At 42.2% G+C, this 140,673-nt stretch overlaps 2 protein-coding genes across 4 annotated transcripts; one reads left to right on the top strand and one right to left on the bottom strand.

The window, feature by feature from the left end:
* The first annotated feature begins 23,254 nt into the window (after nt 1-23,254).
* On the top strand, nt 23,255-33,437 carry C1QL3 (complement C1q like 3). The gene is made up of 2 exons (XM_070432333.1): nt 23,255-24,647; nt 30,354-33,437. The coding sequence occupies exons 1-2, from the start codon at nt 24,060-24,062 to the stop codon at nt 30,531-30,533; spliced, it is 768 nt and encodes a 255-aa protein (XP_070288434.1). The 5' UTR covers nt 23,255-24,059; the 3' UTR covers nt 30,534-33,437.
* Nucleotides 32,784-108,167, bottom strand: PTER (phosphotriesterase related). 3 transcript variants are annotated; one of them, XM_070432301.1, is made up of 5 exons: nt 108,034-108,167; nt 70,867-71,337; nt 67,532-67,797; nt 49,007-49,147; nt 32,784-34,321 (listed from the first exon to the last, which is right to left on the bottom strand). In XM_070432301.1, the coding sequence occupies exons 2-5, from the start codon at nt 71,296-71,298 to the stop codon at nt 34,111-34,113; spliced, it is 1,050 nt and encodes a 349-aa protein (XP_070288402.1). In that variant the 5' UTR covers nt 71,299-71,337; nt 108,034-108,167; the 3' UTR covers nt 32,784-34,110. The 3 variants fall into 3 exon arrangements, with proteins under 3 accessions (XP_070288402.1, XP_070288420.1, XP_070288410.1); XM_070432319.1 differs by lacking the exon at nt 108,034-108,167 and adding an exon at nt 106,809-106,831; XM_070432309.1 differs by lacking the exon at nt 108,034-108,167 and adding an exon at nt 100,892-100,957.
* Between the last annotated feature and the right edge of the window lie 32,506 nt (nt 108,168-140,673).

The raw sequence follows: 140,673 nt of genomic DNA, 5'->3' as shown, positions 1-140,673 counted from the left end.
ATAGTCCTGTTGGTCAAACCCAGCCCATCACCTGTTTTAATCATTAAAGTTCTATTGCAGTGGTTCTCAACCTTCCTAATGCCTCAACCCTTTCATACAGTTCCTCATGTTGTGGTGACCCCCAACCATAAAATTATTTTCGTTGCTACTTCATAACTGTAATTTTGCTACTGTTATGAATCGTAATGTAAATATCTGATATGCAGGATGTATTTTCATTGTTACAAATTGAACATAATTAAAGCATAGTGATTAATCACAAAAACAATATGTAATTATATATGTGTTTTCCGATGGTCTTAGGCGACCCCTGTGAAAGGGTCGTTCGACCCCCAAAGGGGTCGTGACCCACAGGTTGAGAACCGCTGTTCTATTGTAATACAGACACCTCATCTGTTTACATATTGTCTATGGCTATTTCTTGCTTCTAAGATGGAGTTGAGTAGTTGACACAGGGGTCCTATGACCCACAAAGCCTAAATGTTCACTATCTGGCCCTTGATGGAAAAACTTTTCTTACTCCTCCCCCAAATTTATATAGTAGGGTCTTTGACATCTTTGGCTGACACTGTTTGCTTAGTCACCATTTTGCCCACATACATTGTCATAGTCTTAGCTCTTCAAGATACAAACCCTGAAGAACAGGGGCTCTGGAGGCAGACCGCCTCATTTCCAGTTGTAGCTCTGCCACTTGTGAGCTGTGTGTCCTTGAGAAAATTGCTTCATCTGTCTGGGTCTCAGGTTTCTCATTGGGAAAACAAGGGTGGTAATAATAACCTCACAGGGTTGCTCTGAGGATTAAATGAGATATTACAAAAGTGCTTCAAATAATGGAACAAATATGTCAGCTATAAAGAATCTTGGTATCTCAGGTGCCGTTAACATGCTCCTCGCTGCTAGAGTGCCTGGAATCTAGTGCATTCTCCATGAAGGTTTCTGGCATGTGTTGAAAGGGTGAATGAAGAGAAAAAGACATAAATATTCCTGAGAAATTAAAAGAGTGGGAAACAACCAATGTTGTGGACTAATTCCATGCCCAAAGCAGATGTTTGACTCAACACACTTAAAGGAGGGACAATAAATACAGGACATGGAAGTCTTCATAGAAGAAAGAAAAAAGGACAAATTGGAAAGCTTTTGAGAAATAGTAGAAATTATCCTCCAGTTACATGGTTAATTAAACAAAAACACACAGAAGAAAAAAGCAATGTTATAGGAAGGCACCCTTCCATATTCCTTTGAGTTGAAAGGAAGGAATCCCTGACACCAACGTAACCTTCCTAACCTTCGCCTGCAGTGTATGCTAAGAGAGGAGCTCTCATTACCATGGTTATTTAACGAACCGAATATGTACCTACAAGAAATACCTTCACCTGCCCCACCGGCTCAGTGGTTGAGATCAAGGTGTCAGGAGGGTTGTTTTCTTCTGGGACCCCTGAGGGGAGAGTTTGTTCCCGGCCTCTCTCCTTGGCTTGTAGATGGCCATCTTCTCTCTGTCTTCACTGGGTCTTCCCTCTGTGTGTCTGTGTCCTCATCTCCTCCTATGAGGTCACCAGTCACATTGAATTAGGACCCACCCTCATGACCTCATTTGAGCTTATATCTCCAAAGACCCAACCATCAAATAGGAGAAATTTCAACTCATAACATCACCATTGACCTATGAACCAGGAAGTCACAGTTCAATTCCAGTCAGGGCACATACCCTGGTTGTGGGCCCAATCCCCAGTAGAGGGCATATGAGGCAGCGGATCCATGATTCTCTCTCATTAATGTTTCTACTCCTTCTCTCTTCCTCTCTGAAATCAATATATATATATATATATAGAGAGAGAGAGAGAGAGAGAGAGAGAGAAAGAGAGAGAGAGAGAGACACACACACACACACACACACACAGGCAGTCCTCCGGTTATGTCAGACATGACGTACATCGTTTGGTGGTTACATTGCTATCTCCCATTACAGTATTTATGAAAAAAAAGTTCCGTTATTTCGACGTATATACATATGTGCTTTATGTTTTTTATTATTTCTTTACCACACGTAAAGCTCAGGAATTGTTATCTTTCTTTTAAATTTTTTTTACTGTTTCACTTCATTACTGCTGTGTATGTGCTCCGTGTGAGTGATGTAGGTGCTTATGTATAGGTGGGTTCCGACTTACGGCAAAAATCGTGTTAGGTTGCACCATAGGATCAGATCTCCGACGTAACCTGAGGACCTACTGTGTGTGTGTGTGTGTGTGTGTGTGTGTATTAAATACCTCCCCCCTGGCCCCAGATGTGGCAAGGTCCTCCTCTAGCTTGTGAATACCTAGGGCTTCCCGGCCACCTCTTTCTGAGCAGTGCTTCCCAGGCTCTATGATCCCGTAGCCTCCTAGCAGAAGCCAGAGCCACGGCACTGCAGCTCTGTCACTGCTAAGGGGACCCGTGCTAATTTGCCATGATTAGAAGATCTTTGAAGGTCTTTGCCAGTTTCTATCAAAGCATGAAAAGCGATTATTACAATTAATGCAATCTACCATGTGTTGCTCTTCCAGAAAAGCTATTTCAGGGTAGGTCTGCCATCTGTCCCTTTCAGAGTTATAAACCTTATCAATTAACTCTGTCCAGAATCCCAGGTTGTGCAGGTAAAACCTCAGAGAGCATCCTCAGGGGATCCACTCCAGCATGTGCCTGTCGGACTGTCCGAGGTCTCAGGTTCATTGACCCTCTTCACCGCCATTGTGAACAAGGCTTTCTTGGCTGGGCAGGAGATGGGAGAATCCAGCCTCTGAATGAATATTCAGGCATTTGTTTCTGCAGAGGGAGCCCACAGCCGGCAGAGGGAGCTTAATTTTTGCAGTCAACAACCCTTTTCCTCAGCACAACTCTGATGCGGAAAGATGCAGTCTACCAACAACGCTCTTGAGAACCAGGAAGTGTGGAAAAAGCACCGTAGCTGGCACACGTTGTCGCCCAAGCCAAGGGGAATAGAAAAATGATTGCAGAGGGATCCAGGCTGAACAGGAAAGAAAGGAGGCTGCAGAAACATGACTTTTAGTTTATATCAGGTGTTTTTAAAAACAATAAAACTCGACATCAAAGATCAAAATTTAGCTATCAAAGATCAAGATAAAATGTAAAACAACTGCTTGTTGTTGTTATCCATTTTGAAAAAATAAAACACTTGATTTCTGTCTTTCTCTTTTTCTCGGGGACTTTGAAATGATATAACCGGTTTTGGAAAGCAGGGTGTCAACCAAAAGTCTGGAAAACTCCCGCTTTGCCTCTCACCATCTCCCTCAGTCCTCGGAAAGGAGGCCGCTGCGGAGCCGCCAAGTGTCCAGTGGAAAGGAAACAGGACGCCGCATCCCCGCAAAAGCAGGAGTTCTACAGACAGTGGGAAACAAGTCAACTTTTCTCCCTGTTCACACATTTGATGGAAGCGGCCATTTCTCAGATTTGGCACCTCTTTTCCTTCCCATCATCAAGCAAATTTTATATACGATACACATAATCCATAAAGTACCAGCTCAATGTGTTTCTAATGACTAAATGTTCCTACAGTTTTTCTAACCCCAGTGCTTTGGCTTGTACAATGACTGTCCTTTTAAGCGGGGATCCATGTAGCCCTTGGGTTTTGGGCGGTCGCTGGAAAATGAATTGGGTTCTTTCAGAGGACCTTTGGGACCTTGGGACCGTCAGAGCCCGTTTTTCAGGAGACAGACTCTTTCCTCCTTGCCTACCTTCCGATGAGGCCCCGGGACCGGTGCAGGGGCAGGAAAGGGCGTTTGTCTGAGCTGTAATGACAGCGTGTCCTTCTTCAGTCCAGAGGCTGTGGAGGGCAGTTACACTGGCTGTTGTTGGGAACTTTCCATTTTCTTCAAGTCCCTCAAGCCAACACCGTGATCTTGCTTATGTGGCAAGGGAAATACAGACCTCACTCTTCCTCGTCAGTTTCTTAAACATTATTTGCCTGAGACTGTTTTCACTATGTATTTACTGTAACAGTTAATATTTGCTATCAGGCTTTTGTTTACCAGTGATGATATATATTTAAAAATTACTATCAAGATGTTGCATTCAACTTAAGATATATTTGAAGTTTTTACACAAGACTGGGTTTTGCATATACTAGCTTATGTGCAAATGAAGTATAATTTGCAAAGTAAGTTAAATCAAGTGAATAGGTAGGGAAATAACCAATAGAGATCTTCATTGTTATCTAAAGCTTATTTCTAACCCTTATGTACCATTCCAGACTGTCAGCCTTCAAGTAGAACTTAAATGCAACTGAGATTCAAATGAATGGGATGCAAAAGCAAGGTGTCCCAGACATGCCTGCCATATCCCAGGCACTCCAACTATTCCTTCTGAGAGAGTGGGCTCAGACTGGACCAGCGTTTGCACGCGGCCCACAGTAGCCCTGGAGTCACTGTGCACAGCCTGCGAAGCCTTGTGACATGGCCCTAGGCAGCCAGGCCTTTAGTCCGTGCAATGACCTGACATGGCCTCATACAAAGGACTCCTCCCAGAGTTCCTATATCAATAAACTAAGCAAAGAAGACAAGGTTGCTCCAGAATCTGAGATTACATAAAGGAGTGACCACTAGGACCGAGAGGAGAGCTGTGCCCACACACACAGAAAGTCAGGAAAATAAGAAGAAATACTTCACAGGGAATACAGACACGAGAAAATCAAGCCCGTCCTTGAAGACACCTTACTCCCTGATGTTGCTTCAGCCCCGGTATATGTTTATGATACATACCTTTTGCTTTAGTTGTGAAGTGAGTCACTGTTTCTTCTTTAAGAATAACCCTGGAGCCTTTAGATATGACTATGATGGGCTACTATAAAAACCTCATTTAACCCAGGGAAATTATTGTTATACGTAACTATCCATTCTTGTCATTCTTAAATAGCTCACAAATGTCCTCTTACACCTATGAAAGACAAAGATGGCCACTTTTCTTTCTCTCTTGGTGCTTTATACATTCGGTCTCTAGGACTAGAGTATTTCTGCCACATTAGCACTCTGAGGCGATGGAAGAGTTCTCCAGGAAAGGCCGGACCTGGTGCACACCACCTAGAGAACCAGTGCCCTGGAGACTTCCCTGGGCAGAGTGATGAGAAAAAGCTGACATCTATTTTCTTATGGCTGTTCCTTTTGTGTGTGTGTGTGTGTGTGTGTGTGTGTGTGTGTGTGTATGTATATATATCACTGCAGAAACTATAAATGGAAAGGCTATTAAAGGTTAGATGAAAAGGAAACACCAGGAAGCATGTGGCATTTTTCAATCCTGTGGAAGATGCTGGCATGAAAGTAGGACAGATTTGGGATGGTGTTGATGCCCATTCCCTGTGACTTGTTTATAGAAGATAAGGGAAAGCTATGAGGTCATGTTTACCTTTAACCGAGGTCAAATGGCACTGAATTTTGTAAAGGGAACACGGAGTAAGAACCTGGGATGGATTTATGTACATGGAATGACGTAAAGCCACATGCCTATTTCATTTATTTAGCAAATATTGAATTCCAGGCACAACTTCAGGGGCTGAGGTTATAGCAGCGCCAAGAACAAAGTCCCCTCCCTCCAACGCTTCCATTCTAACTCAGGGTGTCCCACAGTGTGACCTACAGTGCTATCCTGTGCAGGGTCAGTAATAGCCAAAAAGAAAACCCTCTAATTTTAAATCTTGAGTGAAATTAAACAGGTTTTTTAATAGCAGGTCTTCATAGCCATATTAGTTTGCTCTGTCTGCCATAACAAAGTACCGTAGACTGGGAGGCTTAAGCAATAGACATTTATTGTCTGGAGGCTTGAAGTCCAAGATCAAGGTGTTGGCAGGGTTGGTTCTCCTGAGGCCTCTCTCCTTGGCTTGTAGATGACTAGCCTTCCTGTGTCCTGCCATGGTCTCCCCTCTATGTGTGTCTGTGTCCTAATGACGTCTGAGAAGGACACTAGTTGTATTGGATGGGAGCCCATGCCCAAAGACTTCATTTTACCTTCATTACCTCTGTACGATTCCTATATCCAAACGCAGTCACATTCTGAGGTACTTGGGGTTAGGACTTTGACATATCAATTTTGGGGGGAGAAACAATTCAATAACAGTAGCTTGTGAACCTGAGTTTTCCAAAATTGTACATCAGACCAAGCCCGTTCCATTCCCCTGCCTATGCTAAGGCCCCTTTAATGAAAAAGTGAACCCTAATATAAACTATGGACTTCAGTAATCATAGATCAGTATTGATCCATCTTTTGTAACAAATACCCCACACTAAAGCAAAGACATTGATAATAGGGAAAACTGGGGGGGGGGGGGGGGGGGGCAAAGAAGCTATATAAGAACTCAGTACTTTCCACTCTGTTTTCTGGACACCTAAACCTGATCTAAAAAATAAAGTCTATTGATTTTCTTTCAAAAAAGGACAAATCCTATGTAAACAGGGGGGGAAAAGACCCCTTGAGTCACTAGAGATGTTTCATTACCAGGGACCTTGAGAAGTGGTCCCCTTCCCGCCTCCCTGACCTCTTCTCCCCTCGCTTCACTCTGTTCCAGCCACACGCCTGGCTTGCCAGCATGTAAGCCTTGTTCATATCGTCGGGTCCTTCGCTAGACGTTTCCTCAGCCTGGATTCTTTTTTCCTCCCCAGAGTTTCCAGGTCTCAGCTTACATTTTACTTCCTCAGAGCGGGCCTGTCCTCCCTGCTCCCTTAACCTTCGGAAGCACCCAGGGCCCTGTCCCATCACGCGCTTTATTTCCTTCCTAGAGCTCCTCATGGCTGGGTATGTTCTGTTTCCGTGCCTATGATCGACTTCCTTCCCTGCCCCCTGGTTCTTTGCTCACTGAGCCCTCACTGACCACTTATCACCATTTCCTCTGAGACCTGGTCTAGGCTGCCATCTGCCCTGATCTATTGCAACAACCTCCTAATTGGTTATCAATAAGATACAAATGAAGATGGGTGGGGATCCTTGAAGACGATTCTCACAATTGGTTCTTTCAGTCCATCACGGATTTAATTTTATACACAAGGATCCCCTTCCCCCCCCCCCCCCCCCAGCCCCCCGCCATTTTCTCTTGAACAGTATAGCTGCAAACACAAGGGAGGGAAAATGAGCACCTTTTCCCATAAAGATCTTTGTTTAGCATTTCAGATTTAACATCTTGAATGGTGGTCAGGGCAACCACCTGAGTTGATCTCAGCTGGTATCGTTGAGAAAGGTGAGTCTGAGAATGGTGAGAATTATGAGGTAATTTAGGAAAAGATAGATTTAAAAACATTGAGTGCTCCTGGTAGATCTGGGAGCGCAGGTGTACTTCCTTCCATTTGGAAAGAATTGCAAAGAGATGCTGTCCAACCCTGACATTGGCCGATGCTTGCCAATGCTTCTCGGTTACCTCAAAGGACGCGGCTTTAATGTGTGGTTTGAGAGGTAGGGGAGGCGGGCAGGGATTTTTATGCCACATTTTCAGAAAGGAGTGACCCATATTTAAAAAGCAAAACAAAACAAAACAATAAAACCATCACAGAGTGAGTGAGTTAATGGTTTTGTCTTATTTTTTGTCCTTTTTTGATTTATCTTTGTGTGTGTATTTTGTTTTGTTTTTATAAACAACAGAAACAAACTCAAACCAACTGAAGCAAAGATGTGGGGATTGATGACAGAAGCAGAGGGCTGTCTGGTGGAAATGATGGGCAGAAATAGAAGTGGCTCCAGGAAAGCTCTCAGGGCTCCTGTCACTGCTGCTCTCTGCCTGACTACATACTCCTCTTTCTCTGTGAATTGCCTTCCCTTCTCAGTACCATACAGTGGGCATCCATTGCCCTTCTTCCATTGTCTGAGAATATAAAAATTAAGTCATGCAGCCAGAATGGCCATCATGAACCTCTTGGTCTCAATCCAAGTTCCTGGGGAAAGTCATCTTACTGGCACAGTGTCCATCTCTGGTCCAGTGTCTGTGGCCAAGGGGAAGGGGACAGAGAGAGACTCAAAGTAAAAACTCACCTATTTCACCTCTGTGCTCTGTACACTGTGGAGATTAGATGAGGGGTAGGGAAGTGAGAAAACTCTCTGAGAAGGGGACTCTTTGGGAGCCGAGCTAATATTCCCCCAGGGCTCCCGTGAATGCATATACTGGTCTTTCAATAATTAAGGATTTAATTAGCTACTACTACAAGAGGGCAGAAAGGCTGGTACTGAGGACAGTCTCTGCCCTCTAGAAGCTGGGAATCAAAATACACATGTGTGGAAATTGTCAGGAAATATGCAAACAAGGTAGTTTTGGATAAATTACTCATTGGGTAACTGCTATTTGTTTGCAAGATAACAAAATGTTAGTTATGCACTGATAACTGGCATTCCTCCTGGCCCAAGTTCTAAACCAATTGAGAAACACTATAAAGCAAACAGAAACCAAAGTACGACATTTGTTACCAATAAAGGCTTGGTTGGGGATGTAGTTTTTATCTGCAGGCAAATGGACATCCTTTGCTAAACCCCCAAATTAGGCAGCGGCGGCTGGGGCCAGGCATGTGGAATGGCATTCCAAACTCCATTCATTGAACAGCAACTATATGCCAAGCACTACTCAAATATGGAGATAGAGGGGAGCAAAATTAAGTTTCTGGCCTTATTTACTTGACTTTTTAGTCAGGGGAAGAGACCAAAAAAACCTAGTAGTAATGAATGTGCTGGTGTTAGTTTGCTTGGGCTGCCATTACAGCACCATGGGCTGGGTGGCTTCAATAACAGAAACACATTTTCTCACTGTTCTGGAGGCTGCAAGTCTGAAATCAAGATGTGAGGAGGGTTGTTTTCTTCTGAGAGCCCCAAGGGGAGAGTTTGTTCCCGGCCTCTCTCCTTGGCTTGTAGATGGCCATCTTCTCTCTGTGCTCACTGGGTCTTCCCTCTATGTGCCTGTGTTCTTATCTCTTCCTATGAGGTCACCAGTCACGGTGGATTAGGACCCAAACTCATGACCTCATTTGCACTTATATCTCCAAAGACCCACTCTTCATATAGAAGAAAAGTTAACCCATAACAGCATCACAAAGCACCATAAAACAACAAAAATCAGGGTTATAGGATTTCAATGGCAAATGGAACAGTATTTTAGATAGAATGTTCAGGGAAGACATTTATGAGGAAGTAAAATTTGAATAACAGTTTTCTTTTAATGAATAGTTTGTCCCTTAAGGGCTGGAGCCTTTGAAGATATCCCAAATGGGGTAACATAAGCAAGGACCTGGTCCTGGGAAAGGTGAGAGATATATGAGCGGAAGGTGAGGAAATAATCTAGGTGGTCAGAGGACCTTTGTTCGGTAGTAATAGAAATTAAAGTCATAAGCAGGGTGTAGGGAGGTGATAAAGTACACTTAGTGTGAAGTTGGGATTTGGGGATTTATCTTGAGACAACTGGGCTGAGAATCCTTTGAAGATTCCAGGAAATGGGGGGAAGGGTGGAACATGGTCTCTTGAGAAGAAAAACGAATGACAATGAATATAGAATGAATGAGGACTGGGACAGGTTGAAGGCCAGGAGATCATGCACGAAGCTATTATGAGGATCCTGGTATGTGGTCATAAGGACCTGTGGTAGATAGCAATTTCAGGAAGAAAAATTCAAAATTAGAGATAATTTTAAAGGAAGAACCCACTCACATGAAATAAGGCAGACTCATTAAACTCCCTGAAAATGGTAACCCAGAGTAGAGCTATGCCGATATCTGTAGTTCATCTGTTGCTTCATTGAAAATGCAGAAAATGCAGCCAAACTTGAGTTGCAAATGCTGAGCAGGTCTCCAGTCTCAGGAGATGGCAGGTTCCTGGCTAAGCTAACAATTGGTATTTTCTTTGTTCTTCTGCCTCTCAGGCATGTCCACATCAAGATCACTAGATATGGGCTGAATGATGTCCCCCTCCCCAAATCCATATGTCAAAGCCCTAATCCCAAGTACCTCCAAATGTGACTGTATTTGGAGACAAGACCTTTAAAGAAGTCATTTGAAGAGGTAAGATAAAATGAAGCCATATGGGTGCGCCCTGATCCTTATAAGAAGAGGGGGATTAGGACACAGACACACACAGAGGGAAGACCCTGTGAAGACACAGGGAGAAGACAGCCATGCTTAAGCCGAGGAGAGAGACTTCAGACCAACCAACATTGCCAACACCTTGATCTCGGACTTCCAGCCTCGGAACTGTGAGGAGATAAATGCTGTCATTTAAGCCACCAGGCTGTGGGAGTTCGCTATGGCGCCTAGGAAACTACCACACCATTCTATTCTGAGGGCCACGTCTGAGCATGCCAGAGAGTTCCAGGAACCTTCCTTGATCATCTCGTCCTCAGGTTTTGCTCACCGTTCATGTCTGACCTCATCGCATCTATTTGAGTCCATTTCCTTTGCTCTGCCCTTAACAGAGAAAAGGCGTTCTGGACGTCCTCATCATACCACCCTATGCAATACATAGCCACCGGTCACTTGTAGTTATTGAAATCTAACTTAATAGAATTAAATAATATTAAAAATTCAATTTCTCTTTTGCACTCGCCACATTTCAAGTCTCAGTACCACATGTGACTAGTGGCTGCCTTATTGGGCAGCACAAGGACAGGACATTTCCACCATCATAGAGAGGGCTGGTGGAGGAGAGAGCGTAACCATTCCTTGAAGCTCCAACCAGGCTGTACTGATTAAGGTTTTCTCAGCGGTAAGCAACATAAACCCACTCTAGGTAGAATAAGTTTAAAAAACACGGGGGAGGGAGTGTGTAGCAAGGTTGGGCTGGGCCTTCTTGGAGATATAAAATATCTCAACATGATCAGAAGGACAGTTGAAAGAACCATGAGCAATTCTAAGGATGTTGGCTTTTCTGGGACTTTCCTCTGTGGAGCCGTGAATTTCCACATCTTTCTATTCTACATGTCCACGTAAAGCATGGAAAAGAATCTGAATGGCCCGTTTTGAAACAAGGGTCTCAAATGTGCCTGGTACAGAGATGGCATTAGGGTCCAAGAGGATAAAATGGCCACAGGATGTCTCCCCGGTGTCTTCCCAATGATCCAGAGAAAAAAGAGTCATTGTGGGTGGGGTTGCCACCTCAGTCAGAGTTCACTGCTCTGGATAACAGTGTATCTGTTATCCAAAACCTTCCATTGCACATTAAGCATTGCATATACTTTGATCTTTACGTTTACTAGTGCGAAAGCAGCAAATTTGATTGTTTCCCTTAAGTATTTTGACAAACATTGAGGACTTGTTTGGTGCCCAGGTTCTGGTATAGATGCTATGGGAGATGTTAAAAAAGGATAAGGTATGTTCTGTTAAAAATACATCTAGCCCCTTAATAGAAACTTGTCTATGCAAAACGGAATCATTCCAGAATGGACAGGAGGCTGGTTTCATTGGATTCTTTGCCCCTTAACCTCACAACGTTAATAAATATTTTGATTCTTTTGCTGCATGATTGCTATGAAAAAAAACTACACAAAACAAAGGAATTAAATAGCCCTTTAACCTAAGGTCCAATCTCATTTGCTTTAAGTAGTTCTTATTGTCAAGGTCAGCTATAATGACATCTTGAAAAAGCCCACAATTTATGTCAAATCCTATAAATTTCCACTTTCATGAATAGTTCCCCCCAAAAGAGTTTTCCAAATTCAATCTTGTACATCTTATTTAAGTCGGTGTACAGAGAGCCCAGCCATCCCACAGCACTGAGCTCTCTGATCGCAGCTAACTTCCACGCAGGCTTCAGAGCCCCTTAATATATGCTCTCTGCCATAAAGAGGCCACTTCACTGCAGAGAACTCAGTGCAGAAGGAACTCTCTCCTACTATAAATTTTAAAAAATGGTACACAAATGGATCATTAAAATAATTTCATTTGTGGTTAAAAATTAAATCACTAATGATTCCACAATTAATAATCAGGAAACAATACAAGGGGGAGTACACTGAGTGCATGGCAGCAAACATGAATCTTCAGGCCAGCAAACAGTGGAGATTTTAATTTGGAATTGCCCCGCTCCCAGCTCTCCATTCACACACACACATCCCTCAAGCTCTGATGACTGTGAAGGACCACGGTTTATCATGCCACCAGAGCAAGGGGCCTAGGGTACCAATAGAGCAGAGGTTCTCAACCTGTGGGTTGTGACCCCTTTGGGGGTCGAACAACTCTTTCACAGGGGTTGCCTAAGACCATTGGAAAACACATATATAATTACATACTGTTTTTGTGATTAATCACTATGCTTTAATTATGTTCAATTTGTAACAACGAAAATACATCCTGCATATCAGATATTTACATGACGATTCATAACAGTAGCAAAATTACAGTTATGAAGTAGCAATGAAAATAATTTTATGGTTGGGGGTCACCACAACATGAGGAACTGTATTAAAGGGTCATGGTATTAGGAAGGTTGAGAACCACTGCAATAGAGTCTGAGTTGGTCAAAGGAAAGGCCGGCACCTGTATGGTGAATTTTCTGGCATCTTCACATTCCTCCCTATTGCTTATTTTCAACAGCACCTGGTAAATACTGTAATTGTTGTTTCAAAGGAATTCCAATTCTTTCAGTACACTCACATTGCTTCAAAGTCTTTCCGTGACCATGATGAAATTTAAACTACAAGCTTCACTGTGCTGCCCTACTCGAAACTTGAGTTACTCTAAGAAAGCTGGTATGGAGCAGCCCTCAGAGGAAGAACATCAGCAAGTCGTTTTTCTCTCATTCAGACTCTCCTTTCCTAGTTTAAACCCCCTATTTCTATTCTTGCATTTTTATCTCCCTGGCTCCACTCCCTTTTGTGTCCTGAAGGAATATTCATTTTTCCACTTTTGTATTATGTCCTGTTGGTCACTTTGTAAAAGCAGTTTGCCTTTTATTTTTTGCTGGTGGGAGAGTGTTAGCTTTTGAATGGTTTCTGATCCCCAGTGTTAATGTACCCATCTCAGGGATGTATTACCATCCACTGAACCCACTTCAAGTTCATTTGCATTGCACAATACTTCTTGCTGTACTGGTGTGTGGATCTAAAATGAGTTGAAAATCATTAAAATTTATTCTCTACTGAATACTTAAGATCTTCAGAAAATTTATTGATTGTCTAGGAGTACTGGATTCTTTCACCATGCATATACTTGTCTATATTTTAGAGATTGTGAGTAAATATCCAATGACCTACTATAGGCTAAATGAAGGAGTTACTGGAGTTGAAATAAGTACTCTGACTTACAAGTAACCAATTAAATGTGAAGGGAGAAAAGCGATTTTTATGTTTACAGTAAGTAAATCAGTGCTTGAAATTTACAGGGGCACAGATAGTTGTTAATTTTTTTATATGAGTAGTTTCTGATGTTTGTGAATATTGTTATCAAATAGTATATAGCCAGTGGTTCTCAACCTTCCTAATGCCACGACCCTTTAATACAGTTCCTCATGTTGTGGTGACCCCAACCATAAAATTATTTTTGTTGCTACTTCATAACTGTAATTTTGCTGCTGTTATGAATCGTAATGTAAATATCTGATATGCAGGATGTATTTAGGCGACCCCTGTGAAAGGGTTGTTCAACCAACTGAGCCAAATCAGCCAGGGTGACATATCTCTCCCTTTCTTTCCTTCTTTCTTTCCCTTTTTTTCCCTTCCTTCCTTCCTTCCTTCCTTCCTTCCTTCCTTCCTTCCTTCCTTCCTTCCCTCCCTCCCTCCCTCCCTCCCTCCCTCCCTCCCTCCCTCCCTCCCTCCTTCCCTCCCTCCCTCCCTTCTTTCTTTCCTTTCTTTCTTTCTTTCTTTCTTTCTTTCTTTCTTTCTTTCTTTCTTTCTTTCTCAATTGCTCCCACCACTTGGGAAATTCCAAGGGTTTAGGAGCTCTGTGCCAGAAACCTAGCTGCTGATATGAGATAAAGGCATCCTTGGCTGTTGGGGGAACAAAAAAGCACTTTATTTTCTATATGGCAGCTCCCATCCTTGGTGGAACATTTCTGCTGCAGTTCTTTTACCCTTGTCTCTAGCTTTTCTTTCAGTCACATATGTAGTTCTCTTATTTTTATTTTAAAGGGAACTATTTTGTATGTCTTTTTTTTCCTTGTAAAAAACTTCAACCACTTCTTTGGGAATAGGGGAAGTTTAAAAGAATTAATATAATCATTCTGTATTTTAGGAAAAAATATATTGTCTCCATTTCTTGAGAGTAAATAGGGTATAGACAGAATACTTTTCCTCAAACCTTAAAGAAATGGAGGAACAACGCCCTCAGAGATCCACTGTGGCATATACAGTGGTTCTGAACCTTCCTAATGCCACGACCCTTTAATATGCCGGGTACTGGTATGTGGGTGTATCTGCATGTGGGCGGACCCGCCTGGAGATAGATAGAGGAGCGGTGTCTTGGTTCCTAAGACCATCAAAAACATGTCTTTTCCGATGGTCTTAGGTGACCCCTGTGAAAGGGTCGTTCAACCCCCAAAGGGGTTGCGACCCACAGGTTGAGAACCCCTGGTGTAGAAAATTCACATGGCCATCTTCTTGGGCACAAGTCTCTGAAGAACTCACATTCCCCTTCAGTAATCACAGGCGAATTTCTGCTCCCCACCACACACATGGTGTAAGGCGTTTGGAAAAGGCAGTGGTTAGACAAATCTAATAGTATTTTCAGACTATTGGAACTGGTCCTAAATATCGAGTCTCCAGGCATCCCTTCCTGCTTAGTAAACACATACTAGGCATGACATCTAAGTCTCTAATACATTTCAAACTCCGTCTCTTATACAGACTCTTTCTCTGTTCTCATCTTTACTTCTTTTATGAGGAATCTATGCTAATCTGGTCTTAACCTAACATGTGAGGCAGCGTAAAGAGTGTTCAGTCCTTGGAAATGTCTATCTTCCAACAGAGACTTGTTCACTACATCTAGATGTCTTATATCTTTAAGAGTGGTTTTTTTTTTTTTTTAATGATGCTGTTTATTCCCAATTCAACAATTCAATCAAGAAACTTGTATTTAGCTCCTAGTAAACATGTCTTCAGTGCCTCTGGGTGAGAGTGAGGGGGGCGGGGGGGGGGGGCGGGGAGACCACAGATGAAAAGACCAGGTATTCCTCTCAATAATAGGAGGAAGGACAAGGGCCTCTGACAAAGCACAGGAAGGTGAGGGCTGTAAGGGAAGTGGAACACACCGTGTTTGGGAAGAAGATGCAGCAGGAGCGGGGAGGGGACGCAGTCGCAGGGAGCTCTGGGGAGGAGGGATGAAGAGAGTGGCTTCGGAGTAGGTCCTTGAAAGAGGGATACGTATGGAGATTAGGGGAGAAGAGAGGAAGGGGGTAGGTTGAAAGGGTAGAGGGAAGGCAAGAGGAAAATGGGACATGACTGCAGTTTCAGGCATGATTCATTGATAACAGGACAATGGAGTAAATAGGTGATCATTTGTGAAAATGAAGGCTGGGAAGTTAAAGAGGCCTTTAGCAAGTTGTGCAGCACCTGACATCCCACGCTTAAGTGATTGTACTTTCGTTCATGTGGACAATGAGAAAGGTATTGTTTCTGGACAGAGTGGTGACACGCTTAGATCAGAGGCTGAAGAAAGATGATGTAAATGTCATGAATGAGATCTTTCAGAGATGGGAGATGGGAGGGACTAGAGGAAGAGGAAATGGACAGCAAATCCATTTCCCTTCTTGCGTGTTTTAAATTAAATTAAATTGAATTAAAAATTGAGCACATTAATGAAAAGATAATAGAAGCGACTTATCCAGAGAATTCATTCTAATGAAGTCAGTCAAACAGTAGATAAAACACCAGATTAGAGCTTTCTCTGCTTGTTCTGAATTTCTGAAAAAAAGTTAATTATGTAGTTTAGACCTAATGCATGATTTTTCTGAGAACCATCACACTTCTCCTAAAATTCCTTTTAATTAGTTCCTATTTTTTTTTCTCTTTTCTGTTCAAGGCCATAAAAAAAGACCATATGGATGCCACACTCAGTCCTGGGTGAAACGGGCAGAGGGGACCAATCAGTGGTTCGTGTAATTCTAGAACAAATGTCCATATGCCCTGGAATGCCAACGTCATGTTCTGCGGCTTTCAACAAAGGAAAACCATCATGGATTGTCCTTATCTGGCTCTCATTATCTGGCTATTAAGACTTTCTGCTTACCCACAAAAACAAATAAATCCTTAAGAGGAAATGTAAACGAAATCTCAGAAATAGATAGATAGATAGATAGATAGATAATAAATATAAATACATGATGGCAGCTATTGGATAATAGAAAGGTAACCTTCTAACTTAGCCATTTCTTCATGAAAACTTACCAAAAATTCACAGACATTGCTAATAAAATAAACAATTTGGCTGCTTTCCCAGCCCCTGTGAAGTTGCTGGCTTTCTAGAATGGTCCAAACAAGGTAGCAGCAGGTGATAAAAGGCTACCCTCCTGCCCCCGAAAGATTGCCCTCTGTGGAGTGGCTCACACTCAGAGGCTTTCTGTCTGCTGCGAGTCAGAAGGGCCTGAATGAAAACATAGAACCTTGGTGGCATCGATGAGTGAAAGGAGGACCACTTGTATTTGGAGCTATATTGGGAAAAGGAAATGAAAAATAAAAATAAAAAACAAATCCTGATCTAAGTGGGACCAAGTTTACTTCTTCCACTTTCCCAAGCCAAAAATAGAATAATTAATTAACTTATAAATTGTTACAACTATGTTCAATGGGAAACATTAACATATACAATTACTTATATTGAACATTACAACTACCTACACCTGGTTAATTGTTTCCCCCACCACCGCCACCCTATTACAAACCTAAACTATCTCCACAATTTATTTTTAGGATTATGGCTTGAAATTCTATCTAATTTTACATAGCTTAAGACTATCCCTGAGAGATTGCATGTATTATGGAGAAGCTGATATGCCTGTTCACATACAAAACCCCAGGCGACACAGTATTTATTCACAGGACATATTCCTCATATTTGAGGTGAGTTGCTCTGGGGTTACACTCACATAGGAGTGGGACTGAGTGCACTTTCACTTGGTGTTTGTTCATGCCTACTTCAGCTAATTCTTCCTAGAGCCAGATTCTGAAATATCGGCTGCTCTTGCCAGGGTCTGGCTCTGTTGGTGGCTTTCTGTAACATCTCCTCTCAGATGCATGATGATTTAGATATTTAAGACAAAACAAATCAGACAAAACATTACGACTACCACAGTCCTTATCACTGCCTACCCAGTAGATCTGTCTGTTGCACAGCTTCTCAGCTGTGTTCCCATCATATTTCTGCTTGAAAGCTCCCTATAGTCTAATGGCAGCTGCTTTTGGTTTCTAGGATTCCCCGAACTACCTTGTATTACTGAGTTATCATGACCACACCATAGTCCACCCAGTTGTTTGCAGGGAATACATTCCCAGACCCCCAGCGGATGTCTGAAACCAAAGATAGTAGCAAACCCTATATATACTATGTTTTTTTCCTATACATACACATCTATGATAATGTTTATATATTTAGCACAGTAAGAGATTAACCACAATAACTCATAACAAAACAATAATTATAACAATATCTACACTAATAATAGACAAATATGTAAATTGACTGTACCACCATGATGCCCCATAGCCAATCAGGAGGGAATATGCAAATTAGTGGGACAAAGATGGCAGCAGCCACAGAGCCAGCCAAAGCGGGCGGGAGGCTTGGGTCACCCCCAGTGATGGAGGAAGCCAAGCTTCCCGCCAGCCAGGGCCGGCTGCCAAAGGAGGGGCCTGTGGGCACTGGCCACAAGCAGGCCAGAGCAAGTGGGAGGTTTGGGTCACCTGGGCTGGCCGCCAAGGGATGGGCCTGCAAACGGCCTTCAGTCCTTCACCCAGGCTGGCCATGCCCCTCCAGCGGGAACCCTCACCCAGGGCTGGCCTGAAAACTGCCCCAGACCCTCACCCAGGCCAGCACCGTCCCCAGTGGGGACTCCCACCCAAATGGGGGCATGGCTGGCCTTCAAACCACCACAGGCCCCTTGCCCAGGCTGCCCTGCCCCCCAAGGGGACCCCCACCCTGATCCAGGACACCCTTCAGGGCAAACCAGCCAGCCCCCACCCATGCACCAGGCCTCTATCTATACTAATAAAAGGGTAATATGCTAATTAGACTGGGAGACCTTCCAGACATTCTTCTGGACAAAGCCATGGTGGTGGGGCCAAGGTAGAGGCGGTTAGAGGCCAAGAGGGGAGGGCAGTTGGGGGTGATCAGGCTGGTGGGGGGGCCGTTGGGGGTGATTAGGTCATTGGGGGTTGGCAGTTGGGGGTTAGCATGCCAGCAGGGGGGGCATTTTGGGTGAGCAGGCTGTCAGGGGGGGTCAGTTGGGGGTGATCAGGCTGATGGGGGGCAGTTGGGGGCGAACAGGCCAGCAGGGGGGGCAGTTGAGGGTGAGCAGACTGGCAGGGGGGCAGTTGGGAGTGATAAGGCTTGCGGGGGGGAAAGTTGGGGGCGAGCAGGCCAGCAGGCAGAGTGGTTAGGGGCAATCAGGCAGGCAGGCAGGTGAGTGGTTAGGAGCCAGCAGTCCCGGATTGCCACAGGGATTGGGCCTAAACTGGGACTCAGACATCCCCCAAGGGGTCCCAGATTGGAGAGGGTGTAGGCCGGGCTGAGAGACCCCCCCACCCTCCAGTGCATGAATTTTGTGCACCGGGCCTCTAGTACTGTAATAAAAGTTATGGGAATGTGGTCTCTCTCTCTCTCTCTCTCTCTCTCTCTCTCCCTCTCTCTCAAAATATCTTATTGTACTGTTCTCATCATTCTTTTCCTTGTGATGATGTGAGACAATGCAATGCCTACAGGATGAGATGAAATGAGGTGAATGATATAGGCATTGTGACGTAGTAGTGTTAGGCTACTTTCAGTGTTACTTGAACACCAGCACTGGGATACCACGACAGTCAATCTGATAACTGAGACAGATGCTGCTGAGTGATTAATGGGGGGAGTGTGTACAGCGTGGATATTCTGGACAAAGGGATGATTCATGTCCTGGTGGGTCAGAGCAGGTTGGTGTGAGATGCCATGGTGCTACCTAGAATGGTGTGCGATTTAAAACTTAAAGTGTTAATTCTGGAATTTCCTATTTAATACTTTCAAACTGCAGTTGACTGCTCACGTAACTTTGGTTTTCTTTCCAGTTTTATCTAAGTCCATAATACTTATTATCCATTTGATGACCTTTGTGTTAAGTCTGACCCTTTAGCTTTAGTTTCCGTTAATAAGCCTTGTTTCTACCATCCAAATTATGAACATACACTCTACTCAGTACTCCTACAATATGCTAAGATGAATGTTGACATTTCTTGGGCTCTTATTATACATTGAATATCATTGTAATGATATGCCCTGACTCAGTCGCCACAACAACCCTATGATTTAGGTTTTCGTCTTCTTCCCATTTTTTGGAAAAGGAAATCAGGTCTCAGGGAAATTAAGTAACTTTCATAGCTACTAAAGGAGAAAGGTGGGATTCAAATTAAGACCCATCAGGTTCCAAAGCTTCGTGTGATGATTCCATAATGCCAAACAGACTGACCCTTTCTGGATGGAAAGCTACAATTCTTCAGTCAAAGGGAGTGTTTGTTCTGAAATACAATTTGGAGACCCAGGAATTAAAGAGAAATTGCTATTCCAGTCCCATTTTTTATATTTCTTGTCTGTTTCTCTAGATAGCCCTTGAGCTTGTTAATTTTTTTCCTGTTATAAGGAATGCTATTTCTGTTTAAGTGCTCCTGGATTTGGAAATAATTCTCATGACTAAATATTTGTTTGCCTGGGAAGAGCCGGTGTAGAGCTACGCTGCCAGTGGGTGCTCAGTGAAGATTAATGGATGGCCGTGCATGTCTGTGTGGGAGTCAGCTGCTTAGAAGCTGCTCAGTTCTCCGAAAGAGACAGGAATGGTGTCGGAAAGGTGAAATCACAGGATCATCACCCAACCCAGATCCTGGGTTTTTGTACTGGACTTTATCACTTAAGGGTCCCAAAGGCCCAGGGAATGTGGGGCCTGGTATTTCCTTGATAAATGATCGGGAAGTGCAATGAAGAAAAATTAGATTCTAAGGCCTACTTCCAAAATTAATGCTATCCAATATGAGAGAGAGCTTGGTTCTCTGGTGAGGACTGAAGAAAATCAAATATTTTTTTAATTGACACATTTTCTATTATTATATACATGCAAATATGATGAGTAATATGCCATATCGGATGGTTTATTCAAACTGTCAGAATCAGGGCTAAAGCGTGAGTAACTTTCCAGAGAACCTTCTGAGAAATTCAAGCCGTGGAAAGTGGCGGTACCCAGCCATACTACTCAGTCATCCCTGAAAATCTTGGGGTGGGGGGAAAAAGTTACTTCCAAAGTACATGGTGGGACATTTCTAGAGAAAAGGAAGGAGACCGATAATTTAAACTTCACTAAAAAAACACACAAACGTTCATGCATTGCCTGCGTTTGTGCATTCAACTGAAAGACGGGGGTCGGCCTTGTGACCTGGGAGATGAAGTCTTCATGGGGTGATGACTACTGAGCACCTTTCCAAACCTCGGCAGAACTTTGAGATGGTAGAGCCCTCAGTTGCAAAATCAAGCTTTGCTTTGGCATCAGAGAAAATGGAAAGAGGAAAGCCTCACTTACTGGGACTAGTGCCATAGGTCTTGGGCTGGGTTGGGATGTGCCTATACCACGTTGTACGGGAAGTGCACAGGCTGCCTTGGAAATACTGTGGGTTTGGTTCCAAGACCACAGTAAAGTGGATATCGTAATAAAGTGAGTCATACGAATTTCTTGATTTCCCAGTGCATACAAAAGTTATGTTTACACCATGCTGTAGTCTATTAAGTGTGCATTAATCTAAAAAAAAACCAATATGCATACCTTAATTAAATATACTGTATTGCTAAAACATGCTAACCATTATCTGAGCCTTCACTGAGTCATAATCTTTTCCCTGGTGGTTGCTGCAAACCTTCAATGTATACAAAATGCAGTATCTGTGAAGCTCAGTAGAACGAGGTGTGCTATCCTGGCATTGGATGGCCTGACTCTGCTCTAGGCTGTGTCTCAGTCTCACCATTTGCAGAGTGAGCAGGTGGAGACTGGCTTGCTAGGGTCCCTTCCAACTCTACTATTTTATGTTATCCTCAGGGTGGGGGAGAAAGTTACTTCCAAGGTACATGGTTTCTCTATGAGATGAGCATTCTTCAAAGAGGAAACTCCACGTGTCTTGAGACTTTTGTTGAGAATTTATTTATACAATCCTACCTTTAGAAAACTCTCGATTTTTTCCCCCACTGGACCCTCTTTAGCAATAAAGAGGTCTCATGAAGTTTGATAATTTTGTGGTATCAGAGAGCAGTTTATGTCAGTAACTCACGGCTCTCCATTGCTGACACCATACCTTTTACCACCTTGTCTTCCAAAAGGAAGGTGACTTTTGAGAAGCAACCCAGAAGATGTGTTAGGAAAATAGATATTGTGTCCAGGACAGAACTTAACTGTGTCTGCTGCTTGAACATCTGAAAATAAGGTAGCTCACGTGAATTGAAATATTCTGAAATACACGTATAATTATACCCAAGATATAGACACACATTCATAAATAATAAAAGTGAAATGTTTGAGAAGTGGGAAGGAGTATTTCCCAGCAGCAGGAGTGCCTCATCAGCCAGGCTGAGGTGCTGTGGAGACCTGGGCCAGGCTGAGCCCCACTGCCCGACACTCACAGTTGATTCTCCCAGGAAAGACCTGCAGGAACTGCTGACATTTCTTTTAAAAGAATCAATGAATCTCTGTTTCCTTCTGCCTGCTCATTTGACCTTATTTAGTTTGAAAGCTGGAAAGAGAGAATGAAACCAACAGTGTGGGGTCAGGGTAGGCAGAAGAACCAGAGAAGGAGGTGTCCACGCTGTGGAGCCCACAGACAACATCGTCACCCAGGGTGTTAGTGTTTTGTTTGGTCGCTGTAGTCTTATTTGTTCCTGCTTCTCATTTCACATTCTCGCCCTGATGTAGTAAGTCTCTGTCTTCCCAGCCATCATCCCCATATTGACAAGCAAATGTCATCCATGTTTGATTGACAGCCGTTGCTCCTGAATGCAAAAGTATGATTTACGAATCAATTCTACTTGTTTATTTCAAGCTATTCTTGTGAGTCTTATGTATGTGTTGGTGGGCTAACTTGCCTAATATCTACTCCTGGGCTTTCCATTAGTATTATAAATCCAGGCTGTTCGTTCTCCTGCTCTCTCAGGGCATAGGCTCTTCCGTCTCATATTTTTTTTCTATTTTCCCCACCCGCCACATACGGGCAGGAAATGTGCTATGGAGCTTAGAGGACTTGTTCCATATCTTTGGAAAAAATCTTGCCCAGTACTTTGGTAAACGCTACTTGCTTTAGCCTGAGGCTTTTGAAGTCATTTTGACCAGTGATCATTTCTCATGCATGTAACACCTTCGGGCCCAATGGCCGTATCTCCTGAAAGGCTGCTGGAATTGTAAGCAGAGCATATGTGTATACACGCACCATTTGCAACACTTGTAAAAAGAACCAATTCCCCCCCCCCCCCCTTTGTGTGGTGGGCACGTTCATTTAAAATAATTGAGAAATGTCCTTTGGCTTTTCAACACACCTTACTGTTCTCCGAGTAACAGCTTATATTCTGTTTTAGAAGGCTGGTGAGGAAAACCATAAGGTTAAAAAAAAAAACCACACATCTACCATCTGGACAATTCTAAAGGGCCCTCCTTATGTTAAAAGTGGCATTTTAAAAACACCTGAAACACTGGCTGTGGGTGAGCCTGTAGAGAAATATTGTCAACCAAGTCACCCTCCTTTCAACCTTCTCCTCCATCTTCCAATTGGGGCTGCTGGCAGTGGTGACACAGGGGGCTGAGGTGTGACCCTTGAGTTCTGAAGGCCATTGCTCCTCTGTCTCCCTCCCCCACGGACGTCCAGTGAGAGCGCTGCCATCCTCTGGGTTCAGCAAGGGAGTATTCAGGATCTCACTGTTCAACCTTGTGCGGGGGGGCGGGGGGGGGGGGTGAGAAAAAGAGAGGCCGAAAAAAAAATTTCCCACATTGTCAGAGTAATGCCAAACTCTGCCTGAGTGGGATGAGCAGAGCAGATGCTGCAATGAGATGCCAAAGCGGCTCCCCTTCCTCTGCGCCTTGGGTGCCTATAAATTGCTCCGGCGCGCGTTTTCAGCCTCCTCTTCTGCTGGCAGGTGGTACCCAGGCAGAAGTCTACGTTCGGTCTCTCTCTCCCTCGGCTCCCGGCCGCGAGGCACTCGCCGCTGCTGCTCCTTAGCTCCTCTTCGGCTCCTGCGCTCCAGCCCCAGCCTCGCTGAGCGACCGCGCCGCCCCTCCGAGCACCGGGAGCGGCTGGCCCGGCTCGCGCTCCCCGCGCGGGTCTTGGAGGGTGCGCAGCTATTAGAGTAGTGGTGGTTGCAAAGGAGGAAGAAAAAAAAAGCAGGGGAAGAGCGAGCGAAAGAAGAGAAGAGGCAGAAAAAGGCAACTTCAGAGGGAAAGTTGGTGCGAACTGGCGCAGTCTGCAAAAACGGAAAAGTCGATCGCAGGCAGTGGCATAAAAGTGTGAGCGGGCGGCCCGGCGGGCGCAAGAGGCGGCGGCTGGCTCTGCCCTCCTAGTGGCGGGTGGCCGCCCCGAGCGTCGGCAGCCACAGGTGCGAAGGGGCTGGAAGGAAAGAGACAGGAGGGCGCACTGCGCACCCCTCCCCCAGCCTCCACCCCCCAGCTCGGGACTTCAGCTCAAGTCACTAGGCGTCCGAGCTCCCTCCCCAGCCGCAGCCTCGCGGGGGGGAGAGGGAGCAGCCTCGGAGCGGCCGGCGCCCGCTCGCCCAGGGGAGTCGGGGTTCGCAGGGGGTTGTTTTCGGCTCTGAAGAGGTCCCCGCCCAACCTTCAAAATTTTGTCCAAAAGCAGACAAGAGGATCGCCCCGCGCTGAGCCGGCTGGTGGGCAGCAGGAGGCGCCTGATCGCCGCCGGGGCGCTGGGGGTGGTGATGGTGCTGCTGCTGGTCATCCTCATCCCGGTGCTGGTGAGCTCGGCCGGCACGTCGGCGCACTACGAGATGCTGGGCACCTGCCGCATGGTCTGCGACCCCTACGGGGGCACCAAGGCGCCCAGCACGGCGGCCACGCCCGACCGCGGCCTCATGCAGTCGCTGCCCACCTTCATCCAGGGCCCCAAAGGCGAGGCCGGCAGACCCGGGAAGGCGGGCCCGCGTGGGCCCCCCGGTGAGCCTGGGCCACCGGGCCCCGTGGGCCCGCCGGGCGAGAAGGGCGAGCCGGGCCGCCAAGGCCTGCCGGGCCCGCCCGGGGCGCCCGGCCTGAACGCGGCCGGGGCCATCAGCGCGGCCACCTACAGCACGGTGCCCAAGATCGCCTTCTACGCCGGCCTCAAGCGGCAGCACGAAGGCTACGAGGTGCTCAAGTTCGACGACGTGGTCACCAACCTCGGGAACCACTACGACCCCACCACGGGCAAGTTCACCTGCTCTATCCCGGGCATCTACTTCTTCACCTACCACGTCCTGATGCGCGGCGGGGACGGCACCAGCATGTGGGCTGATCTCTGCAAAAACAACCAGGTGAGTGCGGGCCGGCGGCGGCGGGGAGGGCGGGCAGGAGCGCTGGAAGGTGCGGGCGAGAGGGAGGAGACCCCGGAAATGGGTGGGAACCCGCGGAGAAAGGGGCTCCCGGGAGCAAAGTGAGGGAGCGCGCTGTGCCACTCTGGGGGTTCGGCGTCGGAAGCCAACGGGGGCTCCCAGCGGCCCCAAGAGGGCGGTTTAGTCTGGGACCCGCACTCTGTGCTTACACCCAGCGCGACCCTCGAGGGGGCGGTTAGCGGGGAGCGGGGAGTCCGGAGCAGCAGTAAGCGACGCCCAGGCGGTGGGGTCTTTGCTCACACGCTTTGGCGGGAATGGGGTGGGGGGGCTAGGGGAGTCCGGAATGGGCGTGTCAGGGCGATAAACCCGAACCCGGGGAGAAAGACAAGGGCCCGAGGGAGAAAGAAGGGTCTCGCAGGAGCGAGTTGAAGCGAGACCCTGAGACCTGCAGCGTCCCAGACCGGGAAACACATGTAGTGAAATTCAAGACAAATCCACTTCAGTGTTCAGCCGAGGAGAAGAAGGGGGCGAGGTAATGAGTGCTGATAACAGAAGAAAAAGTTGAGACTCTGGTTTTACACCGTAAAATAGGGTCCCAAACACACAACCCAAACTCTGCTTCCTGAAGTGGGTCCTAGGACGCACAGGCAGGTGGAAAAGGGCAGGAGCGGAGCCCAGCCAGAGACTGTGGGCCTTGGCCAGCGAGCCCCAGGGCACCTGCGTGAAGGTCTTCCCAACCCCAGCCCTCCAGCTCACAGGGACAGTGGCCTTGACCTCCACTGTGAAATAGCCCCCAGTTAGCCCTGGGCCAGGAGGACTTGCTCGCCTGGGCTGGTTGGCGCTGCCATAAGGGCCAGCCGGTTGCAGTTGTATCATGGGGCAACTTTTCCGTTTGCTTGAGAAATTCAGTCACTGCAAAACCGAAATGTGTCTTATCTCTTAGTCAGAAGAGGAAAATAATACTTGTAACTGCCTGGAATTGGATCAGACCCTGGGCACATGTTGAATCAGTGGCCACCGGGTGAGGCCTTGCAGCCTGCAGTCTGGACGGAGTTCTTGGTCTCTAACTATGTTTATTGGGTGGCACAGTGAATGACCCCTGACCCTGCCATGGCCAACTTTGATTTAACAAGGTCTGTGGGGCTTGGCCACTTGCCCCTTGAATTCAGACCTTTTAAACTATAAGCCAGTCTTCTATCAAGCAGTATTGAAGCTGTAGTACTCCCCAAAACCCAAGTCATTGTCAGAATTGTTTCAAAAACAAAAGACAAATATCCAAACTGTATAAGAGATAGAAAGGACAAAAAATCCCATCCCTCCCCCTTCCCACCACCCCTCACTTCTAAAGGAATTTAGAAGAAAATAGCTTGAAGGACCCTCAGGACTCAGGACTCTGTAGAACAAAAAAAGAAGTAATGACCACCAGGAGGCACTGACAGGGTTGTTTATTATAGTTATTATGCATGAAAATAATATTAAGATAAATAAAAATTATTTGCAGAGCCATGGGATAGTTGTAGGTAAACGGCTAAAAAGGGCATGACTCACTGTACCCAGAGAGAGCTATTGTGTCACCCTTACAAAAGGGTTCACAAGAGCCCTCAGCAGGCAGGGATGATGCACCCATTTATTTACAAGTCGGCTGTCTTTGGACTCAAAGGTTAAGTCTGGGAAATACTAGCATGCTAAAGAGATTATTTTTAGGCATTCATTAAAATGGAATAAGATTCAAGTTTAATCAGCCAATGTATAAAAGTGTTCACATCTTTAAATATCTGGAAATTGCAATTGCATGAAAAACTAGGGAATAATATATTTACATGTAGATATCTAGACTGCTGAGCCCAGAAATGTCACACTGATTCCAAGAAAATCATTCCACATACGTATGCTATGTGCATTTCGTTTTTAAATTATTTCATTGTTCAGAATGTAGAATGCCCCTTTGTATCACCCTAGCGAGTACATTCTTTGAGGGTCAGGAAAAAAGAACAAGGCAAGACCGCTGACCTTAAAGGTATAATGCTTTCAATTGACATTATTAAGTTGCTACTCTGCAAAGGTGTGCAACAAGTAATTCAGAAAATAAATATCATGACAAACAATATATTTTTTTAATTCAGCATGGGCTATTTGGAAAATGGTTATTACAATTTTAGTGTTAAGGAATTTTATCTCTAGAATAGAACTCTTTTGCAAAGTCTAGTCTGCATGCAGTTGTAGATGAAAAATCTTATAATGTCTTTATCAATATTGAATAAATAGTTTGTCCTTGTTTTCAATTATACTCTTGTCTAATCACTTCTTAGAATGGCCGTTTCCCATTCTAAGCTGAGCTGACCTAATTTGTTTTCATAAAACAGAAACTCAGAGATCCATGTCAGTGTAACATTCTGTGGATTAAGTGGATTAGAGAAACACAAAAATTGAACTAAAAATGCAGTTCACTCTAGGCTAGAGGAATGCCTCTGGGCCGTCACCATCTGAGAAACATGTTATTTATGCTTTGTGTTAATGCACGATCACAGATGGAAACATCAAAGGCCAGTAAATTAACCTGATGCGCCACTTAACCTTTTGTTTATGATTCCACAGAAGTACAATGAAAATGAAATTATGAGAGCATCAGTAGCAATTAATTAAATCAGCAAATGTTACCATAAATATTGTCTCTAATGATAATCCCTCACTAATATGATAATGCTAAAGCTATACAACCTATTACATTCTTAGAAACATGCCACTAAAAGCACCATGGTTCTCATATTTGCAATGAAACCATCAGCCTAAATTTAATCTTACCATTTGTTGAGAGCCCATGACAGTGCAAATTAAATGTAAAAATTGGACTCAAATAGCTTTACATAGAGACAGGAAATATTTTAATGTTTCCATGCTTTTAGCAGAAAACCTGAATAAAAATATTGCTATTTGAATACAATCACTATAGTACTACTATAATAAGCCACTATAATGAAAACTTAGGCTCAAAATTAGAATTATAAAATAATTAAAGAACAATTTCTACTCTAAGAATGTATTTGTTATGGGACGAGTGAATAAGAGGTATATTGGGAATAGTGAATAGTGTGTGGGTTGATATTCATTTATTAGTGAGATTAAGAAATGTCAAATTGATTACCTTTTTAGGGGCCACAAAACATGCACTAAAGATCAAGCAGAATCTAATTATTTAGCTTATAATATGAAAAGATATTAGAGTACATTTAGATAGAAACGAGTCTATTAAGCTAAGGGAGAGGATGCATCATATTCCTGGAGAAAATGCTAAAATCAGTGCAGATTTAGGAACCTGAAAATAGGCGCCAAGGTGGATGCATTACCTTCCTCAATAGTTTGATGGCTGAAATGAAGAACTGTTGGACGTCACTGGGCTAGAGACTAGAGCTTTAGATTTCAAGTGCCATTATACCTTGAGAGTACGAGCAGGTGAGCAGGAATACGAAAGCCTCGAAAGTGCACGGGAGAGTGGCAGTTATTTACCTGGGAAGGCCTTACAGTGCACTATAGGTGAAAATCTTAGCGAATCATTTTCATTAAAAAGCAAGCACACTGGCTTTTTTTTTTTTTTCCCCCACAAAGGAAGCGAAAACTAGAAGCGTAACTTCCAGTCTGTGGGGTCACACTAATATATTGACAGGTTTTTGTGGTTACCCCTCATGAATAAAAATGGTGATAATGACATGGGTTTGTGGTTGTACCCTGCAGAATAATAACGTATAATACAAGTGGCATTATACGTATTTTTAAGATTATTGTCTCTGAATAAGTGATTTTTAATGAGTCCCGGTTCCCAAATGCCTTCATATAGAAAACAGTGTTAAAGCACAATACCCATGGAGCATGTAGTAAATGCCAAAGCAGTAAATAAATTGCATTTGGTTATTAATAATAGCTGAGAAGTATATTAGGGATTGATAATTAATATATTCCTAATCTTGTTAATTACTATTTTCTATTTTAATTTTTCTCATCCATTAAAAATCCACACATAAAGAAGATCAGGTCATAATCATGTTATCCTCCTTGTAGATTTTTCCCCCTGGGAATTAATGACTAGATGAAATGAATAAATCAAAGCACTCAACTCCTAGAAACTTATTATTAATTCCTAGGAAATATTATGACATTAAGTTGTATTATTATTTAATGGTCAAAACAGGTCACCTCACTAAATTGGTGTATACATTCCAGTCAGTACTTGTGAGCATAATAGAGTGGTATATTGCTATTATATTAGTGTCAGCGCAGTGTTAAGGAATTCTAAGTCCTGTAAGCCCTTTTCTCCTTTTGCTATATGATAGTCAGGAAGAAAATTTAAAATACTACTCAAATTACTTTATAAGTTCAGCAGTGTCAAAGAGCCTTCTTCTTTTTTTTAACATTTCAGCATTAATGTGAGAACATACCCCATGAAAATTTAATTTGAAAATCTATCATTTACATTTTGAAAGAAATGCATGGAAATTCTTGACTTATGTCTCACTTTCTTCATTTTGTCAAGTGATAAATTCTGGCATATTGTACCCCAAGTCATGCATTATTACATAGTGCAGTTTTACAAACCGCTAAATCACTTGCTGTGTTTTTCAGGAAAATATCATTATACTGGAATAGAAACAAGCCACAGAGTAGATGTTTTATTGAAATAAATCAAATACAATTCTGCCTATTGAAAAAAAGTTTCCAAGGCAGAATCAAAATCTAGCTAAATGGACATGAAGCCTAATGTGAGTTGAGGATGTGACAGAACGTCCATGTTACTTGACATGATAGGCAATTTGTTTGCAGATGTCTATCAACTCACTGAGATCACAGGCTCAACATGAGTGGATTTGTTTATAAGCAAGCACAGCATCCATTTGGATTCACCGAAATGAGACCATTCAAAAATTCTAGCAATTTGAGAGACTTCAAATCATGGACTTTTACTTCCTTCTATAATTTTAGATATGTTGAAATTGAATGATTTGTTTAATTTCACACATCACAATTAAGCGATAAAAAGGCACAAAAAGAAAAGAAAAAAAGCCTGAAAAGTCGGGTGAGATAGCCAAAGATGTTTACAAGAGTTAAGCTTCTGGTAAAAGGGCCTTTACTTGCATTAAAATTTGAAAGCCCCCAAATCAAATGGTTTCTCCCTGTTTCCTTCCTATTCAGAGGAGTTAGAGTAGTGGTATTTATCTGGCGCTTTACCTACTGTGGATCTCATGTTCTAGTAATTGTGAAGACTAGAGCTGAAGTTTGGATCAAACTCATGTGTTCATCAACAGCAGGTTAAAACATTGCTATTTGGGTAAATTAAAATGCTAGAAACTACTGTTATTTCCACTTCAAGAAGTGACTGGGCCTAGAGATAGAAGAATTAGAAAAAGTAGTGATTTAGGAAGAGAATAAATTGGTATGCACTTTTGACAGCCTGTAGTAAGGAAAGACTGCCGGAATCACCCTCACAAAAGCACCCTTTCCTCCTTTCCATTCCTCCTTTCCAATAACACAGTTGAAACGATTGCAAAGATACCCGCATAAAGCTCCAAGGCCAAGGTGGGCATTTCTGTGTCAGTTCTCTGCTATGGCAGCAGTCAGCTTCTGTTGCTCTGTGAATGGCCTAAAAGAAAACTCGAAGATTCTCTTTGACAAACTCTAATTCTTGTCTGTTTCACGTAGGTGCGTGCCAGTGCAATCGCCCAGGATGCTGATCAGAATTACGACTATGCCAGTAACAGCGTGGTTCTCCACTTGGAGCCAGGAGACGAAGTCTACATCAAATTAGATGGTGGGAAAGCCCATGGAGGAAACAACAACAAATACAGCACATTTTCTGGATTTATCATTTACGCTGACTGATAATGCAGGAATTAAGTTTATTAATCTGAGTTTGGATGCTGGATTCGTATGGCTAACATCAGTGAATCAAGGATCCCAGGGGAATGCCAGTTGTGGGGCACCTCAGTTGTGTATATGTGGGGAATTCAAATGCTACCTGACTCACATCTGCATTCTCAGAAACATTATGTAAAAAAATATTAAAAGCAAGATAAGCAGATGTGTGATCCACTTCCGCCAAAGCAAATACTCCTTGTTATTAGTGTCCATGTGAATGAAGTCCTATATAGATCACAAATTTTTATAGAAAAATCTAAGACACTGAATTATTTCTTCAATATATATGATACTTTGGTGTACCGTGATCCTGCTGCTCTTATCCATGTCAGCTTTGGTTCTTGTGAGTGTACCTGCTTATTACGATACTTGGATTCCATTCATAGTGTAGGAAGGAATGATTTTACCCTGCAGGAGGAGGTCTAATCAAAATAATGCTGCTTGTCCCCAAAGAAATTGTTTGCCTTGTACTCTTGTGAACTTTAGAGCTAGACCTGGGAATGATTCAACTTCAAGCCTTAACCTGGAATTTCCTGGATTTGACGCAATTCCCAAGCCTATGGTTATTTTCCCGTTTTCTTTTTCTTACGCATTTTCTTTTTTCTCTTTAATGGTGATAGTCTTTTGAAGTAGAAATTGAAATTGTATCATAGGATTACCCTCTAAGTGTGAAAATGTGTAATATGTATGGTATTTAGAAAATCCCCTACGTACCCATTCTGTCACTAGAATGTGTTTAGATTTACTTGGAAAGTCAGAGACATTTATTCTTTGGTGTTAAATCAGACTGAGGCTTTTGTCTACTTTGGAACAAAAGATTATTCATAACCCAATGCACAAAGGTTTAATTTGAGCTACTGCATGCATCACCAATGGGACGCTAAGTAAGGCTTTCAAATAGTAACTGACTAAAGTTGTGGCCTGAGGTTATTTCAAAATGAACAATTTCACATATAAACAGTATGACAACAAAGTGTATATATTTTATAGGAATACCTGTTACATATATGTGTGTGTTTATACACATATATATTAGCTATATATATGGCTTTAGACCATAGGCACAGTGGCTGCTATAGCCTCAAAATTTTAATTGAAACAATTATATGTGTATATGCGCACACACAAACACATACATTATTTGAATTATTTTGGGTTGAAATATATTTTGGATGACAAAAATATATGGAATAGCAAAATAATTGAAATGGCTTCTCTTTTAAGAGTTATCCGGAAAATTAAATTGTATTAGGTTAAAATGCCCTATGCGCCACATGTCTGCAAATTAAGCCTATGACTTCTCTGTTACCCTCTGCCAATCAATACTTTTTACTGCATTCTGTGGCAGACCGTTAACATTAGGACTGCTGAAACGAAGTGGCTCTCCTTTGTAATGTTTGTGAATTATACGCATTTAAAATTACCAATTTTTCTTTTTTTCTCAGGTGGATTGAAGCTGACAGTAGATTTTGTGAGTGGTGTAAATCCTTTCTCTCTGTTTAAAATACACTACCAAAAGCCATCTCTTTAAAACTAAGAAAAAAATTAAAAATGCATGCTGATAGATCTGAACTATCAGACAACTTCCACTATTACAATGAAAAATCTGTTCCCCTCTCAGCTGCCTTTTGAAGACTTTTTGACAAGTAGATTTCAAAAACAGATATTTAAATATCTGCTTGTTTTACTGGTGAAGGATATTTGCATGGTTTTTTCACTTAAAGGAATTAGTTTGTTCTCCTGGCTCTTTCCTCTTGGGTACTTTATGGTCTAACACACAGAAAGCTTGATCATCTTTGATCTGCAGAAATATCTTTTATTTAGCAAACCTCACCTTTCCAAAAGAGCTATGCATGGTGTTTCCATCTGAAGGTACTGTTTGCTTGGTTTAAATGCCTTAGCCTGAGTAACTGTCATGATTATATGATTAAAAACACTTAACCCATTCAATAAGAATAATGATTAGTTCCATTTGACCATCCTGATATATAAGATAACTCAGAAAGGAGTTCCAATGAATTTTATTTCTATTTAACAACATGTAATTATCAAAGAATTGGCAACAGGGTTTGTAGAATTTTTGTTTTATTTTTAGGTAACAGCAAACAGAGAATTCAACCAAAAGATCAACTTATAAAAAGCAGTGCACATCCACTAAGAGTTTTAACTGAGTTTTTTAAAGGCTTTATTTACACAAACCATCAGGGCTGGATACCTTTTATTTTTATTTTATTTATGTATATATGTATTTATTTATTTATTTAGCTTGAGAGTACATATTAAAGCTGAAATAAAGGAAACAAAGGAAGGGCTTAGGGTAGAAAAAGCAACAGAAGAACCTGGGCAGGGCTGCTTTCGCTCACTTAAAAGTCAGAGAAAAGAGAGACTTGGAGACAGGTTCAGGGGATGAGCTGGGAACGAGCTGCCGCTGTCCACTGCTCACCTGGTTGCAAGTCTCATGGGGACCTTTCAAGTTTTAAAAAATAGTACGTGCCTGAGAGAAGGTCATGGGCATGCTCCAAGGAGGGTGCCAAGGCTGATACCTTTTAGAGAGTTGGCTGTAGCATCAGATTGTCATTTCTAATAGACCTGACCTTTTCTTCAGAAAAATAAGCATTATTTTCTCTAGTTAGGCCCAAGGAAAAACAAAGAAAAGGTATAGAAAATAAAGGGACTATATATATATATATATATATATATATACATATATGGCAAACATTTCTCTTTTTTTTGCATTACACATGATTAATTGATTAAATTGTGGCCTTTGTTATTATAAATGTAATGATTCATTAAAGTATATTATGTAATATATTCTGACTTTTATGATTGAATTTTTGTAATTCAGTATTATGTTATGTGTTCATGCCCCCTTATACAAATTTTTCAAAGCACAACAAAAATTTATAGCAAAAATGGATGCCAGAAAGGCATAGGCAGCACAATTGATTTATGATAAGTATATACAGATAGGTAGACAGCATATAATTATCCTTCCACAATATTTTTACCATTGTAAATTGGTAATTGTCTTACAGTATCTATTGAAAAAAAATCTCAAAACTTCACTTCTCTTGCTGAAGAAGCTATTTTAAAGTGCCATCTTACTCATTAGGCATTAATTAAAGAACAGCAGGATAATTAGTGGGATCATCAATATTACAAGAAACATTGGATTGCTCCAGAAGGGGGTAATTTAACTCAAAACACTTTAAATTCTCAAGAAGGGCAGCTGATAGATTAAGAAAACAAAACAAGACTTCACTAAAGGGATTTAGACTGTAACTCATTGTTTGGAAGCAGGTGCTTCTGTGATTATTTGTTAAGCCAAAGTACTAGGGCTCAATGAGGCTCAAGGACTCCCTAAAGGTGCAGATGTAATAGCCAGTTTCTGAGAAGGCAAAACGCTTCTAATTCTCACAAAAAGGAAATGACCCATCATTAGTTCTATATAGCTCCGATTAATTCATACCCGAGTCGGTTTGAGATCACTGAATGTTCTCTGTAAGCTTTATATTCAAGGTGTGAATTTATGACCACCTTATTGGAAAGTTAGCCATTGCTGAGGGTTCTCTATTAGTATCTTATCAAGGGCATTCTTGTTGATACCTCTAAGCAACATTTTAGGAACAATGTTGGTGAGTATATGAGAATAGCCGTGGCCTCCATATTTCATCAGCCGATGCTTTGTGTGTATGTCATGTGCCATCAGAATTCGGTCTTCGTAGCCTTCATCCACCAGAAGGCGCACCCTGTGAAAAATGTTAACGCATTACATCATTTGTCTCACATTTACAAATGTTCAGGGTGCTTTAAACTTTTACTTAGAAACCTACTGTGCTTATAGAGATCCCACCTTCCACTGTGGCATCTGTCCTGGGAGACCTGCGTGGTGATGATAAAGATACTGCTGCATTTTGGTAGGAACATGATCCTTATTCCATGAACACAGAAATTTCCAGCCTTTGATATTTAGGACAATGTCTGGCAATACTGCATTAAAGATAGCTTCTAACAGGAGGTGCGAGTTTGAGTGAATGGCCACTTTAGCATTTCACTAAATAACTTTGTTCTGCATCTGTGGCTGGTTCTCCACTCTAAAAATGCCTCTCTCGGTGGGCCTGTTTTTCAGATCTCAGTCTCTCTCCTTTTTTTTCTAGCAAACAACATCAATGACCATTTGTGATTAAATAAGGGAACAAAAGGAATCTTCTTACAAGTAAAACATTCTGAGTAAAATCAGCTGGCTTGGAAGTGAAGGGCATATGATGGCTAGACAGTTCTTTTTAAAAAAATATATTTTTATTGATTTAAGAGAGGAAGGGAGAGGGAGAGAGAGAAACATCAATGATGAGAGAGACTCATTGATTGGCTGCCTCCTGAGCACCTCCTACTGGAGATGGAGCCTGAAACGCAGGCATGTGCTCTGACCTGGAATCAAACCATGAGCTCCTGGTTCATATGCCCACACTCAAGCACTGAGCCATGATGGCTGTGCTATTCAGTCCTTTTTTAAAGGTCAGCAATGGTACACCTATATTTGGAGCATTTGTCCCTTTGAAATCTATGAGAATTTTGACTTAGTCTTGGAGCACTGGGTTAAATTGATCAATAAAAATTTACTCTTCCTTCTTTCCATTTCAACAAAATTGCTATAAATAATGAGCCATTCCTTTAAATTTACAGTTAGTTGGCTAAAGAAGGGCTTCCTGGCTATTGTCTAAACAGCTCATGCTGTAACCCGTAGCATGAGTCACCTCCTGACAGCACCATCTGTACGTGTCTGGACTCTGGGCAGTGCCTGTCGTGACTTGCATGGGTCCCTGATGACAGATGTAACTTGGAGACAGTGTCTCTTCTCTGGCATTTGCTATATAGTACCGTCAGTCTCTAGATTCCCAAGTGGATCAAGGTATTCTTTTTATTTCAAAAGCACTTCTTGGCATTCCAGTGCACGGGTCATATTTAACAACTACTACAGGAAGCGAAACGTGGGGCACTCCACAAAAACTCAAGCACACAACCCTGCCCTCTGAAAACATACATTTAAAAATAAATTACAGTGGAAAACTAGGTCTTGTGTTTGCAGGTCAAAGGGATATAAGTGCCAGAGAAGAGGAGCCAACTTGGATATTTTGTCTAGAACTCTGTATTCACGTCACGTGTACCCCATGTCATCACGTGTACCCCATGTGTGTCCTGTAAGTACATGGAATGCTAATTGTGCCACCACAGTTCTTTGCCTCTTTAAGATTTGTGTAATGTCCAAAAGTTCTGAAGCTACTTCTGGAACAAACTCCCTTTGAGGGAAGTATCTAAGAGAGTTATCGATCATTTATGAAAAAGAGAAAAATTTGACAGAAACAATATGTAATGCTGAAACTTAGTGTGACAATCCTTGATCCACAACTGAAAAGGAGTATCACACTACAGGAAATTTTAGAGTTTGCTTTCCCCAACTTTTCATCTGTCTTTGAGGAAAAAAAAGTATCTCATTACTATAGAGGCATATATATATGAATAAGCAAAATTCTGTAAGAGGCCTTATGTAATATTCTTGTGTCAACAACACAAACTTAATGAATTGTGTAGTAGTAAGGAAAGAACACAGTGGATAAGATACTTATTTGAAAATGGGAACCCTTAGAACTCATTAAGTCAAGGATCTGGAGACTAGTTATCTCATGAGGGAGATAATGTTATGGCTCTAGAAACATAATTATATCCCATCAAGAAAACTGCCTGGTCACTCCTAAAATGAGATCATCTCTCGCACAGTACCACTGTATGGAAGAACAGTAGTTCTAGCGATGCCGCTAGGAGGAATGAACCACTACAGATGAGAAGACAAAAAAAATCACAGTAATTATAGAAATACAAATGAGTTAGTGTTTTGAAAACAAATATTAGAGAGAGACTACAAAGTGTGAAAAGGCAGAGATATAATAAGATTTGAGAAATGGAGCAGAAGATTGAAAACAGGTGTTAGACACAGAATTTCTGGTGCTGAAAACCAGAGGTAGCAAAAGCATACTTCTCTGTTCTTGCATTTCAGAGCTTTACAACAACTAGGGCTCAGAAAATACTGCCAATGAATGATGAAAAACAAGTGCCAAAAAGGTGGGGGACATGGTACTTGGGCACACAATCCAACAGTTCATTCAGTCGTTACTGCAGGCTCTACTTGAGTCAGTGACCAAATGCTTGGTTGTAATTTGAGGGTGATTAAGTATACATTCACACACATATACATAGAGATACATAAACACAATACACACATAATATATATATATATATATATATATATATATATATATATATATATTAATAAAAGACAAACATGCAAATTGACTGTACCTTTGCTATGCCTTAAGCCACGCCCACCAGCCAATCAGAGTGACTATATGCAAATTAACCCAACCAGGATGGCAGCCGGCAGCCACAGAGCTGGAGCAAGCCGGAGGCTTGGTTGCCCCAATGATGGAGGAAGCCAAGCTTCCCACCTGCTGCGGCTGGCTCTGAGCTCCACTCAAAGCAATAAAGTTTCAATTATAGAAGATAAATAAACACCAGATACCTGCTTTCAGCCAGCCGTGGCCACGGAGCTGGAGCGAGCAGGAGGCTTGGGTTGCCCCTGGTAATGGAGGAAGCCAAGCTTCCCGCCTGCCCGCCCTGGCAAGCTCTGAGCTCCTCTCAAGGCTACAAAGTTTCAATTATAGAAGGTAAATAAATCCCGGAATAAAAAAGAAAAAAGAAAAAAAGGAGAGGTTGGGAGCTTCTGTCACCGGGGGAGCTTGGCCAGCCTGAAAACGGCCCTCAGCCCCTCACCCAGACTGGCCAGGCACCCCAGTGGGAACCCCCCACCCTAAAGGGAGTGTGGCCAGCCTGAAAACAGCCATCAGCCCCTCATCCAGGCTGGCCAGGCACCCCAGTGGGGACCCCCACCCTAAAGGGAGTGTGGCCAGCCTGCAAACACCCATCAGCCCCTCACCCAGGCTGGCCAGGCACCCCAGTGGGATCCCCACCCTGATCCGGGACACCCTTCAGGGCAAACCAGCCGGCCCCCACCCATGCACCAGGCCTCTATCCTATATAATAAAAGGGTAATATGCAAATTGACCCTAACAGCAGAAAGACTGGGAATGACTGGTCACTCTGACACACACTGACCACCAGGGGGCAGATGCTCTATGCAGGAGCTGCCCCCTGGTGATCAGTGCCTACCACAGGGGGAGCTCTGCTCAGCCACAAGCCAGGCTGCCAGCTGCCGGTACAGTGGTGGTGGTGGGAACCTCTCCTGCCTCCTCAGCCGTGCTAAGGATGTCCGACTGCAGCTTAGCCTGCTCCCCGCTGGCAAGTGGACATCCCCCAAGGGCTCTCGGGCTGCCAGAGGGATGTCTGACTGCCAGCTTAGGCCCAATTCCCGGGGAGCAGGCCTAAGCCAGCAGGTGGTCATCCCCCAAGGGGTCCCAGACTGTGAGAGAGCACAGGCCGGGCTGAGGGGACCCCCCCCCCCCCCCCCCCGCGAGTGCACAAATTTTTGTGCACTGGGCCTCTACTATATATATATATATATATATATATATATATATATATATATAGCCCACGTTCAAAGGCTGTTAAATCACGTTGTTTTCCCATATCTTCAGAAAAAAATCACTTCTACTGTCATGGTAAACAACCTGCTTCCCTATTTATAATGGTCTGGCCTTCTAGCAACTTCAGCATGAAATTATAGCTAATTTGCCTACAAACGTCAGGTGGTAATAATAATCTGGCCACTAAGTGTATATAATTTTTGATGTATTTTATACATCTAGAATGTTTACATTTGGCACAATGAAAGTTGACAAAATTAAGTCCTTGTTTTCTATTTGATAGCTGAAAGGATATTAAATATGCTAAGAAGGCATAGTGAGTGGGAGAGCTGTTGGTCATCCTTCCCCACATCTCCTTCATAGATCCCCCTCTGCAGATCTCCTGTCGTATTCCAGAAGGTCTAGGAGCCTCAAGGAAGACATAAGGGTGCAAAAGATATACCTCACTGCCAAAAAGGAAGCAGGTCCTTGGAGCTAACTTCCTATTTCCAAGATGATTTGTAAAATGTGTGTTGAGGATATTCATCAGGAAATCATGGTTTTGAAAACATGAAAGATGATAAAGATCTACCATGCCACCCCATTTTAAATGTCAGAGAATATTCACCTGAGTATGGCATGATCTAGTAGGGCATAGGGAAACCTGTTTGCCAGTATTGAATAATGTTCCTGAACTAGTAAATTAAAAACATTAAAACAATATAAACAAAAATGAAACAAAAAATCTGTTTATCAAAGAACTAGTTTGAGTAGTAAAAAAAAGAAGAAAAGACATAGCTTCACTGGTCAGGACCCCAAGCAGTTCACTTATGTAGAGCTGAGCCTCTACATAACTAGTATAACCCTGATCAACTAGCTCTCTCTAGTGATGCTAAACTTGAAGCATATTTTACTCTGAATGAGGTCATCAAGGAAGAGTGCTGATACATGGGGACAGCAGAAAGGTGTACAGATAGAAAGGTCTACTGCCCAGGGGGAAGAAGCTAAGCCTGTCCCAACTGTGGCCACTGGCTCAAGATCTTCCCCTCAACCCCAGTGTGCAAGTTTACTATTGTTCTTTGAACCTCACAGTTTCTGGACATCACATCTCTACTCCAGTTTTGCTTACTTCCATTCTAACCAGTTTTCTACACTTGGAACCATAGTCTGGTCCTTGTCATCATGGAGAACTACTTCCTCTCTGAAATCTAAATCTTCAGTTTCTCGTTCTGACCACCAGTTACATCTTTCTAGTTTTCACTCACCCTCTCCTACTAAATGTATTCACCCACTTCATTAAAGCTTCTGGTTATTTGCCCTTGCTGTATATCTACCCAATTCTCTCTTTCCTTCAAGTTGGACCTCATGACCCACATCTCAACCCCTCCCTTGTTCCCATTTTTTAGATAGAATCCCAATCCTCAATCTTTCTAACTGTTCACGTTTTTTGGTTCATTTTGCTTCTACTCAGAAAGCTTCTCTGGTTCCACTACCAAACTACAAAACATTTTTTTTTGGAAAATAATCACCAAATCATGTGTGCATTGGTGCCAATATACGGTCATGCAGTCATGATCTCTAGCCTCACCTGGGTCTCAAACACCTCTTGTCCCTAGCCATATCCCTCTCATTCACTTGACATCCATCCCCAGCTACATCCTCTTCTACAGGGTTCTGCCCAGAATCCACTCCTTCTTTCTCAGAAGATGACTGTCATGGGCACACTAGAGACCATATGGGGCCATATGGGTTCTCAGTTTCCTGTTCCTCTCACCAAGATTTATTTGTATTCACCCCATTACTTGCATCCCCTCATTTCAGTGGATAAAGTAAACCTCATTTTAACCAACTTTTTATTTGCCTCTCAGATCCCATCTATTTGTCTCCTTAGGAGCCTTTCTTTGTATCTCTTCTCTCTCCTGATTTTTAAATGAACATTAATTGACCAGTTCCATATTCTGCTCCAGACATGCACCTAAAAATGTTGTATACTTTATTTCATATAAATTCTATAACAACCCTGTAGAACAGGCACTACTTACTTCCCTGGATTCATCCTCTCTGTCTCTCTGCTCTCACTCTCAGCTACATCAACACTGTTCAAGTCCTAACTAAACCTTTCCTTGATCTGTCTTGTCTTCAAGTTTTACCCCTACACATCTGCTTCCCTTTAGTACCAAGCTTCTTGAAAGAGTAACCCCTACATCCTCTCTCTTCCTCACCTCCTGCTTATTCCTCAAGCCTTTTCTAATAAGACTGCACTTACTATTTGTGAAATGAGAACCTCCTGACTGAAATCCAGTGGATACTTTTCAGTCTTTATCTCACTTGATATCTGCCTCTTTTTTTTTTTTTTTTTTTTTTTTTATTCTTTTTTTTTTTTTCCTTCCCCCCCCCCCCTTGACAAACCCCTACCCTCCCTTACCCCCCAGTGTCTTATGTCCATTAGTTATGCTTATATGCATGCATACAAGTCCTTCGGTTGATCTCTTACTCCCCTCCCTCCTGCCCCCCAACTCTCTCTGGCCTTCCCACTGCAGTTTGACAATCAGTTTGAGGCAGCTCTGCCTCTGTATCTATTATTGTTCAAAAGTTTGTAATGGTCTTTATTATCCATGAATGAGTGAGATCATGTGGTATTTTTCCTTCATTGACTGGCTTGTTTCACTTAGCATAATGCTCTCCAGTTCCATCCATGATGTTGCAAATGGTAGGAGTTCCTTCTTTTTAACAGCAGCATAGTATTCCATCGTGTAGATGTACCACAGTTTTCTAATCCATTCATCTACTGATGGGCACTTAGGCTGTTTCCAGATCTTAGCTATGGTGAATTGTGCTGCTATGAACATCTGGGTGCATATATCCTTTCTGATTGGTGTTTCTGGTTTCTTGGGATATATTCCTAGGAGTGGGATCACAGGGTCAAATGGGAGTTCCATTTCCAATTTTTTGAGGAACCTCCATACTGCCTTCCATAGTGGCTGCACCAGTCTGCATTCCCACCAGCAGTGCACAAGTGTTCCTTTTTCTCCACATCCTCTCCAGCACTTGTAGTTTGTTGATTTGTTGATGATGGCCATTCTGACAGGTGTGAGATGGTACCTCATTGTTGTTTTGATTTGCATCTCTCGGATGATTAGTGACTTTGAGCATGTTTTCATATGTCTCTTGGCTTTCTGAATGTCCTCTTTTGAAAGGTGTCTATTTAGATCCTTTGCCCATTTTTTGATTGGATTGTTTATCTTCTTTTTGTTAAGTTGTATGAGTTCCCTATAAATTTTGGAGATTAAGCCCTTATCAGATATGAGGTTGGCAAATATGTTTTCCCACGAGGTGGGTTTTCTTGTTGTTTTGTTGATGGTTTCTTTTGCTGTGCAGAAGCTTTTTATTTTGATGTAGTCCCATTTGTTCAGTTTCTCTTTAGTTTCAACTGCCCTAGGAGCTGTATCAGTGAAGAAATTGTTTTGGCATATGTCTGAGATTTTGTTGCCTTTGTATTCTTCTAGAATTTTTATGGTTTCCTGTCGTACATTTAAGTCCTTTATCCATTTTGAGTTTATTCTTGTGTATGGTGTAAGTTGGTGGTCTAGTTTCATTTTCTTGCATATGTCTGTCCAATTTTCCCAACACCATTTATTGAAGAGACTATCTTGGCTCCATTGTATGTTCATGCCTCCTTTGTCAAAAATTAATTGAGCATATTGGTTCGGGCTAATTTCTGGACTCTCTATTCTATTCCACTGATCTATATGCCTGTTCTTGTGCCAGTACCAGGCAGTTTTGAGAACAGTGGCTTTGTAATACAGCTTGATATCTGGCATTGAGATCCCACCTACTTTGTTCTTTCGCAGGATCGTTGCAGCTATTCGGGGTCTTTTTTTATTCCAGATGAATTTTTGGAGAGTTCGTTCTAGATCTGTGAAGAAGGCCATTGGTATTTTAATGGGAAGTGCGTTGAATGTATAGATTGCTTTGGGTAGTATGGACATTTTAATGATGTTGATTCTACCTATCCAAGAACATGGTATGTTCTTCCATCTGTTTATGTCTTCCTCTATCTCTTTTTTCAACGTCCTGTAGTTTTCTGAGTAGAGGTCTTTAACCTCTTTAGTTAAGTTTATTCCTAGGTATCTTAATTTTTTTGGTGCGATGGTAAATGGGATTGTTTTTCTGATCTCCCTTTCTGAAAGTTCACTATTGGTGTATAGAAATGCCTCAGATTTCTTGGGGTTAATTTTGTATCCTGCTACATTGCCAAATTCATGTATTAAGTCTAGTAGCTTTTTGATGGAGTCTCTAGGGTTTTGTATGTATAATATCATGTCATCTGCAAATAAGGACAGTTTTACTTCCTCTTTTCCAATTTGGATGCCTTTTATTTCTTCTTCTTGCCTAATTGCAATGGCTAATACTTCCAGGACTATGTTGAACAGGAGTGGTGAGAGTGGGCATCCCTGTCTTGTTCCTGTTCTTAGGGGAAATGGTGTTAGTTTTTGTCCATTGAGTATGATGTTGGCTGTGGGCCTGTCATATATGGCTTTTATTATGTTGAGGTATGATCCTTCTATTCCCACCTTTCTGAGAGTTTTTATCAAAAATGGGTGTTGGATTTTGTCGAATGCTTTTTCTGCATCAATTGATATGACCATGTGGTTTTTTTCTTTCAATTTGTTTATGTGATGTATCACATTTATTGATTTACGGATGTTGTACCATCCTTGCATCTCTGGGATAAATCCTACTTGGTCATGGTGTATGATCCTTCTGATGTACTGCTGGATCCGATTTGCTAAGATTTTGTTGAGGATTTTGGCATCTATGTTCATGAGGGATATTGGCCTGTAATTCTCTTTCATTGTGATGTCTTTACCTGGTTTTGGTATTAGGGTGATGCTGGCTTCATAGAATGAGCTTGGAAGCGTTCCTTCCTCTTGAATTTTTTGTAGTAGTCTGAGGAGGGTGGGTTTTAGTTCTTCCTTGAATGTTTGGTAGAACTCCCCTGTGAAGCCGTCTGGCCCTGGGCTTTTGTTTGCTGGAAGCTTTCTGATGACTGCTTCAATTTCTTCCATAGTTATTGGCCTATTGAGGTTTTTAGATTCTTCCTGATTGAGTTTTGGAATGTTGTATTTTTCTAGGAATTTGTCCATTTCCTCCAGGTTGTCCAGTTTGTTGGAGTAGAGTTGCTCGTAGTATTGTTTAACAATCATTTGTATTTCTGTGGGGTCTGTTGTTATTTCGCCTCTATCATTTCTGATTTGGTTTATTTGGGACCTCTCTCTTTGCTTCTTGGTGAGCCTGGCTAGGGGTTTGTCAATCTTGTTTATCCTTTCAAAGAACCAGCTCTTGGTTTCATTGATTTTCTGTATTGTTTTTTTGGTCTCTATTTCATTGATTTCTGCTCTAATCTTTATTATCTCCTTCCTTCTGCTCACTCTGGGGTTTTCTTGTTGCTCTCTTTCTAATTCTTTGAGTTGTAGAGTTAGATGATTGACTACCATTTTTTCTTGTTTTTTGAGATAGGCCTGTAGAGCTATAAACTTTCCTCTCAGGACTGCTTTCATTGTGTCCCAGAGGTTTTGGATTGTTGTGTTTTCATTGTCATTAGTGTCCAGGATGTTTTTAATTTCTTCTTTGATGTCATCGGTAACCCAATCAATATTTAATAACATGCTATTCAGCTTCCAAGTGTTTGAGTATTTTGGGTTGTTTTTATTGTAGTTTATTTCTAACATTATGCCATCGTGGTCTGCGAAGAAGCTTTTTATGATTTCAATCTTCTTGAATTTGTGGAGACTTTGCTTGTGACCCAATATGTGGTCTATTTTTGAATATGTCCCATGAGCACCTGAGAGGAATGTATATTCCGCAGCTGTGGGGTGAAGTGTTCTGAAGATGTCAATTAAGTCCATCTGATCTAGTGAGTCATTTAGGATTGCTGTTTCTTTGCTGAGTTTTTGTCTAGCGGATTTATCCAGTGATGTCAGTGGTGTATTAAAGTCCCCTACTATGATTGTATTGTTGTCGATCTCTCCCCTGATATCTTCCAGAAGTTTTCTTATGTATGTGGGTGCTCCTGCATTGGGTGCATATATGTTTACCAGGGTTATATCTTCTTGTTGTATTGATCCCTTTAGTATTATGAAGTGGCCTTCCTTATCTCTGGTTATGGCCTTCACTTTGAGATGTATTTTGTCAGATATAAGTATTGCTACCCCAGCTTTCTTTTCCTTTCCATTTGCGTGAAAGATATTTTTCCATCCCTTCACTTTCAGTCTGTGTGAGTCCCTTCTAATGAGGTGGGTCTCTTGTAGACAGCAGATGTATGGGTCATGTTTTTTTATCCATTCAGCCACTCGATGTCTTTTGGTTGGAGCATTTAGTCCATTTACATTTAAAGTTATTATTGAAAGGTATTTGTTTGAAGCCATTTCTTTTTTTGTGTGTGTGTATGTGGCTGTTTTCTTTCTGAGCTTGATATTTCTTCTGTTTAGACCAGTCCCTTTAGCATTTCTTGCATGGCTGGCTTGGTGGTGATAAACTCCCTTAGCCCTTTTTTGTCTGTGAAGCTTCTTATTTCCCCTTCAATTTTGAATGATAGCCTTGCTGGATAGAGTATTCTTGGATTCAGTCCTTTGCTTCGCATCACTTTGTAGATTTCCGTCCATTCTTTTCTGGCCTGATGTGTTTCTGTTGAGAAATCATTTGATAATCTAATGGGAGATCCCTTGTATGTTACTTTCCGTCTCTCTCTTGCAGCCTGTAAGATTCTCTCTTTATCCTGAACAATTGCCATGGTAATTATGATGTGTCTTGGTGTGGGTCTTTTCGGGTTCACCTTGTTTGGAACTCTCTGGGCTTGTGTGACTTTTTTCTTCCCCACCTCAGGGAAGTTTTCTGATATTATTTCTTCGAATAGGTTTTCTAATCCATGTTCATCTTTCTGTTGTTCTGGCACCCCTATTATTCGTATGTTGTTTCGTTTCATGTTGTCCCAAAGCTCCCTTAGGCTCTCCTCCTGTCTTTTAATTTTTTTCTCCATTTGCCGTACAGTTTGAGTGTGTTTTGCTTCCTTGTCTTCTAATTCACTAATTCGGTCCTCCGCTTCTCCCAGTCTACTGTTGATACTTTCAATGGAGTTTTTTATTGAAGCTATGTCACTCTTCATTTCTTCTTGGGACTTACTTAAGTTGTTGATTTTTTCATCTGTTTCTTCTAGCTTCTTACATAAGTAGTTGAGTTTTTCATCTGTTTCTTCTTGCTTCTTGAACATGTGGTGCATGTACTCTAGGAATCTTATTCTGAATTCTTTTTCCGTCATGTTGCATATCTCTGTCTCACTTAGCTGCTTTTCTGGGGAGTCCTCCTTTTCTTTCCTTTGGGGGTTTCTTTGCCTACCCATGTTTGATCTCGCTGACATATGTAGATGTTGAGATGTTCAGTGGCTGCTCCCTGGGTTGCAGGGGCTCCTTGGGTTGTGGTTGCTGCTCAGATGATTGCGGTAGCAGCTGCTTTCCAGTTGGCAGCAGCTCCTCTGGTGGGTGTTGTTCACAGCTGTGTTGGCTCTTCTGGCTGGTGGGGGGAGGCTTCACGTACAGTTGCTGTTCCACAGACAGAGGGTGTGGTGATCAGGAGGCTGTGGTGATCAGGAGGCTGCGGTGCTCAGGGGGCTGCTGTTGCTTGGACCTGCTGCGTTGATTTAAAGGCACAAAATACAACAGAGCAAGGCACAACGTACCAGGCACTGAACACAAGTATATTCACAATATTAATAACCCCAAATAAAGGTGACCACCCGAATTAAGAGAATTAGGGGATAAGGGAGAAAGAAGAGAAGAAGATAAAAGAGAGAACAGAAAAGAAAAATAAGAAAAAAACAAACAAAAAAGGAGTGCAAAAATAGAATTGGGAAAAAAGAGGGGGGAAAAAAAGAGAGCGAAAAAAGAGAATGAAGTAGAAGCGGGGAAGAGACTCCCCGTATGAGGAGCAAACTCCAATAGAACTGCCACTAATCTCAACAAATTCCAGCAACAGATCCCTGGAGATGAATGCAAACTACAAACCACCAATAATATCCAGAGGGGTAAGGGAAAACAGAAGCACAAAAATAACTGGGGTGGGGTGGAGGGGGGAAGGGAAAAACCAGCAGAAAAAATAAAGAAAAAGAAAAAGAAAAAGAAAAAGAAAAAGAAAAAGAAAAACAACCTCACAACCAGTTCTAAAAAAGAAGAAAAAACACAAAACAAAACAAACAAACAAATTAAAAAAAAAAAAAAAAAAAGCCCAATATATTCAACAATCAAGAAAACAATAGAAAGATAAGAGAGAAAAAAAATGTTTGGAAATTGAAGAAGGATAAAGAATAGGTGTATAAGGATTTAGAGCAGTAGATTGGAAATAGGATATATAAGTAGGGTGGAATTAGACAGGGGGTAAAAAGAGGGAATTGGGAAAGTCTGGAGCAGGAATAGGGTAAGAGAAACAGGACACCAAAAGGGGAAAAGTAAGGAAGAGGGTTTTAGCAAAGAGGTGGAATTGAGATAGGGAAAATTAATGCTAAATGAACGATGAAAATAGAATGGAGAACACTAATCCCAAAAGAAAATAAAGAGAAAATAAAATGGCACTTTAAAAAATGGTAAAATGGTAGCAGTAATAATACTGGTTAAAAATAAAAATGTGGTAATTGAAAGGGTAAAATCAGGTGATGGAAAAAGAAGAAAAAGAGAAAAAAAAATTTGGTTTCTTAGTAAAAAGGTGAAAAAATTAAAAAGAAAAAGAAAAAGAAAAAATTTGCAGTAGTGATGGTCTTTCGGTTCTTCTACTCTTCAGCCTGGTTCGCCTCAGTCCTGCCAGGTATTTAGGAGGGTGTTGAATTTGCCTGCATTACACTGTTCCTCAGTGTTGTAAATCACTGTCCTGATTTTAAAGCAGGCTGTATTTGTGATCCAGTCTGCCTTAATTTGTATTCCCCTAAGAGTCAGTTTGTGGCTCAGCCTCTGGGTGGCAGTGTTTTTGGGTTGGCCTCTGAGGCTATACAGCTTCTCTATCCTTTTTTAATCCTTACCCTGCTCTGTGTTGTTGGTGGGACTGAAAATCCCTCTATAGGCCAGACCCTGGTAACTCCCAGGGGCTAATCAGCTTGTTTTAGTCCTTTATCTCATACAGGGTGGAATCTGGGAGTGGCTGTGCTCCTTGCCTGGGGGGCTGGCAGGAGGAATTCCACCCTCTGGAGGAATGGCTGCCCCAGTCCTGGGCCCAGGGGGGTCTCAGCACTCAATTCGCTGCCACCTCCTCCGGCTCCCCCTCTTTCCTCAGCCTCTCGCCAGATTCCCCTCGTCTGCACCTTCACCCTCTCTTCAGCACAGGTGAGTGCCTGTATCCGAACTGTCCTATGAGCAGGATTCAGTGAAAACAAAGAAACAGACAAACGCCGGCTGGCCGCGGAAACGCTCCCCTCTTACCGGTCTGGGAAACGCTCCTCTCTTATGGGCACTGCATGGTCTGATCAGTTCCTCAGGATGCCCCCTTTAGTCTCAGTTCTCCGCAGTCACAAAATCCAAATCTCAAATCTCCTGGCGCCAGCAAACCCGCGGAACTCCTTACCCTGGTCAGGGTCTGTGTCTGTCCCAAGAGACGCGGCTGTCTGCCATGCGGTCTCCCTCCGACCCTCTGGGCTCAGGTCTGGCAAACTTTCCTGCCCAGATCCCTGGTTTTTAACCTTTCCAGGGGAGGTCTGCCCTTCCAGGCTGCAAGCCGTCTCACCAGCTGAGTAAATTTGCCAATTCGGGGTGGGTGTTATTAGTTTCAGCTGCTTACTCTGTTTGCTCCGGGACAAGACCTGGGACGCGTCTGCCTATATCGCCGCCATCTTTCCGTCCTATCTGCCTCTTATTACACGTATTCAAGCCCTTCTGCTTTCAGCATTCTTCTCCACCAACTTCCATAGTAACGTATTTTCCTGATATTCTTATCACTTTGAAAACTTCTCAACCTGTCCTTGAGTGTCTGTTCCTGAGTCCATCCCTTAAACGTGTGTGTTCCCCAGGTCTCTGTCCTCATTCTCTTCTCTGAGTGATCTTATTTATCCCCACACTTCCAGCTATTGCATACAATCCAATGATGTCTATATTTATGCCTCAGTTCAAATTTCTAGCCTGAGCTTCACACTCTTATCCAAGGGCCCCTCTGGATAGCAACACGTAGATATTCCCAAACAAAAGTCATCCTTTTCAATCTCAAATCTATCTCTTCTTTCAGGTTCCCCTACTTGCTGCATTCAGTGTTCACATCACCATGTAACTAAGATAAACCAGGTAGCCATTCATCCTTGACTCTCAAAATTTTCCATGTGTACAGTTCTTTGCTTTCACTGCATGTTAGACCATTTTGAAAGGTTAGATTTTATATGCTGTTTAGTCTTTAGACATCATACTTATAGCATTTAAGTTGCAGCCAACTCTTTAGTGACTACTTTTAATAAAGCATTTAAAAATATATTGTATGAGGTTATGACTTGAGTGTGTTCAACCTGGGAAAGAAACATCCTACTTCAGGCGAAATAAAAACAGGAAAACATGGTTTATTCTCTTATTGTCATGGCAGGTGTTGAGTGTTATCTGTTTCTTGTCAGCTGCCCATCTGCACTGACTGTGTAAGGCTCTGTTAAGCTTTTGCCTACTTAGGATGACTCATTTTCTTCTTGCAGTAATATATAGAGACTTTTCTCCCTGAAACAGCCTTGGGATATTTTTCTCTGCAAGTCTCTGGTTCTTCCTGTTTCCTGATTTCCGAATCTTTGCTAATACCCACCCAGATATGAAAATAAAAAAGGAACACTATGAGAGATTTAACCATATTTACCTTCTAATTCTTTTATTATCATCGGGCATGTCAATATCCGGGTTCAACTGGTAATTAAGGAATTCATTACCAAAGAGATCATATTCCAAGTAACAGCCAAGTTGAGCAAACTCCAGTAGTTCCTTCTTATCAAGTATAGTCCTAGAGACAATAAGACAGACATATTGTTATTATCAAGAGCCTATTTTCCACATATACAGATTAAAAGTTTCAAGCACATTATGTACTGAAACATAGTTTAAGTAACTGAACTTTTGAATTGGCTTCTATGAAGTGACTATAAAATAGTAAGTTCAGTTTGTTAGCAGAAATAAGAGGTTTACCCATCCAAAAGGGACTTTTACCTTTTAAAGTACTGGGGGAAAAAGACACATATGCAATACCCTTTGTAATACTTTTAGCAATAAAATAAAATAAAATAAAATAAAAAAATAAAATAAAGTACTGGGGAACGGTGGACATTTTAATTATGTTGCCAATACTCAAAAACGCAATTTTGTTATTTTTTATTATTTACTTTATTTTATTATTTTTTAATCCTCACCTGAGGATGTGTTTTTATTGATTCTAGAGAGAGATGACAGGGACGGGGGGTGAAAAAAAATAAAACATTGACGTGAGAGAGAAACATTAATTGGTTGTCTCCTGTATGTTCGCCGACCTGGGATCAAATCTGCAATTTTTTTTGGTGTATGGAGCAATGCTCCAACAAACTGAGCCACCTGGCCAGGGCTACTCAAAACCAATTTTGTAATTCTCCTATAGAACTGTCTTCAGGATATGATCCATATACGTTTGGAAAACCTTAGTGACTGCTGTGAACTGTGGAAACTATTGCAAGAAATTTGGCACCAGGCGCCATGCATTACGTGAGTGATCCTAATCTGGGGAAAACCTGAAGCTAAGGTACAATAAGAGGATTAGCTTCTTGTTAAGATCATTACCTGGTTCTAAAATTAATTTCAAAGCTTATGTGAATATCATTAAAACTTCCTTAAAAGGTGCAATACTCCTATATATATATGTATATATATATATTTAAACTCTTGTGTGCTTACTTTTAAAATACAACTTATTACTTCATGGTGATTTTCGTGGGTATCTTCTAATTCAATAGAGAACTTAGTAATAATATCACTAGTTTCTGTTGCAAAACTATGAAATGAATGGAAAAAGAGAAAAGTGCAAGGTAAGTACAGTAAACCTTCAGAGGACTAGTCTGGAGCAAGAGGAAATGATCTTAAGAAATTTATATTATAACAAGTAAAAAGGGATGCATTTCGTTAGGCCCCCAGAAACATGATAGAAATTCAAACACACAGAGAAATAAGAAGGAAGAAAATATTCTATCAAAATACAATGACTATGGAACTAATGTGAGGGGGGAATATACCCCATTTGACATTGTGTAAAGGTAATTGAGGGCCTAGAAAAAGAATGACTGGGATCCAGCATTGGCCTGGAGAAGAGTTGGGATGTCAGACAATCATTGTCTGATTAGGATTGGGTATACTCCAATATACTTTTACTTTGGCAATACCAGGATGCAAGGATTAAAGCACTATTACATGTCTATAAATCTCTTCTACGAGGTCCGAAGTATTTTCAAAGCCTTTCTTCCAAACCATAGGAGGACCAATTAAGCCTCCGTGTGTCACGAGTGCAGGAGTTTCTGCTGTGCTGAGATGCTTTCTGGGAGTTCACTATTGACTTTCATTCTGAGCAATAACATTGGAGCTGGCTTCTATTTATCCTATTCACCAATTTAGCATAACTTAGAGTTCACAGTGTTGTTTTAGGCATATTCTAAAATGTGCATTAGTTCTGTGCTTTCTTCTATTAAAACGACTCCTTTTCCGTCTTCTTACTATGGAAACCATCTTTTGCTTCCAGAGTTACCAGACTAAAAGGATATGTGTTTTTCTATAGTAAGCATTTTGTTTCCCTCTCAAAGAACTATGCTTATACACAAAAGTATACACAATTAAAATAACAAAAGGGGGAAGAAATAAGTTTAGTATTTTTCCTTTTGAGTCAATTCATTCGGTTTGTTCATTAGCAATATAGGCAAGGTACTGGGGTGAGGGCAGGGAGGGCAGGTTGGAGTCGAGAAGAGAATGGAAGTGCCAATAACAGGTTGGATCAGACTCTGACTTCTACTCCTAAAACCTTTTTCCTTCTACTGGCATAATGTCTTGAGAGTAAGTTTTCTAAATTTTAAGTGTTATATTGAGAAACATATTCAATGAAAAGTCCATAGTAAGTAAAAAATCATAAAAAAATCTTTAGTCTTAGATTCAATTGTAAATAAAAAGTAAAGTTGCTGATCATCATCATCATCACCATTATCATCATCATCATCATCATCATCATCATCATCATCGTAGCTGGGAATTATAAGAAAGTACTGATCTAGCATTGTGCTAAGTGCTTTGTATTTATCTCATTCAATATTCTTCACAATTCTTTCAGGTCTCAATTTTACAGATGAGGAAACTGGGACTTAACATATTAGATATTCAAGGTGATATGCTGAAGTATAAATTAATTTCAAAGTTAGAATCTACTCTCTTAACTGTCATACTTATAATATTATTTCTCCTATGGCTAAATATTCTGTACTCAAAGGACATTTTCCAAAATTGCATTGTCTGTGTACATCATATGCTATAATTTTTATTTTTAAACTAGAAGCCCAGTGCACAAAACTTGTGCATGGGGCAGGGGGGCGGTGGTAGGAGGGGGTCCCTCAGCCCGGCCTGTACCCTCTCCAATCCAGGATCCCTCTCACAATCCGGAACCACTGGCTCCTAACTGCTCACCTGCCTGCCTGCGTGATGCCCTAAATGCTCCCCTGCTGGCCTGATAGTCTTAACTGCTCTCCCCTCCTGGCCTGATCCCCCTAATTGTCTAACTGCTCTCCCTTCCTCTACGCACCCTTCAGACCCCTGGTGCAGGTGTGCTGAAAGCTCTCTGTCACGGCCCTGCCCCTATCCTGATTGATCGTTACATGATGGCATCCCGGGCAATTTGCATATTCCTCTATTATTAGTATGGATTCAATTCCCTCCCCATAGTAACCTCATTTGCACTTGAAAAATCGGGAATTTACCATTAAAGAGGGTGATGAACCCCAAAAGTAAGAAAAGATTGCTTTATGGCAATACTTAATTGCAAGTTCAGAGAGTAACTACTTATAATAGGATTTGACCATTGCAGTTACTTCAGGCAGTTCAAATGCCATGGTCAAAAAAGGAGAAGGAACTATATTAATCATGACCACTGTTTACTTTCTTACTAGGAACCTGATATTGCTCTGGGCCTTTTACAAATATTAAGGGGCATATATTAAGGGTCCATCTTTCTCCTAAAGTTCAGACTTGCATGTCTAACTGCCTGCTTGTCATGTCCATGTGGATGTCCAATAGACAGCTCAAGTTTAACATGTCTCCAACTAAATGCCTCGTCTACCACCCTAAACTACCTGCTCTAACACCCTTTCCTATCTCAGTGGATGGTAACTCCATCCATCCAGTTGCTCAGGCCAAAAAATCTTATGATTATCCTGACTGCTTGGTTTCTTTTATACTCTACATCTAATCCATTAGGGTAGACTTTTGGCTCAACTGCTTTCAGAGTATGACCAGAATCCAGACAGGTCACCATGTCCCTACTCCTTCCTGGTCTGAATCACCATCATCTCTTGTAGGATCTCTGCAGTAGAGTCTCACTGCTCCCCTTATTTCTACCTCTGCTATTTCTACTGCAGTCAATTCAAATACAGCAACCAAAGCCTGTCTCCACACCCAAGTCATATCAGGTCTCTCCTCTGTTCAGAACCCACCAATGGCTTGCCATTTGCATCAGAGAAAAAATTGGGGTGGCCGGTGAGGCCTCACCTGATCTCTTCAGATGTGGTCTTACAACAGCCTCATTTAAGAGAGGAGTGGGGAATATAGGTATCCACATCTTCAGATGCAAATTATATATATATACACTAGAGGCCCGGTGCACAAAATTCATGCATGGGAGAGGGGGTGTCCTCAGCCCGGCCTGCACCCTCTTGCAATCTGGGTCCCCTTGCCTTGGGTAGGGTCCCTAGGCCTAACTGGCAATCAGGGCCTATTGGGGCTTTCCTTCCCCTGGCTGCTGGCAGCTGTCCCTGCCCCCACTGCTGCCACTGCTTTCCATCTATGTGGCGCTGCCCCTCCCCCCACCACTCATCGCCTTCCTCTGCGGGCAACAGGCGTGGGGTGCAATCGCTTGGCTGGCCTGGGCCTCCCTCTGCGGGGCGATTGCTGGCTGGCCCCACACACACGCCACAGCATCACTGGCCAGTGGACTGGGCCTCCCTTTGTGGGGTGATGGATCACAGGACTCCACGATTGATCACCCAGCAGAGGGAGGCCCTGCCCACCCACCGCAGTGCTGCCGGCTGGGTAATCTGGGCCTCCCTCTTTGGGGCGATTGATCACGGAGCCCCCCCGCTCCCCCATCGATCGCCCTGCAGAGGGTGGCCTGGGCCTCCCTCTGCAGGGTGATCATGGGGCAATGGTGGGGCCCCCGTGTCCAATCGCATTGCACCCGCCTTGGCTGGCCTGGTGCCAGTGGGTGTCATAGCATGGTTGTCCGGAAGGTCATCTGGACGGTTTTTCTGCTGTTTGGTCATTTGGTTGATTTGCATATTATGCTTTTATTATTATAGATAATTGCTATTTATATTATAGAAATTATCTGAAGAATATCACCATAGGTAGAGATACTTTTCTAGAGGAAGACCAACATGTTCAATAAAATTCATCTACACATGTAAGTTTTAAAAGTAACCCCTGGGAATTTTTATCCTGTAGAACAGCATATAGAAAGGAGTGTGATTTTTTCTTCATATATTTTATTGATTTTTTTACAGAGAGGAACGAAGAGGGATAGAGAGTTAGATACATCGATGAGAGAGATACATCGATCAGCTGCCTCCTGCACACTCCCTATTGGGGATGTGCCCGCAACCAAGGTACATGCCCTTGACCGGAATTGAACCTGGGACCCTTCAGTCCACAGGCCGACGCTCTATCCACTGAGCCAAACCAGTCAGGGCACATTTAAAATTTTTATAGCCATGTGTAGGGGAGAAGATTTCTTCAGAGAAGCATTTAAGCTGGTATTTTGGACATTAGGAAAATGTAGTTAAAAAGGAGGCAGAAAATTTGCTGTCATTAAAAATCCAGGATAGCCTTGCTGGTGTGGCTCATTTGGTTGGGGGTAATCCCATGCACCAAAAGATTGCCAGTTCTAGTCCCAGTCAAGGCACATGCCTGGGTTGTGGGCTTGACCCCCAGTAGAGGGCATACATAAGGCAGCTGATCCATATTCTGCTTTCACATTGATGTTTCTCTCTCTCTCTCTCTCTCTCTCAAAATCAGTATAAATATTTTTTAAAAATCTAGTATATATAAGTACATATACATAAATATATAAATTATTTTTTATTGACATGTAATGATATAACACCCTCTGGATAACTGAAAATTAGTATGTAGAAATTAAGAAATGAATTCATTGAAATTCTCCTTACTGAAGTGTAAAACCCATGGGGGGAAATAGTGTTAGTGCTCATGCATATTTTTCATAGGAAAGTCCTGGAAAAAAAAAAGAATTTAGTATTAGATGTTGATGAGTAGGATGGGAAAATTTGGTGAAGCAGGAATAATAAACACTTAGTCATTATCAGGTATTTAGCAGCCCTATCTCATTTAATCTTTGCAAACACTATATGACGAAGGTATGATTATCCCCATCTTATAGATAAGGAAACTAAGTCTCAGAAAAGTCGAGGAGTTGTGAAGAAATCCAGATTGCGTTTGTCTTCAGAAGCCATGCTGTTAGATCTTGCTGCCCTTTCTGTGATGAGAGCACCCATCCACGGCAGCTCCCTTCCTTCTCACCAGCACTTACCTATCGAGAAATCCACCCCATCACAGAGACATCGGGGAGCATCCACATCATGAATGTCTAATAAGGTGACTTAACCACATTTAATTGACACTCAGTTGGATGACTTCCCAGGACTGTCAAGGTGCTACTGAAGTTACATTTATGCAAGTGACTTTTTTTTTTTTTTTTCATTTGGAGAAAGGATTGACCCCAGATGTCAGTATGGTATCATGGAAAAATGTACTCTACTTGACGTCTTTCAGATAAGGATTAAACAGAGGTCTTGCCCCTCCCAGACATAAATGATCTCAAAGCTCTTACATAAGTGTAGGTGTCAACCTCAGCCAGTTTCTGCTCATTCCATATTAGTCTACCCAGGAATAATTATATTCTTTCTTCTTTCAATCTTCCCCGGTCTTTAAGGTATTTTTCACCTCTTTCCCTAACAGTCAGTGAGGTGATTGTAAGATGCAGAAGAGCTCCTTAATATACTAGACAAAGTCCCTTCTCCAAGGTGCATGATGTGATTGCAATGTCATTTGTACAATATCCTGGGATTTTCCAGGAGGAAGATGAGATTTTTGTATCAAATATTTGTTGTTGTCATTCATATTATATTATTTCTCCTGCTGCATGTTTTATACTTTTGCTCTTCAATAAACAAATTCTGTCCATATAAGGAACAGGCATAAATTTATGACAAACACATTGCCATTAACTAAGAAAATGGTATCTAAAGTGATTTGCCTATCTTTGTTTTCAGAATATGGTTATCATTTATTAGAGTTTTAAAGTTGCCTGGCCAGTTGTGGCTCAGTGGTTGAGTGTTGCAACCTATGAACCAGGAGGTCATGGTTCGATTCCTGGTCAGGGCACATGCCTGGGTTGCAGGCTTGATCCCCAGTGTGTGTGTGTGTGTGTGTGTGTATGTGAGAGAGTGGGGGAGGGGTGCAGAAGGCAGCTAATCAATGATTCTCTCTCATCGTTGATGTTTCTATCTCTCTCTCCCTCTCTCTTCTCTGAAATTGATAAAAATATACCTCAAAAAATACAGTTGACTAAAAGGCAGGACAGTTGATTCTCTTTTTATTACCTCTTTATAGTCTTCTAGATCTTATCCAAGTGCTGAGGGGTTTAGTTTAATGTCAAATGCACTCTGAATGGGAGCCAGGAAGTCTGTGTGAAGTGATAATATAGAAAGGGTTTGTCGACTATCTAGACAGAAAGAACTAAGGAGCAGAGGAAAGGATGTGATTCATGGGTGTGATCAAGATGATAATAATGCCTAACATTTGTCTTGGGCTTTACAGTTTCAAAGAACTTTCAAATATATTATTTTATTTCATACATTCAGGCACATCTTCATGAATTAATTCACCAAATATCTAGTTGTACTATCACCCACCTGTGCCATCCTCTGAGCTACAGATATACATAAGAAATGTGTGCTACTATCTTAAGGAACTTGAAGTCTAAGGAAAGCGATAGATATTTAAACTAATAATTACAATTAAATGTGTTGAAAACTTTTTATTGTGCAAATAAATACAAAGTATTATAAAAGAATAATTAAAGGAGTAACTCATTTGAGTTGAGTTTTGAAGAAGACTATTCAGATAAAAGTTGGTGGGGTTCAGGTGTTGGGTGAGGGATGGACAATAATAGAAGAAAACTGTTGAGAAGCAAAACAAACAAAAGCACAAACTTTTTATTCTTGAAGATAAGGATGTAATTATCAGAGCTAAAGTACATAAGAAAAGAAGCATTCATCCATTCATCCATCTAGTAAGAAATTGTTGATCATCTATTTACTATGAGATATGAGCTAGGAAAACAAAGACAAATAACACACAGTCCCATCCTTCAAGAAGTTCAGTGTCTATTAGAGAAAAGAGACATGGACACAAATAATAACTTTATAGACCGTACTGAGTGTAAGAGCAAAAGTACTACTAGGAACTGGGCTGGCACAAAGAAGGAGATAGTGAACACTGCTTGGTTTGTCAGGAAAAGCTTTGTAGAGAAGAAAAACTCTCTTGGGGTGCATTTTGAAGAAGGATTCTGGTTGATAGGGAGAATGGGGTATACCCAGCTCAGGGATTAGCTTGTGTTAGAAGCATATAAGGACAATCAGTAGAGCACATTCAAAGTCATGGTCAGTGTAGCTTTAGCCCAAATTCCGTATCTGTTCTAGAGATGGTGGGAAATGAGGTGGAGAGATGGGTGGAGGCCAGATGACCAAGACTTTGGCTATTGTGCTGCAGGTGAAGGGGAACCATTGAAGAGTTGTAAGTCAGGGCCACGGAAAGCATCAGATTTGCATTTGGACACATCAAAATGGTGGCAGTGTGGAGGCTAGATCAGGGAGCAAGGCTAAGGAAGTGATTCCTGTTTGGAGAATATTACAATAGTTTAGGTGACAAACAAGGACATGAATTAACAACAGAGGATGGATAGGAGGTAGATAGGTCTGATCACATGTGGATCCAGGGGAGGGAGGGAGGAATCTAAGCTGACATCTGAGTGAATAATGCCATTAATCAGACTAGGACAAGGAAGAGAAAGAGTAAGCGATGAGGCACTGTCGCCATTGTGACAGCGCTGGAGAAGAATCAGAGCCTGTCTTGGGGAGTTGATTAGATATTGACGTCCTTAAATGCCACCAAGAATATGAGAGGAGCATGTTCTGAAACTCATAATGAACTGGTGAAGTAATTATGCTGCATATTAACATTATCGCATAAATGAATGAACTAAAGCTAGAATCTTTTAAGTGATCAAGAACCCAGGTATTCCTACCCCTCTCTAGTGTGCTTCACTATACTGCCCTGTGACCTTGTAATTCATCAGCCATGCCAATCTGTGAATTCCTGGGCCTAGAAGGCGAGCAGGGGGGCAACTCTATTTGAGACCAGACTAGCTCAGTGCCTGACACAGGGAGAAGCACAGAATACATTCAATGCTAAAATTTATGAACTTAACTAAATAATTTTTAAACTGGCATACAAATGTAATAATAAATGGATGCTTATATATAACTGATTTCTTAAAAACAATGTTGAATCGCTTATTATTATAAAAATTATTTACCACCTCTTCCCACTGAATTCCTCGATTTAAAACCAATGGATGTTGCCCTAGCTGGTTTGGCTCGATGGATAGAGTGTTGGCCTGTGGACTGAAGGGTCCCAGGTTCGATGCCTGGGTTGTGGGCTTGATCCCCAGTGGGGGACGTGCAGGAGGCAGCCGATCAATGATTCTCTCTCATCATTGATGTTTCTATATCTCTCTCCCTCTCCCTTTCTCTGTAAAATTAATAAAATATATATATTTTTTTAAAAAAAGAGTTCACTCTGGTTGGTGGGCTGACTAATCTCCATGTAGAGCTAGGAAGCATGAGAGGTTTAAAAAAACCAAAAAACAAAAACAACCAAAAAAACAATGGATGTTTGTACAGATAGTGTTATGTGGGATTCTTTGTTATTTCATGAGTTTTTCAACAACCACTCAAAAGCACCTAGAACTATTCATGTAATAAACTAAAATTAATTTTAAAATATTTATATCATGTCTAAAATAAATCTATAATAATAAAAGCATAATATGCTAATTAGACCGGGCAGCTGAATGACCTTCCGGACGTCATTCTGGATGTCCATTCGGATGAAGCCACCGTGGCAGGGGCCGAGGCAAAGGCAGTTAGAGGCAACCAGGCAGGCAGGCGAACAGTCAGGGGGAATCAAGGAGGCAGGCGGAAGGATTAGAGGCGATCAGGCAGGCAGGCGAGCCATTAGAGGCGATCAGGAAGGCAGGTGAGCAATTAGAGGCATCAGGCAGGTAGGAAGAGTGGTTAAGGGTGATCAGTCAGGAAAGCAGAGGCAATTAGGGGTGATGGCGAGCAGTTGGCAAAAATCAGGTTAGCAAGTAATTCTAAAACCCTACTTATGTATATTCTTATACTGCTAATGGCAGTTCCATCTTGATCATAAAATATGAAAAATTTCTTAATTGATAAATTTTAAATAATTTATTTTAATGTCAAAATAGAAACTACTAAATAGAATGATATACATTTTTAATGGTGGCCTAAATATCATTTATGGTTAGACAGTAAAATGTGTTACTTCAATGAAAAATTAACAGAAACTTTGGCTTCACACAAACTTCATACCCTCATTTAGAATGTGCATTCACATTATACTCTACTTTATCCCCATTTATGTAGGAACTTTAAAGATTCATTCTTCTTTTTCATAGGATTCTTTTTGTATCAAGGCATTACTTTCATGGAACAGTCTTTTTAATATTAGAGAATAATTGGGAATGAAAAACAATGGAAAATAATTCAGATTGCCATGTATTTACTTCCCTTTACCCCTATTTAAACAAGCGTGTTTCCACCACACTATTCATTTCTCTGACTGCTTGGGCCCATACCAAACAGCGATGTTTAATGACATCATAGGAAGGAATGATGTCACACTTTCAATATGATGACTTAAGTGCAGGCTTAAGCAAAAGGGACAGATGAGAGAGAAACCCATGTCTGGATTAGACTAAAATTATAAGTTGGCTCTGAATTGTGAAATGTAATTAAAACTTAATTTTAAAATATTTTGTGGGTTATACACCCTAGGAAGAGCTTTTAACCATATGAACTTTCCAGCTGCCACATAGCACAAAAGAGGCTGCGTTTTTCATATAAGGCGGTACACAGTTCAAGGAATGATGCTATAGAGGAGAGTGAAGATAAATCTCATAGACATGGCAATCCTATTTGTTAAAATGTCAAATTTCATGGGAATGGTGTCAGAGTTGTAAAAAACTGCTTTAGAAGAAAAAAAATTACTAGGGAAGGGTTTGGTGGGTATAACGTACTGGAGAGAATGCATGACCAGTGCATGCTTCGGCCCTGACAGTGGGCTGCTCTGCCCAATGTCTCTGTTAAAGAGTGCAATTTGGGATATTGAACAAATATCAATTACAAGCATAACCTAACTGCATTTTATTCGGCACTTTTATATACATTGTAAAGTGTTGCTACATATACGTTTCTCACACATTTCTCTGGCTTTTCTTTTTAAATAGGTCCTGTCTTGAAAGGAAGTCCAAGATAAACAATAATGAGGGCAATTTGCATACTTAAAAGGTTAAAAATAATTTTTCTTAACCCCTTTTGACACATGAGCAAAAGATTGGGAGGATTAAGTGACCTCAATGTTACACAGCAAATAAGTTCTGGTGTCAGAGCTAGACATATGCATCGTGACCCCAGCACCCCTATTTCTCATTGTCCCATGCAGACATAGATCAGACATTGTATTAACGAAAGCATTGCTGCTGCCGATGTCATCTCGTGATTTCAACCTGAAATATATTCAAGGTGTGTGTTTCTATGTCAGTGCGTACTCTACAAACCAGTGTAGGTTTTTATGTGAAATTTAGTCATATCATACCCAAGTACATATACAAGTAGCCATGCCATGTAAGACATCTATTTTTTATATTTTCCTATCATCTGCCATAGTAATAGCAGATGAAACGCCAGTGAACATTGGTAAATGGGAAAAGAGAAGTGGTATTAGCAAATATTTTCTTGGAAAATTCACTTGCTTTTCAGGTCCCTCTCTGCATTATTGCCTGAGTTAAGTTCTCATTCTGTGGTTAGATCTGAGTCAATATGAGTAGATAAGTTGTCTTTACTGTACTTAATATGTACAATGTACATACTATATAATGCACACTCACTTCCTTCACTGAATACTATACATTGTGCACATAATGCGTGCATATACATAATCCTAATAATAAACTGTTAAGAAATACAGCACTGTACACACGGGATTCTAAATCTTTACACCATTTCAGGTGCATAACATTCTTATTGTGTGTGTTTTTAAGTAAGTGCTACCATACTATTTAGATAATAAAGATGTTGTGCTCAATTTAAGTTTGTCAAATATTTGTTTTAAAATAATTTAATATTATTTCACTAGTATTCATAGAAATTAAAAGTGTACAGTTCCAAGGTTATCAGATAGTCATTTTTTATGGCTTTTCAAAGATACCTTGAGGTTAAGAGTCACCATCATCATAATTAAATAAAAAATTTTGAAGGCAGAGAATGGGTCTTGCTCCCTGCGACCTCCCAGTGTCTAGTTTATGATAATTAGGAATTCAATGAATATTTGTGAGAAGAAGGAAGGAAAGAAGGAAGAAGAAAAGGAGGGAAGGAGGGGAGGAAGAAGTGAAGGAGGGAACGAAGGAAGGAAGGAAGAAAGAAAGGAAGGAATATTCTACTCCATCTAATTAAGAGCATGAAAAAATGTTTCAAAATTTTATTCTTTAAAGTGCTGTGTAGATTTGCATAGATAACTAGGGTTAAAGAGAATAAAATGTGTTGTTAGCCCATGGTCTGTGTCTTCCCTTTGCCTCTGTCAGAAACCTTTGGGTCAAATTCTTCAACCTTCCACAGGGAGCAATTTTCAAAGACAGAAGATGTGGTATTTTCCTGAACTTAATTATCATTGTGTCCCTCCTCAAACTCTAGGCCCTAGATTTCCATCAAGGCCCTTTGGTTTGTTAAATAGGGAACCAAGTAGAAAAAAGAGTGAGGCATACCACCTATCAGGTGCCTTCCCCAGAGCTCAAAATGATATATTCACCCCTATGTTCATAACAGCACAATTTACAATAGCTAAGATTTGGAAACAGCCTAAGTGCCCATCAGTAGATGAGTGGATTAAAAAACTGTGGTATATCTACACAATGCAATACTACACTTCTGTAAAAAAGAAGGAAATACCATTTGCAACAACATGGATGGACCTGGAGAGCATTATGCTAAGTGAAATAAGCCAGTCGGAGAAAGATAAATATCACATGATCTCACTCATTTGTGGAATATAATGAACAACATAAACTGATGAACAAAAACAGATACAGAGACAGAGAAGCATTGGTCAGACTGTCAAACCCCAGAGGGAAGGTAGGGAGGGTGGGGGTAAAGGTGAGAGATCAACCAAAGGACTTGTATGCATGAATATAAACCTAACCAATGGACACAGACACCGGGGGGTGAGGGTATGAGTCGGGGGGGGGGGGTGGGTGGGTGAGGGAGCAATGGGGGGATAAGGACACATCCTATATAATAAAAGGCTAATATGCAAATAGACCAAATGGCAGCAGAACAACCGAAACTGAAACAACCGAACAACTGAACAACCATTCACTATGACATGTGCTGACCACCAGGGGGTGTGTGCGGAACATGGCAGGCCTTGGCCACAGCGGGATGGTGGAGCAGGGGAGCAGGGGTGCCAGACCAAGGCGGGGTCCGGTCACTGTCATCAGGGTGAGCCTCTGATGGTTACTGAAAATCTTTGCTCCCGTGTGCTGTGGTCCCACCCGGTGCTTGCATCTGCTGCTGGTGCCGGTCTCAATCACTCTGGGAACAGCGGCAGTGGCATGAGCGGCGCTGCTGGCAGACAGGGGACCATGGCGACTGGGGCCATGGCGGTAGGGCTGGGCAGTGGTGCGGAGGGTAGGCTGAGACCTGCCCCTGTGCCTACCACATTTCCTTCCAAGGTGCACGAATTCGTATGTAATACTTTAATCAATAAAGAAAAAAAAGAAAGAAAAAATGTAATTGATAAATAGTTCGTACCCAAATACCTTCTAGTCATGTTGCTTTACCCAACTTTCCTGGGTAATGAAAGAACTATGCTGAGATAAAAATACCTACAGCTACTCTCTAGCACATTAAGGATAGAACTTCCTTGGAGATGAATCACAAAAAGACTCTCTGTGGGGTGTCTTCCTTGGTCACATATAGCCTGTTAGACCGGGGACAGAAAGCAGTGCTGTGATTCCGTGCCACCTGGAAATGTGGCTCAAGTTTTAACAGGTAGTAGAACTATAATAAATGACTAAAAGGCATAAAGTCTTTGTGGACGAAAAGCCCAAACAGGAATAGAAATGCTGGTGTTATTTTCCAATAAATGTTGACTTTGGGTGGCTGCGCCTGTCAAGGGCAGCCCCCTCTGAGTTTCCCTAGGGTTACATTCACAGCCATCCACAGGCACTTCCAGAGGCCCATATTTCTTAAAGAGAACAGATGGCCAGGGGAGGGCCCAGACACAGAAGCAGATTTATCTTGTCAGGCTGTTATCTCCAGGTAAATGACCTTAAGCAGGTCACAAATGGTCACATGACAACAATGTGGTTCAGAGGTGTCCTAAGGTGGTGGCCATTCATTAACTCTTCCCTCTCAAGGTCCCAAAGGCTCCTTTTGGCCAGGCATACAGCAGTCTGTTGTTGCTGCTGCTGGTGTGTGTGTGTGTGTGTGTGTGTGTGCGCGCACGCGCATGTATTTTAAGGTGAAATGCTTTATGCATGAATGCTAGTGAAGACCTATATATTTTCAAAAACACTTAATTGCTTCAATGCGATGTGGACATCCCGGAATATTTTATTGCATATTTTTAAATGACAAAAATCCTACCTGAAAGGGATAAATGAATGGTCTTTTAGGCAGTCAAAGCTGAGCGTCCCACTGGAAAGCCCAGTGTTCTAAAGGGGCCGCGGGGCTAGCCAGCGCCTGGACTTGTTACGTCGCAATCACAGCAGCCTGTGGGTTCAGAACCTTCTCCTTTATGCCTGAGAAACACGGTGGGAGAAACAGAATGATTTTCTGGGAGTGTTGTATTTTTGTTTCTTTTTCCCTCTGGAGGCCTTGTTTTCAGGATGCTTTTCTTTTTGTGTGCTGTCTGTGCATTTTGTTGCATGCAATACATGCCCTTTTGTGATTTGTCCCCATTATACACGCCCTTGCCCTTTCAGTGAAGATCAGATTGTGTGTGCCGCCCAGCAGACCTCAGAGAGTCTGTGAAAGGCTGACCTAGTCAGACCTCAGGCTGGCCACGGTCTTGCTGGGAACAGTCACTTCAAAGAGCTAAAGGTGCCTGCATCTGCCTCCCTGATTATTTTTTTCTGTTACTTTATTCAATTTGTTTTTCCAAATGTGCTACTTTTTCTAAAGCCATTTCCCCTGGTTGCCTCTCCACTGAAATGTTCATCCTTCTATATATATATATATTTGCCAGGCACTGGAACCTGAAAATTCCCTAATATAGACACAGAAGGGGTGGCTGTTCTAGAAATGGCCTCAGCATTTTCTAGGATGCTCAGAGTTTGTCTGATTTCAGATCAATTTCTCCATCCCATCCTGAGCCATTCTAGAGGGAGGTACTTGAAATGGCAGCCAGTCAGAATCAGATAGTGTAACTTTATCGTTTAAAAGAAAATACATATAAATGTGCACATACATATATGTATATGTATATATGTTCTTTGAAATAATGAACAAGGAGTATACAGATATAATGTTTTTATATTGATTTTATGAGCCAACGGGCAGTAAGAACTACGGGCTGTAAAAACCAGTGTGGATTGGGGCTCAGTGACACAGAGTAGCTGTAGGTATATGGTTTGATTCTATGAGCAAGGAAGTTCTACTATGCCAGGAGTTAAGATTGTTTCATAATTTCCAATGGAACCTTATTTTCTATTAGTGTCAAGCATAATTTTCTAACTTACCTATAAGTCTAACTATAAACAGCGCTAGCAAGCTTCTTCCATAATAATCACTGAGAAGGCAGTTTCAGGCAGTCTGGCAGACCAAACATTCATAGAAAACCTTCCAGGATAGTACAAGTAAAAATACTGCATACAATGAAAGGGAGGAAAAACATATTTTTAAATGCTTGGTTCAGATGGTGGGAAAATAAAGGACGTGCTTGGGGTGCAGAAACAAGGGAGCAGGAAAAATGAGCAGTAAGGGGAAACCCAAAACTATCACCATCCTGGGGGATCCTAATGGGCCCATGATACAGAGCCAGGGCCAGAGCGGGCAGGAGAGCCTCAGCCAGCACATACAGGCAGCATTCCTCTCATCCAAAAGCAACACCCATGTGGATGGACTAGTTAAAAACTGGCCCACAGAGGGAGTCTTTGGAGAGTATGTCATTTTAACCTTGTCTTCTGGTGAAAGGGAGGCAGGTTGAAAAAAAGTCTCCTCTGAGAATCCATAACCACAAGCCTGCACTCACTGCATTTAGGGGCCAGAATCCATAGCACCTGTGTGGTTCTAAACCCTTCAAATCAAAAGTTTAGTTCCAAAAGTCACAAAAAGACAAATACCGTATTATTCTACTGTATAAGGTACCTAGAGCAGTCAAATTCATAAAGAGAGACAGGTGGTTGCCATGGGTCTGGGGTAGAGGGAATGGGGAGTTGTTGTTTAATGAGTATAGAGTTTCAGTTCGAAAGATAGAAAGAATTCTGGAGATTGGTTGCATAATAATGTGAATGTACTTAACACAACTGAACTTCATGCTTCAAAATGTTTAAGATGGTGCCTGGCTGGTGTGGCTCAGTGGTTGAGCGTTGCCCCATGCATGGAGAGGTCATGGGTTCCATTTCTGGTCAGGGCACATGCCTGGGGTGAGGGCTCTATTCTCAGCCGAGGGCTTGCCAGAGGCAGTGGATCCATGTTGATGTTTCTCTCTCATCGAGGTTTCTATCTCTCCCTTTCCCTATCTCTCTCTCTAAAATCAATAAAAACATATTTTAAAATGTTTAAGATGCTAAACTTTATGTTACATATATTTTACCACAAGTTATACAATTTTTTAAAAAAATATATTTTATTGATTTTTTACAGAGAAGAAGGGAGGATAGAGAGTTAGAAACATCGATGAGAGAGAAACATCGATCAGCTGCCTCTTGCACACTCTCTACTGGGGATGTGCCCGCAACCAAGGTACATGCCCTTGACCAGAATCGAACCTGGGACCCTTGAGTCCGCAGGCCAACGCTTTATCCACTGAGCCAAACCAGTTAGGGCAAGTTATACAATTTTTTTAAAATTTAGTTTAAAGTTTGATCCCGTAATCTCCCTTCTAGGAATATCTCCCAAGAAACCAGAAACACCAATCAGAAAGGACATATGCACCCCTATGTTCATAGCAGCACAATTTACAATAGCTAAGATTTGGAAACAGCCTAAGTGCCCATCAGCAAATGAGTGGATTAAAAAACAGTGGTACATCTACACAATGGAATAGTACACTGCTGTAAAAAAGAAAGAACTCTAACCATTTGCAACAGCATGGGTGGACCTGGAGAGCACTATGCTAAGTGAAATAAGTCAATCAAAGAAAGATAATTATCACATGATCTCACTCATTTGTGGAATATAATGAACAACATAAACTGATGAACAAAAATAGACATAGAAGCATTGAGCAGACCATCAAACTTCAGAGGGAAGGTGGGAGGGGGAGGTAAGAGATCAACCAAAGGACTTGTATGCCTGCATATAAGCATAACCAATGGACACAGACACTAGGGAGGGGAGGGCATATGCTGGGGGGGTAGGGGTGGCTGGGGAGAGGTCAATGGAGGAAAAAGGAGGCATATGTAATACTCTATGTAATACTTTAAACAATAAAGAATTAAAAAATAAATAAAGTATACTAGGTTAGAAGTGCCCCCTAACTACCTATAAGAAACAAACAAAACAAAACAAAAAATAGGGGGCACTACTCAACCCAAGACTCATAATAATTTTCAAGGAATCTAAAGACCACAAAACATTTTTTAAATACAAGGAAATAACCTCATATGAACAAGAGCCAGAAGAATTAACAAACTAAAAAGTTAGAGTAAAAAAGAAAATAGAAATTAGATTTATTAATTATAAGGTAAACATTGTATGCACAATATTTTTTAACACTTGAGTTGAAAACATGTTGAAGGGGAAAACGTGTGTCAAAATTAACCACGCAGATTTGAAAAGAAATAAAGAAAAACTATAGTTCTTAGTATTATACTAGTAAAGCAAATTGATAGTCTAAGCAACAGATCGCTTTCAATGGAGAGAGAAGTAGAAATAGGAAGATAGAATTGAAGAAATTAGAGTTCAAAGATGAAAATAAATGGAAATATGGAGGAGATGTTAAGAGACATGGAGGACAGGTAATTAGATCCTACATATATCAACTTGGAGTTTATGATGCAAATATAAAGGAAATATGAATGAAGCAATATTTGAAAAGACAAGGGCTGAGGTTTTCCAGAAATAATGAAAAACACATCCTCATACCCAAGATGTACCCAATTTAGAAGTAACTGTAATGTATTAATACACTTATACAGTGTTAATTCCTTAATCAATTCAATCTAAAGGCTAATGTGTAGCCTTTGCAACATTGTTAGCCTAATTCACAAGATTAACTCCAGCTAACATCTGCTTATATAGTCAGCTGCTTTGCTGTCCCCTACACATCTAATCATCCATAATCATCGGGAGGTTTGAACTAATCCTATATAATAAAGAGCTAATATGCTAATTATACTGTCTGGACGACCTTCCAGATGAAGCTGGGGTTGTGAGGGCCGGCCAGGGCTGGGAGGGGCGTCGAGGGCTAGCAGGGGCTGCGAGGGCTGGCCGAGGCAGCCAGGGCTGTGAGGGCCGAACCCCTTGCACAAATTTCGTGCATTGGTCCTCTAGTTTGTACATAATTTGCTTACCTATCAAGATGCGACATAACTGTTTTGGAGATGTCCATACCTACTTCTTGTAATATTCGGATAATCTGAAAGGGTGCACTTGGATTCTTTCCAGGATGAATGATAACAGGACAGCCAAGCTGAGCCTGGGCATGAGCAGTTGCGTGAAGTACCTTCCTCTCGCTCTCAGTCAGAGGCCAGGAGCAACCAATTTCTCCAATAACACCACACTTGATGCTGGTGCCATCTGCTCCGTGGAGAATTTCATTAATGAGGACATCAGTAAGCTAAGGAAGGGTGGGAAAGAAAATACCTTATAGACTGTGAAACTTCTCAACAGAGTATTGCCACAGTATGTTAATGAACTTATTCATTTAGTTATTCATTCTACAAAAATGTATTCTTCATTCATTCCATTAATATTGGTTAAGGAGAGAGGCATTTTGCTGGCCATATCTCAAATTCAGCAAGTAATTCTAAATCAAAGATTCAGTAATATCTTATTGTGATTATTTAGCAAGAAATGTATAGCTTTAGGAGCTATTGGGGGAAAAAATATGACTTCATGAAAGTATATTCAGATGAGAAAAAAAATCTATAATTTAACCAGAGAAGCATCTATATATATAAAGAACAAGGGTCTGTAATGACCACAGGCTTGACCAAACACCAGAAGTCAGTGCTGGCTCAGTGACCCAGCACTGACTGCCAAGGGGGCTGTGGAGTGGATCAGGCCCAGAGAGAGGCCTGCAGAGAGAGAGGCAGGGTCTAATCCACAGCGTCCATCGCAGCTGTTGATCAGCTGTTGCCTCTCTCTTTTTCTCCCGGCCTCTCCAGTAGCCCCGCCTCTGTTTCTCTTGGGCCTCCTCAGGGGCTGCTGATCAGCCCCGCCTCATTGATAAGGCCCAGAGATAGGCCCAGAGACTCTGACTGGCATAGAAACTGACCACTCAGAACCAAATCTGGGTGAAGTGCCAGGAGCCAATGGCTGCCTAGGAGGTGGAGCTTTTGATGCTGACTGGCATAGAAACTGACCAATCAGAACAAAATCTGGGTGAAGTGCCAGGAGCCAATGGCTGCCTAGGAGGCAGAGCTTTTGACACTGACTTGCATAGAAACCGACCAATCAGAACCTAATGTGGGACTGCTTTGGCAGTATAGTTCATATGGCTGGCTATCAGTCCAGATATAGGGATTATGTGTTTTTGTCTGCTAAGAGCATCTCCTCCTGCTGAAAAAGGCTCTCCCCCTACCTTCATTTAAGCAATCCTATCCTATATAATCTATCTATACTAATAAAAGGGTAATATGCTAATTAGACTGGGTTGACCAGTCATCTTCCGGACATCCGACTTGGACAAAGCAATCTTGGTGGAGGCTGAGGCAGAGGCCATTAGGGGCAATCAGTTCGGCAGGGGAGGGCCATTGGGGGCAAGATTAGGCCAGCAGGGAGGGCTGTTGGGGGCGGGATCAGGCCAGCAGGGGAGGGCACTTGGGGGCGAGATTAGGCATGCAGGGGAGGGTAGTTGGGGGCAATCGGGCCAGCAGGGGAGCAGTTAGGCATCGATAAGGCTGGCAGGAGAGTGGTTAGGGGGTGATCAGGCTGGTGGGCAGAAGCAGTTAGGGGCAATCAGGCAGGCAAGCATTTGGGAACCAGCAGTGCCAGATTGTGAGAGGGATGTCCGACTGCCAGTTTAGCCCGATCCCTAAACCGGCAGTCAGACATCCCCCGAGGGGTCCCAGAGTGGAGAGGGTGCAGGCTGGGCTGAGGGACACCCCCCAGCCCCCTGCACGAATTTCATGCACCGGGCCTCTAGTTTAGACATAAAAAGACTACTCTTGGATCTACATCAACTGTATCAAGTAATTCTTTAATTCCCCTTATTTATGCATTCTTTTACCATAAAAAATTCACAGCACACAATACTGATATTGCATTTTTTTTGTCAGATCTACAATTACTGCTGAGAGTAGTTGGAAGACTGTTTATAGTTGACACCATGATAGACTTCAAATAATGTAAATATATATAAAGGGAAAGGCTTGATTGGAAAGTAATGCAGATAAAGATTTGAAAAACAAAGTATTTTAAAGATTAACTGAGGCTTTGTAAAAACTGCAACTGACATGCTAAGCCTGTCAAGCAGGCAATGAAAGATAGATAAACATATACATATATGTATAAACACCTACATGGATGTCTAGAAAGAGAGCACATACACATGCCCCAAAGTTTTGCTGATTATTTGTTCTTTTAGACCCTGAAAGATTTAGTTTCTTATACTCATTCTTGCTTAAGAGCTTATGGCAACAACAGGGGAATGGATTTTCTTCCACCCCTCCTGTTTTATAAAAGGAGAAGGAAACATATTCCCAAATGTGCCAAGTCTCTGCCTGCCAAGTTTCACCCTACAGTGAATTTTTATGGCTGGTTATTATAAAACCCAGCAACAAAATTGAGGTTGCATAACTGAAGCTTATCATGAAAAACTGAGGTTTACAAACAGACCGGGATGCCACTACTGAGGTACACGGATCTAAGTATTAACACGTTGGGTTTTGCAGTGACCAGTGCATTAAGATCTCCTTCCTCAATGCTTTTTTGCCAGAGACCAATTCCAGCATGTCATAATTTTAAGAGTTTCATCAAAAGGTTGATGAGACTTGGGGACTGAACAGGGTTGAGTCACACATGTAGTCACCTGTTGGGAATGGCTGAAGGCATTTCCCCAAACCTGAATAGGATACATTAAACTGATTGCTGGCTGCCGGACAGCTAAAAGGCATCTTAATCTACATGTTATTGCCTCCTACTGGCCAAATACCTGAACAGCCATAGGCTAATTCCCCCATTCTGACAATGGACTCTGTACTAAACCCTGACCCTTTGAAGTGTATATCTCTGCCTCACCTCAGGACAAATTATGTTAATAAAAAGCATGGCGTCCTGGGGACAGGGAGAACCTAAGACCTTAGACTTAAGATCTTGGATCTTAGCTCCTTTAGCTAAGCTCCTCTGACCCCCAATGCCTTTCAAAATTATATCTCATCTCTGGACTCTTTATTAGTCTCTGGATTCCTATTAAATCTACGCACAGCCTTCTCCAGATTCCTGAACCCTTCTTGATGCTGGGACAAGAACCCCAGCACTTTTTCTTTATGGAATGAAGTGTTTCTCATTTGGGTCTCAATTGGAAGATGTCCTTGCTATCTAACAAATTTCTGTAGAATGCTCAGCTACCTGTGAGCCAATGATATTTCCAAATGTAGATGACATGTGGAGATAATCCAACATCTGAATTCTGGCTATTCGGAATGTCTATGCAAATACTGTCAAAGAACTTAGGGCTTCCTACCTGCTCCACGGACATGGCTCTGGTCTCTGAAGAGTGAGTTGCATCCACATAAAACCCAGCGCCTGCTACGATGTGGACACCAGTCTCCTCTGCGAGCCACTTCAAAGTCTGCACGTCCCGGCAAATCCCTGTGGTCGTGTTCTCCACCATGGCCCCTCCACCGCTGGCTTTAAAATGCAACAATTCTTCTTTGATGGCTTCCGTCTCCTGATTCAACTGAAGATTCTCTTTATGGGAATAAGGGTTTTTCCGAATCCAAAACAAATTTTTCATTATAATAGGTTCCTTAGAGATAGCTTCGTGAGGTGGAGGAGGTGGGCAGTAACAGCAGTCAAAGGTCATTGTCAAATGCTCATGGGTCAGGGTGCGGCCCAGTTTGCTTGGCTCCAGTAGTCCCAAAACAGTTTGGACTTTGCCACTTAAAGAAGACATCTCTGAGGGTACCCGGAGATGCTCTAAAAGGAGTATTTTCTGGAAAATAAGGAAACTATAGTCAGAAAATTTAACACATACATAAATTCTTTCCATAGGGGATGGGAGGCTATGAATGTATAACCCGTGTAAGAAAGAAATCAGTGAAACTAGAAATACGATCTCACTTATCATCCTGCCACAGTCCGGGTCTGTCCCTGTAAATTGCGGGAGCTCGCCGCAGTGCTCAGTGACACGCATGGTGGTAAATGTCCCGACCACCTCCACTGGGACTCCTCTGCCTGATTAAATCCTAGCTCATCTACTGGAAATATTTCTTGATATTCAATTCATATTTTTCTTTTGCTTAATTTTATCTCATTAGTCATAGCTATGCTTCCCTGGATAATGCAACAATAATCTCCATTTAAGAAACCTTTATAATCAATAACATATCAAAACCAGCCATCATGCATCAGAACTGTTTCATTTGTCATTTTCCAGCTAAATTAAATATACTGGGGCTACTGGTGATTCCATTATTCATTTACTGTCCAAAGGAACAAACTTTTGTGGAAGGTCCACCATGTGCCAGAAATTGAAGCTAGAAAGAGGAAAAAGACAAAATATCTGACCTTGATGATTTCACAGATTATTCCCCAAAAGACAACTCAGGGGGGAGGAGGGGGACACCTAGGTTTAACAATGGAAAAACAAACAAACCTCTTCACTCTTGATGTTTTATTTTATCTATGGCACATAGAAACACACTTTGAAAATAAAGCCAAAAATCCTAGTCATAATGAAAGCACCTATGATTTATTGAAACTGAAATCTGCTCTCTCTAGAAAGAGTAAGTACCTCTTCATTTATCCTCTATTTACTTTAGTTTGTAACACAAGTTAAGTTTTCACCAAGTTTCTATCAGTAACAGCAAGAACCCCAACTGCAGCACTTCCATTTGAAAACACCTTTCTGAAACAAAGGGATTTCACTCGGAAAAAAGAAGCAGGCACTACTGTAAGTGGTGGCCAAGAGCAAACCCAGTGTTCCCTTCACACACAGCACCAACCAGACACAACAGAGGACAGTGAAAAACTGACTGGGAACTGCGGGAAAGTGCCTTTGGAAGCTCTCAAATTGTTCTTTTAGAAGACATTCTGAAATCACTTTTCCCCACATCCTTCTGAGGACCTTCTCTGCCTTTCTGAGCATCAGTTTTCTCATCTGTGAATCAGAATAACAATGCGCATTTCATAGGCTTTCATAAGAATTAAATTAGATACCATAGACCAGTGGTCAGCAAACTCATTAGTCAACAGAGCCAAATATCAACAGCGCGATTGAAGTTTCTTTTGAGAGCCAAATTTTTTAAACTTAAACTACATAGGTAGGTACATTGTTATTAACTTAATCAGGGTACTCCTAAGCTGGCCTTTGCTAAAAACGTCCTCAATCTGAGGGGTTGACCTCAGCAAACATACCCCCACTTCTTCTAACGCCACTTCTTCAAAATAGACTCGCCCAGGCCGAAAACCGACTTCTGCACATGGGCCACGAAGTTTCAATCACACTGTACGTGCGTGCCCGCACATGGTATTTTGTGGAAGAGCCACACTCAAGGGGCCAAAGAGCCGCATGTGGCTCGCAAGCCGTGGTTTGCTGACTACTGCCATAGACAGAAAGACATGCAAAAGTGCATAGCACACATTGGATAAATAGTAGCTCTGTTTTGCTAGTTCAAAGAACAATTATGTGTGTCTAGGTTATTTCTTTTCAGAGGGAGTGGTTGATTAGAGAGGCGATCATTTGGGGGAGCAATGGGTACAGGACAAATTTGTAATGGGCACAATGCATATGAAAGGGCAGAGCAGGACTGACTCCATTTTGTACTGTGCCCTCCATCTTGTGTAGCCTTGTCCTAACATGACCCCTTCTCCAAGAAAAATCACAGAATGTGTCAGTTACCCAGCCCACTCTTAAATCAGCCAATGGGAATGCACAGGGAGATAACCTAAGGCCAAAAGAATGCTAACTGCATCCCATCTTTGTGTAACTAGACCCTAGCCCTCACCCAATTTGTGTAACTGGACCCTAGCCCTCACCCAACCAATTGGAATCAGCCAACTCAGTGGTCCAAGCATCGCCCCACCACCCGACCCCAAGCCCTACAAACTTGCTATACTTCTGGGACTCGGGGCTCTTTGCATGCTGCCGCTGCATCGGTAGGGGCAGAGAGACCAGGCTCGAGCTTGAATAAAGGCTCTTTGCTTTTGCATGGGCCTCGGCTCCCTGGTGGTCTTTGGGGATCTTAAAATCTGGGCACAACACATACATAAGGCAAGGTGAAAACAAGTCAGGGTTGGAGAAAAGGGAGTACTGAGATAAAGTCCAATTACATCAAGCCACTGCAATGATCTGAAACCCAGGTGTTTGATACATATTGACCCACAATGTGTAAATGATTGATTGAGACCATTTAACAGAGAACTTTAGAGCTTGGGGCTAGCATGGACATTTGTTTTTGGTTGATAATGGTCTTCAGCAAGACACGCTCCCAATATCTAAATAATTTTCATGGTGATGAAACAGGAATTTTAGGGGAACGTAGGCAGGTTTAGGGACTTTTTAGAATAGGGGTCCATGCAAAAAAAACATAGGGCTATAGACAGGGAGAAGGTACATCTCCATAACACATGGAAGCCAGGGGGGGTTACATTTCCATAAGACAAGGGAGCAGCTACAGGTATATTTCCATAAGACAAGGGAATTGGAAGTAGCCAAAAAAGGTCTATATTTACAAAATAAAGAAGAAGGAAGAAAGCCCAGAAGGAATAAGAGGACAATGAGGGAGGAGAGCCTCAGGAGTTACTATAGTAACCAATTCGGAAAGGGAATATTGACCAATCAGAAGGGATATCAGGGCACAGGAACTTTATAAACCATGGAAACTCAGTGGGACCCATTCCCTCTCCCTACTTGGGAGTCTGTACTTTTCCTTAATAAATTCCACCTTTGCTATACCACCTTCTGTCTGTGGATTCATTCTTCGACTTCAGCAGACAAAGAATCTGGGTCCCAGTCCAAAAATTCCCTATCAGTGATCAGGATGAAAGAGGATGGTATCTGTTTAGAGAACTACTATGTAGCTGCCAGTCACTTCACAGGGCATAGTTTTCATTGATGGTGTCGAGGAACTGTCTGTTCAATACTGCCTATTCCCTGTTCCTGAGAGCAAAGTCTGCATAGCTAGTTCCTTCAGTTGATGAAACCACAGTACAATTAATAATCAACTCACTCTTCTATGAGAGTTCATTTGCTCTTTCCTTCCTTTTGGCTGATGTTCTTGCACATGTGCTCCTAGAGAGGGTCACTGGGGGGCTGAAACTTGAAAAAATTGATAATACACCATCATTTTTCCTAGAAGAGTACCAAACTGCATATTCAATTGATAGAAATTTGAAAGAGCAAGGTTGGTAAGTTTTAAGCTCACAAGCTGTGAGTCTTTGTGGAAAAAACACACAAAAAAACACCTTCAGAAAGGTCATCTCTTCTGGGAATTTCCTGCAAACGCTCTCGGGCAGGATGAGCTGTTGCTCTATGATAAGACACAATGTGTACAGAACAAGCCGTAGCCACCAGGCTCTAAGCTGGACTGTGTCTTTTAGTCGGATAAGATAGAACTCACAGTCACTGTGCAGCGAGGGAGCTGTCTTCCCACCACAGCCAGCCTGGGAGTGGCGCTCTTCTCAGTGCACAGGCCAAGCTGTTAGCGACCTGCCTCCTTAGAGATGAGAGTTCACAGACAAGGAGGGCAGTACTGGGCAACGAGAGCTGCAGAACACAACTGCACAGACAGGAGTGAATCCCACCCCCCAACCCCCTTCTAATTCTAGGGGGTGTAGACTTGTTATGGGTGGGGCGCTCTCTGTGTCCCCACCTGTTGCCGGTGGAAGGGGCTTCTTGTGATGTCACAAGTAATTTTCTAAGACTCGTATGGGAGAATGAATGATATTTATTTGCATGGAATTAAACCCCTGCATTTCCAAGGCCCCCCTCCCTCTGTCCTAGCATGGAAGAAGTCCAGCTATGTCTTCAGCAGAGCTAGGATTAAAGTTACTGCCCCGAGTCTCCATTCAAAATTGGCACATTCCAGTCCAGCATGTGGCTAGATCAGCCTGTGTTCCCAGCCGCAGTCCCTTGCGGGTGGGGTCCGCATGCGGCTTCTAGGGCCACATGGCTATGGAGGGAGCATAGCTGAGTGCAAGAAAGCAGGAGCAAAGCCAGAGGAACAACGGAGAGAGAACTCCTTTGTCTGGGGATTATGTATTCCCCAATTTTTGTGGGCTTGCATTCGCTTCACCCCTCTAGCCAATGATCTTTGTTCCCAGGTTAGACTACCAGGCAATCACCTTCCCTACATCACCGGACTTCACTGCTCACGCACCCATTTCCCCCTTTGTTCTAACCCTTTCCGCAGTGATTTGCAGGGAATGGACTGCTGGTTCCCTGGGGAGTGTAAAGTTGCAGCTTCCTGGTGAAGCTGCCCAGATGACCATGGTTATAATGTCAGCCTCCCTTTGCTCCTTCCTACTATAAATACATAGCTAATTACAACAGTAAAAGAATAAAAAAAACATAGACCATTAAAAAAAGAGAGCAAAAAAAGAATAGAATCAGAAAACAGCACTGAACTGAAAACCAGAGACAATATGTAGGCTTTGTCATTTTTAAAAATACGTGCATGAATTAACTTTTATAAACTATGGAAATTTGCCAAGTTGTTGGAGATTTGTTGGTGGGTGGATAGTCTGGAGGCAACTTAGTTTCACTGAGATTTCATCCTGGTAATTATGCTTACAATTTTTATTTCTACTTGGGTCGAATATCCATGTCGATTACATTTCACATTTCAGAGGCTAGGACTTCCTGAATATCTTTCATATGAATGAGTGGAATTCATGGACATCTGCTCTTTTCCCGCCCCTGCCTCTGCTGCATCCAGTCCCAGACCTGGTTAAAGGATCCGGCTTTACAGTTTTAAATGCGATGGTCAAATTGGCAAGTTGATGTTTGGTGAATTGGTTTTGTTGCCAGACTAAAGGGGTCCAGTTACCTGAGTGAATCAAAGCCCAGTAAGACATGAACAGGAGGCTGCAGCAGAGAAAGCCAGGGTTTGTTTTAGGAAGTGGCCCACAGGTAGAGACTCAGGTGAGCTCATGCTCACGACCTGGCTCTCCAATGGCTTCCAGGGGACGTGTTATACAGAGGAAAATCATTAGTCATGGTGGCTAGGGAGTCGGGGTCGCAATCAGCGACCTGGGTGTGTAGTAGGTCCCCTAGGATCAGTGCATCTGGCGATGTGGTCAGCCATGGCATTGTTTGTCTGGTTTCACAGCTTTTCTGGGCCTGAAGCTGAAACCAACTGAGGACTAGATGTTATCCCTACTTTGACCAAAACTCTGTTTCTGAGGTCAACAGACCTGAGATTTTGTTCCTAAGATTATTTAATGCTGATCAGAACCTCATTGTCCTGAGGGCTTAATGCTTTAGGCAGTGGTCCTGCAAGAGATAAGAAGGCATGTGAGCCAGGGTGCTGGATGGGACCAGTTTGAACAAAAGGAAAGAACGGAGCAAAGGTTATCTCTCTACTAATAAAGAGCTAATATGCTAATGGTCAATACCCCGTAATGGGTAACAACCAGATCATTAGCATATTAGCTGGGGCGGAAGTGGGGAGGCGATCGGAGGAGTGGAACCATCCCTTGCCAGGAAGGGCAGGGGTGAGAGCGCATAGCACTCCCCTCACCAGTCCTTATCCACCCATCGCTCGCACTCTGAGTGCCCAGCAGCCCACTTGCCAGGGGAAGGAGCACAGCACAGCAGGCTGGAGGCTTCCACTCTCTCCTCCGGTGCCATGACTGGGCAGAGCTGCTGTGTTGCTCCAGAGATGGGGTGGAAGCGGAAGGCGCCCAGAGAAGGTGGGACCAGCCCTAAGGGACTCAAGGGACTGAGGGCAGGGCTTGAAGCGGCCAGAGAAGGCCAGAGGGTTTGGGGGCTGGGCCAGGCGCGCTAGAGCTCTGCGTGGAGAAGTTTGGGTGTCAAGGCAGGGTGGCGCTGCACAATTTCAAATCGTGCGCTGGGCTCCTAGTTAAAGAAATAAAGGTTCTATGTGGTTACAATTTTCACTTCCCTAACAACTGTGCAAGCTTGAATCCCCATAATAATTCCCTCAATCCATTTCACTTATCCTTGCTTTCCTTCCCTGGTCAAACCCTAACTGATTTTTAAAAATGGAAGGCATTCCAGAGTTTTATGCAGGAGAAGGCATGAAATGAATAATCTGGCAGCCATGTAGAGAACGGGCGGAAGGTGGCTCAGTGGGTGTTGCTAGGATGTGGAATGAATTAGGTGGTGGCTTGGTCTGAGATGACATCAGTGCAGATGGTGAGAAAGCAGAAGCAGGAAGAGCTACAGCAGATGGAAGTTTCTAACTAGACTTGCTGGTGCTACAAAAGTTCTCCCAAGTAAATGGACTCCCATGAAAAAAGTGCAGGCTGGTGCAAATCTGTGGGCCCTTCTGGTTTTTGTTTGTTTGTTTGTTTTTTATGGGTTACATCACACAGAGTGGCTACTCTATGAACACTGCACTTAAAGCTGACATTTGATTTATAACCAAAATATTTTTAAAACCACACAATATTTTTTAAAGGTTTTTTGAGTACATGGTGTGCAGGTTCAACGTGACATATTTTCTCTCAAACAGAATTGGTCTGGTGGTTGAACAATGGTGACACAAGGATTTCTTCCTCACATACATCACCACACGGCCACTTGCCCAGGTATTTATGGCAAATGGCTCTACTGCATGGAGATCTATAACTTTTCATATTAAACATTGTCAAAAAATCAATAACCATGCCTGAATAAAGAGAAATAAATCCAACCGCTTTAGTACAGAGAACAATGATGGGACCCAGCAAGTTCCTCAAACAAAACAAAGCCACTGATAGATACAAATGAGCAGCTTGTGTCTTGTATTCAGAGGAAAGGAGTGGTTCATTGCAAAGCTTTTTTTTTATTTTTCTATTTGACTAAGGAAGTGGAAGAGGAAACCTAGGCATATTTCCAAATTCCAGATAACAAACATGAAGATGGTGGCAGAGATATACCCAGGAAGTGACACTCCTGGACAAGGGCATTCAGAGGAGCCCTGCCCTGCACTCCTGGATGTGAACAGTCAGTGGCGATTACTAAATCCAGAAATCCCATCGAGCTACTCAACAAAAGGCATCAGTCTTGTGGCTTAATTGACTCTTTAGTCAAAAGCATGTCAACTGGCCAGCCCTGTGAGTCACACACACTTGACTTTGGTAAAAGTACTATAGTCATGTGACACATAACAATGTTTCGTCAACAATGGACTACATATTCCACAAGGTTATAATGGAGGTTGTTATGCCCAGATTTCAAGATTCCCAAGAAGCCACCAGGGAGCCATCCAATCCGATGCAAAAGCAAAGAGTCTTTTATTTTAAGCCCGGGCTTAGCTCCTCTACCTTCCTTACTGACGCAGCAGCAGGTGGCAAAGAGAAAGCAGTCTGCTCGAACCAGGGGTTTCATAGAGGGTTGGAGTAGGGGCGGGAGAGGGGGCTGTGCCCCCCGCCGATTGGCCAGGTGCGAGCTGGTGACCCATTACACAGGATGTGGTCATAGCGATGGCGTGCACTTCCCTTGATTACCATTGGTTAGTCCAGAGAAATGGTGGGTGTGGCTAGCAGAGGCTCCTTCCGAGGGGGAAGGAGCCTTCGCTGAGCACATGGTTCCATACAAAATGGAGGTCCCTTAATGGATGGGAAGCCAGCCACTCGGCTCTCATGCAAGGCCTGCCGCCGTGGGCGTCACCGGGAGGCGGGCTGCCCACCACCCCGCCTGGCCCTTGGGTCGCCCGCTGCTCGGCTGACTCGGAGGCCGAGGAGGGCGGCCCGGGTCCTTCTGGGCGTCCGCGGGCCTGCGCCTATCTGGTCAGGCGCTGCCTCGGCCATGGCTGCCCGTCATCCTCCCTGCCGGATGCCTGCGGGGCCACGTGCCCCACCGGCCCTTTCAGAGGTGAACAATTCCTATTGCCTAGTGACGGCATAGCTATCCTAACATAGTAGCACAACACGTTATTCACGTGTTTGTGGTGATGCTATTATAAACAAGCCCACCACACTGCCAGTTGTATAAAAGTACAGCACATACAATTATCTTCAGTACATAATACTTGATAATGATAATAAATGACTATGCTTCTGGTTTATGTATTTGCCATCCTCTACTTTTAACCATTAGTTTAGAGTCTACTATTTCTACTTATCCAAAAAAAGTTTGCTATGACACAACACGTTGTGTTAGCTGGCAGCAGCTTCATACATCTTGTGTTTACCGTGTTTCTTGATTGCATCATTTTCTCTTGTGCTTGATTTTATTTCAAAATGTTTTGTACAGTAACATACTATACAGGCTTGTAGGCTAGGAGCAATAGGCTTGACCATAGGCCTGGGTGTGTAGTAGGCTTTACCATCTAGGTGTCTGTAAGTGCACTCGATAATGTCCCCAGGAAAAAAATCACCTAGCGACACATTTCTCAGAATATGTCTTTGTCGTTAAGTGGTTTGTGACTGTACTGGCTTCTTGAATTTGTTATCTGTTTAGTCAACAAACTGAAAGTGTTTTCTCCTTAATAAAAGAAATGGTGTGAGGGAGGAGGAGAGGAGGAGGAAGAAGAGTGGACAAAGGGAGCACTGCTCACTGCCTATCACAGTAACGCCCCGGAGCTGAGAGGAGAGCAGCGCTGCCAGCGCCCTGCCTGCAGAGCTGACCTTTATGTTCGTCTCCATTTAGAAAACAGCACATCGCAGCCGTCCTCATTCTCAGAGGGTTCCACACTCGGTGCTGTGAGAACATTTCATGTAAATTTCTTGATTTTGCTACTCACATAGGATCCTGGGAGTGAAACATCACACCAAGTGATTCAATACAACAGTTACAACTTCTTTTTCTCCATGAAGAACGCTTCACATAAGAAGTTAGTTTTCAGCTTTTTATAGAAGAAATTTTCTCTTCCATGGGTTCCTAGCAATGGGCTGTCTCCTATTTTGAGCAAACTGCACAGCTGGTCCTTAACTGTATTTAGCAATTAAATGCTTAAAATTTGTGTTTTAATTCCTGGCAAATCACAAATTACTGTTTTAAACACATAAATTATCTGTATTCCTCACACAATTTCATTTGAAAGGCTATTCTTAATGTGGTTTTGTGTAGTTGAAAGAACTAGATTCAGAGTCAGAGCTCTTGGCTCTTCCACTAAATAGCTGTGTGACTTTGACAAGTTACTTAACCACTTGGAGTCTGATTTCCCATTTTGTGAAATGAAGGGATTAGACCAGATGACCTCCATACTTCTGTGATATCCTTTAACCTGAAAGGGATAGTATTGACTTTCTATAGATCATTTGCTATCAAGGAAGGCTGTACTTTAAGTAATTTTTTTAAATGTTTATTTTACATATATGTGCCTATGTACATACCCATGTAATGAGAGAGAATGAGTGAATTTTATTCATTAACTATCAGTCGCATTCATTAATTATCAATGAAGGCTGCACTTTAAGAATGTTTTTTAAATGTATATTTTATATGCATGTGGATGCATACATACATGTACATGGAGAAATAGACACTGAGACAGAGAGATTATATGAGTGAACTTAAGTTTTAGATCCTTTGTAAGTTTATAAGAAAACTCTAAGAGGGATAGGTAACCCTGAACTTGGAGTCCTGACTCCAAAGTTTCCTAGCTGTGTGACTGTAGAAAACTTAAAAGCTTAGGATGAATTAGTTTTCTTATTTGAAAACTAGAATAATATCTACTGCATGAGACTTGGAATGAAGAATAAATAAGATTATATGTAAAAGCACAACCTAAATTATAAATGTTCAGAATTACTACACTCCAAACTTTGAATTATTTCCCCAATATTTGCTGAGTATCCTTAGGCAAATGAACCTAAACTTGTTCTTAAAAAACACGACCAATAAAGAGGGTGAAGTTTCTTAATCAAACTGAGGTTCTAATTTTGCTTATAAATGAAGGCCTTCACTGAAGGCCTGTGGTTGTTAAAAGCAGATTGACTATTGAGATTGACATCAGAACTCATTAGGCTTTTGTCCATGACCCACCAAAGTGATTAAAGCTATCGGAGGTCCTCAGTATCCATGATAATTGATACTGGAAATGCCTGTTTAAATGGATGCACTTAATACAGTGTGTTAGCTGGTCTCCATGGATGGCTTTCAGTGAACCCTACCTTCCAATATTCAAATCCTCATGCAGCTCCCTTCCACACTGAACCTGAGCTGGCCTGCGACTCGCTTCAACCAATAGAATGTGACAGAAGTGATGCTCTATGTCAGTTTGGGACACACATCTTTGGAAGTAGTTTTTGCTTTTGTGCTTTGGGAACCTTGAGCTGCAATGTAGGAAGTCTAGCTACCCTCCCATATGGAAAAGGTGAGACTCCGAAATGACATTGGGTGGGGGGGAGGGGGGGAGGAGAGAGAGAGAGAGAGAGAGAGAGAGAGAGAGAGAGAGAGAGAAAGCGCTTCCAGTCACCCCAGGGTCCCCACTGAGCTCAGCCTGTGGCCGGCTCTGTGAAGGTATCAGAAAAGTGAGTGAATTATCTTGAACATTCTAACCCAGCCAACATTTCACATGACTGCAGGCTCAGTTGCAGTCAACCCAGCAGAGTCTGGCTAACCCACAGAATTATGGGAGACAAGAATAAAATAGTTATTGTTTGAAACTAGTGTTTTGGGGATGGTCTGTTACACCGTAAGAGACAAACATTAAATAATTAGTCACATTTTAAGGACTTGATTAAGATTTCAAATTAGAAAAATAAGATAAATAAAAAGAACCCAAATTTCATCAAAGACTCCTGCCTCACTCACAAGTACTTGATTTCTAAGTGGCCTAAATCCCACCACTTTCACAGCTCTTTAATCTATCATTTCCTCTTCCTCCTCATAGCCCAGCGGTTCTCAACCTGTGGGTCGCGACCCCTTTGGGGGTCAAACGAAAGGGTCGCCTAAGACCATCGGAAAACACATATATAATTACATATTGTTTTTGTGATTAATCACTACGATTTAATTATGTTCAATTTGTAACAATGAAATTGGGGGTCACCACAACATGAGAAACTATATTAAAGGGTCACGGCATTAGGAAGGTTGAGAACCACTGTTAGCCACTGTGTTGGTTGGAACAACCACCTCTCACAGGGATCACAGTAAGAGCTTCTAGACTTGCCCTGAGCCTTTCTGGTGTGCTTTGACCACGCCTACCGAGGACTATTTAAAACCCAGAGCTGGATGTGTCTCTTCTGTGGTCCTGCCAACACTGAGAAGTAAATCTGAGCCTGGAGCTTGGTGTGCCCCCGGGGCCCACTCTGGGCTCTGGCGTGTTGAACTGCCTGCCTATCCTTCTCTGGACTCAACATGTCTGCACTGGTCTCATGTCTTTGAATGTGTTTTTGCCTCTTTTATTCTGAGTTTTACCAACCCAACCCACTCCGCTCTGCCTCTCCACCCCTTTCCTCTGCTGGCTGACTTCTCCTGGACCTGCGGGTGGGGCTTTGACACCATTTCTAATTAGAATCTTTTCCTGGTGCTTGTCCTTATTGTTCCAGCAATCTGGGTAAGATGCTGACTCTAGGTTCTCTCCCAGCACTCCAACTTCAACCTTGAAACTCACCTCTTATGCTAATGTCTCTGCACCTGATCTTAAGGTCCTTGAGGGCAGATCCTGTCTCCTCCCTCAGTCCTCAGCCCCTACAGTGCCCGACACTTAATCAGTGCTTAACTAACATGTATGTATATGCTTGCTTGTTTTAATCCAGCCTATTCTACAAAGGAGTTGAGGGAACTGGCACTACAGATACGTACAGTGAAGAAAACAAATATTAAAGCAGGAGCAAGGAAATGATAAATGGAAGTAGAATCAGGACCAGAAAAGAAGAAGAGGTTAGCAGTTGTTAGCAAAGGGCTAACAATTGTCCTGGAATATTTATTCAATGTATTTCTACCGATACATAATTCTGAAATCATGGCACACCTCTTTTATGGCATATCACATTATGTCCCAAAGTCAACACAGCTGAAAACTATTAAAAACCATGGACCAGGTTTTCCCAAATGGGCTATGGATTTTGAAGCCATGTTTGTTTTTACAACTGTCCTGTATCTTTGCACTCCCAGCACTCAGATGATAGTGAACATGCCATCTTAGGTCATTCTTCTGCACCCAATACAACGCCACATAGGAATACACATGATTTTTAATTTTTTAACTTTCCCTTAAGAGTAAGACTCCTGAGCATATAAAAATAGCAGCAACAGGGCGTGACTGTCTTCAAGAACATGTCCTATCTGAATTGGCAGAAGCCAATTATAAATCAGAAAACTAAAAATATGTAAGAAAATTACTGCAGGTGATTCTTTTATAGAGTAATTATGAATGATGGCTCTTAGGTTAACTTTTTGAATGTGGAGACCATCCACATAAGTTTCTTTTTAAGGCAGTTTCGTTTTTAAACCATCTCCTTGAATTGCAGAAAGCATTTCAATCTCATGGATAACTATACTATTATAGCTAACAAATACTTCCCACAAAAACATCTTGGGTTCCTTATTTGGAAGACCACACTGTAGAGCAAGCATGTCAAATTCAAAGGCTAACACAGGCCAAATAAACAAGGTTTAAGCTTATGTGGGCCACAAAAAAACAAAAGCTTCAATTTTCATAGAAATGTAGGTTTATTTCGATAGAGACATGCTGAATACAAAGGCTGAAATAAATGAGTAATCTTTAATTAGTATTTGTTGTTGGCCAGATGCGGCCCGTGGGCTGCAAGTTTGACATGCTTGCCCTAGACCAGTGGTTCTAAACCTTGGCTGCACATTAGAATCACCTGGGAATCTTTTTAAAACCCTGATTTCTGGGCCTCATCCTCCGGAAATTCTGTTTCTTTGTTATGGGGTGGGGCCACAACATTAGTAACAAAGAAACAGAATTTCCGAAGGATGAGGCCCAGAAATCAGGATTTTAAAAAGATTCCCAGGTGATTCTAATGTGCAGCCAGGGTTGAGAACCATGCAGTAGACGGAAAAGTCTTGACTTTTGCTACCTGCTTAACTAATTCAGGTGAAAAGAATCAGTGCTACGTACATGCTTTGAATGGTCAGGCCTACACCTGCCCTGTTCAGTGTAAAGAAGGGCGGTCACAGAAAAAAGGCTGAGCTCTCTTCCAGCCTGGTTCTAGCCCTCCTGGTCTTGTTCTAGTGACTTCTGAGTATGACTGCTGCCTACCTGGATGACAAATGCCACCCAGGCTTGATGAAAAGGAGAGCCGCATGTGCATGTAACTACCTGTTGCTCTGATAACCACTTTAATTCTGTTCCACACACGGGGAAATAGGTGCCAACTCTGAGCTATGTTAGCAATCGGCAAGGAAGCACATGGCCGAGAGGTGTCTGTGCAACCAAGGAACAGTTTCCCTTCTACCACCCTCAGTTCCACACTCATGAAACATACTTCCAGCCAAAAGCAAGCTGATGTTTTCATGAGCATCATGGCCTATTATTCTCCTTGAAAGCTGCTTTGATTATAGATTTGGGAGGATAGCCCTCAGATTTCACATGAATATTTCAATGTGGCAAATGTTTGTTGAGGATCTATTAGGTCCACAGAAAGATACTATGGGAAACAAAGATGCAAAAGAACATCTTGCCATAGCAAAGAGAACAGCCCCCATCACAGTGCTTGGCACAGGGCAAGCATTCAGTGCAGGACTGATATTTTTTATATGTTCGCGGGACGCCCGTGATATAAAGCAGAGTGCAGTAAATGTTAGAAAAGAGGCATAAAGCACGTGCTCTGGGGAACTGCATCTGGCCAGCATGCACCGATACTGGGGCGACTGGGAAGGCTCCCTAGAGGAGATGGGCTTTAGGCGCGACCACAGCAAATTAAGAGGATTCTTACAAGGAGGCATTCTGGTGGCGTGAACAATGAAGGGCATGTTTCAGATTTTGTAAGCAATCTGTAGAAGCACAGGTTGTTCTGTACGTCTATAGTGGAAAATACTGATGCATGGGCTGGCCCCAGAGGATAAGATCTCCATTAGGATGATGGTAGTTACAAGGGCAATATGAGTGCACGCTGAATGCTGGAGACAGCAGGCCAGGAGATGAGGTAGGAAACTAAAGCGCTTTTCATCGTTCTTAAGGCATTCCACACACTTTAATTAAATCTCCTAATGTCCCTGTGAAGTAAGCAAGGGATCAACAGAAGGTGAGTCACCAAAAAGTATCCGAGTAGAAGGCTGGACCATAGGATGAAATCCACTTTTATTATTATCGTTCCCATTTCACCAATGAGGAAATGATGTTATTAGTCAGACCAGGATGATGGGCTACCTTCCATTTCCACTGAAGGCAGAATACACTGCTGTGAGCTATATAAGCATTCACTGGGAGACCTTAAAAACAGTATAAAATTCATAATCTCTGAGGTTTCTCCGTTGAGAGTCTACCAACACTTAGTAATGAACACCTACAACGTGCAACAAAGAAAATACACATCGCCCTTTTCTTGCAAAAGCACACGACGGAACAAGAACCCCAATTTCTCATAATGCATAATCTTTTTGATTGACTGGAACCCCAGGGCACGGCTGACCTCTCTCCACAGCTTCCTCCCCTACATCCCCATGCTTCCCTCAATTCAAGAGCATGAGTGGGCACCAGTCTGAAAGAGGTCGTATTGGGAGTAGAGTTGGTTATGTTGAAGACACAGTGCAGATTGCAGGGCTAGACAAAATGAAAAAGGGTACAGAATTGAACCAGTCCTGACCCTTGGTGCTACCCTTAAGATAGTGGTATAGACTGTAAAGTCAGCCTCTGAAAAACAAACATACGTGCAGTTATCACATATGATCTAACTCAGTGGTTGGCAAACTGCGGCTCACGAGCCACATGCGGCTCTTTGGCCCCTTGAGTGTGGCCACGAAGTTTCAATCTCACTGTACGTGCACGCCCTCACATGGTATTTTGTGGAAGAGCCACACTCAAAGGGCCGCAGTTGGCCAACCACTGATCTAACTGATATACCACCTCCACTTCTTATAAAGGAAATGAAAGGGCCCAAACCATTTTACCCAACTTTCTCAACTTAATCACTTCCTGACACTCATGGCTCTCAGGGAAACAAAAAAAATTATAGAAAAGATAAATGCTGTGCCCTGGCTGGGTGGCTCAGCAGTTTGGAGGTCATCCTGTGCAGCAAAAGGTTGTGGGTTCAATTCCCAGTCAGGGCACATACCTCGGTTATGGGTTTGATCCCTGGTCAGCATAAGTACAGGAGGCAACTGATTGATGTTTCTCTTTCACATCCATGTTTCTCTCTCTCTCCCTCTCGCTCTCAAATCGATAAACATATCCTCAGGTAAGGATAAAAAGAAAAGATAAATTCTGTTATTATTTTTTTAATATATATTTTATTGATTTTTTACAGAGAGGAAGGGAGAGAGATAGAGAGTTAGAAACATCGATGAGAGAGAAACATCGACCAGCTGCCTCCTGCACATCTCCTACTGGGGATGTGCCCGCAACCCAGGTACATGCCCTTGACCGGAATCAAACCTGGGACCTTTCAGTCCGCAGGCCGACGCTCTATCCACTGAGCCAAACCGGTTTCGGCAATAAATTCTGTTATTAATTTCATATTACTAAAGTCTGAAAAACAAATTAAGATACAAATAATGAAATCATATGGCAACATTTGGTTGTCAGGTGGTTATACTAATCCAAAATATGCTTAAAATTGTTTAGATGATCATAAAAATGAAAACACAAAATCAAAAATTTTATTGAGACTTTGTGGATCCTCAGGTTTGAGAAAAGTTGTTTTTTTTAAAAGTATATATATTTTTATTTCAGAGAGGAAGGGAGAGGGAGAGAGAGAAATATCAATGATGAGAGAGAATCATTGATTGCTGCCCCCTGCAGGCCCCTGGGGATCAAGCCTGCAACCCAGGCATGTGCCCTGACCGGGAATCGAACCATGACCTCCTGTTTCATAGGTCCATGCTCAACCACTGAGCCACACTGGCCAGGTGAGAAAACTTGTTTTAAGATCACCTTTATTACTAGGTGTAGGGAACGGCTATAGGGTTAAGCCTTGGACTGACCTGTTGGCAAAGCCACAAATAAGTCCCAGCTTAGAGGGCACAGCCCTCTTAGCATAATTAAGCTTGACCTTATGATGCTCCCTAGATCTTATCTGGGAAGCTAACAGGCTGTGGGAAGTGCAGCAAGTGCTTCCAAAACAAGTGAAACTCACAAGAACACTGTAACTATGGTGACCGCTACCTTGTTTACCTCTGGCTATAAAATAAAGCATCAGCTTGCCTCTGGATCTCTTTCTGTGGCCTCAGCCAGGCACAGGAAGATCCACCTAGACCAGGGGTGGGCAAACTTTTTGACTCGAGGGCCACAATGGGTTCTTAAACTGGACCGGACAGCCGGAACAAAAGCATGGATGGAGTGTTTGTGTGAACTAATATAAATTCAAAGTAAACATCATTACATAAAAGGGTACGGTCTTTTTTTTTTTAGTTTTATTCATTTCAAACGGGCCGGATCCGGCCCGCAGGCCGTAGTTTGCCCACGGCTGACCTAGACCCAGCTTATTCTGTCTGTCTTTTCTACATCCTTCGCCACTCGCCCCCCCTCAGGCTCACCGAACCCTTGGCTGTGCTGGCACGCCACAACTAGGTCTAGAAAAGAAGGCAAGATAAATTTTGCCGAGTCCTAAGAAAGTGTGGCACCTGACACAGAAACTTCTTTTTAAGAAAAAAAAGCAAAGTAAGTGATGTGATAAAAATAAAGTATGAACAGCTTATTTTCACTCCTGAAAACTGGTTTACTGCAATGGGATCAAGGGCAAATTTGTAATAACGACATGTGGCATAGAGCAATCATCACCCTTTCCCTATCTGAGGTCCCCCCACCCCTGCCCCCAAATTGCTCTAGTGGAATTTTAAATTCTCTAGATTAAAAAGCCTTAAGAAATTGGGAAAATTTCCTATGGCCAAATATATTTTAACTAATACCTTGTCACATATATTTAAATATAAAGGGGATGTGATTGCTTATAGTAAATCACATGAAAAATAAGATTTAGAAAGATCTGTCTGGCACTATAATTTGATACTTTAATCATTGCTATCACCCATTTCCTAAGAATTCACAGAAAGCAAATATTTTAAATATGATTCAACATAATTATTGATCTGTATGCTTGTACAATTATGCAAAAGTTTCCTTTCGTTATAGTTCTAACTGTATTTTAACAATATTGCAGGTATACCAAGAACTATAATATTTTGTTGTTGTTAATCCTCATCCTAGGATATTTTTTCCATGGATTTTTTCAGTGTGCTGGCAGATGCTCTAACCATTGGGCACAACAGCCAGGGCAGGACTATAATTGTAATCTCTTCTTTGGATTAGTTTTACATTTGCAACTTTAATAATCTTAATAAGTTTCCTAACTAATATAAGAGCATTTTAAAATCAAAATACAAATCAGCTAAAACCCATCAGATTATTAAATGCATCTAAATAAGGTATGATTTTGGCCCTGGCTGGGTAGCTCAGTTGGTTAGACCATCATCCCCATACACCAAGGCTATGGGTTCAATCCCTAGTCAGGGCATGTACAAGAATCAACCAATGAATGCACAAGTAAGCGGAACAACAAATTTATGTTTTCTTTTCTCTCCCTCCCTTCACTCTCTCTAAAATCAATCAATAAATTTAAAAAATACATAAGGTGTGGTTTTTAATTTAGATGAATTGTTTTAAATAGGTGAAGTAAGTATATTTAGTAAAAGTTAAAGTGAACAATACTGTAAGTTTGTTAAAATACGTAATTCAATTAATGTTAAATGCTATTTGAGCTCCGAATTTTTGAGCTGAAAGGAAATATGCAGATAGATTATTTAATTCCATGACTTCCTTTTCAGATGCAAACACTGAGCCTTCCTTGATCCTTTGAAGGCCAGAGAGCCAGACTAGAACCCCGTCTCCCAACTTGTCAGGCAAGTGTTTCTTTTATTTCACCATGGAGACACTTACTATAAACATCACATAAGTTATCCTGCTGCCCATTAAGGTGGAGGGACTATTTAGAGGTGGCATCCCTCATTGGCCTAGGGAAGAAGTTGCAATTTTCTAGGACCAGAAAAGCTAGTGGCAACTCCACTGTTGAGTGGGCAACATTTAAGTGCACTGTGCTTTGCTTTGCTTAATCACAGAAATGAGGGCTTGGGTAATTTAGACTTCCCTACTTAAATTGGTTGTTACATGAAGAGGTAATAAAAATAACTCTAAAGCATACAGCATATCTAAGTGAGAACTAAATACTTAACAAAAACTGCTCTTACTATATTTATAACAAGGAGTAATAACCACTTTGAGTCATAATTAGGAGGGAGTATATATTAACTACTGTGTGTCCTGATAACATCTGAACAAGAAACTGCAGGGGTACATCTAAAAAGTTTCGTCACTTTTAAATTTTCCTAGTTTTTCACAACTTGTCTTTACATCGACCTAAGCCATATAGTAATTATCAGCTGAGAACAAATTGGAACTCTACGACTTCACAAATCCACCATTCATTCCTAAACAGAGAGAAGTGCTAATGAACTACCTATAGTGTTGCCCCCAGGATCTGAAAAATATGATATGGAACATCCTATAGCTGATGGTATGCAGAGCATCAACCCTGTCAGACACTGTTCCCTAGCAGTAAAATATAGTGTCCTGGGTGACAGGTAAAATCTTCTAGTCTGAGCTGACCTTTAAAAAACAAACAAAAACCTATCAACTGGGTTCTCCTGAATAAGAGATAGATCTTGCAACTAGGAGGGATGGGAAGAATTAATAAGTACATTTTTAAAGTACTGTATCATAAAAATTTTTGAAGAAAAAATAATATATGCTATACATAGAGAATAGTCTAAAGAAAATACCCCAAAATGCTGGCTCATACAGTTTATTTTTAGAGGATAAATTTTTTTTTTTAGTTTTTTTTTCTCCTTTGGGCTTATGTTTTGTCTGATTTTGGACATGGATTAATTTTGTTATATTTTTGAAAAGGTTACTTTTCATGGAAAATAATAATATGCTCTAGGGCTGTGGGAGGTAAGATACAATCATGCCCACTTGGAAAATGAAACAAGGAGACTTGAGTTTAAGCGGGGGTAGTGCTAGAGGTGGGAGGTGTGTCCTGCTCCTGGTTTACTGACTTAGAGGCCCAGCAGAGAGGGACAGAGCCTGGTGGGCTGTGGGACTGGGCTTTCAGACCTGGTCCTCGGGGGCAGAGCTGTAAATGGTTCCTGCCCATTCCTAAGTTTACATTTGGCATGCATTCTCTTCCCGCAGTTTTCATTTCTGGATTGCATGTCTCCGTCTTAAATTTAAACAAGTATTGCTTTCAGTGTTTAATTACAATTTAATGCTAATACTACTTGCATTCCAATTAGCTTTTAGTTTTCACATCACGACAGTGCATCCAAGTTATTATGTCATTATAATCTCATGTTATAATGGTTTCATAATGCAAGTCCCTGCAGAGTTGAATTAGTAGTTTCCTATGGTAATCGCCCATCACTATAATATCATAATCGCATAGCACAGCCCCCTCATGCTTCCACTGCAATCATTTTGACATTGTAAGAGCATTTTAATAGTATTAGCATAGATTCTCCAGAGAAATCATCCCATGTCACTGCCTTTCCATAGAAGATTAATTGTGATGGAGCCATGTTGCTATGATATGAAAGCTTTAAAAAAAAAAGTCGTACTCAGCAATAAAGCATTTCACTTCTCAAAAGGTCAGTGCATCTTGCAGGCATGTTCGCCATACGAGCCTGCATTGAATAGATGTCCTTTCACATGATGTACAGTCTTTGTTTTGGTTGGTGTTCCTTTTTGTTTGTTGGTTTAGGACTCACACTAGGAGAATAAATTAGGTCAGGCCCTCTCTGTGGTACTGCAACAAAAAGCAGACATGGCCCCTGTCTTCAAGAAGTTTACAGTTTAATCAGGTTTACAGCAAATGATATGCAGCATGTTCGTAAAGGCAATTAAGACTCAGGATAAACGGAGTCCTGTGCAGTAATGGTACACAGATGTAAGAGCAGCCAAACAAGCTTTGCCAGAAGACAGGATGTTTGATAAATGACTAAACGGTTAAAGATATTAAATAGAAAGACTGAGTGGCAGAAATAGTGTGTTATCAGGGTTCATATCAGGATTCATTCACCAACCTGGGAAGAAGGAGACCACCAAAGACCACCCCTGGGAGGTAGCGAGAAGACAGGTTATGGGCAGGAACCCCCTCTGCAGGGATCTGCACTGCTTTTAGTGCAGAGTGGAGGCCCCCCTTCTGGGGTCTGAAAAAGGGAAGCCTTGGCTCTGAAAAGCACTGCCCAGCCCCCAGTACTCTCTGGTTTGGCGCTACGGCGTAAAACGGCTGTTGTGTCCATGGCATATGGCACACACTGCAGACTGACAGGGAATTGTGTTCATTTGAGGAGCCTTTAATCCTCCAGTTCTCTCTGGAAACATCACAGGAGAACTGCAAAGGGCTGATCCTAACTCTCAAGGCACTAAAAGCAGGGGAGTTAACAACTGGCAGTCTCTGGAATTACTAAAGACTTGCTTGCCTTCTTGGTTACAGCAAATCAGCGCTCCAAGGGGTGATGGCTGCTAACGTTCCCTTCCTGGGCTGGTGTGTGCCTGGGGATCTCAGAAGTGCTCTGTGATTCAGTTCCCTTTAAATTGGAACACAATGAGGAGAAAGATATGCCCTCTAAGTGCTCACACCTACTTCACCAACAAGCTGTGGAGCAATATAAACTTATTACATAAACAAAATGAGCTGTCCTTCCTTTAGAAGTTATTTTTAATTTCACAGGTAAAGTCTGCAGCGCTTGCCACCCTCTTCTTCCTTGAATTCTTGTTTGAACAGCCCATGAAATCACACTCTCTTCCTGGCCTATTCTTCACAGTAATTCATTTCATATATTTTTCATTATGAATTCATATTGAAACTTACTTTTATTACATTTGAATATTAGTTTATATTAGTATTTGCTCTGTTATTATACACACTCACAGATTAAAAATAGAAAATGTGGGATGTTTGACTCCAAGTGTACTAATCATAAGAACAGACATTTTATTTATTATGTAAAATATATTTTGACAGTGCTTAGAAAAATATCATAGTTTTCCTCTTTTATTCAAATATATTAAAGGCAACAGACATTATTCCTGATAATATTCAATAGGTTAATCTTTGATTTGCTATTAACAATAGATAGTTAGTAGCTACAAAATACCTTGAGTGCCACCAAAAATTAACGCTAACTACCTATATTTCGAATATAGAAGAATGCATACAGATGGGACAACACAATGCTTTCATGAACATGTCACTATTTTCCCAAGAGAAGGAAAAGCTGGAACTTTAACTATATGTGTATTAGTAGAAAGTTGATTTGCCAAAAGTGTGTCTTTGGGCAAATCACTTCTTCTGTGGGCCCGTTTCCTCACTAATAAAACAAAGGGTTGAATGAGGTGACCTCTAAAGCTCCTTCCAGACGCAAGTCCGGTGATTCCACGTGGAGAGGCATTAGGTGACCTCTAAGTCACCCTTGCAGCAGCTTCTCCTCAGTTCACCTTGTTGACTAGTAACGTATATGTTAAATAGATGGGGACATATGTGTCTTAGAAAATCAGGCAGAACATGTCTCCATAAGGCTTGTGAAACCTATTGATATCTATCTCTACAGGAATTCTTTTTCTGATCTCCCCTCAGGACAAACGCTAACAAACTATATTACAATATTTACTCCAAACCTCCGACTATTAATAACAGATGAATGAAATTAAAAATAACCAGAAGTTCCAGATGTTTACTTATCTATTATCACTCCTTTAAAAAATATTTTTTATTTAATTTTAGAGAGGAAGGGAGAGAGAGAAATATCAATCTGAGAGTCAAACATCAGTCGGCTGTCACCTGCACACCCACTATTGGGATTGAGCCTGAAACCCAGGCATGTGCCCTGACCAAGAATCGGACCTGCAACCTTTAGTGCAATGGGACAATGCCCAACCTACTTAGCCACACAGGCCAGGGCTATTATCACTCTTAAACTACGTATTAATATGAGTGAAATAGTATAAAATAAGGGCTGTTAGATTAGCTCTCAAATAAATGACTGTGCAAGGAACTGAAAACTGAGAACTCTTGGCTATTTCCCAATTAACAGCTAAAACAATCCATTTTCTATCCATGTGTATGTGTATATATGTGTGCATATACACATACTAGTACATATAAAGTTTTAATAGCTCCTAATCATCAAAGTGCAGAAACTATTCTGAAAATTGTTTTGTGCCAACTTTACAACCAAGAATTATTTTGTTCTTTTGTGAAAGGTGAGATATAAAAATCTGCTTGGTTTTTGTCAGTGTTTTCAAAAGGTGTGATCCATATCCTACTGGTGGTTCAAGCTGATTTAGGTGATATATGAACATTTAAAAATGTCTTAAACAAGTATGTATTTATTTTTATGTGTTTAGGAAAAAAAGTACTAAATATTATAAGCCTGTAATTTTATGGATATTATCACTTAGGATGAGGCTGAGATAAAACAGTGGGTAGGTTTGAAGAAAAATATTAAGTAATTAGTAGTAAAATTAGTACCTAGGCATAGTAAACACTCCTAAAGATGACATGAGATTGAATCAAATTTGACCAGTTTGACAGAAACATCAACAATGAGAGAGAATCACTGATCAAATGCCCCCCACACATCCCACACAGGGGATCGAGCCCACAACCCAGGCATGTGCTCCCACTGGAAATCAAACCACAACTCCCAGATCTTAGATCCACACCCAACCACTAAGCCACTTTCCTTTAGTGTTAATGTTGTGTATAATCACATTATACACATATAATTACTGAACACATATTTTAGTCAAGGTATTACTAACACAAAAATAAAAATGAAGAAGTGAAAACAGGTTGACGGAAACACTACCATCCCCCCTGTACAATGCACTATGAAAGCCTTCTACAATCCTGATTTGGTCTATCAAAAAGCAAAGGAATTTATAAATTAATCATTTTGACCTCATTGTAGCAAGAATAAGTAGCAAAGGTCCATGAAGTATCCTGAATGCTAGAAATTATATATGTTCTTTTATGTATTTTAAATCTTACAATTAAATGAAATTCAATAAACAAGAACATAGAGAACTATAGTAAATCTTCATGGAGATCATTTTATGCTTGGATCTCTTAGCTTGAAATATTTTGATGTTTGCACACTGATGGACAAACAGTGTAAAGACAGTGCCTTCGAGGAAAGCAGAAGATCAAAAAGGGGCACTGCAGCTTGATTTTCAAGAAACTTCTCCCTCCCCAGACAAGTATGGCTGTAAATCAGTCTCAGTCATGTCGGTACTTAAAAGGGCAGACTATTGACTACTTATGCACGGAGCTGCTCCAAACATCTAGTTACACAGGGAGAAAGAGGGCCACCTTCAAGATGTATTTTTCTGAATGATAAAGGGGCAAGTTCAAAGCAACACTAGCCAAAGGGAATGGACGTCAGGCCTTAGACTTATGCAGAAATGTGAGAGTCACAACTGAAGCCCAGGACAGTTCCTCACCCTACACGTGGCGGCTGGGAGGACTTGGATAGGTATCAACAGTGACAGAGCTTTGGAGTAATGTTCCTCTGAGGTACATGCAGAGGTCTTTCCTTGCCTAGTGTCTGCCAGTAAAGATCTTGAAATACCGGGGGATATTTGTGTAGAGAGCATTGGGCTGAAGGCATTAGCCAGGAATGGTGCTTGGAACAAGTGGCCTCTTCTTGAATTCCTGTGTTAAATAGAAAGTCTCCGAGGTTAAATGCTGAACATGGAGAAAATGCAGCCTGGGAGACTCAGTAGCTGGTAGAAAGGCGCTGACTTGTGATGTCATAGACATGCCATACGCCAGGGAGCAAAAAAACATGTGTCACGTATGTAATACCTTAATCAATAAAGAAATTTAAAAAAAAGACTAAATGAACTAAAAAATAAAAATAAAAAAGTAAAAAATAAACAAAACAAAACAAAAACATGTGTCAAATAATATAGTTCAAAACTAGCAAAGATGCTCTTATAGCCTTTCCTGGATAAGGGCTTCCATAGTACTTTCCTATGGAACAACTGATAGTAAAAAGCACATTCTACTTACACATGTCTTCTCTTACATATGCATGGAGGAGGCTGAATATTTCATTCATTTCATCTTTTTTTAAAATTTATGTTATTAAACTTTTTAATATGGATATTTTCAAAAGTTCACAAACATAGAGAGAGAAGAGTATTGAACTCCTGTCTCCATCACCCAGCTTCAATAACAAATTCCAATTAAAAACTTTTTCAAGGGAAAAATAATGTTTTGCAGCTCATTCCAAACTATCAACCAATTATTCCAAGTATTATTCACCTACTCTTATATACCCACAATCCTGCAGTGGTTCTCAACCTTCTGGCCCTTTAAATACAGTTCCTCATGTTGTGACCCAACCATAAAATTATTTTCGTTGCTACTTCATAACTGTAATGTTGCTACTGTTATGAATCACAATGTAAATATCTGATATGCAGGATGGTCTTAGGCGACCCCTATGAAAGGGTCGTTCGACTGCCAAAAGGGTCGCGACCCACAGGTTGAGAACCGCTGCTCTAAGGGCTTCTGGCTATTCATTTACTATGAGAAACACTTTTTTACAAATAGTCTGAAGGCACAGAGTGCTTTCCAGAATCAACTAGAGTACGCATGGCGGATGTGGACAGGCAATGGTCAACTAAGGCCTTTGATGCTTTCATTCCCAATATTTCTTTAAATGTAAGAACTTTCCCAGCTTCTTAGGTTCCTCATCTCTCTTCAGAGAGTCTTTGGCTGTTATTTTAACATTTTCAGTTGATAATATGGAGGCAATAATGCACAACACAATTAAGCAATGTGAGCACCAGATGTCACCACCTAGGGGAATCTGAGATAGGACCACAGTGTATTCTATATCTTGTTGCCCTTTCTGACAACCAGTATGCGGACTAATTATAGCAAGTTTTTGATTCAGAGAGGAAATTTTGGGTAAAAATATTTGCTACTTGTTATAGCAAGTATTTGGACAGTTGTTCAAATGGCAAGGTATACTTGATTATGGACATTTTATAACTATACAGGGGTGGGCAAAGTAGATTTACAGTTGTAATACAAATAATAAAATAATAAATAATATAAGAATAAATTGTTTTGCATACTCACAACTATACACCTACTTTTGTCACCCCTGAATAGAATTAATTTAATAAAGTTTCTTCAGTTTTTATCTAATCATGTCAGTGTTTTCAGTCACAGATATAATGTTTTCCTCTTACTAATGTTAAGGAGAAGTTCCTACACTAATTTGACTGTTCAAAGGCTTTTAGTCATCAGTTTCTTGCTCAAATTTGATAATTAAAGAAAATAAGTCTTTAATGGTACTTTCTGGAGACCATTATTATTAAGGGTTGACTTGTGAACTTCCTAAATTCATATGTTGAAGCCCTAACCCCCACTATCTCAGAGAAAGACAAGTATCACATGATCTCACTCATATGTGGAATCTAATGAACAAAATAAACTGATGAACAAAATAGATCCAGAGACATAGTAGCATGGAACAGACTACGGAGTCTCAGAGGGAAGGCAGGGGTGGGTAGGTGAGAAGAGATCAACCGAAGAACTTGCGTGCATATGTGCATAATCCATGGACACAGACAATAGGGTGGTGATGGCCTGGGGTTGGAAGTGGGGCGGGCTAGTAGGGGTCAATGGGGGAAAAAGGGATACATATGTAATACTTTCAATAATAAAGATTTTTTTTTTAAAAAAAGAGGTTATTACATTAAAAAAGAGGCTGTTAGAGTAGGTCCTAATCCAGTATGACTATTTTATGTAGTTATAATAAGGGATTAGGAAACAGACAGAAATAAAGAGAAGACCATGTGAGGACACAGGGAGAAGGGGGCCATCTGCAAGCCAAAAAGAGGGGATTTCTAAGAAACCAACTCTATCAACACCTTGATCTTGGACCACTAGCCTCCTGAATTATGAAAAAATTAATTTCTGTTGTTTAAGTCACCCAGCCTATGACACTTTGTTATGGCAGCCTATCAAACTAATACAGTCAGTAAGGGAGGTTGTCTGATTCAAGCTACAGAGTGGCCTTTAACTACACCTGGAGGCTCTGGGTTCATAAAGTGAGTAGCAAATTTGTCAAAAGGCCCGGCCAGGCATATGCAATGTAATGCAACCCTTTTTGACAGATTTTGATGACAATGAGGTGGGGTGATAGCTCATTGCCTGGACTCAGAGTAAATAAATCCTTATTGCTGTTATTTGTCAGGGCCTAATAGGAAATCTTGCTGAAAAGTTAGGCACATTCCACAAAGGACATATGTAGAAGCTGTGTAATGTGAGATACTTCTGATTTGGGGGGTCCCACTTTACATTTCCTCCAAACTTTTAGAGACCAAGACTGATAACATTTAACTTTTCAATATATAAGGTGGTAGATAAGACATAGAAATGCGACGGTATAAACATGATGACCTTGAGAGTTTATGAAAATATATTAAATATTTCAGAAATCTATCTATCTATCTATCTATCTATATATATATATATAGTTTTGGAAATAATAAGCTATATTAAGAAAGAATTTGCTGTTGGTACATAATAATAGGGAGGATTTTATGGCTGCAGTGGACTTTCAATTATACAAAGTAGCATTAAATTAACAATATTTACCAATGTTCTCTTTGAAATGCCTTTCAAACACTAAGTAATTACCCAATTAAGCTATTGTAAGATAAGCTGTTATTACTCTGGATTTAGTGAAAAGGACTAACCATGACTATTTTGAACAGTTTCTGTGAAGAACAACTCAGTGTTTACTGATCACAACTGTAATAACACCCTACCTGTAGGGAACAGAAAAAAACAAAGGTTGTTTAGCTAAGTGAACTCAAGGGAAGACAGAGGATGATTAAGAACTAAAAACCATGACGAGTGAGTGAAAGCAGAGGATTTAATATGCACTGCAGAGACCACAATCGGCAGGAGGCTATTTATGAACACTGCCAATATTCAGTGCTGCACACTGACAATGGAGGATCTTTGGCCATGCCCTGAACAACATAATTCATCACACTAGCGCTTGGGGCAGTCACGTCCAAGCAATTTATCATCATCGTATCACTTGTGTGAATAAGAGAAGGGGAGAACTTTGATTGTTAACCTCGAGGGAGAGTGGATTTATAGCCAACATCCCTAAGAAGGCAGGATGGCACTGCCCACAGCTAAATGCTCCTGCTTCACTTCTGTTTAAGTCAAACTAACAGAGTGAATGCATTTCCTCCAGGACGTTGAGAGCAAAAGCTAGGTCTGACACTCTTAGATTCAAAATCAAATAGCCAGGAAATCACATTTAAAATACTCTTCGAATCTGCTTTTAAAAAAATTAGTCAATGATAACTATGAATGATTTATTTCAAATGTCCTTTGGTGACAAAATAATTTCTGAAATGCACCAATTGATAACTACATCTGGGAAGAATTGTGTCTTAATAATGAGCCTGTGAATATTCCTCTATATTGGAAAACTTAGAAGGATGCTGAAAATTAAAGAATATATATATATATAGTTTTCAAAATAAAAATCAAAGCCTCAATTCCTATCCTATCCCTTCTGGGCATTGAACCTTTATATATTTTCACTTTCATACTAACTGCCCTTACAGAATGTAATTATACATCTAAATGTCATTTTTGTGACCTTTAATTAAAATTATGAAGCTGACTTGAGCATCATGGAAACAAGTGAACCTGCCTGCTAGTTCACCAACAGAAAGAGGAGCATTAGTCATAAGAGCAAGCTTTGTATAGTACCTACCCTCTTAGGTTCCCAAGGTGTCTGGTAAACTGGAGACCAGTAATCTCTGCAGTCATGTGGCTCAGACCTTATCTATATACAGTGGGGCCTTGACTTATGAGTTTAATTCGTTCCGTGATGGAGCTCGTAACTCAAATTACTCATATGTCAAATCAAAAAGTGAACGAGTGAGGCACATGATGCTGGGCTGATGTTGTGGTATTCACTGTGATGTTCGCTGCGCCAACTAGTGGTGGGGTATCTGAAGCTGGCTCGTAACCTGAATTTTAGCTCGCAACTCAAAGCAAAAAATCGGCCGAGAGACGGCTCGTATCTCGAAAAACTCTTTAGTTGGGACACTCGTAAATCAAGGCCCCACTGTATATAAAAGCCCAGTGACCGTTATGGCAGAATGACCTGAACGACCTGTCACTATGACGCTCACTGACCACCAGGGGGAAGATGCTTAAAGCAGGAGCTGCCCCTTGGTGGTCAGTGCGCTCCCACAGGGGGAGTGACACTCAGCCAGAAGTCGGGCTCATGGCTGGTGAGCACAGCTGAGGCACTTGAGCCTCTCTGGCCTCTGGCAGGCTCAGTCTCCAGCGAACAGACTGCAGTCCCGATGCCCGGGTGGTGGGGGTGTAGCTGGAATGACCACGGATCAGCCGCCACCCGCCCCTGGAACTCTCGCTTTGGACCCTGCGGCTGCACCGTACCCCTTACCTATTGCCCTCTGGGTCTTCGGATACGAGCTTGGGAAAAACCCACAGAGGCGCTTCACACACATACTGCCTGGGCCAGCCCCCATCTTGAGAGGGAGTGTAGGTAAAGTCCAGCCCAATGACCGACACCCACACGTGCCCTCGGGCGAGCCCTTTGCAACTTACACCTACCACCTGGCCCCATCTCCCAGAAAGGTCGGTGTCCTGGCACCGAATACCCGCTCCTGGATCCCTGCAGAGCGCTGGTCGGCTCTGGTGGGCGAAGGGGAACCAGCAGTACTGGCCTGACCTGTTTGGTTCAGGCAGCCCCACACTTGGGCCGGGAGTTGCGTGGAAAAATCACCCCCTATACCCTGCAGGTACAATCTACTGCGACACTGGAATGTTTGCGTGACGGGGGCAATCTTGATACCTCTGCCGTTCCCCTGGAGCTCCCCCTGGGGCATCAGGGCCATGTTCCACCCCTTAGCTATTGCAGTGTTCCTTCAGTTGCTGAACTGACATACTAAGAACACGCCTTACCTGGACCCTGACCAGCCTCTCCCTCCTTCCTTCCTACCACCCCCAGCTGCCACTTCCAAGCCAGACAGTCCCCACATCTGGAGAGAGTCCTGGAAAAGGTGAGAAAATCTCAGTCTCATGAGTGGGTCTCCCATGTGTGTCCAAGGCCCAGCCCATTGCTCCCTTCCCGGGCCTGGCTGGCATGCGGGCTCCCACGTTACCTGAGAATCCCTGGTGGCTCTCGCAGGGGGGTGGGCCCATGGATAGCAGCTCCCAGGAGACGGACACCCTTCAGTGCTGGTACCGGCCCTGAGGACGCCCACAGCTGAGCCAGAAGTTGCTGGGAGGCACATACCCCATACGCCTACAGGTACAATCTCCAGGGAAGGGATGAAGTGCGGACACTCAGAGTAACTGGGACGAGCCTGATATAGCCACTGGACTCCTGGAATTCTGCCTTGGGCATCGAGATCAAATCTCATCCCTTTCCAATTGCCTTGGAGCTACAGAGGAAGACAGCAATATAAAAGTGGTCACAAGGTGGTGACTAACAATCGGGGTGAAAGAGAGATGGATCTGAAGGGTGGGGGCGTGGGCGAGAGAGCACCCTCTCCCTCCAAGATCCCAAACTTTGTATTGTTCATGTTGGAGCATCTCTTATCAGGGTCCTCGCAGTGGAAAGCATCCATCATGACCCAAGGTGTCCACTGGGGACCTCCCGGCTGGCAAGGCGTGATCCTGGCCTCAGAAGGGACATTTGGAAATATTTTTTCAGGAAGCTGTGGGGAGAAGGACAGACTCCCCATGTGACTTCCCAGCGGCTCACTGGGATGTGGAAACTCCCCAGGCACGCGGGTGCGGGCTCCCCATTTCCTTTCAATGTGCATGAATACGTGCACTGGGCCACTAATCTTAGTATATTATTCAGGATAAGCTAGGGTGTGCTGCATTAACAAGCAAATCCCTAAATCTGAGGGACTAAACACAATAGAAGCTTATTTCTAGCTCACACTATGTATCTTACACAGAGTGACAGGGGGATTCTGCTCACTGTCTTCATCCCATGAACCAAGTTGATAGAACAGCTATGATCTAGAAAATTGGTGGCCACTCTAGAAGAGGGAAAGAATGTGTGACAAATCTCTCACTGGCCTTTAGTTGTTGTTAATCCTCACTCGAGGATATTTTTCCATTGATTTTTAGAGAGAGTGGAAAAACAGAAACATCTATGTGAGAGAGATGCATCAATTGGTTACCTTCTGGCCGGGGATGAGCCTGCAACTGAGGTACGTGCCCTTGACTGGAATTGAACTTGGGACCCTTCAGTATGCAGGCTGATGCTCTATCCACTGAGCCAAACCAGCCAGGGATCTCTCACTGGCTTTTACAGCTTCTACCTGCAAGTAACACATGTCACTCCTCCTATATCTTATTGATCGAAGCAAGTCACATGGCAATGTCTAATTGGGAGGGGAAAGAGAAATGGTTAACACTCATGACTCCCATTATGAGCAGGCAGAGGTATTTATACTCAGGTTGATATTGTTCTCATAAAACAGGTAATCAGAACCACAGAGCCAGTTTGTGCCAGGTGGTCAGTTAGGAACAGGTATTTTATTTTTCTTCTTCTTTTTAAATTCTAAGTGAGCGAGGGATGTCTATGAATGGGAAGGCTTTTTATTTTTAATGAAATTCTTTAGAAAACCCTGGACCATTGAAAATACATTCTAAAGAGCAGCTAAAGAAAACAAAGGAAGGAGGCCTTATCTGGTAAAGGGAAAACATATTCAATAACCATCTCAGGTTCTCTTATTAACAGTGAAGTCCATAGGACCCCTGAGCAAGACATAGCTTAATCAGGAATTCCCAGTATTGTTAGTATATGGTTACTGGGGTATCTATCCTTTATAATAAAAGGCTAATATGCAAATAGACTGAACAGCGGAACAACCGGAACAACCAAACAACTGGTCGCTATGATGTGTGCTGACCACCAGGGGTTGTGCACGGAACATGGCGGGCGTCGGCTACGGCGGGATGGTGGAGCAGGTGAGTGAGGGCGCCAGACCATGGTGGGGCACCAGTCACCGCCATCGGGGTGAGCATCTGGTGGTTACTGAAAATTCTTTGCTCCCACGCATCATGGTCCTGCCCAGCGATTGCACTTGCTGCTGGCACTGGCACCACTCACACCTGCTGCCGGTGCCCAGCACCAGCCCCAATTACTTGGTGCCATCAGCAGGTGCAAGCAGTGGTTGCCGGCCCCAATTGCCCCTCAGGGCTTCTCCACCTCCCCCTGTTCCTGAGGACAGATCAGGGCCAGCAGCCGCCTCTCACACCTGCTGCTGGTGCAGGTCCTGCTTGCACCCGCAGCTGGCGCGGGAGCTGCCGCTTGCGCCCACTGCTGGTGCCTGGCGCCAGTCCCCATTGCGCGGCCCCATCAGTGGATGCGAGCGGTGGCTGCCGGCCCTGATCACCCCTGAGGGCTTCTCCAGGAGGGGGAGCTGCTGAGGGTCAATCGGGGCAGCAACTGCCGCTCACACCCACTGCTGGCGCTGGCCCCAATTGCTCCGCACCTTCAGCAGGTGCGAGCGGGGCCGGTGCTGTTAGCACATGGGAGCGGCAGTGGCGGGAATGGGCTGCTGGCAGACAGAGGGCCACAGAAGGAGGAGCCAGCCAAGGGTGTGGAGGATGGGCGTAGACCTGCCCCTGTGCCTACCGCAGCCTCACGGCCCACAGTTCCTTTCAAGGTGCACAAATTCGTGTACTGGGCCCCTACTATATATATAAAAGCCCAACAACCGAACGGCAGAATGACCAGAACGACCTGTCTACCAGTTGCTATGACGCGCACTGACCACTAGGGCAGGCACTCAACACAGGAGCTGCCCCCTGGTGGTCAGTGCGCTCCCACAGTGGGAGCACCGCTCAGCTGATTGGGATGAGTGGCGCTCCACAGCAGGCCGATCCCTGCAGGCCACGTCCCTGACCAGTGCATGAATCCGTGTACCAGGCCTCTAGTTTAAGATGTTTGAAGAGCAAGACTCCTCATATAGTAACACAAAGCATATGGAGGCAAAGATGAACATTTTCCAAGGTCAGGAGCTTCTCCCATGCTATACAGTTCATTATTTTGTCTTCAAGGTTAATTTCCAACAGCAACCTCTGAAAGCCTTACATAGGGATTTTCTACCTTCTACTACTACCCCAGGGAACTATGGCCAAACATCAGACCAAGGGGGCACTAAGTACATAAGCATAGACTTTTCAAAACTTTAAATGTTCTATCTGTATATGTGTCCTCTTGTTCTTTACTCCTATCTGGGTCAACATTTAACTATTCATACTTTATTTAAGTTATGTTAAATTGCATTTTTTCAGAAAATATTTTTATTTCAGCCATATTCAAGGTATTTCCTACCCTTCAGGGGAAGAGAAACTTGTCCAGTGAAACCTGTCTTTCAGTTAAGTCACTCCCAGAATTCACACTGTCCTGGTCCCTCTCCCTCCTCACTGCTTACTGGCCATCTTCCTTTGATGACTCCTCTTCACTGGACCTCTAAATGTCGGGCTCTTCGATTGGTCCAGGGCCCTTTTCCCTTCCCCATTTCTCTCCCTGGGTCCTCTTGTACATTTCTAACAGCTTCATATATCATGATGACTTCCAAATAATTATCTGCAGATCAGATCTCTGGGAGCTACAGTAGACTATACCCAACAGCTTACCTTTGGATATCTCCTATACCTTCTGGTAGGCAGCCTCTGCAGTGGCCCCAAACAACTCCTGCCCTTTCCAGAATTCACATCCTCCCACACCTCAGCAGGGATGGTCTGTGTGACCAACAGGATACAGCAGAAGTGATGGTGTGCCATGTGGAGATTAGGTTAAAACATGGTAGCTTCTACCTTGGGTTTTCTTTCTCTCTTGGATCATTCACTATGGGGGAAGCAGACCTATAGAGAGGTCCATACAGCAAGGAACTAAGGTCTCTGGCCAATGGCCAGCTGGTCTGTCAATAACCATGTGAAAAAGCCAAAAGCAGATCTTACAGCTTGGCTGACAGCTTGACTGTAACCTCATGAGAGACCCTGAGCCAGAACCACCCACAGAACCTGGGAGATAATACATGTTTGTTTTAATCTGCTAAATTGTAGGGCAATTGTTTTAATGTAGTAATAGATAACTAATCTACACACCATGACTTAATAGGTACCAAATAGAACTTACAATTTCTCCTACCCCAATTCCCACTTTGTCTTCCTAGCCTTCCTCTTCTTAATTGATATCAATATCTATCCAGTTTCTAAGCCAGCATATTGAGAGTCATCCTTGATTTCTCCTTTTCTTTCAGTACCACATCCAATTCATCAGCAAAATCTATGAATCCAAACCATTTATTAAATCCATTCATACAGCTGGAGAAACAACAGTATACACAATATGCAAACCCTGCTCTCCTGTAGCTGACATTCTCATGGGAGGGAATGAATAACAATTTATAAATAAAATATGCATTATATCATATGGAAATAAGTAGTATGGAGGAAAGCTAAGTGACTAGGAGGATGAGGAATGCCAGGATGTTTCAGGGTGTTAGAATATTATAAACTAGGAGCCCAGCACGCGATTTGAAATCATACTGAGCCGCCCACCCTCTGGTCCGGCCCTGCCTCCCTCTCTGGCCCTTGAAGCAGCTGCAGCCGCTGCTAATCAGGCCCTCCCCCAGCGCAGGCCCCTGCTGTCCTGTCCCCTACACCGTGCGTGCGTACAACCTCCTGTCAGGTCAACCCATTATGGCGTCCCGGTTAATTAGCATATATATATATATATATATATATACAGTGGGGCCTTGACTTATGAGTGTCCCAACTAACGAGTTTTTTGAGATACGAGCCATCTCTTGGCCGATTTTTTGCTTTGAGTTGCGAGCTAAAATTCGGGTTACAAGCCATCTTCAGATATCCCACCGCTAGATGGGGCAGCGAACGTCACAGTGAACGCCACAACATCAGCCCAGCATCATGTGTCTCACTCGTTCACTTTTTGATTTGACATACGAGTAATGTGAGTTACGAGCTTCGTCACGGAACGAATTAAACTCGTCAAGGCCCCACTGTGTGTGTGTGTGTGTGTGTGTGTGTGTGTGTGTGTGTATGTATATATAGTTGTCAGAAGGCCCCACCAGTGAAGTGATACTTAAAAACTCCATATTCTGTGTCCACTGCCCCTACCCTAGCCTGAGCCACCATCACCCTCCCTGTGGATTTATCATAGCCACCTTCATGTCACTCCCCTGCCTACCGTACTTCAGTGGCTACTCATTGCTATTAGATGAAAATCTAGGGTTTGTACTAGACCACAAACAGCCCTGCACCAATGGTCCTACCCTGTGTCTCCAACTTCATCTGGAACGAATCACGCTCTACCCACAAAGACCTTCTGGCAATTTCTAGACCATGCCCCAATCTTTCATGACTCCTTTGCCCTTGCAGGGCCCAGTGCAGGAATAAACATCTCTAGGTCCATCTCATTCTTCTAAAGCAGGTCTTGGTGAGGCCTCTTTTTTTATCACCTTAACCAATGTGCCTCCCCCACCCCATTTTTCTCATCATACTCTCTGTTAACCATTTGCAGCTGTTTGTTAATTAACTTGTTTGTTGGTTCCTTCCTTGTTTCCTCAGGTTCCTCTGCCTCCAACCAGAATCTGAAGTCCAAGGAGAGCCTTCACCTGGCCTGTTCTCCATTGGAGCCCCAGTGCGACCCTGGCACACACTGCATATTTATTGAATGAATCAGCTGACCCTTCCTGACCACCCTGTAATTTCTACACCAAATGTGGCCAACAATAGCATCAATTGCTAAAAGCAGAATCTTATTTTCACTCATCTATAGATTTTTTTTTTTAGATCTAGGAGATACTAGAGATCAATTATGTTCCTAGGAAAGATAAGGAACTTATACAAAGTCAGGAGCTGGAACCAGAACGAGGGTTAGGCTGTACACATGGGTCCAGAGTTCTTAAAACCAGCAACCTCTCTGATTGCTTATCTACTTGTGAAAAATAAAGTACAGGTGGCTAAGGGGGAAGAGCACCGGCTTTGGAGTTAGAAATATATAATTTTTCTCTTTAAACTTACCAGCAGCGTGGCCTCACTTCTCTGTGCCTTACCTTCCTTCAATAAGGGAATATCTGGTGGGGGCTGTGGAGAGGATTCAATTAGAGCTCAGAGAACCCTGGTGATTAGGTTTTACCAACTGTCGACAAATACAGGCTTGGGCATTTCTATTATGATTCTAAGATCAGGGGATAGCAACCAAATGCACTTTGTTATTTTATTCCAAATACCTATGTTACACATATCTTAGTTAATTTTATAACATAAAGCAACCTCTAGCCTCCACAAATGAGGACAAATTTCATAAAGTAGCACCTTGAAAATTTTGTGTTTGAATTATCTTTTTTTCTTTAAAAAAATTAAGTTGCTACCTTGCTATCAACAACCAGCAAGTTGTCTAATCTTTGCAGGATGCATAGAGATTTCTTTTTGAAGGGGCCGCTTATTTCTATGGGATAGCTGAGTACACCCGTCCTGTCCACGTAAAATAAAATGTAACAGGATAAGTAGGTTTCCTAAGTCTTAGGGCTCTTTTCTTACTGACATTCCTTCTGTAGACAATGAATCCATTATCCTTTAGGCTAGGAGTAAATGCTTGTCAGTTTCCTCCACTGGAGCGGTGGTGTGAGGACAAATGGACTCCTGGTTCTACTCAAGGCAGAAGTTTTTATCTGTGAATGGGCTCAGAGGTGTCACTGCACCGCCACTAGCATAGCCCAGCACAGCAGCTGTAAATGCCACACTCCCTTCCGTCGGGAAGGCGCACCTACTGTGTTTGCAATACTTCATGATACCAGAACCATTAAGTGGTAAAATACAAGGTGTGGCAGAGCCCAAGGCTGTGATTATTAAAGGCGGCCCAGCCAGGAGAGGCGCCCCTCACCCAGCACAGCTGCCCCGAGGGGACCAGGGGCGTTTCGGAGACGAAACAACTGAGCGCTGGCCGTGCGGGCCCTCGGGCCTCCCTCCCGCCGGACTCTCCGCCTCAGGTTCAGGCCAGGGCTGGGCGGGACCTGAACACTTCGGGGCACCTAGACACCTCCCAGCCCAGGCCGGCCTCCCAGACCTCGCTCAGCCTCGGGACCCAAGGCTTTGCAGCTTCCGCGAGCTCTGCGGGCAAGGCAGCAGCACCGGGCCCAGGCGCGGCCGGCTTTAACCTCCGCGGGGCTCCCTGCAAGATGAAGGCGCAGAGCTGAGCCGCGATCCCGCCGCGGGGGCTCCCGGCATGGCACCCCACCCTTCCTACCAGGCCCACGGCTCCCGCGCCCGCTCTGGCTCCCAGGACCTTCCCTCTTCTCGAGGAGCGCAGCCTTCTCCACGGGGACCCTCAGCAAGGCCCCAACTTCCCGGACCTTGAACTTCGCCCCGCTTCCCTCCCACTTCACCCTCCGGGTAGTCTTCTCCCCGCCCCCAGGTCCCCGGGTGGTGTCCCTGACCCAGCCACGCCCCTACGGGCCCCAGGCCACGCCCCGAGGTCCCAGCCACGCCCCACCCTGAGAGTAGGCCACGCCCAGGGAGCCCCGGCGGTGGCGGGGCCTCCTTCCCCCCTCTCTCGCCCCCCCCCCACACACACCCCACTCTCCTGGAGGCCAAGTCTGGGCTCCAGCTTGCTGGGACCCCGTCCTACCCCAGAAGGGGACCGCAGGCTGTAGCTGCAAGATGTTCTAAGTGTCTGTGCTGGGAACCGACTTCTCTGCGCAAGAGTGTGTTGTCGATAGTCCCCAAATACCCTGGAGGGAGAGGTTTCTCACCTCTGTCTAGTGCCCCTGAGCTGAATGGGCAAGGGGCTAGATCCCCCAGGGGAAAGGAAGCAGCTACATTCCCCCAGATCCCAGTTCTCTGTAGAAAAGCCAGGAACACAGAGGCTTCAGTCGCTCCAAAAACCCTTCCAGTTTTCTCCAAGGGTAACACATCAGAGGGGCTGCCCTGGCAATTGGGTGTCATGAGCAGGATTTGGGCTTATTTATCCACCGTCTCTTGTCCTTGGGCTTGAGGTTTGTCGTGTTTAAAATAGAGTAGCAGAGCGTGTGAACTGGCCCAGCATGTCATGCAACTGAAGTCGGCTTAGTGACTACCGGTAAGTCTGTCTACAAAACATCGTGCTAGGATCAGTTGCCAAAATATGCAGTAACACCTTTAAGTGTTACAGTGGATTCAATTAATTTTATCCTGAATCTGAGGAAAAGAGGATGAACCTTCAGTTGTCATTTGAAAGGAAGGTGGGCATTTAATAATAATAATAATAATAATGGATGGTATTTCCTGAGGCCAACTCTGCTAGGCTTTATAACAGGTACTTTGTATATGGTATCATGTTTAACTTTTAGAATAACCCTGTGTGTGTGGGATCTCTCTTTCCTCCAATTACAGACACAAAAACAGTCTTAGAGAGAGCTGCCTGTGCAAGGCGAGGACTAGACCCCAGTTTGGTTGATGTCCCTCTATCATACCTTTTTAGTAGAGAGCAGGCACTTTGATAGGAGCCTAGGGAAAACATTAATATAGTTAAGTCAGAAAAAAAGAGGGGAAAAAAAGGATATAAATGTTTTATTTTGTGTGGGTTCTTTTTGGTGTTTTTTTTTCTTTCTTTTTTAAGAAAGGTGAAAGTATAAGTAGTTATAAAGATGTTGGCTGGTAAGGGCTAGGCAGGGAGAAAATATTGAGTGAGAGCAATTGTCCTAAAGAATGGTGGCTGCTTACATCCAAGACAGGGAAGGGGATAAAAACAGGCCCAGAGGTGGGAGAGACAAGAAAAAAGTAGTGGTTACGAACTCCAGAGGGATGAGTATTGAGACAGTTGAATATTACGAGGAATGGCTGGGCTTATACTGAGATTGTATAGTGAGTAGATGGATCGAGGGAGCCTTCTAGAGCAATTTCAGTGTAGGCTACCGCTTAGATTACCAGCACTGCAGCCACAAAGCCGGATACATGTCTGCCTGACAATGGCTGTTAAAGAGAGGCCTAAACATCCATTATTTATAATGTCATGTATTTTACTAGCCCTTGCTGCCACACGTGAAATTATACATAAGATTTGTGTTAAAAAAATGACTTTGGTTTTTCTTTGTGGAAGTTACTAAATTCTCCACTACCCACTTTGCACCCGTTGTACAAGATTTGTGATGGATTTTCCCTTCAGGCTCTTATTTCTATGGCTTTCCTCCTTAAAAACTTAGTGTTAAAGAGGAGCTGGTCTAGATTTCATTTCTCTTTGACAGAAGTAGCTTCAAAGAAACCTCAAATTAATATGCAGGAGTTTTATTTCAGGAGCTGCATCAAGCTATTGTGAACACGTGTTTTCAAACGAGGGGAGAGAAATTCATGCAAATCCAATGTACAACAGTGAAAATATTTGATAGCATATAGCATTTGAGTACACACTGTAACTCCATTTCATATCATAAGTGGTTTAAATATTACTATTAGGTAAGCATCACATGCTATCCTATTTAAAAATAATTAAAAAATAAACATTCTATACTACTGGTCCCCAAATCTACTAGCCCTGAGGTTGGGTAGGCAAGAACAGATAAGAGGGATCTTTTATTAGGTGCTGCTGTCAAAACTGGTAATCTGGCCTCAAGCCTTGTGCCCAACTTCATTATTCAGCCTTTCTTCCTGGGAAAGCTTAGCTTGGACATATGTTTTGAACCCTGGACTATCAATGTCTGTGATGAAATAGCCAAGTTAAAAATCACATCATTAAGGAACCAAAGGTTTCCAAATGAATCTCTCAGTTTAGGGTTCAGTTCAAATGCACTCTCTTTTCCACAGTCCCCGCCTTTCATCTTCATCGTGTGTTTGAATTTTCACAGTCCCCGGACGGACGCAGAAACATAAAATTGGTAGAGAGAAGGAAATCAAAACCAAACATCCAAACCCCCTCACCGTTTGGGTCAAACTTCTGGAAAGCACTCAGGTTTTCATCACCGAGTTAGTTGTTTTAAATATAACAGAAAGAGTCTCTACAAAAAAAGCTGGAGAGGGCAAAACATAAAGTAATCCAGTTAATTTGTCAGATGAGCAGCAGAAAAATGCACTACAATATCATCTTACTGTCAGGTTTTAATTGTTAACTGGAAGTTAAAATGACAGTGCTGCAGAGTTTCCTGCTTAAATTTTTAGCCATGGCGTGGTAAACCATTCCCATCATTCCTAGGAAATGGAATAGATACCAATGTCACAAGGGGGCTAAGGCACTTGGAAAACACACATTTTTCTATCAAATTCCTATTCATTAAACCACCCAGAGGATACAACTAACTACTCAATATATTTTATTACTGCACTTAGAGGCAAAGGAAAAATAAAATTTAAAACTATCCTAGTTTTTGAAGAACAATATTGGAAACACATAATCCCCCAATTCAAGGAACCTTTTATGGGGACTATAATGTTACTGATGAGTCACTACCTTTTAGAAACCGATTACAAGTTTGTCTTTAAAGCTATTCTGACTTATAGCTGCTGTGGAAAACAGTAGAGCAGTTCCTACAAAAAATTAGACATAGACTTACCAATTGAACCAGCAACTCTACTTCTGGTTATATATCCAAAAGAAGTGAAAGCAGAGACTCGCATATGTGTACACCCTGTTCATAGCAGCATTATTCACAACAGCCAAAAGGTGGGAACCACCCAGGTGTCCATTAATGGATGAATGGGTAAACAAATGTGGTAGGTCCATAAAGTGGAAGATTATTTAGCCTTAAAAAAAGAATGAAATTCTGATAATGCTACAACTTAAGTGAATCTTGAGGACATTATGCTAAGTGAAATAAGCCAGACACAAAGGACAAATATTGCATTATTTCACTTGTAGAAGTGCCTAGAGTGGTCCAATTCATAGATACAGAAAACAGAGTAGTGGTTACACGAGGCTTGAGGGAGGGTGAATGGGGAGTTAGTGTTTAATACACACAGATTTCCAATTTGGAAATATGAAAAAAAGTAAAGATGGATGGTAGTGACATTAACCCAACAATGTGAATGTACTTAGTGCCACCGAACTGTATTCTTAAAAATGGTTAAAATAGTAAATGTTATGTATTTTTTTTTCACAATAAAAAATATTTAGACTTTAGATAGCTGTTTGCAAATAACTTGTAAAAAGTTGACTTGAATTTGGCTGCTTATTTCTCTCACTAGATTTGCTAGTATAAATAATAAGTCATAACTATAAACTACATTATTGACTTTAAAAATGTTTAAATTATGCCAGCATTAGTTTTAAATACTTTTAAATTAAATTGCCTTTTTTTTCTTGATTGAGCAATTTATTTTGGTATTTGTGACAGACTCAAAGGTATTTGATGGCTAGATGCTCACTAAACCCACTTCCTCCTCCTCCTGCTGGGCACATACCTACACCAACAATTCCCAACCTCCTTGCAGTTAGGTGCAGTCCTTCGCGTGCCAGCCATTGGAGTGTGGCAGAAGTGAGAGGTGCCTTCCAGAATTGGCCCATTAAAAAACCTCCCACCCGAGAGACAGAACCTAGACACAGAACCTAGAGAGAGAACCTAGAGAGAGAACCTAGGGAGAGAACATGGCAAAAGATCCTGGACAGAACCTGGCTACAGAACTTGGCTGGAGAACCTAGACAGAACATTGCAAGAGAACCTAGACAGAACTTGGCTGGAGACCCTGACAAGAGAACCCGGCTATGATGATAAACTGAAAAAAAAAAAAACAAAAAAACAAAAAACCTCCCACCCACCCATCATTCTCCACTCTCTCTCCATTCGTGGGCAGGATGGAAAGAATTCCTAGCCCCGGAGAATAGAGCTACAGGAGAGAGGGGACATATCTGAATGGTCATCTGAGCAGGCCCTCTACCTATCCTAACTACGAGAAAATGTGAGTGAAAAATTAACTGTTATTGTCTTAAACCACTGAGATGTGAGGGTCATTTTTTTTACAGTAGATAGTTTACCCTGATTAATATAGTATTTGTGCTGGTAAGAGAACTGGATAGTTCCCTATGCAAATTGAAAGCCATCCTCCTTTAGCCAGTCACTGATAATATTAAATGGCTTCCATGATGCTTTCAAATCCTTAAGAGAGTTATGGAAGTGTTAGAGGCATCTATTAGCACATAACAATGTGACTATTGATTTTTAACAAAAACAGTGTTGAGAGGTAAATTAAACAGAATAAAATTAAAACCAAAAAAGTTAGCAGGACAGCTATTCATTCACTGTTAAGTTCAAGCATGTGTGTCTATGAAGAATACCAAATGATAGTTTTCTCAGTGTTGAAAAACAAAACAACGTGGACTCAAAGCATTAAAAGGATGACTTGAATTCATAATTCAAGTAACTTGATTTTTAAAAAGTAATAGGGATAATTTCTTTGTTTTCATTGCAGGATTGCTGAAAATTGTGTGTGTGTGAAGGGGAGAGGTTTGCCATGGAATTAGTTTAAATTCCTATTCAGAAAATTTGCATAAATACTGATTTAAACCCTAAGAAATCTGAGGCATTTCTATACACCAATAGTGAACTTTCAGAAAGAGAGATTATAAAAACAATCCCATTTACCATCACACCAAAAAAATTAATATACCTAGGAATAAACTTAACTAAAGAGGTAAAAGACCTCTACTCAGAAAACTACAGGACGTTGAAAAAAGAGATAGAAGAAGACATAAAGAGATGGAAGAACATACCATGTTCTTGGATTGGTAGAATCAACATCATTAAAATGTCCATACTACCCAAAGCAATCTATAAATTCAACGCACTTCCCATTAAAATACCAATGGCCTACTTCAAAGATCTAGAACGAACTCTCCAAAAATTCATCTGGAATAAAAAAAGACCCCGAATAGCTGCAGTGATCCTGAGAAAGAACAAAGTAGGTGGGATCTCAATGCCAGATATCAAGCTGTATACAAAGCCACTGTTCTCAAAACTGCCTGGTACTGGCACAAGAACAGACATATAGATCAATGGAATAGAATAGAGAGTCCAGAAATTAGCCCGAACCAATATGCTCAATTAATATTTGACAAAGGAGGCAAGAACATACAATGGAGCCAAGATAGTCTCTTCAATAAATGGTGTTGGGAAAATTGGACAGATATATGCAAGAAAATGAAACTAGACCACCAACTTACACCATACACAAGAATAAACTCAAAATGGATAAAGGACTTAAATGTACGACAGGAAACCATAAAAATTCTAGAAGAATACAAAGGCAACAAAATCTCAGACATAGGCAGAAGCAATTTCTTCACTGATTCAGCTCCTAGGGCACTTGAAACTAAAGAGAAAATGAACAAATGGGACTACATCAAAATAAAAAGCTTCTGCACAGCAAAAGAAACCATCAACAAAACAACAAGAAGACCCACTGCGTGGGAAAACATATTTGCCAACATCATATCTGATAAGGGCCTAATCTCCAAAATTTATAGGGAACTCATACAACATAACAAAAAGGAGGTAAACAATCCAATCAAAGAATGGGCAAAGGACCTAAATAGACACCTTTCAAAAGAGGACATCCAGAAAGCCAAGAGACATATGAAAACATGCTCAAAGTCTCTAATCATCCGAGAGATGCAAATCAAAACAACAATGAGGTACCATCTCACACCTGTCAGACTGGCTATCATCAACAAATCAACAAACGACAAGTGCTGGAGAGGATGTGGAGAAAAAGGAACACTTGTGCACTGCTGGTGGGAATGCAGACTGGTGCAGCCACTATGGAAGGCAGTATGGAGGTTCCTCAAAAAACTAAAAATGGAACTCCCATTTGACCCAGTGATCCCACTTCTAGGAATATATCCCAAGAAAACAGAAACATCAATCAGAAAGGATATATGCACCCCGATGTTCATAGCAGCACAATTCACCATAGCTAAGATCTGGAAACAGCCTAAGTGCCCATCAGTAGATGAATGGATTAGAAAGCTGTGGTACATCTACACGATGGAATACTATGCTGCTGTAAAAAAGAAGGAACTCTTACCATTTGCAACAGCATGGATGGAACTGGAGAGCATTATGCTAAGTGAAATAAGCCAGTCAATGAAGGAAAAATACCACATGATCTCACTCATTCATGGATAATAAAGACCATTACAAACTTTTGAACAATAATAGATACAGAGACAGAGCTGCCTCAAACTGATTGTCAAACTGTAGTGGGAAGGCCAGGGAGGGTTGGGGGACAGGAAGGAGGGGGGTAGGAGATCTACCGAAGGACTTGTATGCATGCATATAAGCATAACTAATGGACATAAGACACTGGGGGGTAAGGAAGGCCAGGGGATTGTCAAGGGGGGGGGGAGGACACATATGTAATACCCTTTGTAATACTTTTAGCAATAAAAATAAATAAATAAATACTGGTTTAAATATATGTTAATATATATTTACATATTTATATATTTGAATATGTGTATATTTATATATTTAAATACATATATTAAACCAATACACATACATATGTACTTAAATTCTCAGTTTATTAATCCTCTCATGAAAAATCTACACAGTCACCACAGGTGAAGTCCCTGAAGAACCTTGACTTTTTCTGCTGTCCAGTCTCCAGCTCACTTTTGGCCGCACCAACATTGGCCTCTGCGGTTCCCCGGAGTCTCATTCTCTCTTGTGTTCCTTTCTCTGTTTCCTTGAGGTCATCTTCTCATATCGGCCCTGTCTTGCAAATCTATGTTTGGGTTCATTTTTCTTCACGTAATCCAAGGAATCATAAATTGTGCCAAAGCCAGTGGTCTTGCCACCACCAAAATGGGTTCTGAATCCAAACACAAAGATGACACCTGGTGTGGTCTTGTGCCTTTTGGCTAGATTTCCCCAAATTTCTGTCTTGGGTTGCCTTTGCCTTCCCAGGGAAAAGGAAGTCCATGGCTATTTGTTTCCACTGAAGTAGTCTGTCAGTCATGAACCTCCTGGTCTGGATAGTTACTGTGTCATTCATGATGGTGGCCAATCTAAAATATTTTGTTCTGTGTAAAGAATACGTCCTTTGCAACCATAGTTGCTAAAGAACTCTTCTGTGTGAGTCATTGGCTAAACTGTGTCACTTAGTAAATATTGCTAAGAGAAGTAACACTATACCAGGGTCTATAAACTATGTTAGGGTCTATAAACATCATGTTGTAGCTAAAATAACTGAAGAGAGGAGTTTGCTTTGATCTTGTAGCTAGATTAGGATGAGAACCAGGGTCTTCTCTTATGACAAACCTCCTGAGAGAAGCAGCTGCATGCTCAGTGAACACGGGCACTCAGGCAGTGCCCACCAGGACCTTCAGAAGCAGCTCCAGGGTCTGATAGACCCCTTAACTTCCCCCAGTCACAGTGTCCTCACAGGAAATGACACTACTATCCTCTCCCTCTGGCAGCTTGCTGGCTGTCCTTCAGATCATTCTCCTTTTCTTTTACTCTCATAATTTAGCAGGTTTTGTGGTCACCCGGTTAAAGATGACCCTACGCGGCCCCTCTTGCAGCTGGGCATGGCCATGTGACTTAGCAGATGTGATACATGTGCCGTCCTCTGGGAGATGGTGAAAACTGAGAACACCTCCTATGTTGAAGATAGTAGAGACCCGGAACCGTCGTAGTGTTTGTATGGGATTGAGTGATACGCTATGTGAAAGTGTCTTATCTGGAGTCTACAGAGCAATACTGGGAGGTTGGCTACACAGGAGGGGTAATGAGGGTTTAAGTATAGAGAAGTCTAAAACAGCAAATAGAATGGGGTAAAGAGTGTGCTTTTAGATGAGAGGATAGGTGGGCCTCAGGGTGCAGCACTCTAAAAGGTCTCCCCTGTGAGGACCATCAGAAAGAAAAGCCCAAGACCCAGGGGTCAGGAGAAGGGATTTGATACCCAGGCGGGGGCAGCGAAATCAGGCATGAGAGTCTCAGGGAGGAGTATAGGAGTAAGGATATGGGGATATTGTCCAGTGTAGTGCCACTGGCAATAATGCAAATAATAGTGACAAAAGTTAAGTATCATTTAGTGAAAGTCTGTGTGCCTCTCTCTATTCTAATAGCCCCTTACAAACATTTTAAAGATTTTTATTCTTACATAATCCCCATTTTACAGATGTGGAAACTGAGGCTCAGAGATGTAAAGTGTTTTTGCTCAAGGTCTCATAGCTAATAAAGGGGTAAGCTGAGATTCAAATCTAGAATTAGCTGACTCCAAATACTAAGAATTGCTAATTACCTAGCAATTCAAATATGTAGCACAGTACATAGCAAAGGGATCAACAAATGTTAGCTCTTATTATATAGATAAGGGAATGAGTGCCTGGCACAGATCAGCAGAAGCAAGATTAGAGCTAAACTAGTGACTCAGTGAGGCCAGGCTTCCTATATGCCGTGTGTGTGTGTGTGTGTGTGTGTGTGTGTGTGTGTAGCACTGGGGAGGCAGACGGACCGAGGGGTGTTCTGCTAGTGGGTAAGGAGAGTTGATTTGCATTGGAAAGTAAAGAAGGGAGGAATCAGGGAGCAGAGTTCCAATTCCACACCTTCTTCTTTTTCTTCAATTATTTGAGGAAGAAACTGGATGGTTTGAGAATGGGGGAGCTGGGAAAAGACAAGCTAACACGTGCCTTGATTGTCACAGAGGCAGAGACTTTTAGAGCCACAAGAAGATCTGATAAACAATCTAGTATCTAACACTCTCCTCTTGGGAGGAGGTAAAGGACATTTTTAAATCACCCACTGCTGAGAAATGAGCAAACTCAAAGGAGCTTTTAACTCAAAGAATCTGAAGTCCCAGGGAAAGGATTGAACTGTAGAGAAGCAGAGTGAGTCAGAAAGCACTGCACCGTCATGCAAGTGTGTGAGCTTGAATATGTGTTCATAGGAACCGGTACAACAGGAAAACTTCTATATTAGGCTTTGGCATTCTTCTTAAGGTTTCTTAAAATAGCCCATTTCATTATTCTCATATTTAGATGGTAATAAGATGTGAGGATGGTGGGCCCATTTTAATAGAGAACTATCCTTTTTTTTTTAACAAAAGGAGCATAAATGTGTGGAAGCTTAACAGACAGTTTTATTTGAGCATGAGACACACAGTATTTTAATTGACATGGTTGAACGTATTCAATAAATATGGAAGATATAAAGCCTAGCAATAAAGCAAACTTCTGTGAACCCACCACCCAACATTCCCACTATTATAGAGGCCCCTTGCACACTCTCCTTCAGTCTCATTACCTCTCCACTCACCCAACTCTCCCAGCCCTGCGCAGGGAAGCCACTCTCCTGAACGTTACATTAGTTTTTCCTTGCCGCCATTCTTAAAGACACCCCAGCTTTCAAGGCACCTCCACCACCACCATCTCCTGGATGTCAGCTTCCAAGAGGAGATGGTGTTAAACAACCTGTTTCATTATTTTGATTGGAGCAGCATTTTGGCATTAGTGGTCTGAAAAGCAATGTTGGTGTGTCTAATTTTGCAGCAAATTCTGGTACATCTCTATGTGCCTGCGGTCTGTGCTCTGGAAACGATGTTTCAGTGGCGACACAGGCAAAGCTTTCAGAACGGAGATGCTGGTGGTTAACATGTGTCTGTTCTGAGGCAGTTGGTCTTGTGCTTTGTTTCCAAGCAGCCATGTGCCATGGAGAATGTGCCATAAAATTCCTCTTCCTGATCCAGAGATTGGAGAGAAGTCCCATTGCCTTGGTTGGAAATGATTTCTTGCCCATCAATTGCGTGAAAACCTAGCCTTGTTCTTCATTGCTCACACCTGACCTCGTAGATGCCCCTGACCTGAGTGTTTCCTGTGGTTTGGCTCCAATTCACGGTATGAAGATGATTTTCTATGAAGGCAGAATAGACAGAATTTGCAGTTAATCAGGGTCCTATTTTTAAAAAAAGCTACTCTGACTCACATCATTGATAGAGTAATAGAAAACAACATACGTTTTTAAACTTTTGGCAAATTCAATATCCTATATAATAAAAGCCTAGGTGGCACCACGCCCTCATGTGATGCCCTCACATCATCACAAGATGGCCACCACAAGATGGCCAGCAGGGGAGGGCAGTTGGAGGCAACCAGGCCTGCAGGGGAGGGCAGTTGGGGGTGACCAGGCCTGCAGGAGAGGGCAGTTGGGTGTGACCAGGCCAGCAGAGAGGGCAGTTGGGGGCGACCAGGCTGGCAGGGGAGGGCAGTTGGGTGTGACCAGGCCAGCAGGGGAGAGAAGTTAGGGGAAACCAGGATAGCAGGGGAGGGCAGTTGGAGGTGATCAGGCCAGCAGGGGAGCAGTTAGGCGTCAGTCAGGCTGGCAGGGGAGCAGTTAGGGGGCAATCAGGCTGGCAGGCAGAAGCGGTTAGGGGCAATCAGGCAGGCAGGCAGGTGAGCGGTTAGGAGCCAACAGTCCCAGATTGTGATAGGGATTCCAGATTGGAGAGGGTGCAGGCCAGGCTGAGGGACAACCCCTCTCCCTCCCCACCCCCCGTGCATGAATTTTGTGCACCAGGCCTCTAGTCTCTATATATAAAAGGCTAATATGCTAAGTGTCAGACTGTCTGGGTAATGATGTCAAGTAGCAATGCCTGGCTTCCTCTCCCTAGCTACTAGCCTCCTTGCAGTTTCTTCAGCCCAAGAACATGACTTGCTTTATAGCCAGGTGCAAACGTTTCACACTTTAACCAAATGTTTGTGAAACATTTTCATGTGCCTCATCTCATTTGATCCTCACAGAAGTCCTGGAGTAGGTAGATAGGAGACTCTGTAGAATCCTATTTTCTTTTCATTAGCCAGAAAACAGAGATTTAGAAAGCTTAGAAACTTGATCCGACTGAAAAGAAGTAAGAAATGGTGGAACTTGAAAATGAATTCAGGTTTTCTCACTGTGCAGAATATAGTCAAACACTGCTACAGCTAAATATTTTACCCTTTGTTCTCCCTGTGTGATCTACAGTAATAATCTGCTTCGTGTTGATATTTACTGCTGTGTTGCTGACAATTACCTGAAAGAGAAGTCGGGGTGCTTCACTGGTCTGGAAAAGGTTTAGCTAAATCAGAAAGCTGTCTAATTAAGCCACTTTATTCTATATCTATAAAAGGCTAAGTTGACTCACACTTGCACGATACATATAAAGCTCTCACTGGTGTCAATCACACGTGTGTTTTGATCTGTCATTGTTGATTGTGAATTTGGTTGACACTTCTATTATAGAGAAAGGGCAAATAGTTATATTAAAATATTTCTTCTAATTGATTTCCTTTCAATGTGCACGAATTCGTGCACTGGGCCTCTAGTTTTAAAATAAACCACATAGAAATAAGATATCACTTAGACCTCTGAGAGATAGGGTCCTCACTTTCCTTCTGGCATGTGCTAAGTCACAGAAATTTTATTTAGGAAAATGTCTTCGCTTTCCTTTTTCCCTCTTTCAGGTAGCAGGACAGTCTGATTTATTGGCACAAAAATAATTTTGTCAGCATCCAAAGAACATGGAGGAGGTGTTAAAAGACAGTGGTTTTGCCAGCCTGCACTTTTAACCTAAGCCTAGACACTAAGCTGCACTCAATTGAAAAATAAAAAAATGTTGTAGGCTGTCACGCTAATTAACAGTCAGGGTACAAATATCTTAGTACATCATATATGAGGCAGATTGCGCCTTTTGACAGGCCATAGAAACTTCATATGAAAATAGCTCATCAAATATGAGTATTAAGGTGGAAAACATGATTTTAGGTGGGAAGAAGAAGAAGAAGAAAAAACTCACTACAACGAGACACATTTTTCCTTCAGTCAGAAAAAGACTCAGTTCAAAGTGACAGTCCACACATGGATTGTGTCTTCCTTGAATGACGGTGCTAACATCTCCCAAAATAAAACCTCTGACACCACTGTCTTTTGCACTGTATTCAGTTCAATGAGAGGCAATGCACAAACATTGCTTTTAAGATCAAGTGAATCCCTAACCATTAAAAATATTTGAGAACTTTGATTTTAAAATTAGAGTGGTGTTTACATGTTAGTTCAGATTCTTGACTACAATTTCACTTTGCAGTAGAAAGTAATATATCATGTGAAACTGTTATAGATGCTTTCTCTAAGGGGTGAATCTTGAATCTTCATCATAAGAATAAAAAGAAAGAACTCCTACCATTCCCCACAGCATGGTTGGACCTGGAGAGCACTACGCTAAGTGAAATAAGCCAGTCAGAGAAAGATAAATATCACATGATCTCACTCATTTGTGGAATATAATGAACAACATAAACTGATGAACAAAAATAGAACCAGAGACATAGAAGCATTGAACAGACTGTCCAACCTATGAGGGAAGGCGGGGGGTGAGGGAGTAAGAGATCAACTAAAGGACCTGTATGCATGCATATGAGCATAACCAATGGACACAGACAGTAGGGGGCGGGGGTAAGGGCATGTGCTGGGGGTATAAAGAATATTTAAATTAAAAAAAAAGAATAAACCCAAAGTACAGAAATAAAATTTGTGTGATTTTGAGTACTTGACTGACTGTTGTTTCCTTCAAAGTTGTTCTGTTATAACTTTAATTAGAAAAAGAATTTGATTCCTGGCTGAGCCACTGTTTGTGTGGAGTTGGCACACTCCTGTGCATGGGTTTTCTCGGGGACTCTGGCTTCTTCTCTCATCCTAAAGATGTGCACATGAGATTCAGTGGCGAGCCTGCATTGCCCAGTCTGAGTGTGGGATGGGTGTGCGTAGCCCTGCAATGGAAGGGCCACCCATCCTAGGTGGGTTCTGCCTTTTGCCCTGAGCTGCTGGGACAGACTCCAGCCCCCCTGACCATGAACTGGAATAATGGAGTTAGAAAATCATTCCTACTTGTTTTTATTAATCTTCCTTAAATGTATGTATAGCTTACATTTATTTCAGTGTTTAATATTAGAAGTGTTTTGGGGTCTTTACTGAGAAATTTGGTGTTGTTTTCATGACCAGAAATATGCCCAAGGAACTTAACTCTTCTGTTTATCAATTAGCCTTGGGTAAAATTGGTTTTGTTATATATATCGTTCTGTTTAAAGTCACAGTTTCCAAGAACCTGTGGACAATGTTAAGTAAGGACTTACTGTAATAGTTTTAAAATACTAAAATAAACACTTTTTTTTGTAGAAGAAGTGAGAAGTCCAAATGTGACTGATGTTAAACTGCAGAGCTCTGGAGGTCACAGTATATTGCATGTTAGGCATTAAGTTTGTATTCCTGAAGGTCTCCGCTATTTTGCATGCTGTAATTTACTTGATTATACTTGACTGCAGAAAGAATTACATTCAAAGGAATTAGAAGCAGGGAGGGTTATAATGGTTAGCTGCCTCTGGAAATATAAAAATATTGATTTTTTTTCCCTAGGAAGGGTAGTCTTAGGCAAAAGATTACCACGATCAAACTTTGTCTGTAATGCCTCCCACCGCTTTCTCTGTTCACTTCCATTTTAGTCTGTTTGGTGACTGTCACTCATACTCTCTGGACTCCCCAGTATGCCCTCTGTTCTGGCTCTGGGATCTGTGATAATTCCTACTGGCTAGTGCTGCACCGGAGATGGCCAGCATACTCCTCACCCCCCACCAGCATCCTCTAGGCATCACCCATTGTCTTTCAGTCACACCAAAGTGTAAATCCCAGTCCGTGCAAGTTTGTCTTCTCTGAAGCTGATTATTTTAATGGAAAAGAAATCCATGCTCTAGTATTTATGAATGGCAATGTGCTCATGAGCTGTCCATCTAGAGGACATTTGCATACTATTAAGGGTGTTCTGGGAAAGATGAAATTTCTAATGTACCAGTTGGTTAAGGTATATTATAAAAAAAAGTGTTCCATGTTCTATCATGTTTGGAAAATCCTGTTTATTTATATCCATTATTGGAGATTCATAATACTTTGCAGTTTTCCCAAGCCTGGTAAGTTCTACAGTGAAGACAACTATTTGTTTAAACCTGAGATTTTCCCAAACTTGTGGACATTAATAAACATGTCTCTGTGTGTTTTTTCTTAATATAAAACCTATTAATGCTCCATGGAGAACACACTTAGAAATATATTTCCTTAATCTAAAGTAGTGCTTGTGTCTGATAGTAAGAATTTCAGATACCATGGTGGCGTGTTGGGCAAACATTTTGGATTTAGAGAGTCTTTCAATCTATGAGTAGTTGATTTTCTTATCCTGTGTACTTTGATAGATGATCACTTCTGGTTTTACAGTAGCCAACATGTGGAAGCAACCTAAGTGTCCACTGATGAATGAATGGATAAAAAAATGTGATATATCTTTATCTGTATCTATATATCTATATCTATCTATATCTAATCATCTATCTATAAAATGGAATTTTATTCAGCCATAAAAATGAAGGAAATTTTGCCATTGCAACATGGATGGATCTTCAGGACATTATTCTAAGTGAAATGAGAAAGACCAATACTGTGTGATCTAATATGTGGAATCTAAAAACAAAACCCCCACAAAACCCATGTTCATATATACAGAGAACAGATTGATGGTTCCAGAGGTGCAGGGGAAGAGGTGGGCAAAATGGATAAAAGGAATCAAAAGGCAAAGATTTTTAGTTATAAAATAAATAAGCCTTGGGGATATAATGTATAGCTTATTTACTATAGTTAACAATACTGTATTGCATATTTGAAAGTTGCTGTTCTCATCACAAGAAAAAATATTTGGTAACTGTATGGTGATGGATGTTAACTAGACATATTGTGGCAATAATTTCCCAATATGTACAAATATTGAATCAGTACATTGTATAACTATTATAATGTCCTATGTCAATTATATCTCAATAAAAAGGAAAATAATAGCTTTTACACTGTTGCTATTCTTTACCCCCTCATACATTTGCTGAAATTAAGCTTTTAATTGCTGCTATTTTTCTTTGTTTGCTTCTCTTTTTTTTTAAAAAAAAAAATTCTATTCATGAGAACCAAGAATATTCTTAGTATCCTGTTTTTTAATACAGGATATTGTTTTCCTTTATATATTTTTTCAGGGAAGTTACTAGATGACTGTCAATCATCTGGGGACTTGTTAACAATGAAGATACCTGGACTCCTGATAGCCCTTCTACATCTGTGTTTCTGAGAGTGTGGCCTCTAATACCGGACTTGCAGAATATTCTTGTGCATACTGAAGTTTGAGATAATTAAAAAACAAACAAACACAAAACTTTTCTCACTAGTTTCTTATGTTGAAAATTGGAAAAGAAAATATTGCAACCAGCAAAGAACCTACTTTCTAGATGATAGAGAATGAATCAAGAACAGTAGTCCCACCTTATCACGGAGGCTACATCCCAAGACCTGCAGAGGATGCCTGAAACCACAGAAAGTACCGAACCCTATGTATACTATCCTTTTTTCTATACATAATAGCTATGGTCAGTTTAATTTATAAATTAGTCATAGTAAGAAATTAACAACAATAACTAATAGAATAGAACAATGATGACAATATACTGTATTCAAAGTTATGTGAATATGGTCTCCCTCTCTCTCTCTCTCTCTCTCTCTCTCTCTCACACACACACACACACACACACACACACACACACAACCGAGAAGGCTACTAAGTGACTAATGGGCAGGGAGTGTCTACAGTCTACAATGTGGAGTCTTGGGACAAAAGGATGATTCAAGTCATGGTTGGGGCAGAGCAGGATGGCTTGGGATTTCATCATACTACTCAAAATGTCGTGCAATATAGAACTTATAAATTGTTTGTTTCTGGAATTTTCCACTTAATGTTTTTGGGCTGTGGTTGGCCATACATAACTGAAACCAGGAAAAGAGAAACCACAGATAAGAGGGGACTACTATACTTAAGAGTATGAATATGCATTACACAATTAAGTCCTTGCATTTTTCCTAAAAAATCAGGACATCTGATCACTTTGAAGTGAGTCTAAACACAGCCTCTCTTTTAGTATCTTGTATTATCCTAATATTTAAAAAGCCAGGGGCCATCACGACCGAAACAACCAGATGGACAACCAAACAGCAGGCTGCGCGGGGCGACAAGGCCGGCAGGGGGGTTAGTGAAGGACGACCAAACACCTGAACAGCAGGCTGCATGGGGTGACCAGGCCGGCAAGGGGGCTGTTGGGGGTGACCAGGCCAGTGGATGGGGGAGTTGGGGGCAACCAGGCTGGCCGGGGGGGCAGTAAGGGGTGACCAGGCCAGTGGGGGTAGGGGAAGTTGGGGGTGACCAGGCCGACAGGGGAGGCAGTTAGGAGTGATCAGGCAGGCAGGCAGGTGAGCAGTTAGGAGCCAGCAGTCCTGGATTGTGAGTGGGATATCCGAGGAATCCCAGATTGGAGAGGGTGCAGGCTGGCTGAGGGTCTCCCCGCCCCCGCCCCCTGTGAACGAATTTCATGCACCGGGCCTCTAGTTCCTGAATAAAATAGAAGAAACAAGAGAATGGCAAAAGGTATGCCTTTTTTTTTTTTTTTAAGGAGGTACAAAAAGTAAGGGCTGGATGGCTAGATGCCCCAAGACCTGATTATTTTGTAACCTTATCCCTTCATTTACCTGGATTTTAGGTACCTCATACATAAGGTAAGATAATAGAGCAAAATAAGCTCTAAATTCCCTTTGAGCACTAATAACTAATATATAATTGTTCTTCAGGGAAGCATAAAGTTGAGTCAGAGGCTAAAATGAAAATGAAGATCGAAGTTCTCTCAAACAACAAATACTGAAGATGTATGCCATTTCACAGCACGTTTCCTTCTTACGTATGTTTTTTAATAATAAAACAATATTATACAGCAGTGGAAAAATATGGCTACAAACATCAACTGGGATGCATCTCAGAAAATAATATCGAGCAAAAAAAAATCAAGATACAGAAGAAGACAGTAATTTTGTTTATATCAACTCAAAACATTCAAAACTATACTGCAGATTGAAGATATCAGCATATGCACCAAACTACAAGGAAAAGCTTGGGAATTATATCCCAAAATTCAGGGTAGTGTGACCCCCAGGAAGTAGCGGTGTAACATCATGGAGTGGCACACAGGCACCCTCATAGGTGCCACGCTGCTCTATTTCTTATCCTGGTGGTGAGCACATGGTTGTCAATTTTATTGTAACTCATCAGACCTTATACATGTTATACTTACTTTTTGTGTATCCGTTCAGTTTTTTAATAAAAAACCAAGCCAAGAGCATACATATCTTGATATATAGTAAAATTTCTCCTGTACTGTGTGTTTCCCACTCTTTTTTTATTTCTTTGCAGATTTCCATGTTTACATAAATAGATGTTTTATGAGAAACATGAAACAGAACCTTGTACTTTGGTAGTTCTTCATCTAAAACAAAACAGCATCAACAACACAAGGTAAGAGAACATCAACAAATATGTAACAGGTACCTTTGCTAAAGTAAACCCGGACTGTGTAAACACAGACTGTGAGGCACGCGTCTCAGCAAACAGAGAAGCACGGCGCCAGGTTTCCAAAGCTTCCTCCGCGAGAGCCATTATGCGCTCCTTACCTTGGAATAACACCAATTCCTTTATTCACAACTAATAAAAATTAGGGCTTGCTCTCCCCCATCTCCTGGATCACAGTGCAATTTTTTTAAAAAAATATATTTTATTGATTTTTTACAGAGAGGAAGGGAGAGAGATAGAGAGTTAGAAACATCGATGAGAGAGAAACATCGATCAGCTGCCTCCTGCACATCCCCTACTGGGGATGTGCCCGCAACCCAGGTACATGCCCTTGACCGGAATCGAACCTGGGACCCTTCAGTCCGCAGGCCGACGCTCTATCCACTGAGCCAAACCGGCTTCGGCTCACAGTGCAATTTTAAATATCATTATCCAGGCACCGCTGTTCTTGGCCACATTCTTGAACCCAGGATTCTCCTACTAGAAGATGAGTGACTTTTGAGGCTTTAGAAAATGTTAAGTAAGTCATTGTGCCCCTTACTGAAGCTGACCACGCTTCTCCGCTCATAGGAGATAAAATGTCTAGTGAGGTAGGGAAAGCAACAGTGAGGTCTGAGATTTTAGAACTAGTGAAATTTCCCCAAGTCTAATAACCATCCATCAACAATGGCCACCGTGTTCCTCAACATATAAACACCTCCCCACCCCACTCCCTCCTTCACCAAATTCCAGCCATGGTTGAGATCCTGAAGGGTCATATAGCTGAGCATGTGTGACTGTGTGTGTGTGTGTGTGTGTGTGTGTAAAGAGAGAGAGAGAGAGATCGACTTCCTTAGCACATACCTAACTTCTCTCTCCCCCAGATTCCAGAGTCTATAAAAAGAAAATAATCTCATATCTTATGTGAATACCTAGTACAGGAATTTTACTCCCCTGAAATTGAGTATGGAATGCTGGTCATAATTAAAAATATAGCTAGAAAATAGAAATAATTTACTCAGTTGGTTTTGAGGCACGGACAATACATTTAGGGGCCAGTCCTGTCTGTGAATGTTTCAGGAATGCATTTAAAAGGCAAAAGTCAAAGTAGTCCAGAGTCATTTATCCTAGAAAATGCAAAAGAAACCTATATCCTTTCTTATATCTTGTTGCTATGGAAAGTTTCACAGTTTGGTTATGCACCCTAAACTGTTTTCAAAAATGAAACAGACAAGGAAATAAAAGTGAAATTCCTTATTGTTTTAACATTTAAAACACAGGTAGCATTTGATCATAAAATTTATAGGATCTCTTTTCTAATAAGAGGGGAAATAAGTTGTCTCTATTTGCAATTTTTACGGAGGCAAGATCTCTTTGGTTGTTTGAAAATAGAGAGATAAAACAGGATACAACAGGGATAACATACATGACACCTGAAAAATGGATACGGAGAGAGCCATACGCAGCAGCAAAGAGACATGGCTGCGAAGATGTGCACAGAATACTGACTTGAGGCACCTCACAAGTTGGCGGGTTATTACCAGATGCACATTTGTTTCAACTGAAATGAAAGCAGAGAAACAATTAAGTGTGTAGAGAAACAAGATGTCTTGTAGGAGCCCAACCTTCTGTACAAGTTAAATTAAAGGCCCCCACGATCAACATGATCAAGAACAGCTGGCATTTCTAGCAGAAATAAGATCTGAAAATTTTGGTGGAACTGCTTATACTTCTATTCAGAGTCCCAGAGAAAGACCCTATTAAGTCAAACTTAAATTGCACCAAGTGCCTTAAAGAGGTACCTGTCTGTTTTAATTTTCCTGATACTCCTCACTGAGACTTGGTCTAATAGTGATCGTATAGAGCTATTAGAACTGCATCTGGTCGGAAAATGCAATTGCCTGCTACTGCTCTATTATTTTGATGCTACACAATAACTCCTCTCATGACTGTTGTAACGTAAAGAATATATTGTCTTACCAGCTCAAGTCCCTAATTAAGCAATAGTAACGTTTTATACTAATATTGGATTAAAGGGGAAGATTGTAGCTACATTTACATCTAAACCTTACCTAATTATTGTTCGTGTACTACTCTAGATATAAATCTACTTTACAAATGGATTTTAACAATGCAATACATTTTGTATTTTTCGGAAATCCTAATTCTCTAAACTTGTTGGGTTTTTAATACTTACCTTTCCTTTAAAAATATAAACTAGATGGGGTGGGGGTGGCCAGGGAGAGGTCAATGGGGCAAAAAGGAGACATATGTAATTACTATATGTAATACTTTAAAAAATAAAGAATTAGAAAAAAGGAAGAAAAAACAACAACAGACACAGACAACAGTATGGGGATTGCCAGAGGGAAAGGGGGGAGGAGAGGTAAAAGAGGGTAAAGGGAGGAAAATGGTGATAGAAGCACACTTGACGTGGGGTGGTGAATGCACAATACAATGTACAGATGATGTATTATAGAGTTGTACACTTGAAACCTGTATAATTTTATTAACCAATGTCACACCCCAATGAATTTAATAAAAATTTTTAAATAAAAAATATACACTAGAGGCTCAGTGCACGGGATTTGTGCACTGGTGGGGGTTATGGCCTGCAGGGATCGGCCTGCTGTGGGAGCGCTACTCATCCTGGTCAGCCAAGCAGCTGTGGACCCGCCCTATGAGCAGCTGCTTCCACTGCAGGAGTGCTTCTCATCCTGGTCAGCCAAGTGGCGCTCCCATTGTAGGAGCACATTGACCACCAGGGGGCAGCTCCTGTGTTGAACGCTTGCCCCCTGGTGGTCAATGCGCATCATAGCAACTGGTCAACAGTTGTTCTGGTCATTCTGCCATTCAGTTGCTGGGCTTTTATTATATAGGATATAAACTAGAACCTGGCTAGTGTGGCTCAATGGTTGAGTGTCCACCTATGAACCAAAAGATTCCCCAGTTCAATTCCTGGTCAGGGAAGATGCCCGGGTTGCCAGCTAGATCCCCAGTGTGGAGCGTGCAGGAGGCAGCCAATCGATGTGTCACTCTCATTGATGTTTATATCCTTCTATCTCTTTCCCTCCCTCTCTCTCTAAAATCAATAAACACACACACACGCACGCACACACACATGCATATATATATATGTACTAGAATGACTTTATATGTGACTAAGACATTTTCAGGCAACCTTGTTTTCATTGTTACAAAAATAGGTGCTATAGAAATGTTACATTTCATTAAGATTTTCTTTTGTTGTTGAAGTGATGAGCCAATCAGAGAAACACTGAGCAGGTAAAAAGTAATCTTAGGGAATAGAGAACTCTTTTAAAAGGAGGTAACCACTTCCAAACTAGCTAGAAAATCAATGAGAAAAAAATAGTTGGCTAGTGAAACACAAGGAAACAAACAAACAAAAAGTATTGTTTACAATTCTATCTCTTGATTCACTTGTGTCTATTTTAGTCACACATAATGTTTTCTCTCAACACCAGCTATTTTTATTTTCATTTTTGTTCACCATATTTGACATTTCCTGGCCCCAGTCATCATTAACATTATGCTGCCTGCAAAAGCCCAGGTGCTCTGTACCCACCTATGCTCCTGCCTATCTTTCCTGACCATGCCCTCATTTCTAGCACTGCTGATTTTGATTCTTGTCCTAGCTGATCAAATATTACTTCAGCTCCACTGGCCTCCTGTTATTACCCTCACATTATTTCTTTGTATCTAAGCAATATGTTTCCAATTTTATAAGCTACTAGAGGCTCGGTGCATGAAATTCTTGCACTCGAGAGAGGGCGGGCGGTCCCTCAGCCTGGCCTGCGCCCTCTTGTGGTCCAGGAGCCCACAGGGATGTCCAACTGATGGCTTAGCGCTGCCACAGAGGCGGGAGAGGCTCCCACACCACCACTGCGCTTGCCAGCCATGAGCCCGGCTTCTGACTGAGCTGTGTTCCCCCTGTGGGAGTGCACTGACCACCATGGGGTGGCTCTTGCATTGAGTGTCTGCCCCCTGGTGGTCAGTGTATATCATAGCAACCGGTCATTCCACTGTTCGGTTGATTTGCATATTAGCCTTTTATTATATAGGATTGTGAAATAAGTACCTCTAGATGCTGGTAGGGATTTTACATACAATAATGTCATTTTAATCAGCAACATTGATATAGGGTAGATATAATTGTTCTCTTTTTTTTCATATAAAAAGTCAACACCCAGAAAAAAAAAAGACTTCCCTAAACGTCACAGAGCTTCTAAATGTCAGACGTAGGATTTGAACCCAGGGCTCAGCAACTTTGAAACAAATATTCTTTAGAGGCCTTAAAGCAATTGGGTGGAGTTGTCAAGCCTAAGAAAGCAAAATGGACTGTGCAAGGATCATCAAAGAAGAAATAAAAGTGAGTCTATAAGGATAGGAAGGATTAGCACATTTGGAAGTAAGGCCTAAGGTATTTGAGAAGTTGGTGATGGTGTCAACTGAGTCTTACTGGGTATCTGAGTGGACAGCAGGCTACAGATCAACGAAAAGCAAGACTAGGTTTAGGGCAGTGGTTCTCAACTGGGGGTGATTTTGCATCCTTCTTCTTCCTCCCTGATGAAATATTTGGTTGTCACAACTTGGGGTGTTGTGGGGGTGGGGGTTGTGCTACTCGCATCTACTGGTTAGAGGCCAGGATGCTGCTCAACATCCTACAATGCACAGGACAGCCCCATCACAAAGAATTGTCTGACCCAAAATGTCAATATTGAGAAACCCTGGGCTGGGATGATTTGAAGGTATCAGCGTGGGAGAAGATTGCTCAATATGGTCCATTTCACTCCACTGATTTTCCTTTGTGGGGCCAACTATTTTCACTTAATTATTTCCAATGAATTGGATTTAAATTATTTTAAAATGAATGAAGCAATTTTCAGCTGTTCATTTCTGACAGGTTGATAGCTGATTCCCTGTTACCCTATAGATGCAGTCTTGAGTAATCTATCTTCCCTGAATGTTCTTTGACCCTAATGACTTTGAAGTTACTACTAACTTAAAAATAGCACTCCGCTTTGTCTGCGATGAAGGGAACATCCTCACTCTTCATTGTTTTTAAACCAGAGGTTTAAAAAGAAGTGCTGGTTCTGCAACCCCCTCTTCTGTTTGTGTCGAATCCTATAGCCATCTGGATTGCTATTATGGCTGGTGACAGAAAACAACTTCTCAGAATGCGGTATCAGATCTCCAGTCTCTAAGTGGAGACACTTCCTCTTCATTCTCCGTAGGTTTCTTTTCAAAACAACATAATGAAATCAGCCCTTTTCCCTCCAAGATGGAATCTTAAGATCTGGCAGCATATTAGCAGCTCATATATTCATCAGACACGTTTTTAAAGATAAGGTTTCTTCTGTGTCGATATGAAAAGGCGTTTTAATGCTATCTCTCTGACGGACTCTCCCTGCTTTTCCCTGTGCATGTCCACATTATTCACAGCAACCCCGCGCTTCTCCCTTTTCAATAGTGTGGCTTTTGAGCTGGGCAGCCCCTGGTGGAAAGGATCAGGGAGGATTTCACAGAAATGCTGCTTCTCCAGCACAGCTTCCGTCTCCCTCCTAACAGATTGAACGCACTGTGTTTGTCCTCTCTCGGCTCCGCAGCACAGAGAATGTTTACGTCTTCTTTATCAAAATCCCCTCCTCTGGAGATCTTGAAAGACGAATCAGAAATAAAGTATCTTTCCCCTTTTCAGCCATTGATATGCCTCTCAGTGCTAAAGGGTATTGATTATCATCTTGGGTGGAGAAAAGAGCAGGGAAGGGGGGAGCAGTTGGCTGCCAGGCTCATTTTCCTGTGACAAGCTGCTGCCTTCACAAAGCAGTCACTCAGAGGCGCGTCCCAGGGGCCTCACAGTGCCCTCACTGCTGGAGGGAATGTGAGCCGCCCCTCCGGCCTTCTCCATCCCTAGGCAGGTACTTCATGCTCCACAGATAATGGAGGGGAATGATCAGGAAGATCCGCTGTTCAACATGTACTTACAAAGCGCTCACTTATCACCAGAGCAATGAGGACTGGGCCCGCGGTGCCCATGCAGATGTGATCTGACCCACAGCCATGGCTGCTGTTATTATTAAGGCCAAAGGGCCAGAAGCTGGGAACAGTATTTTAAGGATCGAAGGTCAAGTGGAAGTACACTGCACTTAAGGTCAAGCCTTTTCATTTCCAGGTAACCCCGGGAGCTGAAACTATATGAGAGAATCAGGGCCTGTGGGTGAGGGATTGTCTCCTTTGCTCTTCTGTAAAAGTTACCTCTGTCAGCACCTTCCTCCTACCCACCTTCCCCAAAAGATTTGCTCTCATGCAAACAGGCACTCTCTCTCCATTGAACATTTCCCCTGTGCTCAACTTTTCTCTCGCAATGTTTCACCTTTGTTCTTCTAGTATTTATTGGGCACTAATTGCATACGAGGCTTAGGCACTCTGACATTTCCAGGAAGTAGGTACTGTTATTAGCTCTCATTTCAGAGGTAAGAGTCTGTGATTTGGGTGTTAGCAACTTTCCCAGGGTTACACAGAGGGAGAAGTGGTGGCACTAAACTTTGAACCCCTACGGTTTAACTTCACACTCAGTTATGTCTGTACCATCGGGCAGACTGGCTCATTCTACCCAACCAGAGAATGAAGCAGTGTTTGATGGGCATCTTGCTTTCTCAGCCACCTGGTCATCGTTACTATGGGCACCAAGAAATAGTATGAGCCACGTCCCTACCCTCATGATTACTGAAGATTACCCTACTCACTATATGAATAGGTACTTCTTTATTTTTTAGTAGAAAGAGCCGAGCCCTGACATAGTCAGGAGTTGAGAAACTGGAATCAAAATTAAAATTGGGGGGAAATGTTTCATTTCTTCTAAAACAAAGTGTACCATAAATAAGTTAGGGGTCATTTTATTGCTTTACAACCTCATGCTTAGCTTTAGGTACAAGAGAGACCCAGAGGCTCCTGGCTGCCTGACTTCCTTGCTATCTTATCGCTTTCTCCTCCACTTCCTGAGATGCCTTTCCGGTGGTATCAACACTTTATTTCCTGGGAATTTGGGGGGTGGATGGGTCTTGGGTTACTGTCTACTGCTTTTTAGACGTGTTTGTTTTCCCATGATGCTTAAGTGAAGGGAGATTTTTTTTTCTTCTTTGTTTCTGTTAAACCTTCATTTGCTTAGAGAAAATTGAAGGCTCCTATTGCTAAAAGTAAGAGAGGTGAATCGATATTTAAATTTATTAAATAAAAAATTATACTTGGCTGAATGTGAGAATAGCAAAACATAAAATGTACCATTATAATATATTCCACTTCTCTTAATTTGACACTAAGCTGCTTGCTTTTCTTTATACATAGTCAACATCAGCTCACCAGAAGGCTGGTAGTTAAGAAACAAGCTGTTAAATATTAAAGCTGTGTCTATGTAATTGAATGTTTTTGGTATGGCTGTGTTCTAAATATATGCTATTAAAATACTGTCCTACAAAGACATTTAATTACTGACATCTAATCATGTTACTGTTGTTTCTTTAACCAAGCAAAAAATATGAAGTGCTGGAAAGAAAACAGTTTCATTTTAAGCAGGAACATTTTGTTAATCTCAGCAATAAAAATTCAAATCTCCAAATGAAATCATCCCATTTTTAAAGATAGCTCTTCTCGGTTTGGTAATCCTTGTGTAATGCTGAGAAAGATGGCTATGCTTAACGTGTTAAGACATTCCCACAAATAATGCATGCAGTAAAAGTTAGTTATGCCCGTTTATTCCATCAAAATGAAACTAAACTATCAAATCCACAAGGAGAATTTCATAGTCAGCTATGGAGTGTTGCTATTGATGTTTATGACTATAACATTTTTAATACTATAGACAATTTGGGAAGACATTAAGGCAATAATTAAATAATATCTTTTAGTTGTATAATATTTCCACAAATCCACAAACAATACTTCATTTTATCCTAACAGCAGTGCTATTAGGTGAGCAAAATATTGTAATAATTTTACATATGGGGAAATTAAGTCCACAGAAATTCATGTGACTTATGTTCACACAAGTTAAGTGGCAAAATTGGAATTATAATCCAGGGCTCTTAATTTTAATTTTTGAGAATTAGAAACTAGGCTAAATGTTGGTAGTTTTATAACAGTGGTTACTGATGTTGAATCTTACTTTTTTTTTAATTAAAGGGGTATTTAAGGTGATGTGGCAAAAATGACTTGACCAATAAGTATTTTCTCTCAAACCAAATATACTGAAAGTTCTAACTTCATTCATATAGCTAAAACAGTGGCTAAAAAAAACCCAAAAAATAACTACAAAGCCATCTTTGTTAAAAGGTAGCATTTTATTAAAAAATTTTATTTCCTGACTTTTATGCTTATCCTCATTTTATTTCCTCTTACAAATAGGTTAATTTCTATCAAAGGGAATTGAGTGAATTCTCCCTAGTGTCTGTGCACACCTTCAGAAGGCAGTAGGAATGCTGCATCTTGAATGCTGGAGTAACGTTTTAAGGGATCCACTTTTGAGCACTGATGAGGTGACTCAGTCCTCATTCATAAGGAAGGTGATAGGGACTTTGACGTTTGATCATTTCTGAAGAAACTGGATACAGCCCTATCTTATCTCAGATTTCATTAAGATATATATATATAAAAATCTACTGTCCAGGTTGATAATTTCATGGCTGGGTTAGAATATCAGCCTACTAACCTAATAGGTCAGAAGACGCCCAGCTAAATAGATAGGCGGTCAACTGTCATGATGGTTGAATAGGTGAATTCAGTATTCAGAATGATTTAATCCCGCCTGCCTGGAACAGAATTCTGATTTGATCTTTTTCCTTTTCTAGACCAGGAGTCAGCAAACGCTTTATGTAAAGAACCAAATATTTTATAAATAAATAAAAGTAAATATTTTAGGCTTTCGGGGCACATTGTCTCTGTTGCAGTAAGTCAACTTTGTCATTGACATCCACAAAGTAAACAAATGGACACAGCTGTGTTCCAATAACAGGTGGGCCCACTGTAATCAGAAAGGCCCTGACCAGGGAGAGAGGAAGGCAGGAGAGTCTATGATGGGGAGGGAGGTGCGAGGGAATCGCAGAGAGGATTGGCTTGAGGGAGGGACCGGCCGCCAGGAAGTGCATGCAGCCCCTAGAACAGAGGTATGAGGCCCGGGAAACCATTTGGCCTGGCCCTGCCAAGGCAACCGCAGGCGAGACTCGAAATTCAATAAATCGAGGAGCTTTTTTTCATAGCAACATAAATTTATATTAAGTGAGTTATATTAAGCGAATGATGTTATAAATATCCAAATGGCCCTTGGCAGAAAAGAGATTCCCCACCCCTGTTCTAAAAGAAGAGAGAAAAGCCAGGAATCGAATTCTCCTCTTCCATCTCCAGAAGAACACAGTCAGGCCTGCTGACCTCCGGGCTGGGAGAGAAGCTCCTGCTGTGACAGCTGGGAGAGAAGCTCCTGCTGTGACAGCTGCGGGAGGAAGCTGACTGTGGGGTGTGGAAGGATGGCGGGAAGTGGCTCCTGAACTGCTTTTTGAAACCTGTTAGTGTTCTGGAGGCAGGAGAGGGTTGGGCAGGCAAGGCCGTTCCGCAGTGTGAGGACGGACTCAGAGATGCAAAGCAGTTTGGTGTTTTGGGGCAATTTTGAGAAATTTGCTAATTTACTTTCTAATTTTACACTGAGGTTCTGCTCCAGCTGGGCCATGGAGAGAGAAGGAGGGAGTGTGGGAAGGAAGGAGAAGGGATACTTTTGCAGATAAAGGGCTACTTTCTTCTCCATGTGCCCCAAAGCCCGCAGTGTCGTGTCTGGAGGAAAGGGGATCCACCCAGCACCTCTCCTCATCGTCACTGAAATTTGGTTGCTAGAGGCTGTGGCTGTGTCCCTCAGTCTTTCCATCTTTGTTGTCTGTCAAGTGCAGCTTCAGCAGCAGGAGTGGGGGAATGTTACAAAAAGTGTATACTGATGCTAGTGCGACTTTATTGAATCAACCCTTTGGGGCCTGAGGCTCTGGGAGCCTCCCTGGGTGGAAAGGAAAGGCAGGAGGCAGGAGGGTGCACACACAGCTCCTTAGCTCAGAGCCCATCATGGCCCCTTCGGCAGGAAAGGCAAAGAGGTGCTGGTGTGTTAGGCACGCACATTAGCAGGCATTTACAGGTATACCTCTCAGCTTTGCTTTATGGCACTTCACAGATGTTGCGTGTGTTACAAATTGAAGGCCAGACCCTCCGCCAACAACAAAAAAATTACAACTCGCTTTATTGCAAGACTCGCTTTATTGCGGAGGTCTGGGACCAAACCAGCACATCTTTGAGGTATGTCTATATCAGTGGTTCTCAACCTTCTGGCCCTTTAAATACAGTTCCTCATGTTGTGGTGACCCCCGACCATAAAATTATTTTCGTTACTACTTCATAACTGTAATGTTGCTACTGTTATGAATCATAATGTAAATATCTGATATGCAGGATGTATTTTCATTGTTACAAATTGAACATAATTAAAGCATAGTGATTAATCACAAAACAATATATAATTATATATGTGTTTTCCAATGGTCTTAGGCGACCCCTGTGAAAGGGTCATTCGACCGCCAAAGGGGTCACGACCCACAGGTTGAGAACCGCTGGTCTATATTAAAAATAACTGTGCTTCTTATACTGTGCTTACATATGAGATATACCCTGCCGAGTTAAAGTTTGTTTTCAGAGAGATGTGCCTCTCTGACCATTGGTTATTTCCGTGTCTGTCGTAAAAGACGTGTTAAGGTCTAATTGATCATTTGAGAAATAATTTTGCTCTGATTATGCCACTTAAATGAAAGAGAATTGGAACAAATCAGAAACCTGGTTCCAGGAAGACATTGCAGTGGGACCAGCTCTGATTTAGGCAGATACCATCAAAATAGAAGGATGAAGAAATGTATTACAGTGGGGCCTTGACTCACAAGTGTCCTGACTAACGAGTTTTTTGAGATACCAGCTGTCTCTCAGCCGATTTTTTGCATTGAGTTGATAGAGTAATTTGAGTTAACAAGCTCCTTAATGAGCTCGGTCTCGGAACGAATTAAACTCATAAGTCAAGGCCCCACTGCATTTGTGTTTAGTTCGGATATATCCTCACTTTTCCTTTATAAAGCTGGGGTTATGCTTCTCCAAGTTTAGTCCCGGGTGCTGTATTTGAGGATAAGCTACTTGAGGGTGAGAATCATATGTATTCTTCATTGTTGCATCTTCCACAATTCCTAATCCAGTATCTTACACACTCCAGGTGTTTAAGACAGTAAACAAATGAATGAAGAATAAAGGAATGAATGACTGTTTCTGCTTTATGCTGGTAGAATGGGGATGGAGAAAATAATGGAAATAAAGAACATTTTAGCCCTGTTGCTTATTTCCATATTTTAGCTTTTCCAAGTTAGCTTGTTGAATTGGATTTAGTTTTTCACTTGCAAACTCCCTTATTAGAATCCAAGCACTCTCTTTTCTAGGGACTGTGAAAGAATGCCCTGAGGTTCACACTGGGTTCACAGGGCTGTAAGCAGGAATTCAGTCCAACCCTAGCACACTGTTGAAATTCAGACCTTCTTCCCCATCCACATCTGTGCTGCACAGGAGAATATCAAATTGCTGAACTTGTAATAAGAGTCAGTCATTCTGATAAATATAAATTATTTATCACTTTACGTCCCATTTTATGGCCTTGATGGTATTTAGAATTATATTACCCTGCATCATAATGCTCCCTTTTCCACTTCCCACAGGATCGAGCCCCTCTGCTAAAGGGACAAGTTGGCAAATGCAGCATAAGAGTGACAGGCTTTCGAACAGATAGATGACGTGATTGTATAATTCAATCTCAGCCACTTACTGCATAGAAGCCTTTATGAAGGAGAGAATCATATTAGCTATTTTTCCTTTTCAAGGATAGAAGCAAAGGGACATTAATCTTCTATGATTGAGATATTGGTTTGATTGGTTGGCAAGAATGCAGCACCCTTCCCCAATAGTGGTGTACATCGCATGAGCTGTGGGTGGTTAGTCTGCTCTAACTGTGTGGTGAGGAGCCCTCAGATAGTTCAAATCAGGGCCTGCCTGGGAAGAGGACCCCTGGAAGATAGCCGAGCATCTAATTCCAGGGGAGAAATATGAATGCACTAGGAGACTAGAGATCAATATAGAGTGGTTTGCTTGCTGGGGTTATTAACTCAGACACCCTCACAGTTGACCTTCAGAGCCCAGCAACTTGATTTCTGGAGGTGAACAGAATTGCGCAGAAATAAGAAAGAAAAGCAGAGAGAAAGGAAGGGGGGGGGGGGGCTATCTGAGTATGTAAGACTCTTAGAGCTAGAGCCAGTCACTGCCCAAGGTGCCTGTGGACAATGAACAGACAGCCTACCTTAGAAGCAATAGTGGAATTGGGATTTGGCAAGCTCTTCAAAGTTCTTCTAAAGCAGCAGTTCTCAACCTGTGGGTCGAGACCCCTTTGGTGGTCGAATGACCCTTTCACAGGGGTCGCCCAAGACCATCGGAAAAACACATATATAATTACATATTGTTTTTGTGATTAATCACTATGCTTTAATTATGTTCAATTTGTAACAATGAAAATACATCCTGAATATCAGATATTTACATTACGATTCATAACAGTAGAAAAATTACAGCTATGAAGTAGCAACAAAAATAATTTTATGGTTGGGGGTCACCACAACATGAGGAACTGTATTAAAGGGTTGCGGCATTAGGACGGTTGAGAACCACTGTTCTAAAGCAAGGCAAACAGAGCCAGGGCTCAAGAAGATCATTTAGTTAGAGACAGGAAACAGCAGCTGCAAGAATCAGGCAGCTGAACATGGGATTCAGGTAGATGGTGTGGTCTCAGGAACATCAAAGATGTACGCACTGATAGAACCAGGAATGCGGTAATTAGAGAGGAGGTTCAGGCCAAAAGGCAAGAAAAGTGAAATCATCTATATGTCAAGGGGGACTTGCTTGCAATGATAGATGTAACATCTGGTAGCTGGTGACCTCCAGTAAAGAAGTCAATACTGGAGGAGAAAAAAAATGGCGGAGGCTTAGACGGAAGTGTTGGTGCTTTATCCCGGAGCAGATAGGGACGAGCAGCTGAAACGGGTAACAATCAACCTGATCAAGCTGGGGAGGTTCAGCTGAGAGACAGTCTGCAGCCAGGAAAGACAGAGAACTCCTAAAAAATGCGGATGGTTAGAGATTGAGGCTGAAACCTCCCCCTGGGCGCCAGCGCAGCGGCGAGACCACGCCATCTTAGGTAGCTGGTACCGGCATCCAGAGATCGGCTACTAACCCGGCGGCTACTAACCCGGAGGCAACGACTCGCAAGCAACGCGACTGTAAGAGCCCAGAGGAGTCCTGCACCCCTCCACGGAAAGGTTAGACTTACCCCAAAGGTGCGGTTTGCAGTTCAGGTTGGAGCGAGGAACGCGCGCGCGGGCGCAGGGGGAAATCTACCCCCTCCAAAATTCCTGCCCATAGAGGCCAGCGTGACCCACAAGTGGGGAGGGCTCCCGCAGGGCTGCTGCCAGAAGGTAACACTATAAATGAGCCCATAGTTGGACTGGATGCAAAAGGGCGGCCTCAGAGTTTCCCTGATAGCCGGCTACTTGTCGCCAGGGGCTTGAGCGCGCGCAGACACCCCGCGCAGTTCTGGAGGGCGGAGCCCTGTGAGTTTGAACAGCTTCCCAGGCTCTTGTTTGCACACTTCCTCTTACTTCTGTGAGTTTGATTGTTGGCCCAGTGCATGTGATTGCCTAGTTGGGGTCACTAGCAGAGCTTGTAGGGGAAGATTGTTTTTGGGGAGCCTGGGAAACAGCTGGGAGTGGCACCTGGGGAACCACCTCTGGGCGGAGCTGGTTCAGGTACAATAGAGAGCTTCTGGACAGAGAGAACTTTTAGCCTCGGAGGTCAATCCAGACACACTGCCACCCAGAGGCAGAGCCACAAACTGACTCTTCTGTAAATACAGATAAGGCAATAAGGGGATTTTACGGCCGGCCTTAAAATCAGGACTGTGGCTTACACCACGGAGGAACAGTGTAACAGAGGAAAATTCAACATTCTCCTGAATTCCGGGCGTGCCAATAAGAAGAGTAGAAGATCTGAAGCACCTGCATTTCTGCACATTTTTATTTTTATTTTTTTAAATTACTTTTTCTCCTTTTAACTAAGAAAACATTTTTTTTCTTTTTTTCTTTTTTCTTTTTCTCCATCACCTGATTTTGCCCTTTCAGCTACTACATTTTTATTTTTTAACTAGTATTATTACCACTACCATTTTACCACTCTTTAAAGTGTCATTTTATTTTGTCTTTATTTTATTTTGGGACTAATGTTCTCCATTCTATTTTCATCGTTCCTTTAGCAACATTTTTCTCTACCTCAATTTGCCTCTGTGCTAAACAATCTCCCCCACTTTTTCCCTTTTGCTGTCCTG

This window comes from Myotis yumanensis, unplaced genomic scaffold (genome assembly GCF_028538775.1).
Source record: "Myotis yumanensis isolate MYYU_CA2020_CCGP unplaced genomic scaffold, mMyoYum1.0.hap1 SCAF_1, whole genome shotgun sequence".
NCBI lineage: Eukaryota > Metazoa > Chordata > Mammalia > Chiroptera > Vespertilionidae > Myotis > Myotis yumanensis.
Note: the sequence above shows the minus strand (reverse complement) of the source record. Positions and strands in the feature narration are given on the sequence as shown.

What these genes read in the sequence shown, in the direction of transcription:
- C1QL3 (XM_070432333.1), top strand. Translation starts at nt 24,060, where the DNA reads ATGGTGCTGCTGCTGGTCATCCTCATCCCGGTGCTGGTGAGCTCGGCC. An exon ending in ATCTCTGCAAAAACAACCAG is followed by an intron (nt 24,648 to 30,353) that starts GTGAGTGCGGGC and finishes TGTTTCACGTAG; the next exon opens with GTGCGTGCCAGTGCAATCGC.
- PTER (XM_070432301.1), bottom strand. Translation starts at nt 71,298, where the DNA reads ATGTCTTCTTTAAGTGGCAAAGTCCAAACTGTTTTGGGACTACTGGAG. An exon ending in GAGCCATGTCCGTGGAGCAG is followed by an intron (nt 67,798 to 70,866) that starts GTAGGAAGCCCT and finishes ACCCTTCCTTAG; the next exon opens with CTTACTGATGTCCTCATTAA. An exon ending in GATAATAAAAGAATTAGAAG is followed by an intron (nt 34,322 to 49,006) that starts GTAAATATGGTT and finishes CATTTTTCACAG; the next exon opens with GGTGCGCCTTCTGGTGGATG.